General features: G+C 54.3%; 1 protein-coding gene and 2 long non-coding RNA genes across 7 annotated transcripts; 2 read left to right on the plus strand and 1 right to left on the minus strand.

Moving 5' to 3' along the window:
- The first annotated feature begins 16,166 nt into the window (after positions 1 to 16,166).
- Positions 16,167 to 18,676, plus strand: LOC142825357 (uncharacterized). The gene is made up of 3 exons (XR_012899757.1): positions 16,167 to 16,863; positions 17,300 to 17,542; positions 18,535 to 18,676. It is a non-coding gene; the product is annotated as an uncharacterized LOC142825357 (long non-coding RNA).
- A 14,225-nt stretch (positions 18,677 to 32,901) lies between these two features.
- On the minus strand, positions 32,902 to 90,377 carry LOC142825354 (zinc finger protein RFP-like). Of its 5 annotated transcripts, none has more exons than XM_075917337.1 (7): positions 89,919 to 90,377; positions 87,835 to 87,930; positions 77,254 to 77,484; positions 43,567 to 43,589; positions 39,324 to 39,439; positions 36,666 to 36,713; positions 32,902 to 35,188 (listed from the first exon to the last, which is right to left on the minus strand). In XM_075917337.1, exons 1-7 carry the CDS (start codon positions 90,333 to 90,335, stop codon positions 34,599 to 34,601), a joined length of 1,521 nt encoding a protein of 506 aa, XP_075773452.1. In that variant the 5' UTR covers positions 90,336 to 90,377; the 3' UTR covers positions 32,902 to 34,598. The 5 variants fall into 5 exon arrangements, with proteins under 5 accessions (XP_075773452.1, XP_075773451.1, XP_075773453.1 ...); XM_075917336.1 differs by lacking the exons at positions 36,666 to 36,713; positions 39,324 to 39,439; positions 43,567 to 43,589 and adding exons at positions 73,597 to 73,644; positions 75,725 to 75,840; positions 76,920 to 76,942; XM_075917339.1 differs by lacking the exons at positions 32,902 to 35,188; positions 36,666 to 36,713; positions 39,324 to 39,439; positions 43,567 to 43,589 and adding exons at positions 69,101 to 72,406; positions 73,597 to 73,644; positions 75,725 to 75,840; positions 76,920 to 76,942.
- LOC142825355 (uncharacterized) lies at positions 47,189 to 70,609 on the plus strand. The gene is made up of 3 exons (XR_012899756.1): positions 47,189 to 47,563; positions 55,606 to 56,201; positions 70,470 to 70,609. It is a non-coding gene; the product is annotated as an uncharacterized LOC142825355 (long non-coding RNA).
- Positions 90,378 to 141,003: the final 50,626 nt, after the last annotated feature.

Here is a 141,003-nt window from a genome sequence, read left to right on the forward strand (position 1 = left end):
CAGAAACCAGCACAGCAAAGCATGGGAACAGACACTTAGATATGTAGCCCAACACTTTCAACAGCCCCCCCCCCCCCCCCCCCCCCCCCATCGTGCCCTTCAAAACCAACACTTACCAAGCTCCTCTTGGACATTTGTCGGGAAGGTGCCAGATTGAAGAACGAGACCTGGCTCAAGTCGTGCCCCTCAAAGTTTTGCGGCCAATCCAACAGGCCCTGGTAGGGCCACCTGCAACAAAGCACGCCCGATTCACCCTCTCCAAACACTCCCAGCCACCAGCACCAGCGATGCACGTGCACACCCCCAAAAGCCACGCTTACCGAGCTCCTATTGGACCTTTCCAGGCAGATGCCTGTTGGCTTCTTATTCCGTTCCATCTGGCTGCCAGCTCCAAGAAGGCTCAGCTCAATGCTTGCCTCCGATCCAATGACCTCACCTGCAACAAAGCACTCCACATTTACCCTCTTCCAACTACCCGTGCAACCAATACCAGTGAACAAGGGGGACAACGGGCACTTGGTGTAAGCGTGTTGGACTACATATCCACCTCCTCTTGGTCCTTTTCTAGGCAACCTCACCTGTTGGCTACTTACCTCTGGCCAAGAGACACGAGAAGGATGCCCGGCTCCAAGACTCGCCGCTAATTTAATGACTCCTGTTGGACATCCTGCAAAAAAGCACTCCCAATACACCCTATTCAAAGACTACCAGCAACCAGCACCAGTGAAGGATGTGAACCGACACTCGAATACCTTCTTAGCTCAACCAGCTCACAATAGAGGCCGCCCGAAAGCCACACTTACCAAGCTCCTCTGTTGGCTATTCACGCCAAGGTCCTTTCGCTGCCCTTCGTGGAAGAACGTCTGGTTCAAATCCTTGCCTCCAAATCCAAAGTCCCCTGTTGGACGACCTGTGAAAAAAGCACTCGCTACACCCTAGTCAAACACTCAGCAACCAGAACCAGTGACAGATGGGGACACTCGGCTATTTAGCCCAACTCACAGCACAGCTCCCCTCCCTGCAAAAGCCACACTTACCTGACATCCTACTGGACCTTTTCTGTGCCAGCTCCAAAAAGGACACCCGGCTCAAAAGCCTGCCACCAATCCAATGACCCAGGCAAGATGACCTGGAACAAAGCACTTGCAACTCACCCTTCCAAAGACTCCCACAAACCAGCACCAGTGAAGCACGTGTACCGACACTCCAACACTCAGCCCAACCAGCTCACAACATCATCCCACAAAACCACACTTACCGAGCTAGCGGACATTTCCCAGGCAACCTTGCCTCCGTCTGCTTGCTGTTGCCCGTGGCTCCCAGCTCCTGAACTGAGGCTCATCTCCAAGGCTTGCCGCCAACGCAAGGAACCCCTGTAAGACCACCTGCAACAGAGCACTCACAATTTACCCTATTCAAACAGTCCCAGCAGAGCAAAGCATGTGAACAGACCCTTAGGTATGTAGCCCAGCCCTTTCCACTCCTCCCTACCCCCAACACTTACCAAGCTCCTCTTGGACATTTGTTAGGAAACCGCTCTCTGGCAGCCGTTGGTGTAAGGTGCCAGACTGAAGAACGAAACCCGGCTCGACTCGTACCGCTCAAAGTCTTGCGGCCAATCCAACGAGCCCTTGTAGGAGCACCTGCAACAAAGCACGTCCAATTCACCCTCTCCAAACGCTCCCAGCCACCAGCGCCAGTCATGGATGCGCACAAACATTTTATATGTACGCCCCCAAAAGCCACACTTACCGAGCTCCTATTGGACCTTGCCGACACCAAAGGCTGCTGTTGACTATTCAGGCAGTTGTCCTTAAGCTGCCTTTCGTCTAAGGGTGGCCGGGCTATAAGCCTTGCCACGAATCCAATGAACCCCTGTGGGACTGCCGGAATCCCTGCAGGATGACCTGCAACAAAGCACTCCCAGATCACCCTATTCAAGTGCAACCAGCACCAGTGAAGCATGTGCCAACACACCTGGATAGGTAGCCCAACCATCTCACAGCCCAACTAATACGTACCAAGCTCCTCTCGGGCCTTTCCCAGACCAGCTCCCCCTGTGGCCTGCAGCTGCTAGCTTCCAAAAGGATGCCCAGCTGAAACCAAAGTTCAGCCCAAGGACCCAGTGTGACAACCTAGAACAGAGCAGTAAGAAACATGTACAGACAAGGAGATGCAGTACTTAGCCCAACCAGCTCACAGTACAGGCCCCCCAAAGGCACGCTTACCCCAGATCCTCTCAGACATTTCCAGCAAACTCCCCTGTTGGTTCTTCACTCCAATGTCCTTTAGCTGCCTTTCGTGTAAGGGTGCCAGATGCAAGGAGTACGCCCGGCTCAAAGCCTGCCTCCTATCTATCCCCCTAGACAACAACCTGCAACGAAACACTCCCGACCACCAGCACCAGTGAAGCATATAGACCGAAACTTGGATACTTAGCTCAACCAGCCCACAGCACAGCTGCCCAAAAGCCACTTACTGAGCTCCTACTGAACCTTTCCCAGGCGGATGGATGCCTCTCTTGGCTTCTTACACCCTTCCCTCTGGCTGCCAGCTCCAATCCAACGAGCCCTGTAGGACCACCTGCAAGAAAACACTCCCAAGGCACCCTATCAAAGGTTCCCGGCAACCAGCACCAGTGGAGGATGTGACCAGACACTCCAACACCTTCTGAGCCCAACCAGCTCACAGTAGTGGCCCCCGAAAACCCACACTTACCAAGCTCATCTTGGACCTTTCGCAGGCAAGCTGGCTATTTGCTCTGTTGTCCTTTCGGGTAAGGGTGCCAGACGCAAGAATGACACCCGGCTCAAAGCCTCAACTCCAGTCCAATGACCTCTGCAGCTTCAACTGCAACAGAACACCCTCACTTTTCCTTCTTCCAACACTCCCTGCAATCAATAGCAGTGAACAAGGTGGACAGATAGTTAGATATTAGCCCAACCACCTGGGAGCATGGCCACTGAAAAAGGCACTTACCCAAGCTCTTCTCAGAACTTTGCTTCCAATCCAATGACTCCTGTTGGACCGCCTGCAAAGAAGCACTCCCAAGGCACCCTAGCAAAGGCTCCCAGCAACCAGCACCAGTGAGAGATGTGGACAGACATTTGGACACTTCGCCCAACTAGCTCACAGAAGAGACCCCCCCAAAAGCCACACTTACCGAGCTCCAATTGGCGCTGCCCCGAGCCAAGTTCCACGGTTGGCTGCATACTCGGTTGCCTCGGGCTGCCAGCTCCAAGGAGGCCCGGCTAAACCCTCGCCTCCAGTCCAGTGAGCCCTGGAGAACACCTGCAAGAAAGCACTCCCAGGTTACCCTCGGCAAACATTCCCAACCACCGGCAGCAGCGAAGCAAGTGGATCCTTAGGCCAGCCAGCCGGTAGCAGGGCCCCTTAAAAGCCCCACTCACCAGCCGGTGGAGATTTCCCAGGCAAGCTCTCCTCTGGGCGAGGCCCTCAAGCTCCTCTCTGGCAGCCTTTGATTGGAAGCTCCTGGCTTCGCAAGACGACCCAGCTCAAAGTCCTCCCCGGAGCCCAGCCCGCTCCGGCAGCGCTCCCGCCCCGAGCGCCTCGGTTCCCGGGGCCGGAGCTCCGGGCTCGCGGCCAGACCCGGCCGGCGGCAGAGACGCGCTGAGCCCGCCCGCGAGCAGGAGGCACGAAGCCGTTTCTGGAAAGGCCCCGCCGCTGCCAGAGCCCAGGCCGCACGGACAGGGCGAGACCGAGGGACAAACCTGCTCCCGGGCCAGCGAGACGCCTCGTCCCCCTCCCGCACCTCGCCAGGCCGCCCGCGCGGCCACGAGTGAAAGGACACGCCCCGGAGCGGGCCTTTTATACGCTCAGCGCTGGGCGATACCATCTTGCCGCGAAGTGCGGGGGGGAGGGAAACACGTGCTTCCAATTACCTCGCCCCGCCCTTTTCGGCGGGTGGCGCGTGTCTCGCGCCTGCGCGGTGAGGGAGCCGCGGCCGAAGCCGGGCGGGGGACTGGGGAGGGCCCGGGGGTCTCCTCGCGCGGCTCAGGGCGAGTTGCTGCCGAGCGCGTGTCCCGGGCGCTGCACGCGGGGGGGTGACAGTGGCCCGGGGAGCGAAGCGGCTGCAGGAGGCCGGTGCAGCCCCGGCTGGGGAGAGCGGGGGCCGGGACACGCCCCACGAGACGCCCCGAGCGCGCTCGGCAGCCCCGCTGCAGCCTCTGCCCGCGCCACGGGGCGTTGCTGCCGCCCCCTTCCCCGGGCCGGGCTACAGGTGCAAACGGGGGCGAAGGGGCGGACACGGGGCTTCACGGCAGGGCCCGGCTTTGGCTTCTCCGCTGCCGCTGAGTCGCTGATTCGCCCTCCCGCCCCCGGCCCGCGCTGGGCTCGGACCTTGCGCCCCCTCCCCGCTGCGCCCTCTGGTCCTCGCACGAGTCCGGGCCGCGCCCGCCCCTGCCCTGCTGCTGCTGTTTCGTGGCTACCGCGCCGAAGCGCCGAGGGCAGGAGCAGGGCGGCTGCTGGCGAGTCTCTCTGCCCCCCTGGCGCTGGCTCCCTTCCCCTGGCCGCTCCCAGCGCCGCGTTCTCGCGGGCGGAGCACCCAGTAATACCCAGCCGCGCGGGCTAGTGAGCCCCCTTCCCGCTGCTCCGCTCCCAGCGCCTGCTGCAGCCAGAGCCTGCGGGCGGCCGGGGGGAGACGCACCGAGCCCCCACCCCCCAGCTCCCCGGCTTCCTGCGCATCGCTCCATCCCTGCACAGAACGGAGCGGAGAGAAAGTCCAAGCCAAGAGCTGCGCTGAGAGCTGGGACCAGAGAGCCGGGCAGCGCTGCCTGGCGGGAAGCCCCCGCTCCAGCTGCTACCGGCCCCTCGCCTGCCCCGCCCACATCCCCCTCGCCCCGCAACGAGGGGACTCGGCCTTGCTGCTCCGCCGTGCGGGGGGGGCTCCGAGCCTTGTCGCCCCTCGGCCCCGCCTGGCCGGAGCCCCGGTGCGTCTTGCGCTGCGGGGCGGGGCGGGGCTGTGAGCTCAGTGGCCGGGTCCCGGGCTGCGGGTTGTGCAGCGTAAAGCTCGGACCGCAGAGCCCGCAGAGCGCCCGGGGTGCGGGCGGGTCCCGCGCTTAGGAGCCGGTTGCGCTTTTCAGGGGCTCGCAGCGCGCACCAGCCTCCCAGCTCCCGACCCTGCTCCAGGGGAGCCGGTGTATAGGCAAAAAGTGAAACCGCTCCGTTTTTGTGACGGTCACAGTTTCTGTCAAACAAACATGACATTCGGTATAACTGCTCAGGAATTGCTACCTTTGCTGGCTGGTTGCAAATTCAGAGGAACTGTGTTTTTTGGTAGAAAAATCTCTCAATTTGCTACCTCCTTGCTAACGGACTCAGGGGATGCTGGTGTTTTGCCTTGGGCGGGGGGGGGGGGGGGGGGGGGGGGGGGGCCTTTTGCTCCTGGTCCGTGGGTCACAAATTCAGAGGAACTGGGGTTTTTGGTCCTCAAAACATTTCCCTCAAAACATTTCCCTGAGAATTGTTCAAAACAGGAAATAGTTAGTGAATTTGAAAATAGGAAAATCAATCCATATAACAGTCAGTTCAATTAGAAAATATGAGATGAATATTGCATACGTATAAGCAAGGTCAAACAATATTAACATGGCCTGATTGTCAAGCCACTGACAATACAGACATACATTAAGTTAAGGACCATGCACAATTCTCCAGAATTGATGTGTGACCAAAAAAGGATGTATCCCATCAATGATGATCTAATGTTTTTTGAGAGTGCTATTACCTAGAACCTTGGTTATAGTCATTGCTTGAGAAATAAGAGAAAACATGACTTGACAGACAGAAAAGGGACTGGCCACCACAAGAAAAAAAATGTACTTAAAGCTAATAAATTCCGAGTAATAATAAGAACAGTATTTGCAAATACATTAGTAATAAAATATGCTCACTGTTATCAATGCATGCATTATAATCTTCAACTTTCTGCCCTATTTTTCCATGTCTCCTCCCATTTGCTCCAGAAGCTACCCTATAAAATGCTGCCTCCTAACCCCTAAAACTCATAGTTCATAAAGCAGATGAATGAACAATAAAACAGTTCTGTATGAATATTGGACAAGTAAACGTACCTTCCATAATGATGTGTGTAGTACAGGAAAGTTTTTGCGTGTTGAAAATATATGTGGAACAGATACTGTAGAAAAAGTATTATGGATGTGAATTAAAAGAAATAAGTAGAACACTTGGGGTGTGTCTAGACTACAGGGTTTTGTCGACAAAAGTGGACTTTTGTCAACAAAACTATACCTGCGTCCACACTGCCTTTGAGTTATGTCGACATATGTAAACCCCATTTTATGAGGAATAATGTCTTTTTTCGACAGAGTTCTGTCGATAGAAGGCATTATTACATCTACACTGTCCTTTGCGTCCACACTGTTATGTCGACAAAGCGGCTTGCTTTGTTGACAGAACTGGATGTAGTCTAGACGCTCTTTGTCGACAGAAGCTTTGTCGACAGTATCTGTCGAAAAAAATTCTGTTGACAAAACCCTGTAGTCTAGACATACCCATACATATGAGTATGACTTGATACTCAATACTGCATTTAAAGAATCAGTTAACAAAAATGTTAATTGTCAAAAATAATATATTGTAACTAGATTATAGAGAAAATTGTATATCACTGTAATGGATGTGAGGTTCTGCACAAAATTGGTCCCTGTTACAGATATAGTACTGGGGTGAGCTTAGCAATTCTATCAATTCTACACAACCATTAATTCGAACTAATTAATTCGAACTAGGCGTTAGTCCTTGTAGAATGAGGTTTATCTAGTTCGAATAAGCGGAATTAAAGGGGAATTATGCAAAAATGAGGAGGATAGTTAAACAGAAATTAAAAGGCACAGTGACTAGAGCCAAATCCCTGAAAGCTGCATGGAAACTTTTTAAAGACACCATAATAGAGGCTCAACTTAAATGTCTACCCCAAATTAAAAAACATAGTAAGAGACCTAAAAAAGAGTCACCGTGGCTTAACCACCATGTAAAAGAAGCAGTGAGGGACAAAAATGTATCTTTTAAGAAGTGGCAGTCCAATCCCAGTGAGATAAATAGAAAGGAACAGAAACACTGTCAAATCAAGTGTAAACATGTAATAAGAAAAGCAAAAAAAGATTTTGAGGAACAGCTAGCCAAAAACTCAAAAAGAAATAACAAAATGTTTTTTAAGTACATTAGAAGCAGGAAGCCTGCTAAAAATCCTGTGGGTCCCCTAAATGATCAAGCTATAAAAGGAGCAATCAAGGATGATAAAGCCATTGCGGAGAAACTAAATGATTTCTTTGCTTCAGTCTTCACGGCTGAGGACATTGGGGAGATTCCTGAATCTGCACCGTCCTTTGTGGGTGATGAATCTGAGGAACTGTCCCGGATTGAAGTGTTATTAGAGGAGGTTTTGGAACAAATAGAAAAACTTAATGTTAACAAATCTCCGGGACCGGATGGCATTCATCCAAGGGTTCTAAAAGAACTTAAATTGGAAATTGCTGAGCTATGATCTGTGGTTTGTAACCTATCCTTTAAATCGGCTTCCGTACCTAATGACTGGAAGGTAGCCAACGTGACACCAATATTTAAAAAGGGCTCTAGAGGCAATCCTGGCAATTACAGACCGGTAAGTCTAACTTCAGTACCAGGCTAACTAGTCGAAACAATAGTAAAGAATAAAATTGTGAAGCATGTAGAAGAACATAATTTGTTGGACAAAAGTCAACATGGTTTCTGTAAAGGGAAATCCTGTCTTACTAATCTATTAGAGTTCTTTGAAGGGGTTAACAAACACGCGGACAAGGGGATCCAGTAGATATAGTATACTTGGATTATAGTATACTTGTGTAAATTACATGGCCATGGGATAAGAGGGAAGGTCCTTTCTTGGATTGAGAACTGGTTAAAAGACAGGAAACAAAGACAGGTAGGAATAAATGGTAAATTTTCAGATTGGAGAGGGGTAACTAGTGGTGTATCCCAAGGGTCAGTCCTGGGACCAATCCTTTTCAATTTATTCATAAATGATCTGGAGAAAGGGGTAAGCAGTGAGGTAGTAAAGTTTGCAGATGATACCAAACTGTTTAGGATAGTCAAGTCAGAAGCAGACTGTGAGGGACTCCAAGAAGATCTCACCAAACTGAGTGATTGGGCAACAAAATGGCAAATGAAATTTAATGTGGATAAGTGTAAAGTAATGCACATCGGGAAAAATAATCCCAACTATACGTACAGTATGACGGGGGCTAATTTGGCTACGACAAATCAGGAAAGAGATCTTGGAGTTATCGTGGACAGTTCTCTTACAACTTCCACAGATAGTGCAGCGGCGGTCAAAAAGGCAAATAGGATGCTAGAAATTATTAGGAAAGGGATAGAAAATAAGACCCAGAATATCTTACTGCCCCTGTATAAAACTATGGTACGCCCACATCTTGAATACTGTGTACAGATGTGGTCTCCTCACCTAAAAAAAGATATTTTGGCCTTGGAAAGGGTTCAGAAAAGGGCAACTAAAATGATTAGGGGTTTGGAACGAGTCCCATATGAGGGGAGGCTAAAGAGACTGGGACTTTTCAGTTTAGAAAAAGAGGAGACTGAGGGGGGATATGATAGAGGTCTATAAAATCATGAGTGGTGTGGAGAGGGCTGATAAAGAAAAGTTATTTATTAGTTCCCATAATAGAACAACTAGAGGACACCAAATGAAATTAATGGGTAGCAGGTTTAAAACTAATAAAAGGAAGTTCTTCTTCACACAGCGTGTTGTCAACCTGTGGAACTCCTTGCCAGAGGAGGCTGTGAAGACTAGGACTATAATAGAGTTTAAAGAGAAGCTGGATAAATTCATGGAGGTTAGGTCCATAAAAGGCTATTAGCCAGGGGATAAAATGGTGTCCTTGGCCTCTGTTTGTCAGAGGCTGGAGAGGGATGGCAGGAGACAAATCGCTTGATCATTGTCTTCGGTCCACCCTCTCTGGGGCACCTGGTGCTGGCCAGTCGGTAGACAGGATACTGGGCTAGATGGACCTTTGGTCTGACCCAGTACGGCCGTTCTTATGTTCTTATGATATGACACATTGACCCTGGACAGACAGTCGCTATGAGGCAGTGGTCACCAACCAATAGATAGGGATATACTGGTAGATCTTGTATCCTCTGTCAGGTGATCCTGACTGGTGTGGGCAAGAGGATATCAAGTGCCAGCACTTAAATGCCCCTCCCCCCACTGCTGTGGATGTCCTGCACTTTGCCTTGCAGCTGATACCACGCCTGGGAGTCTGCTGCTTTGTGTGCACGGCAGGGGAGGAAAAAGAGGGGTGCTGATGTCAGGGTTCAACATATACCATTCTGTATCCTTTCAACACAGGACCAGGGATGGAGTTTTCTTGCAGCTATAGGTAGTGTTACAGGGCAAGGCCATGGGTGAGCCTGCCTTAGGCACACTCCACCACCATCTAGGAGTCACCAGCAGTGACAAAATGGAGCATACATCACTAACTCCTACCCCTGGCATGAACCCAGTCCTGTATCCAAGCCCTTATCATTGCTCTGAGCACCCATGCATCCAAATACCCTGCCAAAGCTTGCACCTAGAACACCACAGTAAATGCATGCTCCAAGAGCTGATCAGAGCCCTTCTCACACTCCAGATCCCTTAAGCAAAGACCAGAGCATGTGCACCCAACCGTCTGTCCCAGGCTGATGAAAGAGACTGAGGATGGGCAAGAGAGGGAGGATAGAGGGTGCAGGATCTGGGACTTGGAGAAGGGGTAAGAAGGAAGCGGGAAAAGGGTATTTATATATAAGGTACATATTGGATTGCACTTTCAAAACGTTGGAGCCCCCTGCTCTGAGTTCTCTGACCCATGTCCCCATTGACTACGGGAGGAATCACTAAAATTTCACTTGGCCATGTTGGCGAGGAGTCCTGTGGCACCTTATAGACGAACTGAAGATAGTGCCACAGGACTCAACGATTCTTCATATTCAGACTAACACGGCTACCCCTCCGATACTTGCCCATGTTTGGTGATGAGGATCTGGGACGGAGTTTGGGTGCATGAGGGGTGCTTGCTAGGGGAGGTTTGGGGGACAGGTGTGGGATCTGCCATGGGTCAGGGGATTGCAGTACAGGTGAGGGTGTGGATGGGAGGGACTTTAGCATATCAGCACAGTACACAAGAGAAAGGAGATGCAGTGACTTCTGATAGAGAAACAAAGAGAAAACTATTAAATACTAAAAAAGTGAGAGGCAGAGTTTGAGACAGGAACTGTATGTAGAATATTTCACACTTGTACATATACAGAGGAACGGTGGTGTCTAAGCATTGACCGTCTAGGAATTGGGAGGCCTGTGCCTTTGAGAACTCAAGCCCAGGAGCCCGCCCCCTGCTCGGGGGCTGACAGGCAGCGTCCAGGGAAAATAAAGAAAAAAAAGACTTTGCCCCTGGAAAACTGATATTTTCAAGGACATCAGGTGGCTTGTCCTGCTGGGTGACTGTTCCCACCTCTCCCCCTCCCTAAACGGGGGTTTTCTCCGTGCACAGGGTCTGGCAGTGTCCCCCAGCCCCGGCTTAACCAAGGCTACCACCCCCCACCCCCCTGATTTTTCAAATTTCGCCCCTCTTCTGCAGCTAAAAAAAGAAGATTGATGCCTCCAGCCGGTAAATTTCTGCTCCATGCTCAGAACCAGACACTACCCCCCCTGCAATTTGCCCCCCTTCATCATTTTAAACACCTCCGAAGAGGAGGAAGCAAATCTGAGGAGGCAGTGAGGGCAGAGAGAGGGCAGCGGCTACAGCGAGGGACACTGAGTTTGCTCAGTTCGGGTGCGCATGCTCAGTGCACCCAAAGTAGCAAATTCAGAGAAGTTAGTGTTTTGCTCACTACACCCCCACTGTCCCCTCCTGTTCCCCTGCCCCCAACCTCCCTGCTGTCCCTGTTCCCTGTCATCTTGCAATCTTCACTGTCCTTCTGTTCCCTCCCTCCGCCCTGCTGCCCCTCCCACGCACTGCCTGCCCTGCCCCCACTGCCCCCTCTTGTTTCCCTGCCTCCCCTCTTCCCACTCTCCTCCTATTCTCCTCCCCCAACCTCCCCCCGTCTCCTTCCCTTGGCATCCCTCAACCCCCACCATCCTCTTGTTCCCATTTCTCCTCCCTGCTCCCCTCCCCGTCTCACCTTCCCCCAACTACCCTCATGTTCCCCTGCCCCCCATTACCCTGACATACTTCCTCCCTCCCCCCCCCACTGCCCTCCTGTCCCCCTTCTCTCCTCCCCCTCCAGTGGCTAGATTGGGGAAAGGGGGGAGACCAGCCAACCCCCCCCCCCCACACACACACACTACTCAAGCCCCACAAGACCTCACTTCACTGTTGCCTTATGATGGTACATGGAAATGGGTCGGCTTCACCTTTGCAAAGTGGTGGGGTCTGGGGCAAAGAGGTGGGGCTGCGTGTGGTTGAAGGCATCAAAAAGGGGCCTGGTGGGTCTAGACTACATTCAGTTCTGTCGACAAAGCAAGCTGCTTTGTCGACATGGTAGTGTAGACGTAAAGGACAGTTTACATGCAATAACACCTTCTGTCGACAGAACTCTGTCGACAGAAGGTGTTATGCCTCGTAAAATGAGGTTTACCAGCGTCGACAAAACTGCTGAGTTCTGTCGACGTTATGTCGACAGAACTCAGCGGTAGTGTAGACGCAGGTTTAGTTTTGTCGTCAAAAGTGGACTTTTGTCGACAAAACCCTGTAGTCTAGACACACCCTTAGGCTGTGTCTAGACTACATGCCTTTGTCGTCAGAGGCATGTAGATTAGACACATAGGCAAAGGCAAATGAAGCCGCGATTTAAATGATCGCGGCTTCATTTACATTTACATGGCTGCCGCGCTGAGCCGACAAACAGCTGATCAGCTGTTTGTCGGCTCGCGCGCTAGTCTGGACATTCCCCTGCCGACATCAAAGCCCTTTGTTGGCAGCCCCATTATTCCTCGTGGAATGAGGTTTACCGGAGCTGCCAACAAAGGGCTTTGATGTCAGCAGGGGAACGTCCAGACTAGCGCGCTGAGCCGACAAACAGCTGATCAGCTGTTTGTCGGCTCAGCGCGGCAGCCATGTAAATGTAAATGAAGCCGCGATCATTTAAATCACGGCTTCATTTGCCTTTGCCAAAACAACAAATCTACATGCCTCCATCGATGGAGGCATGTAGTCTAGACACACCCTAAGAGTCCACAGTTTGGACAGAGCAGGCTACTGAGCACCTCACAGGTGCTATGGGAACCCACTCAGGCCCCGCTGTGGCTGGGGTGTTCCATGCTGGGCTCCAACCTGCCATGGCCACAGGAGGGGTCCAAACCCAGCCCCAGTCTCTTGTGGCCAGAAGGCCCCCACCCTCACCCCAATTTTGCTGCGGCTCAAACACAGCCATGACTGGGGTGCCCCTCCCCCAGCTACAACTCTGCTGCAGGTGGGGTACCCCAGCCCAAACCCAGCTGGAGTGCCTAGACCTGAGGAGGGGAGTGGCTGGAGGTGCCACAGGCCTCCACCCCTGGTCTCCGTCCTACTGTGGCTCAGACCAATTGCAGCCAGGGCACCTCTCCCTGACCTGAACCTAGCCCAGGACTAGACCTGCCTGGGCTGGGGCACCCCATCCACTTTGAACCCAGCCACGGACAATCTTGCCAGACCTGCCATGCTGCCCCCTCTCCTGTCACTGAGGTACCCCCCTCCCCAGCCCACAACCAGATCTGCTGAAGCACCCTTTGCCTGGCCTGTACCCGGCTCCTGCCCAGAGCTGCAGGGAGAGGGAGCAGGAGAAGCCTGTAGCCACAGTAAGCCAACCCTTGTGGCTTACAGCCACACGAGGATTTGCACGGAGACAACAGATGGGAACAAACCCCCTTGAGTTCCTTCAGTAACACAGGGGCTGCATCTAGACTGGCAAGATTTTGCACAAAAGCAGCCGCTTTTGCGAAAAAACTTGCCAGCTGTCTACACTGGCTGATTGAATTTGCGCAAGAACACTGACTTTGTAATGTACAAAATCAGTACTTCTTGCGCAAATACTTTCACGCTCCCGCTCAGGCATAAGCCCTCTTGTGCAAGAGTACTTGCGCAAGAGGGCCAGTGTAGACAGTGAAGAACTGTTTTGCGCAAAAAAGCCCTGATGGCTAAAACGGTGATCGGGGCTTTCTTGCACAAAATCGTGTCTAGACTGGCCATGGATGCTTTTGTGCAAAAGCATCCATGCCAATCTAGACGTGCTTTTACGGAAATACTTTTAATGGAAAAACTTTTCCGTTAAAAGTATTTCCGCAAAATCATGCCAGTCTAGATGTAGCCAGGGTGTGCAGAAGAGCCTCGGCTTGGCTGTGTCTTGATGCATTTCTAACCACCTGCCTGGGACCAGTTGGGCTCCACAGGCTCCCTGGGTTAAGGTCATAGGCAGCTGGTGATGAGGCCTGGAAATGGCAGCAGCCCCTCAATCAGCAAGAACCCATGAGTGGCAGGGTGTTTTCATGGGCAGGCCAGCTGTGGGACTTTGCAGTCCAAGGAACCAGCCCCCCCCTTTCAACACACCCAGCTCAGCACTGGAAGGAACATTTTTAGGTTTAAACTTTGTGAAACTTCAGAGACAGAAGGGAAAGTAACAACCTGACCCATCCGCCCCTCTCCCCCTCAGACCTCCAATTCCAGCAGCCCCAGGGTGCGTCTACATGGCAGGGTTTTTCTGGAAAAACAACACTTACATCCATATTGCAATTGCATTCTTGGGACAGGAAGGCGAAAGACCGGAGGGGTTTCTCTGACAGCAGTAAACCTCATTCTACAGGGGAAACGCCTTTTTCAGAAAAAGACGTGTGTGGACAAGGAAGAGGGAGTTTTTTCGAAAGAAGAGGCCTTCAGGAAAAAGCACAGGTGCCTTGGTGGCCACCCCATCCACAGTAATCCCAACTGAAATGCGAGAGAGTGTCCAATCAGTGTGGAAGCTCTCTCTCAAAAAAGCAGCTGGCTGTTTCAATGCGCTTTGGCCATGTGGACGTGCTTTTTTGTAAGAACACGTTTGCTGCCGTAGGTCTAGATCAGTGTTTCTTAAACTTTTTAAGACCGAGAAACACCAAACAATAATTTTTTTTTAATCAGCAACACCTAGGATTATGTTTTGAGCAAAAAAAAAAAAAAAAAAAAAAAAGTTGGGGGAAAGTGATTGAGAAAGAAAATTTCGCCTGCCATGGAACATAGTTTAAGAAACTATCCTAGTACAAAAACAGATCTGCAGAAACTAACTTTATCCGCTTAAACACCCGCTCCCTCTGTGCTGTTGGTTTGTATTGTGGGAACAGGTCAATCCCACTTCTCTCGCCAATGTATCAACTGTCGCTAATGTGGGGGAAGGAAAAAACTACCAGGAAGTCGGTCCCACCTGTGTGAAAGAGTTTCTAGCAGGAGCTGATTCCAGCTCAGGGCCTACATTACAGTCTAGGAAGAGAAGGGTCCTTTACAGTGTCCATGCCAGGGCTTAGACCAGTTCTGTTAACAATCCCTCCTCCCCCCCCCCCACACACACCTTTTTGCAGTGGTCTAATGTCTCAGGTGTTAGGGGAGGGGCAACTTTTATTGATCCATGAATAGTCTTGTCTGGCCTGACACTCTGCTGAGGACCGACAAGCTGGGTGGGGCCGAAGGAGCAGCCCCAGGGGCTTTACTGCCCAGCCCGCTCGGCCCCAGACCCAGCTGCCATTCAGTGGGGCCCAGGGGAACCCCTCAAACATGCAGAGGGGCCGGCCAGGGCCAGGACACCAGCCTTGCAGGGGAGGAGTGGCTGTGGCAGTGACATCACAAAGGCCTGTGGCAGAACCTCAGCCTATTGGGGGACAGGGATGACCTCACAGAGAGACTCTGACAACAGCCAATCAGGACAGAGGCGCAAGGCCGGGGCAAGCTCAGATTCCCGCGGTTTGGCAGCAGCGCGGCCCCTTCCCAGGGTCTCTGCGGGGACCAGATGGAGAATTGGGACCGAGGGGCGGGGGCAGGAGGAGCCTCATCGGCGTTTTCTACTTCCCTGCAGCCGGCAGTGTCGGACCCGGTGAGACAGTCGGAGCCTCAGAGAGGTTTGGAGCCTGCTCAGTTTGGTTCCCCTTTGCCCCCTCCCCTCCCTCTGCCTCGCCTTCTCTGCATCTTCCCCCCTTTTCCTGCTCCACACGCAATTAGGGTGGGTGGGTGTTGGGAGATTGGGGCAGTCGGAGGCCTCACTCAGAGCTGAGCTGGCAGAGCACTGGGAGCATATTTTTGGACATTTGTTGAGCCCTCTCCCCACCCCCCGCTGCCTCCGAGCTCCCAGTCTCGCTGCGGATTGGCCGAGTGGGTCGTTACTGACAAGGGAGACCTCTTGTTCTCTTTAAAACTGTTCTCAGTGAGTCGTTATTAATGGTTCCCAGCCATGCTGGAAGGGCCTAACACGTGGGGCTCTGCAGGAGTCTGTTCTGGGACGATTCTGTTCAATCTTCATCAGTGATTTAGATATTGGCATGGAGAGGGCGATTATTAAGTTTGCAGATGATATAAAACTGGGCGGGGTGGCAAGTGCTTTGGAGGAAGGGTCAGAATTCAAAGTGATCTGGACAAACTGGAAAAATGGTCTGAGGTAAATAGGATGAAGTTTAATAAAGACAAATGCAAAGTGCTCCACTTCGGAAGGGACAATCCACGTCACACACACAGAACGGGAAGTGACTCTCTAGGAAGGAGTCCTGCAGAAAGGGATCTAGGGGCCAGAGTGGACCACAAGCTAAATAGGAGAAAAAGTGTGACACTTGCAAAAAAAAAGCCACCATGATTCTGGGAGGCACTAACAGGAGTGTGGTGAGCAAGACAGGAGAAGTCGTTCTTCCGCTCTGCTCTGCACTGATTAGGCCTCACTTGGAGTCTTGTCTCCAATTCTGGGCACCATGTTTCAGGAATGAATTGGAGAAATTGGAGAAGGCCTGGAGAAGAGCAACAAAAATGTGGAACAGTTTAGAAAACATGAGAGTGAAAGAACTGGGCTTGTTTAGTCTGGAAAGGAGAAGACTGAGAGAGGACATGAGAGCGGTTTTCACGTACCCAAAAGGGTGTCACAAGGAGGAGGGAGACAAACTGTTCTCCTTGGCCTCTGAGGACGGGACAAGGAGCAATGGGCTGAAACTGCAGCAAGGGAGGTTTAGGTTGGACATTTGGAAAATGTTTCTGCCTGTTGGGAAAACTTCCTGTCAGTGTTGTGAAACACTGGAACAAATTGCCTGGGGAGGTTGCGGAATCTCCATCACTGGGGATATTTCAGAGCAGGTTGCACAGACACCTGTCAGGGATGATCTAGACGGAGCTGGGTCCTGCCGTGAGGGCAGGGAACTGGACTTGATGGCTTCTCAATGTCCCTTCCCATTCTACTGTTCTGTGATTCACAGACCAGATGGATCAGTCCCAGACCAGCAGGGCTTGCGGGGGAGGTGTGTGTGTGTCGGCAGGAGGGGGAGTGATCAAGCTGTTTCTCTACCGTACCTATCTCTGGGCAGTTCCCGAGTCTCTCTAAGGGCCAGGGCTGCTCACACACTTGCTGGCGGTGCCCATGAGCAGTGGTTGACCTGGGCCAACCCTTAGGACGTCCCCTGAGACCTCTCGGCAGCCCCCTCTCCCAGTCTCACTACTGATTGGCTGAGCAGGGGGCCATGGAGAGGGAGGAGGTTTCCCAGCGGTGACCCCGGCTCCTCTTCCTTTGCAGGCTCCGCACGGCGGGGTCTGGCCTCGGGCCGGCCCTGCGGGGGGACCTGCGGGCAGAGCCCCACACGGGCGCTCAGACAGCGGGGAGGTGAGCATGGGCGAGCAGGGGGAGGCTGTTTTCCTTTAGCACTGGGGGGTGGGGGTGGGAAAGGGGAGACAGGGACCCTTGGTCAGGGCTGTGTTGGGCCCTTCCCCCTCCAGGGTCAGGGCTGGGAGTGGAAGTTGATCTCAGGGCCTGGCTGGTTCTGGGAACCTCATATCCCATCCCCTCCCCCTCACAACTCCCCCCCCCCCCCCACTATGGGATCCATCCACATTGCCCTAGTCTGGAGAGACAAGGCCCTTCCCAAGAGCCAGGCCCCATGGATCCGACTCGCTCCCCTGAGCACCAGGGCCCAGCCCCGGGGATGGAGATGGGGGCTCGTTGGCACAGCCTGGGCATGGGTCGTGAGGAGGGAGGCGCCTGGCCCAGGGGGGTTGGGAGCAGGACTCTGATGGGCCCCGTCTCCTCCCTTCCATCCCAGCTCAGCACACCCCCAGTAGGGAGCTCGGGACCCAGCTGGGACGGTCCCTCCGGGGCCCAGCCAAGGACATCAGCCGGCCGGCCAGGGAGGGGGCTGACCCCTCTGCCCACTGCTGCTGGGCCAGAGGTGAGGGACCCCGCTGGGCAATGGGCTGCTAGAGCAGACACCGGCAGATGCCAGGCCGGGGGCCCTGTGGAAATGACCCGCCCAGGCTCCCACCTGCAATGGGAGTAGGGTTACCAGGTGAGTAAAAAAATATCGGACACACTTGATCTCAGATGAGGGTGGGGGGCCGGGCCGGGAGGGAGGCAGGGCTGGCCGGGGGAGGGAGGGGGGTTGGGGCGGCCAGTGGGAAGCAGGCCTGACGGGGGGGGGGGGGGAACAGGTCGGAGGCAGCGGGACTGGACGGGGGAGATGGGGGGGAACCAGTCGATGGGAATCAGGGCTGGGTGGGTTAGGTGCAGCGGGGCTGGCCAGGGGAGATGGGGGGGAACCAGTCGACGGGAATCAGGGCTGGGTGGGTTAGGTGCAGCGGGGCTGGCCGGAGAACATCGGGGGGAGGGGGGGAGAACTGGCCGCCGGAAGCAAGGCTGGCAGGTGCAGCGGGACTGGCCGGGAAAGATCAGGAGGAGAAGTGGGGAGAACAGCCTGCCGGGAGGGTTGGGGGAGCGAATCGGCCGGCGGGGAGCGGGACGTAGCCGGGCATGTGCAGATCCCAGGGCGCTGCCTGTTCCGCACACGGTCCTGGCGCAGCGCCAGTGAGTTCTGCTGCGGCTGCACAAGGCGCTTGCCCAGCGCTCAGGAGCACAGACGGGGCTTCCCCTCCCCCCAAGGCGTCACTCCAACCAGAGGCTCCCAGCGCCGATCGCGCCCCCCTCCCAGCCCCTCCCCCCCACCAGGCTTCCGTCGGGCGCCCAGCCGGAAAACCAGAAAGTCCCGACATTGCTCATGCCCGGTGAGTTCTGACTCTTCTCACCGGGCAGAGGGCACAAAAACTGGACTGTCTGGTCGAACACTGGACACCTGAGACCCTGAATGGGAGCCCTGGGGCAGCCGGATGCTGTGGGGGAACAGCTGGCATGGGGGGGGGGGGGGAGGCGGTAGCAGCTCCTGCAGTGATAGGCCAGAGGGGTCTGGCCCTGGGGACCCTAGAGAGGCACCGCCCAGGGCCAAGCCCCCACTGCCCCCTGGGTCCTGGGCCCCGCATATGACAGGCCCTTGCTGTCTTGGGACAGGAGGAGCCCGGCCACGGGGATGCACCAGCTCCCCCACCCCCAGCTTGGCTCCAGGGCCGGTGTTGCCTGCAGGGAAGGAGCTGCCAGAGGGAGTCGGAGCATCAGTCGGAGCTTTTCCTGCTCACGCCGGGACTGGAGCCACGGACCTGACCCGGCCCTGGACCGGGCACCAGGGGAGAAGGAGGAGCTGCCCCTCCCCCCTGCAGGGGATAGAACCTCCCCTCCCCCATCTCCTGTCCCTGGACAGGGACCTGCACAGCCCAGTGAGTCAGGACCAGCTTATGGACTGTAGCCATTGGGCTGCACAGCCCTGACTAAAGGGGCAAGGTACCGACACTGGCCATTGGGCCACACTGCCCTTAGGAAAGGGGCAATGTACTGACTCTGGCCATTGGGCCACACTGCCCTTAGAAAAGGGGCAATTACTGACTCTGGCCATTGGGCCATACTGCCCTTAGAAAAGGGGCAATTACTGACTCTGGCCATTGGGCCATACTGCCCTTAGAAAAGGGGCAATTACTGACTCTGGCCATTGGGCCACACTGCCCTTAGAAAAGGGGCAATTACTGACTCTGGCCATTGGGCCATACTGCCCTTAGAAAAGGGGCAATTACTGACACTAGCCATTGGGTCACATTGCCCTTAGAAAAGGGGCAATTACTGACACTGGCCATTGGGCCACACTGCCCTTAGAAAAGGGGCAATTACTGACACTGGCCATTGGGCCACACTGCCCTTAGAAAAGGGGCAATTACTGACACTGGCCATTGGGCCACACTGCCCTGAGAAAAGGGGCAATTACTGACACTGGCCATTGGGCCAAACTGCCCTTAGAAAAGGGGCAATTACTGACACTGGCCATTGGGCCACCCTGCCCTTAGAAAAGGGGCAATTACTGACTCTGGCCATTGGGCCACACTGCCCTTAGAAAAGGGGCAATTACTGACTCTGGCCATTGGGCCACACTGCCCTTAGAAAAGGGGCAATTACTGACTCTGGCCATTGGGCCACACTGACCTTAGAAAAGGGGCAATTACTGACTCTGGCCATTGGGCCACACTGCCTTTAGAAAAGGGGCAAAGTTCTGATTCTGGCCATTGGGCCAAACTGACCTGAGAAAAGGGGCCAGTACAGACTCTACCCACTAGGCCGCTCTGCCCTAAGCCAAGCTCTGCCAGAGGGAAGCTGGGAGCCTGCAGGCTTTGTGGAGGGAGAAGCTGCCGTCACCTCGGAATCAGGTGTGGGCTGCACCCAGCGACCCGATGGAGACGATTCCAGCCCAGGGACGGGGAGTGTCACGGCGCAGACTGAAGACTAAACAACCCACCAAGCAGCCAGGACCAGGCGAGGTCACAGACGGGACCAGGGCAGCGGAGGAGGAAACCGGCCGGCCAGGACAGAGAGGGACCTGCTGAACCTCGGGGACCTGCTGAAGCTGGAACAGACGAAGGGGCCTCCCCGTCGCGCCGCTTCCCCCAGACCCGAGCTCGGGCTGCCGGTGCCCTTCAGCCAGGACGCCGGGCACAGAAGCCACCGCGAACCCGGTGCCTCGCAGCCCTGCCCTGGGCGTCGGAGGCATGGCCAGGCCCTTCCCAGGGAGACTCCCATCCAGTGCAGATCCCTACGGCGGGGGTGGGGAACCTCAGGCGCGGGGGCCGGATGCAGCCCCGGCTGGCGGGGATCCGGCCCCTGAAGGTCGGGGCTCCCCCCTGCACTGGGGGCCCACGCTGGGGAGGGGAGGGGGGCTGTTTCTCACTTGTGTGCAGCCCCCCATAGATTTTTCTGTGGGTCAGTGGCCCCGACCCAACAAAGGTTCCCCACCCCTGCTCTGTGGGGGGTAAAGGTCCCTGGGAACCTGACTAGGGCCCCACCCATTTCACAGCCAGGAGACGTGCAACGGGCGGGGAGGAGGGGGGGTGGCGAGGGGAGTCTGAGCTCCCCACGTGGCGAGGGGCCTGGGGCGTCAGCTGCTCCCTGACCTGGCTGGGATGGGACAGGAGTTGTCCTGCCCCAACACGGGCACTCACGGAGGGGGCAGATCAGAGCCAGCCTGAGGGGCAGGGAGAAGTGAGGGTGGAACGGCTCTAGCTCTGCCCCACAGGCTACTGGGAAGTGAAATTGGCACTCTTGGGATGCCCCCACCCCCACTGCACACAATCCTAGTTTGGGCCAGGACCCAGCCGGTCAGAGAGCCGGGAAATTTCCCAGGGAAGCCCCCGGGAGTGTGCCAGGGAGCAGTGTGGACACGGTCTGGCTGTGAAATGGGCGAGGTTGCAGGGGGACGCGATGGGGCCCTAGTTCCGACGTATTCCCTGGAAGTTGTGGGAAAGGGTCTGCCAGAAACTCCTGGCCCTGTTGGTCTTCAGGGTCATTGGGGAATCCCCTAGTGCAGCCTTTCTCCAGCTGGGGCTCCCCACCCACAAGGGGGTCCCAGGGCCAGGGGAAGGGGCTCGCGAGCAGGGTCACTGGCCGCCTGGGTTTTCCCAGCCATGACCTCGTCTTTGGGCCTCAAATCTTCCTCTGGGCAGATGTCTGGAAATATTAAAAACTGTCGGATTTCTCCCGGCTTTCCCAGCTGAGTGGCTGGAGAGCAGCGGCTACTGTCTGGCCATCCGGTTTGGGGGCAGCCCCATTGACAGCAGCAGCACAGGAGGAAGGGAGGCCTGGTCCGGTGTTGCCACCCTTTCTTCTGCACTGCTGCTGGCGGGGGGGCTGCCTTTCCATCTGGGTGGCTGCAGAGCAGCGGCCCCTGGCAGGTCACCCAGCTCAAAAGTCAGCGCCACCACCAGCTGCAGCGCAGAGGGAAGGGGGCAGTGCTGCAGGGTGTGGGGCTGCCTTCTGAGCTGGGTGGCTGGAGAGCAGTGGCTGCTGGCCAGGGGCCCAGCTTAGACGACGGCGTCCCTGCCAGCAGCAGCACAGAAGCAGGGTGGCTCCATGTTGTGTCACTCCTACTTCTGCACCACTGCTGGCGGGGGCCCTGTCCTCCGAGCTGGGCGCCCCAGTAGCAGCCACGACTCTCTGGTCACCCGCTCAGCCGTCAGTGCTGCCCAAGAGCGGTGCAGCAGGAAGTGCAGGAGGGGCGGGATTGCAGCACTTCCTTCAGCACCGCGGCGGGTGTCAGCCCTGCCTCCCAAACCAGGTGACCAGAGAGTGGGTGCCACTGGCCAGGGGCTACCTCAGAGGGCAGCGCCGATACCAGCAGCAGCACAAACTAAGGGTGTCAACGTGTGTAGCTGGCTACACGATTAACCGATACGTCTGGGCTTATTGGTTAATCCTGTCGCCTCCACACACCCCTCCCCCAGCTGCCTCAGGAACAGAAGCAGCAAGAGGGGGGGAAGGTGGGAGCTGGTGTATGTGGGGATCCAGCTATTAAGCTGCCTCCCCGTGAGCACCAGATCCCATGGAGCTGCCTGGCCCCCACCACGTGCTGCAGCCTCTCACAGAGATGAAGCAACATAGAGGTGAGGGGGGCAGGCGGGAGCTGATGCACACGGGAAGCAGCTTTTAAGACAGCTCCCCATGTGTATCAGCTCCTATGGAACCACATCTCACCCATCCCCCTCCACTGCTGCCTCCCTATCAGCGTGGGGGCAGGGCAGACATGAGATGAGATGTTCGGGGAACTATCTTCTAAGCCGGCTCTCCACACAGGCCAGCTCCATGGAGCCCCCTTTCCTCCTTCGCTGTCTCACATAGAGGCGAGGGGGATGGGGAGTTGCTCGAGGGGAGCTGACTTAAAATCTAGTTCTCCGTGAGCACCAGTTCTGAGGAGCTGCCTGCTCCTGCCTCTCATACTCCAGAGGAGGCTGCTGCAGAGCAACCTCTGTCCGGGGCTGGCACAAGCTCTCGTCGCACAGAGGCTGCTGTGTGGGATGCCGGTGCAGCCTCTGTCTGCTGTGTGGGATGCCGGTGCAGCCCCTCATTGCTGACTCAGGCCCCAGGGACTATCAAATAATCGTGGAATTGCTACAGTTTGATGTAGTGACATGATTGTTCAGTGACTCCCTGTCTGACATCCCTAGCAAAAAGGGAGGGTGGCCCTGGACAGTGCTCCCCTCGTCCTCTGCCATCGCCGGCGCCACCTCTCACTCAGGGCAGCTGGACAATCCGCGCTGTCTCTGGTAACAGTGCAGAAGGCAGGTGGGCTGCTGCAGCTTTGCCTCCCTGCCTTCTGCGCCGCTGCTGCTGGGTAAGGATGTTAAATAACGATTCATGGACAAGTTGAGGAGTCGATGGAATTTCCATTGGCTACTCGACTAGTCGATGGGCACTTTCTGCACTTTGAACTGGACAAGGGCCCCAGCAGGGCCTCCTGTGCACTTCAAAACGGGAACTCCGTGTGCAGCCCGGTGCCAGCAGGAAGTTCCACTGACTCGGCTTTACGAGGGTCCTTCCGCTTTGAAAGGCTCAGGATCCTGGAGGCTCTTGTGCATTTCTGAGTGGAAGCACCTGCATGGAGCCTGGAGTCAGTGGGGAACTGAGACCACTGGGAACCCGAAAGTCCATGCGGCGCTGCTCCTTTGGAGAACCCCCTTTTCAACCTTTTTCCCATGAGTAGGCAGCGCCAGCACCACCAGCAGTGCAGAAGGGAGGGCGGCCTGGTGTGCTGGTGCCTCCCTTCCCTCTGCACTGCTGCGGGTAGAGGCTCTGCCTACTAATGGGGAGGCTGAGGAAGTTATAAGGGGTCAGGTGCCCAACCTGGATGGCAACCCCACTGCCAGCAGCAGTGCAGGAGGGAGGGAAGCTGGTCTGATATCGCCACCCTCCCTGCTGTGCCGCTGCTGGCCGTGCCTCTCACTTCTCAGCTGGGCAGCTAGAGAGCGCAGGCACCATGTGCACAAGGCCGCCTGCCCCCAGCCAACGCACATAAGGTCTGTGGCTGCTGCCCTCCCTTCCGTGCCACTGCTGGGGGCAGCCCTGCCTGCCACACTGAGGGTACGTCTAGACTACAGGCTTCTGTCCTCATCCCACAAGGAAAAACAGGGCTGCCGACAAAGGGCTTTGATGTCGGCAGGGGAGCGTCCAGACTAGCGCGCTGAGCCGACAAACAGCTGATCAGTTGTTTGTCAGCTCAGCGCGGCAGCCATGTAAATTTAAATGAAGCCGCGATTATTTAAATCGCGGCTTCATTTCCCTTTGCTGATCTGTCTAATCTACATGCCTCCATCGACGGAGCCATGTAGTCTAGACACAGCCATACTGTCGAGAAAGCTTCTGTCGACAAAGAGTGTCTAGACTAAATCTAGTTCTGTCGACAAAGCAAGCCGCTTTGTTAACATGACAGTGTGGACGCAAAGGGCAGTGGAGATGCAATAGCGCCTTCTGGTGACAGAACTCTCTCGACAAAAGGCGTTATTCCTCGTAGAATGAGGTTTACAGCCCTCGACAAAACTGCTGAGTTCTGTCAACGTTGTTTCGACAGAATTCAGCGGCAGTGTAGATGAAGTCCACTTTTGTTGACAAAACCCTGTAGTCTAGACACACCGGCTACGTCTACATTGGCACCCTTTTCCGGAAATGCTTAAAACGGAACAGTTTTCCATTATAAGTATTTCCGGAAAAAGAGCGTCTACATTGGCAGGATGCTTTTCCGGAAAAGCCCTTTTTCCGGAAAAGTGTCCGTGGCCAATGTAGATGCGCTTTTCCGGAAAAAAGCCCTGATCGTCATTTTTTCGATCAGGGCTTTTTTGCGGAAAAGACTACTGTGCTGTCTACTCTGGCCCTTTTCCGGAACAGTTTTTCCAGAAAAAGGACTTTTGCCCGAGTGGGAGCAGCATAGTTTTTCCGGAAACACAATGACGATTTTACATTAGATCGTCATTGCTTTTCCGGAATAAGTGGCCCAGTGTAGACACAGCCACCCTGAGTGACCTGCGAGTGGGCCACGCTGGCAGGACACCCAGCTGCAAAGTCAGCGCCAGCAGCAGCACAGGAGGAAGGGAGGCCTGGTCTGGTATCTCAGCCCTTCCTTCTGTGCCGCTGCAGGCGGTGGCGCTGCCTTTGGACCTGGGCGGCAGCAGAGCAGCGGCTGCTGTTGTGGGCCCAGTTCGGAGGGGGCCCCACTGAGCAGCGAGTGAGGGGTGGTCACTGACGGGTCCCCCAGCTCAGAAGTCAACGCCGCCCCAGCAGCAGCGCAGAGGCAGGGTGGCCTGGCATGTTGTTGCCACCGTTCCTTCCGCACTGCTGGTGGCAGGGCTGCCTTCTCCGCTGGGGACCACAGAGCAGGGGCCACAGGGGAGGTGCCCAGCTCGGAGGGCAGCTCCGCTCCCAGCAGCAGCGCAGAAGGAAGGGGGTGTGGCTGCCATTGCATCCTTCCCTCTGCCCCCTGCTGGGGGCATCGCTCCCTTCCAAGCTGGGTGGCCAGAGCGAGCGGGATCCCAGCTGTGGGGTCAGTGCCAGCAGCAGCAGCAGCGCAGGAGAAGTGGAGGCAGCGATGCCGTTGCCACCCTTCCGTCTGCGCCGCTGCTGGCCAGGTTGGGGGCAGAGAGCAGCTGCCCCTCCAGCCGTCCAGCTGGGGAGGCCAGGAGAGATCAGGGACATTTCTTCTTATTTCCAAACTCCGCCGGGATGGGGACCTGGGGACTGAACACGAGGCCACGGCTGGGAAAGCCCAAACGTCCGGTACCCCCGTGAGCGACCCTCCTGCCCTTGCCTTGCCGCCCCCTTCTGGGCAGGGACCCCCAGGGGGAGAAACGCTGCACTAGGGGATTCCTCTACGACCCCGAGGGCCACCACGGCCAGGAGTTCCCGGCAGCCCCTTTCCCACCACTTCCACGGAGGAGGCGGCAGGTTCTCAGGGGAGGTTTCCCCAACTCGGAGATCTGCCTGGATGGAGAGTGGAGGAGCAAAGGGAGGGCCTGGCCAGGAACGGCCAGGGCAGGGCTCACACGGCAGCACCCACGGCAGGGAGTGGCCAGAGACTCCTGGGAACTGACGGGTGTGAAAAGAAACCTGCTGCTCAGCCAGGCCCAAAACTCTGTGTCTGCCGGCCACTGGGGCCAGCCCAGATGTATCCAGCCTCCCACTGACTCTGGAGTCCCTGCTACCTTCTCCTGCATTGCCGGGAAGAGGAGAAGTGATTCGTGGTGTCCGAGAGATGCTCCCTCGATGCCAAAATCTCCACCCACCTCAGGAGGCTAGTAAAAGAATGTGAGACTGGTTTAAAATAAAGAGATTGAAGAGAAATAAACCGATCATTGATTGTACGAGCTTTGCTTTCTTGCCCTTAAGCACATGCTCGGGTTGGTCTCAGCCATTCTCTGCAAACCAGAGGACTTGAAAAACTTTTCTTGTGACAGCTGAGGGGGAGGCTACACCCCAGGGCCTGTGGGGACAGAGCGGTGCATGCAGCCCACAGGCACAGAAGGGGAGTTTCTGTTGCCATGACAACAGTCTCTCCCCAGGAAAAGCCCTTCCAGACTCCTGGCTGGAGCAGTCATGACTAGCAGTCAGAGCAGGGGCTGTGGGTCACAGCTGGGGTCAGGAGTCCCAGAGCAGCCCAGAGGCCGGTCTGATGGGCTCAGATTTGAAGGGCCAAAGGAATCATAATGCTCATCTGATCTGAGCTCCTGCACCTTGCAGACCCTAGAACCTTCCCCACCCCTCCGGTCCCAGCCCCACTTGCCCTGGCTGTTACTGAGGCCCTCACGTCTCGGCTCAGCAATGGCAAGGGATGGAGAATCCCCCATCGCACGACTTGGACTCTGCAGAGGGGGGCAGCCGCATCCACCCAACCCCCACAGGCTCTTCCCGTCTGACCCCTTGACAAGCCCTTCCCCCCCCCAACACGGGGTCAGTCGGAGCAGGCGTGTTCTGGCCGGAGCCCCCAGCCACACGGCGGGGAAAGAATTGTCTGGAGCAGCTCAGCACCGGGGAGCCCACGTTTCCCTCTGCGGAGCGCGGGGCAGCCGGTCCAATTCCTCCCACCCATGTCAGTCCAAGGGCCGCCGATGGGAGCTGGCAGCACAAACGCTCCCATTCCCGCCCCGTCGCCTGAGCCCCCGTGTCCCTGGGCCCAAGCCCTGGGCCCTGCTGGCCGAGGAGCAGGGACTCCGACAGCCACACGCTGAGCCCCCAGGAACAATCCCCGCCCTGGGCCCCTTCCTAGCAGCCCTGGCGTCTCTCCCCTCACGCGGCCTGTGGGCATGGCCCGTCCGAGGGCCTCCCTGGCCGTGGCTGCTGCTGGAGGCTCCTGCCCCCTCGGCTCCCCTGGGCCCGGAGCTCCCTGCGCATCCTCCTCCTCCTGCAGTCGGCCTGGCCTGAGCGGCTCCAGAGGCTTTTCTACTCCGCTCCCTCGGGGGGCAGTCCCAGCAGGACTGGGGGGCTGATTCGCAGGGCAGGGTTGATGCCCCCCAGCCCCCGGTCATCTGAAGCAGGGAGCTGAGCCCGCCAAAGCTCATGATCCCAGCGACATGTTTTATTGGTCTGTAAAGTGCTCCCAGGGGATTTGTTGTGTGACCAGAGCGAGGGCTGAGGAGGAAGGTCCGGCCTGGGGCTCACAGCCGGTTGTGCTGGGGGTGTGTGAGGCAGAGGATGCAGGCCAGGCAGAGGCCTAAGAGGGTCTGTCCATGGCCAGAGAGGGGATCCCAAGGAGCGACTGTCTCGAGTTGCAGCTGGGGAGCTCTGGGGTGGGAATTAGGGGAAACGATTTCACTGAGGCTGGTGAAACGCTGGAGCGGGAGGCCTGGAGGCTAGAAGAGGGATGTGAGGGGTGCACTGGGCACTGGAACTAGGACGTGGTTTCTCCTGGGCGTGTGTGTTGCTTTTGCTCACACTCAGCTGAACGGCAACATTTCCTCCATCATCATCGTCATCATCAGACTAGTGAACACAACAGCCCCGACCTGCTCCCGGGGGGATGCTCAAAGGAAGCACCAGAAACCACGTCGGCTGGTCCAGCTTCCCCCGAAACACAGGCCGTTAACTCTGCATCCTGTGTCATCAGTGCAGACACAGCCCAGCACTGCCTGTGCCCCCCGTCCAAACCCCACCCCCCATCTCCCGCAGCCTAGTAACTTCCCCACCCAGACACCCTCACGAGACCAGCTAGTCTCATATTATCAGTCACCAACCCCCCATGTACCTGAAAAACTGCCAGTCTGTGCCCCACACTCACAGCCCCCTCTGCCAGCCACTGCCCCACATCCCTGACTACCTGCCAGTCTGTGCCTTAGAGAGCCCATCGTTCCAGCACCTATCCCATGTTGCTGACTGCCATTCTGTGCCCCACACACAGAGCCCCCCTCCCTCCCACCAGACCCGGTGATGCAGGGTGTACGAGGCTCAGGGTCAATTTGCCCTCCCGCCTGGCTTCTCTCCATGGCTGCTGAGGGGCTCCCCTTGCACCCTCCCACATTGGGCCCAGCTCTCAGGGCCAGGCTGCAATGGGCGACAGGGTCACTGCTCCCTTCTGTGTCCTGTCCAGCCACAGGCCGAGGGGGAGCCGCACCCGGCTGGAATCCTCCCGCCCTGAGCCAGAGCTGATCCGGGGGGTCAGACACTCCCTGCAGCACCCAGCGCCCAGGAGAATGTGGATGGTAAGTGGGGTCAGGGGCCATGGTCATGCGGAGCTAGAGAATTCTCGGTTCCTTGGCCCCCAGCGAAATCTCCCCCGACATTCCCAAGAGGAGCGGGCAGGGAGAAATTTATAAATCTCAACTACCCACCCGGAGAAATAAAAAAGCAAATTGAAAGAGCCAGACAAATACCTAGAAACCATCAACTTCAGACAGACCCAAAAAAACCAGCAATAGAACACCACTTGTCATCACCTACAGCCCCCAACTTAAACCTGTCCAACACATTATCTATAAACTACAGCCTATCCTGGAACAGGATACTAAACTCCGAGAGGCTCTGGGAGACAGACCCATAGTCTCCTATAGACAACCACCTAACCTCAAGATGATTCTTACCAACAACCACAGGAAATACCACACTAATACCAACCCTGGTACCTTCCCTTGCAATAAACCCCGTTGCCAGCTTTGTCCACATAGTCACTCTGCTGATACCATTATTGGACCTAACCAAGCGAGTTATAAGATCAAGAACACATATTCCTGCGCATCCAGAAATATAATCTATGCTATCATGTGCCGAAAGTGTCTGTCTGCTATGGACATTGGACAAACGTCTCAGACACTTTGCCAAAGGATCAATGCCCACAAAACAGATATTAGACAGGATCACAAAGAAAAAACAGTTTCTTGCCATTTCAACCAGAAAGGACACTGTCTCAACGACTTGATCACCTGCATCCTGCTTCAAAGGCCTTTTAAGACTGCACTTGAAAGAGAATCCTCTGAACTGTCATTCATGCTCAAATTCAACACTTTACACTTAAGTTTAAATAAAGACTCTAATTACCGTACCCATTACAAAGATAGCTTCCCCAATTATCACCTCTAATATCATTAGCTCACAGACATTTACCTCCCCCCATCCCCTTTCTGTTCTGAAATTTGATTAGTGTAACCCCCAAGGAGATTACTTGGATTCCTGGGGCCTTGTCTGCTGGCAGCTCAGGGAGAGGCTCTGAGTTTGCCTTGGCTCCCCCTCCCTACCAGGGCCAGAGTCTGCCCGGCAACCCATAGGGAGTGAGATGCCCCTTCCAGGGGGAAGGAGAGACCATTGTTGAGGGGAGTCTGGAGCCAGCCAGGGAAAGGGGAGGACTGGCTGTGTGGGAGCTAGTGAACCCCAGATCTGCATGCAGGGTTCCCCCTGAGAACTAGCCTCTAGGGACCTGAAGGCAGGATCCCTCAGCTGGGTTTATGTCTCCACTGGTGATTCCCAGTTGTGGAGTTTGCTGGGAGGCTTCCCCGGCCAGGCTGAGTTGGCTCCAGCTCCCTGGGTGAGAGAGTCACTGCATGGTCAGCTCAGCTCTAGCAGCAAGTTCAGGGCTGCTGCCTGCTGTGTGGGTCTGGAGGCTGGGCTGGGAGGCTGTAGTTTGAATTTTGGTGCAGTTGTGTGGTCTGCATCTTGAGCCCTGCACCCCTTCACGGTGAGGGGAAATTCTGGGACCGAAGCAGCCTGGTTCCTGCTTGAAGAGGACCCCTGTGAGAAGAGAGCAGCCCTTTGCAGAGACTGAGTCATCTCTCAACCTGAGGCTCATCCATGGAGTGTGTGAGTGCACCAATTGTTAGTTAGTAAGTCAGGGAATTTGTTTGGGGATTTTATTACCTGCAGCATATTAAACTGTGGAGGGATTTACTGCCTTCTCCCATGTGTGAGTCCTTTGGGCTGTACTGGACCTAGACAGCCCCACTGCTAAACCACTGCAGAGAAGGATTGTGTGGTCAACAGTCATCAAGGGCCCCAACAAAGTACATGTACCAACAGGACACTGACCTTACAGTTGCTGGGCACCGGTGACCCTAAAAATAGTGTTTTACCCTGTTCTGTTATAATTGTCTCCTGTTTAATATAATTGTGTTTATTATAGTGTATGTGTTTGTGTTATTTTCTGGGAGTCTCCAACTATCTGGCAAATATGTGGGGATTATCCTGGGCTAGAATTTTCCTCCCAAGCTGCCCTGGTGACCCTGCTAGGAAGGAGTGAGGGGGGTGGAGGCACCGCCAACTACATCAATCAGAAAGGATAAAATTGAGTGGGTGGCGGGATCCAGAAGAACCCAGACCTATCCATCCGAACCTGAAAGGAGATTGGCTTTAAAAGAAGGTAACCAGGTGGAGAGGGGGCGCTACATGTCCTTTTCATATGTGTTCATTTTTTTAATTGTATCCTTTGGTATATATGGTTGTGACAATTTTCTTCCACTATTTGATCTGAGGAAGTGGGTCTGGCCCAACGAAAGCTCCTCACCTAATAAACCATCTTGTTAGTCTTTAAAGTGCTACATAGTCCTGTATTTTGTTTCAAATAAACCTTCAGTTCGACTTCCAATTGAGAGTCACGTCTGGCTGTGGATGGGGGTGCAGGCCGGTGACCCCCCCCCACAGCCCGTGACAGAAACAAAGAGCCAGGATGTGCGAGATGGGGCCTCCTGTCTCCTCCCCCCACCCTGAGTTAACAGGGCTTCCCCCTCCCCTTTGAGCTTGTGCGGAGGCAAGTGACAGGGCCTGGCTGCAGGGTTTGTGCTCGTGCTTGAGGATTAAACCTGAGCTGCCTGCTCAGTGGCGGCCCCCACAGACCCTTCCATAGCCCGGCCGGCAGAGCGAGGGCTGTAGCGGGCGCTCAGCTAGTGACCCTCGGGGGCTGGCTGGACTCTGGCTCCAAGGGGAGCGTCTCTTCCCTCCCCTGGCTGGGCAGAGCGAGAGAAGGGAGGAAGGGCTTGGGGGCTCCCAGCCCGAACCCAGCTGCAGCCAATACACCGGGACCTGTGGGTGCCTGGACATGTCCCTTCCCTCACCCTTGGTCCCAATCCTGCTGTAGCTGGGATCTTCCATGGGCCGGTCACCCCTTCCTAGCCCGAATCCCCAGACCCAGACCTGCCCGGGCAGACTCCCCTACCTGGTGTGAACCCAGCCATGGTCGGTCTTCTCACACCTGTTGTGTCTCCCCTGCTCTGGCCCAACCCAGTCCAGGACCGGCCCTGCTGTGGCTGGGGAGGGAGGCCTGTCCTGGGGCCCATGAGCAGGGGAGCCCCAGACACTGACCCAGCCCTTGTGGCTGCCGACTCTGCCTGGGAGCGGGGCCCAAAGGGGACACCGGCCGTCGTGCCCGGGGCCGTGCACCCGTCAGACAGTGGCCGGCTGGGGCAGGGCTCTGGAGGCTGCTGGTCCCCAAACACGGGAAAGGCTCCCCTGCCAGTGCTGGGCCTGGGTGGCCCATTGCCCCTGTTCCGGTCCCCTCCCCCACAGGAGCCCAAATCCCCCCTCTCCTCCATTGCCCCCTCAGAGGCAGGTTTGTAGCCAGGTTGCTCCTGAGGGAGGTGCAGGAGCGAGGACCAAGCCGAGGGGCTGCCGGGGCCTTTTCCATTCTGTGGCAGAGGCTGGTACTTCCTGTGTCCCAAACAAGCTTCACCGCACAGGCCCTGCCTGGTTTGCTGGCCCAGCGCTGCCGTCCCTGGTCTGTCCCTGGGGCTGGGGCACAGCTCATGTCCCTGGCTGGAGCCCCGAGCGGGGAGGCCGGGCTGATGCCGCTCTGTGTGGGGTGTGACCCTGCTGCACAGCGCCAGGGCGACGTTCAGAGACACCCGCAGCCCCACAGCTCCCAGTGCAAAGGGGGCACAAACCTACAGACACGGCACTTGCAAACCAGCCCGTGTGCAGACACCTCGCACGGCCGCTCGGGTCTGGAAGGGGAGGGGGTGGGAGCCAAAGTGACCAGACCCAGCCTGTCCGACCCTCCCCCGGTTCCAGTGCCACTGGCCTCCCCGTGTCCCCTCTGCGAGCAGCCTGGGATTTACCCAGCCCGGCGGCTCCACCCTGCAGCACGAGGCCCCTTCCCCCGGGGCAGGCAAAGCCCCCTCACTCCAGTCCATGCTGCGGGGGGGGGGGGGGTGGTTTGGGGCCATCTCACCTCCAGCGCCCGTGTGACACTGCTCTGTCCCCGTGAGCAGGGCTGCCGAGAGGGGCTTTACCGGGGGGGGGGGGCTGGGCTGCGTTTCCCACCCACTCTCCAGGGTCTCCCTCCTCTCTGGCTCCGCAGAAACAGCTGCGGCCCCTCCCTCCGCAGGCCCCGCCCAGAGGCAGAAACCAGACCTGCAGCCTTTTGCCAGGGGAGCAGCTGCAGAGAGGAATGTAAAATCCTGGGGCAGAAGGGGGGACATTTACCTGGGCGAGCCATGGGAGTGGCTGAGCTGGACCTGAGAGACTGAACTCAGCTCTTGGGTGGAGGACACTCCCCCCGAATCCTTTGGCTAACCGGGGTCCCCATTCACATGGCCCTGTGCTGGAGCAGTCAGAAGGACGAGGCAAGGGGTTGCTTTACTCCGCCCCTACCTATCCTCTGCCTCTCCCTCCCGCCCACAGCCCCTAGCAGAGTGACTCACTCGCCCCTTCCCACCGGCCAACGGAAAAGCCGTGCCGGCTCCGCACTGCCCAGGCTGTTCCTGAATTGGCACGTCGGGCGCAGAAGGCAGAGGCCTGCCGAGGACATGAGAACATCCTTCCCACCCCCCCGGACAAGCGTGTCCAGTTTTTAAGCGGGGTCTACCTGGCAACCCTAGCACTCAGGCCCCGGAGTCCGAACCCAGAGGCAGCCACGCAACATTCCTCCGAGGAGTTTTAAACTCCCGGGATGTGACGTCACATCACGACGGGGCCCCGCCCACCTGCAACGCTGCGCATGGCAGCAGCAGGCGGCGAGGGGGAGCCGCGCACGTTAGGGACGGTCTGGGGCTGAGGGGGATGCTCTGGGGGCAGGGTGGGAGAATGCGCAGGGGGGCCGGCAGGGGGGGCCGGCAGGGGGGGCCGGGCCCACTCCAGGCAGAGCCAGGGGAGAGACCCAGCTCCACATATTGGTGGAGCAGGGCCCCCGGCTCTGAATAGTTACTTGCCGGCACTTCCGGGTTCAGGGGCGCAGGGCCCCCTTAGGTGCACGGGCCGAAATCGACCGAATCGGCCTAAGGCCGGCCCTGGTGCCAGGACAATGGGTATGTGGAATGTGACTGTTTCTCATCAGATGCAAAGGGATGGGTGTGATGGCAGGGACAGATCTACCCCAGAATGAATACAGGGGGGTGAGCAAATGTCCCAGCTCCGAAAAGGGCAACAAAAATGATTTGGGATTTGAAACAGGTCCCATAAGAAGAGAGATGAAAAAGACTGGGAGTTTTCAGAATAGAAAAGAGGAGACAAAGGAGGGGTAGGATAGAGGTCTGTAAAATCATGCCTAGTGCAGAAAAAGTGAATAAGGAAAAGTTATTTATTTATTCCCATAACCAAAGAACAAGGAGTCACCAAATTAAATTAATAGGTAGCAGGTTAAGACAAACAAAGGAAGTTTTTCTTGACACAGCGCACAGTCACCCTGTGTCTACACGGCCACTTTATTCCCAAATAACTTAGTCCACGTCTACACTGCAGGTATTTTGAAAGTGTCAAAATACCGTTATGCTGGAGGACTTCTTACTCTGACTGCTGTAACCCTCATTGTACGAGGAATAAGGGAAGGTGGAGGAAGAGAGCTCTGTTTCAAAATAGGTGCTGTGGAGACACTCCCAATTTTGAAATAAGATATGAAACTGATGTAGCTCACTTTGTGTAGTTTATTTTGAGATAAGTCCTGCTGTGGAGACGCATCCTAACAGGGTTCAACAAAGAGCTGGATAAATTCATGGGGGTTAGATCCTTCAGTACTTATTAGCCAGGATGGTGAACCTAGACTCTGTTTGCCAGGGGCTGGGAATGGGTGACAGGGGAGGGGTCACTGGATGTTCCCTGTTCTGTTCCCTCCCTCTGGGGCACCTGGCACTGGCCACTGGGGGCCGATAGGACACGGAGCTGGATGGGCCTCTGGTCTGACCCAGTCTGGCTGCTCTGATGTTCCCTGGTGAGCGCCCCCCATAGACTAGCTCAGGCAGCTCCCTGCTGGGCCTGCTGGCTTGTCCCAGACACTCCCATCCCCCGTCACTCGGGCTGGGGGCTCGCAGCGTCGTGCCAGGGATTTTCTGGGCAGCTACAATTCCAGGCAGCGCCGTTCAGCGTTGCAATAGCCCAGCCCCTGCCTGGAGCTCGCTCCTTGTCTCCAGCTCTGCAGGGGAGAGCAACGTTCCGAGCAGGCAGCAGCTTCAGGAGCTGGGGCCGGCTGCTTTCCTGGGCTCAGATGGCCCCCAGAGCCCCAAGGTGGGGGAGGCGGGAGGGGACTAGTGAGGGGCAGAGCCATTGGGTTGGTCGATTTGTGTGACCTGATCTGAAGTCTGCCTGTCCCCAGCCCGGCTGTTAGCTCTGTCCCTGTCCAGCCCCATCTCTGCCCTTCAGGGCCTGTCTGCTCCCTAGGGCTGCAGTAGGTTTCTTCTACCTCCCTTAAGTGGAGCTGCAGGGAGGGGAGGGGAAGGAGCTTCCAGGGGTCATAGAGGTGAGGAGCCAGGGGCTGGGTACAGGGGAGTCCTCCAGGGTCACACAGACTGGGGTGTGTGAGGCCAGAGGGGCTGCTGTCAGGGAGACAGGCGGAGCTCGGTGTTTGTGCCCCACCCCACCCAGATCCAGGGTCGGACGCTCTGCCCAGGGAGGGAGCCCGGCGGGAAAGTGAAGATCGGGGCTTTGGCAGCAGCATCGATAAATGTCACCAGCCCCCAGTCACAGTCCAGACAAACCCGGATCCTGCTGGGGGGGCTCAGGGGCAGGGGGGTTGCAGGGTCAGTGAGAGCCCGGAACTGACCCCCCCACCACCCCACAGCCCAGATCCCCTCTTTGGGGCTCAGGCTGATCCCTCCCTTTCTGCTCACAGACTGTCTGGCCACCCCCAGAGACCAGATCCCTTCCTTGGGGGGTGGAATGATCTCTCCCTTCCTCTTCACAGACTCTCTGGCCACCCCCACAGCCCAGTATTGCCCATCCCCCACCTCCACCTCCCAGTAATGTCTCCCCGAGGTGAAGCCCTCACGGCCGAGTACACAGGACACACTGTCAAATCTCTCCCGGATGTCGGGCAGGGGCTGCTGTGTGTTTCCCAGTCTCACACGTTTCCCATCCTCCGACAGGACGAGCTGGGGATGCGCCGTGTCTGGATCCAGAGTCACGTTGGCTGGGGGAGAATCAGAGCATGAGGGGCAGAGCTCGGCCCTGGGGGGTTGATGGTGTCAGGGACAGAATCTGCCCCAGCTGGGCAGTGACTCAGGGACTCTCCTGCCTCCAGGGGCGCCCGGCTCTGAGTGGGGAGCAGCCCTGAGGACTCGGCCCAGCCCAAGGGGCAGCTCACTCCCCGGCAGGGAGGGGCCGTGGCAGAGAGAAGGGGTCAGAGGGGCCCTGACACTGGGAATCTGCCCCCTCTCCCTGGGCCGGGGACAAGCGTCTCTGGGCCGGGGACCCCAGATGGAAACTGCCTGGTCAGGGCTGGCTGAATCCAGGCCCTGCCCTCGGCTGGGCCCCTCCCCATTGAAATGTCCCTGGGTCCCAGCTGCCTCTGGGCAGGGTTTGTGATTCCCCCTGTGACACGTCTCCCCCGCACGGCACGTCTGGGCTCGGCTCCTTTCCCGCCGCACTGGGGCTCTGGGCCGAGCTCCGACCTGCCCCACACCAGGCTGCTCAGTCTCCGGCCCAGTGCCCAGACCCCACAGAGCCAGCAGGGAGGGGCAGGGACCGGCCCCAGCTGGGCTGGGCGGGAAGAGGCTGAACAAGGCGAGTCCTGCACTGGGGGTGCCCACGCGCCGTGCGGAGGGAACGGGGGTGTCTCTGTCCCAGCCATGGCAGGAGGCTGACTCAGGGGTGACAGAAGGAAGAGAGGCCCCAGGGAGCTGAGGGGGGTCCCAGCGGGGGCTGGGCGGAGGGAGAGAGAAGCTGAGCTCACACGGGGGGAGAGGAAAAGGGGAACAGGACCAGAGCTCTGCTCTCAGCAGCTCCCCAGGTGCCTGCCATGGGCCCAGGGCTGCCCCTGTCTGTGCCCCGTGCCCTGGTGCTCTGGGGTCTGATCCATCCCTTCCCCCGGCAGAGCAGGGACCCTCCCATGGACTCTTGGGTCCTCTGCCGGGGGCAGGAGAAAGAGCAACGTCCCCGAGTGCCCCAGAGTCCATGCTGGGCACAGCCCCTCAGTCACTGGGGGGGAGAAAAACTCCCCTCTTGGACCCCCCCACCTCTCCCGCGCCAGAGAACAAGGGGAGCCCAAGGCCGAGAGGAGTTTTGGATGTAGGAGGTCTCCAAGCTGGGGGGTCCAGGCTGGGGGGGGCTGAGGGTTTTGGATACCGGGGGGGGTACAAGCTGAGGCAGGGAGTTCAGGTGCTGGAGGGGCTGAGGGCTCTGGGGGAGCCCTGGAGATAAAGGGCTCTGGGCTGGGGGGTTGGACTCTGGGCTGGGGCTCTGGGCTGGCTCAGGAGGAGGCGTTTGGGGGCAGGAGGAGGCCCCTGTGCCGGTGAAAGCTGGGGGAGGGGCAGTTTGTGGCTCTGTTCCCATGGCTGGGGCCTGGCCAGAGGTGCTAAACAGCCTGCCCGGTGCCTGTCCTTTGGCACCGCACTGCGCCTGACAGCAGGCCTGGCTCTGAGGGGGGCACGAGGCCTGAGGCAGCTCACCTGGTCTATACAGGCTGAGGGGTCCCTCCAGTGCATCCGGCAGAGTGTCTGGGGGGGGGAGGGGGAGATTCAGGTTTGCACGGGGAGCCCAGATCCGGGTTGTCACGTCACAGACACACTCAGGCCTTGTTCACTTCCCGCCTTTTGTCGGTGCCTAGGCCCAGGCCCTGCAGAGACTTTGGCATCAAAGCTGCTTTCGGCACTTTGGCCCCTTGATTAGGGTTACCAGGTAGTCTAAAAATAATACTGGACACACTTGATGGGGGTGGAGGGAAGGGACCATCCAGGAGGGGAGCAGGGCTGGCTGGGAGGAGGGGGGGGAAGCAGAGTTGGTGGGAGGGGGGCTTCGGGTGCAGCGGGGCTGGCTGGGAAAGATCGGGGGGGGGGGCAGCTGGCGGGAAGCAGAGCTGGCGGAGGGGGCTCAGGGGCAGCGGGGTTGGCCGGGGGAGATTGGGGGATGGGCACCTGGAAGAAAGCAGAGCTGGAGGGGACAGGAAGGGTCGGGGACAGCGGGGCTGGCTGGGGGAGATCAGGGTGGGGGGGGGGGCAGCCTTGATTGAAAACTACTGCTCCTCCCACCCAGCTGGCTGCTTCAGCTGCAGTTTGAAGAGAACCGGCTCAGGCGCAGCAGCATGTAGCCAGAGGGCAGCTCCTGGACTCACCCCAGCCCGGGGCCCACCCCTTAGCACGGCACTAGGGGGCAGAGGTAACTGTCCCGCCGCCCCTCCTTCGCCATACCTCTGGAGTGGGGAGGGGATGGGGGAGAAAGGGCCGGGCAGAGTCACAACTCCGGCAGCTGCTTCCAGGAGCCGCTTGCCGGGTTTCCCCCTCCTCCTTCAGCAGCCGCCATTCGGCCCTTCGGCCAACGGGGAAATTCCCGGTATCTCGCCGGGCCACTCTGTCCCGGCCCTGGGACACCCGCCCTGCAGCCCTCTGGCTGGGAGAGACGCAGGGGCCAAAACGAAGGGATTTTGCTGAATTTGGGCCAGAAGGTTGTGACCATCCATGAGTCTCCTTCTCTCCCTCGGCTTGGCTAGTAGGGGAAGTGCTGAGAACTGGGGCCAGAGTCGTTGCTCTCTACACGATTGGAGACTGAACCTGGGTATTTATGCTGGACAATATACGGCCCAGGGGCCAGATCTGGCCCACCAAGCCCCCAAATCCGGCCTGGGGACCCCAATCCCGGGACTCTCAGGCACACGCAGCTGCTGTGGTTTAAAGCTCAGTTCATACGGCTCTGGGCTCTGCAGCGAGGGGGGGGGCTTCATGTGATCTCCCCACCCCCAGCCCAACCCTCAGCTCCGATTGGCTGGAAACAACCGGCCAATAGGAACTGAGAGATTGGCCTGGGGGTGGGGGTAGCACAAGCCTTAGAGCCACATGGAGGGAGCAGTCTGCAGTTTAAAGTGATCTGGGGCTGCAGCAGGCAGGGAGCTCAGCCTGCCTTGGGGGTGCTGCAGAGCTGCCTTTGGCACCCCAGCCTCTCCTGCACCCCCACTCTGTACCCTCTGTCCCAGGTGATAACTCCCTCCCAGACCCTGTAGCCCCTCCTGCACCCCTCCCCCAGGCCAGAATCCTCTCCTACATCCACACCTCCTCCCATTCCCCTGCCCCAGATCACCACCCACACCCTCTGCAGTCTGCACCCCCCTTTTCCCCTTCTCCCAGGTCACAGCTCCCTCCCCGAACCTGTACCCCCCTCCTACACTTCTCCCCCAGGCCAGAATCCTCACCTGCATCCAGACCCCCTCCCTGACCCTACACCCCAATCTGCAACCCAGGTCACCACCCCAAACTCCCTCTCAGACCCCACACCATCTCCTGCACCCCAGTCCCTTACCCTGTATGGCCTTCTGTATGCAACACCCACCCTAAACCCTGTACCCCCACCATAGCAAAGTGTGGGCCTTGGCCACTTTCCAAAATCTTGTAGTGGCCCCCACCAAGAATTATTTCCCCCCAGCATTGATGCTGATTGGCTCTGCTTGGGCCTGGTGAGCCGTGTGCTTGCCATAAGGGAAAAGTTTTCTACAGTGACCTTGCTCTTAAAGTGCCGTGTTCCTGAGTTGCTCCGCAGGACCCAGATGTGTTGCTCACATAAGGTGTTTGCCCAGACACCCAGCGTGACCTGCCCAGGCCAGGGAGCAACGTCCAGAACCCCCCTGTGGAGAAGTGATTCGTGCACATCAGAAAAGAGAGTAACTTGAAAATTGCTTGGGCAGCAAAAACCCTCCAGCAATTGAAAGTTCCTGTGTGAGCCGTGTACAAGTCACACAAGGTACTGACTGTCCCCAACACAAAGGAGATTGGAACAGAACTCATCCGGGTATAATCTGGATGGTTCTAACAGGTCAGATACTGTCAGGGGTCATCCTGCTATCACAGGAGAAATGCACCATGACTCGCCTATGCCCCAGGAGAAGGGAACTGGGCGTGTTTCTCTCTCTCTGGCGTTTCTCACTCTCACACTCACTGAAATTGCAAAGGCTGCTTCTGAACAAACAAGGGTTTGAATTAATCAGCCTGAGTGTCTTGGAACCCAAGTCTGTGCCATTCACCCTGCAATTATATGGGAGCATCATCTAATTATGAACCAATTGACCTGCGCCATTCTCCTTCCAGGGTCCCACTTTCCCCTCCTCCATCCCCCCAAGGTACCTTTGAACTCCCTCAGCGTCTCCGACAGCGCAATAACTTTCCGGGAGAAACCATGGACTCGCTTCTCCAGTTCAGGAGCCATCTCCTCTGGCTGCTGGGCCTGTCCTTTCTCACACCTGGGGAGAAGCAACATCCCATGGTGACAATGCAGTGGTTCCCAGCCTTTTCAAGCATATGGACCTCTTTTCAATCCATGAACATTTCACGGACCCCCTCCCCTCCCTGGGGGAGAAACAAAGAAAAGGAAAAGAAAAAGAACATAAGAACGGCCGTACTGTATCAGACCAAAGGTCCATCTAGCCCAGTGGCTTGTCTGCCGACAGTGGCCAGCACCAGGCGCCCCAGAGAGAAGGTGGACCGAAGACAATGATCAAGTGATTAGTCTCCTGCCATCCTTCTCCAGCCTCTGACAAACAGAGGCGAGGGACACCATTTCTATCCCCTGGCTAATAGCCTTTTATGGGCCTAACCTCCATGAAATTATCTAGCTTCTCTTTAAACTCTGTTATAGTCCTAGCCTTCACAGCCTCCTCTGGCAAGGAGTTCCACAGTTTGGCTACATGCTGTGTGAAGAAAAACTTTCTTTTATTAGTTTTAATAAAAGAATTTGTCTAGAGCCCTTTTTAAATATTGGTGTCATGTTAGCTACCTTCCAGTCATTAGGTACAGAAGCTGATTTAAGAGATAGGTTACAAACCACAGATAATAGTTCAGCAATTTCCCATTTGAGTTCTTTTAGAACCCTTGGATGAATGCCATCCGGTCCCGGAGATTTGTTGACATTAAGTTTTTCTATTTGTTCCAAAACCTCCTCTAATGACACTTCAACATGGAACCGTTCCTCAGATTCATCACCCATAAAGGACGGTGCAGATTTGGGAATCTCCTTAGCGTCCTCAACTGTGAAGATTGATGCAAAGAAATCATTTAGCTTCTCCGCAATGGCTTTATCGTCCTTGATTGCTTCTTTTATATCTCGATCGTCTAGGGGACCCACAGGTTTTTTAGCAAGCTTCCTGCTTCTAATGTACTTTAAAAACATTTTGTTATTTCTTTTTGAATTTTTGGCTAGCTGTTCCTCAAAATCTTTTTTTCCTTTTCTTATTACATTTTTACACTTGATTTGACAGTGTTTATGTTCCTTTCTATTTACCGCACTAGGATTGGACTTCCACTTCTTAAAAGATGCCTTTTTGTCCCTCACTGCTTCTTTTACATGGTGGTTAAGCCACGGTGACTCTTTTTTAGGTCTCTTGCTATGTTTTCTAATTTGGGGTATACATTTAAGTTGGGCCTCTATTATGGTGTCTTTAAAAAGTTTCCATGCAGCTTGCAGGGATTTGCCTCTAGTCACTGTGCCTTTTAATTTCTGTTTAACTAACCTCCTCAATGTTGTGTAATTCCCCTTTTTGCAATTAAATGCCAGAGTTCTGGACTGCTGAGGTGTTCTTCCCACCACAGGAATGTTAAATGTTATTATATTATGGTCACTATTCCCAAGCGGTCCTGTAATGGTTATCTCCTGGGCCTGATCCTGCGCTCTACTAAGGACTAAATCGAGAATTGCCTCTCCCCTTGTGGGTTCCTGTACCAGGTGCTCCAAGAAGCAGTCATTTAAGCCATTGAGAAATTTTCTCTGCTTCTCTTCCTGAGGTGACATGTATCCAGTCAATATGGGGATAATTAAAATCCCCCATTATTACAGAGTTCTCTATTTTGGTAGCCTCTCTAATCTCCCTCAGCATTTCAATGTCCACCGCCATGGGCTCAATCCTTACTTTTGGACTTTCCACAGATCCCCTGCAGTACCTTCACGGACCATCAAGAGTCTAGGGTTGCCAGACACTTTCACAAAAAACACCTCCCCTTCACATGGCAGGAAAAAATTTGGTTAAGAAAAAAAAGCGCACAAAAAAGTCACTGCACCTTTAAATCCCCAGGCTCCCTGCTCTCCACATCCCCACCTGACATGGTGGGAAATGTCCCAAGCAGCCTTCCAACCGAGAGAAATAGAAAATACCAGACATTTTACCGGACAGAGGCTGCAACTGGACTGTCTGGGCCAATACCCGACACCTGACAACCCTACAGGGGTCTGTGGCCCACAGGTTGGGACCCGCTGTGATCCTGCCTTGAGTGACTCAGTTCTTAAGTTCTGGTTAGTGGGTATTTGAGTCTCCACAGCCAACTCCCTCCTGGGCCTCCAGGCACTGAGGGAAGGGAGGTTCCCAGGGGAAGGGCTGTAGAAATCTGCCCACAAAGAACTAGACCAGTGGTCACCAAGCAGTAGATCTTGGAGCCTCTGACAGGTGATCCTGACTGGTTTGGCCAAGAGGCTGTCAAGCGCTGGCATTTTAGCTGCCCCTCCCCCCCTGCCTTGCGTCTCCTTATCTTTGCCTTGGAGCTGCCTTCCCCACCCCTAGAAGCCTCCTGCTTTCTGGGCAGGGCAGGGAGAAGAGGGGGTGCTGATGTCAAGATACCTGCTCTCTCATCCTGTATCCTATCTCCACAGAGCAGAGAGGGGGCACAACAGTACTTGGGATGGAATTTGCTGGCTGCTGTGGGGAGTGGTGCAGGGCCAGGACATGGAGCCTGCCCTAGCCTCACTGCACCACCCCCCAGCAGCCTCCTGAGGTGAGTAGTGCCCAGTTGGAGCCCACATCCTGAAACCCTACACCAGTCATGAACCCCCTCTTGCATCCCAGACTCCCGCCCCAAGCACCCCTGCATCCAAACACCTTCCCAGAGCTTGCACCTAGACCCCCCGCCTACATCCCAACCGTCTGCCCCAAGCTCAGCTCAGAGCCCCTCTCACACTCCAAATCCCTTAATCCACGACCAGAGCCTGCCCCCCAACCCTCTGCCCCAGCCTGGTGAAAGGGAGGGAGGATGGGGGAGGGAGGGAGAATGGAGTGAGCAAGGGTGGGGTCTTGGAGAAGGGGTATAAAGGAGATGGGGCAAATTTATTTGGGTTTGAGGTAGATCTAGGATTGCACTTTAATTAAAAAAGTAATCTCCTGCTTCAAAAGATTGATGACCACTGAACTAGATTGACAGACCAGCTCCCCTCTCCCCAGCTCATCCCACCCATGTGGCTAAATCCCTGTAATATTATCATTCTCATATAACTTTGTATTAAGATCTTATCCTTTTAGACATATCTTTAAGTGTTCTTATAGAATCTCTGTAACATTTCTCATATAACTTTGTATTAAGAGAAACTTTCCTTTTTATATATATAGATCTTGTAGGCCTTCTTATAGAATCCCTGGTATTAAGAAACTTTGTATAAGGTAAAGAAAAAATGTCTTTTGAACTCTCCCCTTTCCTTGATTGCCCTGTTGAAATGAATGAGGTGTGAATGGAGAATGAAAGGGGAGCACCTCCAGCAGCAGTTGCAAAGGTGGAGAGGGGCTGGGAGCCAGACCCAAGACAATACCAGTGAAGTGAGCTCATTAAGAAGACTGGACATACAGACTCCTTGGGAGTCCAGAAGCAAGTGCCTGCCCTTGGAAGAACTTTCTTAGAAGCATTATAAAGGTAAGGTGATGACTAACTGGATCCATGAGCGGGATAAATAGGAGGCATCTTGCAGGGGGACCCCGGATTTTCGTCTTGTCAACATAGGAGCATTGATCCGGATAGGCAGAAGCCTGGCTCCACCCCTCCCCCATCTAACTCACCTGGCTAGTGCAGTTAGGGGGAGCAACTATTGGTAACAACAAGATGGAGTGTGGTTGTGTCTGTGTGTGTGAGTGTGTGAGTGTAACATATCATATGCATATGATAAAGTGTTGATTGAACTATGTAAGTTCAGTAAATGTGGTGTGGTGCCTTATCTCCCTGAAAAAGATCCCGAGTACTTCTTTTAAGCACAACACACAAAGGTCTCCAAACAGCCCTTGGGCGGGAAAGACCCTGGATCCCTGCTGCCCTGGGCTGAATGGTGCCCAGCGCCCAGCAGGGACAGGCCCATGTCCCACCCCTCAGTCCTGGGGCAGCCAGTCCCCAGGAAGGTGACATGGGTAGAATATACCACAGGCTAGTCTGCACCTTTCCCTGGGTAACTGCAGAGTTGTCTCTAAAAGGGCGAGGGCCTCAGGGTTAAATGGGTCAGAGATTTGAATCCCAAATGTGACCTTCCCACACGTTCTGCTGTGGAGTCCTGGGGAGAGGCAGCGACAACTTCACTGCCCAGTGTTTCCCCAGCGCTGTGAGGTGTGAGGGGGTGAGAGCGACCTACCTGCTCAGGGTGCTTCTGACGTCCTGGAGAGAGAGAGAGAGAGAGAGAGAGAGAGAGAGCATGTTCCTGTCCAGTTGCCATTTTAGAAATTGACTATCCCAAAGTATGCCCGCGTCTACATGTGGCAGTAAAACGGGATTCCGAATTAAAACCCTAAATCAAATTAGCTATTAAACCTCATTCCAGGAGGAATAACAGCTAATTAGATTTAGGGCTTTTATTTGGAATCCCGTTTTGCTGCGGTGTGTAGACACGGGCATGCTTCGGGCTAGTCAATTTCTAAAATGGCGACCGGCCCGGAACATGCTAATGAAGCGTGGGATATTTAAATCCCGTGCTTCATTTACAATTTCAGTCACCCTCATTAGCGTCCCTAGATCGAACTAGGGGGCTAGTGTAGACATACCCTAAGTATTTGAGCCTCTTGATCCTGAACAAAGTTCAGCCACTGCACCGATCTTGGGGGTCCCAAGACATGTTGTCAGGGCACAGACCTAATCTGACACCCACTTCAGTGTCTACACTACAGGATTTTTTTAGAAAAAAAGTGGCCTTTTTTGAAAAAACTTCACCTGCGTCTAGACTGCAGCCAAGTTCTTTTGAAATTAATTCAAAAGAATGCAGCAGTTTTTCTGACCAGGGAAAACCTCATTTTATGAGGAAGAACACTTTTTTTCAAAAGTGATCTTTTGAAAAAAGGCTTTCTTGATTGCAAACAGAGCTTTTTCGAAAGAAAGCATTTACATTGCCTGAGTGCGGTCTTTCAAAAAAGCGGCTCTCTTTTTCGAAAGAAGTGGTTGCAATCTAGACACTCTCTTTCGAAAGAGGCTTGTAGTCTAGACGTAGCCCTACAGTTTAACTCTCTCTGGAAGCTCATAGTAGCTGTGACATATTAAATACACAAATGCTTTGCTCTGAGTCTAACAAACAGAATTGCTCTTTTACTAACTCGTATGACCCCTGGGGAAATTCTGAGCTACTGCACATGAACGTAATTAATGAGCTGTGCATAGTTTAAAGGTTTTTTGGGCAGAACAAATGCTTTTGCTGAAATGTTGCTGCTGTTCCACTTTTGGAGCACCGGAGTGAGGTGACACAAGAACAGCAGCACTTCCCAGCAGAAAATAACTTCTGCAGTTCCACCTTTTGTCCACCACCAGAAGCCGTGTGGCAATAGACCAGCAGCCCCTGACCAGCAAGGGAAGAGAAAAAGCCTGTCGAGTCTTGTTCACAGCGCCTGTCAGGCCAGGCTAGGAGACAGGGGTGATGGGGAGACAGACAGAGTGAGGCTGCTGGAGTTACATGGATGCATAAGGGCTAGTGGAGGAGGGAAGACTAGAGCAGGGGTTGAATGGGTGGGCGGCGCAGGGCCGGGGGCGGGGTGCAGTATTACATAGGGACGGAGGAGTGACTGGGTGAGGGCACAGATAAGCGTAGTCAGAAGGGGAGGGTGTACAGAACCACATGGAGTGGGGGAAATGGGTATCTGAGTAGGGGAACATGTGGACAGAAGGAGCAAGGACACATGGGGCACGTCTACACAGCAGGGCTAAAGCCGAAATAAGCTACACAACTTGAGCTACGACAATTGTGTAGCTTAAATCGAAATAGATTATTTCGGCTTTTGGAACTGTCTGAGCATCAGGAAGTCAAAAATAGAGCACTCTTCCTCTGACTTATCAACGGATGGTTACAGGAGTTGGAGTAAGCAGTCCTCCAGCTCGACATTATTTCAATGTTGCAATAACTGCTTATAGTGTAGACATGGGCTATGTTACTTTGGATGCTGCTGTGTCAACATTGCCACGGGGAGTGCAGGGACACATGGGGCCGGGGCAGATGTACCTGATGAATGGGAGAGGCTGAGGCTTAGCTAGGGTCTGGATGGGGGATGCTCCCTAACAGTCCCTCTCTACCCGCAAAAAACCTGTTTCATGCTTTTCCCATCCATACCCAACAACACTCCACATTCACACCCAGGCACCTTTCCAGCAGTTACTTCCCTGTTCCTCAGCTTTGCACTGCTTCTGGGGGTGACGGTGCATTGGGTACCCCCCGACCCTGCACCCTGTCTGCAGTAGGATGAGACTCCACCAGCCAGCAGAGTAGAGGGTTTATTGCTTCTCCAGGATACAGCACAGCACAGGTGCAATGTGGATATAGGAGTCAGGGCCAGGAAGCTTCAGACCCCTTGGGGCAACGGGACGTGGGCCCCGGAACCCCCAGCACTTGACTCGGTCCCTTCTCTTCATGTTTTCCCAGATAAGATTGCCCCTTCTCCAAGCCACACCCTTCATTTGTTCAAACCCCTTCCCTGGTCAGGCAAGAACCAGATGGGCCATGGTCTGGGTGACATGAGAGACCTCTGGGTACCCCTGCTGAGCAGTGCTCACAGACACAGGCCAGTAGGGGTCACCTATAGCCCAAGCATAGCAAATGGTGAATGCCCAAGCAGAGTGCCCAGCACAACCACTCTCTCACAGTCTTACCCCTCCCACGACGCAATCCTCTGCTAACCGGACCGCTCCGAGTCTCTCCAGCTCCATCCCTCCCTTGCAACCTTCTTGGACTCTTGTCAAATGTCTCACCCCCTCTCACGCTGCAACCCTCTGTGAGCCAGACCGCTCCACGTCTCCCTGGCTCGGCCCCGCCCAGGTGTGTCCATCCCAGGCATGGCTTTCTTGGACCAGAGGCATAGCGAGGTTGTTATGCACTGGGGGGCAAAAGCAAAATTTGTGCCCCGCTCCCTGGTGACAGTGCCCCCCACCTGGCCCACTGCTGAGCCTGACCCTGGAGGAGCTTCTACTATGTCTTCCGCACACACGCGACTTTGGAGGGGGGCGCACGCACTATCCCGCTGTCAAAGATGGAGGATGGTCAGCCTGGGGGCGGAGGCGCCTATCTTCTTTCCAAGAAACGTTCATTGAGTTCAAGGTTAGGCCGGTGTAACGACAGAAACACAAACTTCTCCAAATTTGTGACTTTGGGTGCACTGATCATGCGCACCTGAACTGAGCCTCATGATTTGCAACCCATGAACCAGGAGCAAAAGGCCCCGTCCCAAGGCAAAACACCAGCATCCCCTGAGTCCGTTATCCCCTGAGTCATTGTCAAGGAGGGAGCAAATTGTGAGTGTTTTGGACCACAATACCCAGGTTTATTAGATGATGAGCTTTCGTGGGCCAGACCCACTTCCTATTTGATCTGAGGAAGTGGATCTGGCCCACGAAAGCTCATCATCTAATAAACCATCTTGTTAGTCTTTAAAGTGCTACATAGTCCTGTATTTTGTTTCACTGAATTCCATGTATGCATGACAGAAACCGCAACGGTCGCAAAAAACAGAGAGTTTCACTTTCCGTCACTGCACAGGCTCTCCCAGGGCACTCTGGCTTTACAAAGCGCCCGATGTTCGTGGTGCGCTGCTAGTCGCTATTGTGAAAGGAAGGTATTGAAGCCTACCCAGAATATGTCAAATGAGCACCAGTTTAATTGTAAGTGTAAAGGAAAAGCAGCATTGTGAGATACAGGAGATAAAAATAAAAACAAAATTTGATTGGATGACCAACAATAACCCCGCTTTTAAGGAAGTAAGTAACTCAGACAGCAACAAAGTGCAGTATGCAACAAAGTGCCGATTACCCCAAATGGAGCAGACGAAAGTTTTTGTAAAAGCAGAATGAGACAACAAAAATCTAACGTCAGCAATTGTCAGGCGAGTGGAGAAGTACCAAAATACTGAAACAGGGTATATAAGGTTGGCTGAAACAGACCAAGAGTGGATCGGTTGCGAATCCAAAAAGCTAGGTCTGATCAACCAGGGCTCCCTCCCCGGCGCTAAATCTCGCTGACGCACATAAGCTCTGAAAGGGGAACAAATAAGCTCCGAAAGGGGAACGAACACCAGTCGTAAGTTGCAACGAAAAATCAAAAGAAAAGAAAAACATAAAGAAAAGAATCTCCCTTGAATCTAAGCAATGCTTCTATCTTTCTTAACGTGAGTATTATATATTTGTTAACTCCATAAATTGTTTAAAAGTAAATCAGGAGGGTATATCTGTAGAAGTTATTATTTCTTGGGTTTTTTATCTGTACTGTTTTTCTACTTTTTCTTTGTATATTATATTGTCTTAAAAGAATCAAAAATAGTGAATTGATTTAAATAGAAAATTAATTATGAATAGAAGAATAAATAGAAATAGAAAAAATAAAAAAATATTTGTTTGACCCTAAAAAGAAGTATTCCTCTGTCTATAGTTTCAAATCCTTTAAAAAAACAGTCACGGTTACCGAAAGCTATGATCTGGACTGTGACCGAAACTACGTGAGGGGCTAGTCACTGTGTTACGGGGAGGGAGAGGAATATTGTCTGGTTTTGTTTTCTTTTGTTTTTAGTTTCCACTGTGCTGTCCAGCGCCGCCTCATTCCCTGACCTGCAAATGGAGCAGGAAAACCCGGTCCTAAACGCAAAAGTAGAAAAGGAAAAAAAGGAAAAGAGGAAAATAGTAAAGAATGAAGCAAAAAATTAAAAAAAGGAAAAAGTAAACAGTTATAAATGAATCTATGAAGGGAAAAAATAAAATAGAAAAAATGAAAATGAAAAGTAAAAAAGAAGTATGAAATTAAAATCTAAACGCTAAAAATCTAAAAGATAAAAAACTAAAAAGAAAAGTAAAAAAGTGAGAAAGTTAAAGAATAAAAAGTAAAATGTAGCAAAATGTCATAAATGAAATTAAACATTTTAAACAAGAAAATTAGAAAAAAGTATCTAGAGAAACATTAACATGCAAAAGTAAAGGTAATAAGAAAAAAGTGATATTCTAAAAATACACAGTAGAAGAGTAGACGTTGAAATGTAAATAAAGGGGGGAAATAAAACTGAACAACTGAAAAAGCAGAAAGTAACAAAGAAAAATTAGAAAAGTAAAAAATTAACAATTAAAAATGCGAAGAATACAACGTACAAGAAAAAAACTTTTAAAAAGATTAAAAAATTCTACACCAAAAAAAAAGGGGGGGGGGAGCCGTTTCCACGATCCGCGCAGTTACGGTCCCGCAGAAGGCGCGTCCGCTCGGGGCGCACCAATGCGGGTCCGGACTCAGCTGCGCCCCGGCCTCTCCGTGTCTCCAGCCGCGGCTCCGCCTCCGTGGACTCGGCCCCTGCCTCGCTCGCTCCCACGCTGCGAACCAGAGCGCGCCACGTCCCCCGGCTGCGCTGCGCCCCCCCCCTCGTGTGTCCGTCCTCGGCACCGGCTCCGGGAGCAGAAGAGTAGCGAGATTCTCCTGCGCCGGGGGCCAAAAGCAAAATGCGCGCCCCGCCCCCCCGCGACAGGGCTGGAGCCTGGCCCAGGGCTGAGGCGCTCACACAACTCCATTTGGAGGGGCGGGGCAGGCGCACAGAACCGGCTATGCTGGGAGATGACTCACCGGCCCCCCGCAGCCTTGCCCGGGAACCTCGGACCATCCCACGTGAGCGCTGTATTACCGAAGGGACGAGAGTGCGGGGCTAGTCACGGTGTAACGAACGGGTGAGAGCGCGGGGCTAGTCACGGTGTAACGAAGTGACGAGAGTGCGAGGCTAGTCACGGTGTAACGAACGGGCGAGAGTGCGGGGCTAGTCACGGTGTAACGAACGGGTGAGAGCGCGGGGCTAGTCACAGTGTAACGAAGTGACGAGAGTGCGAGGCTAGTCACGGTGTAACGAACGGGTGAGAGCGCGGGGCTAGTCACAGTGTAACGAAGTGACGAGAGTGCGAGGCTAGTCACGGTGTAACGAACGGGCGAGAGTGCGGGGCTAGTCACGGTGTAACGAAGCGACGAGACTGTGGGGCTAGTCACGGTGTAACGAAGGGGCTAGAGCGCGGGGCTAGTCACGGTGTAACGAAGCGATGAGAGCGCGAGGCTAGTCACGGTGCAACGAGGGGACGAGAGCGCGGGGCTAGTCACGGTGTAACGAGGGGACGAGAGCGCGGGGCTAGTCACGGTGTAACGAGGGGACGGGAGCGCGGGGCTAGTAACGGTGTAACGAGAGGACGAGAGCGCGGGGCTAGTCACGGTGTAAAGAGGGGACGAGAGCACGGGGCTAGTCGCCATATTACCGAAAGGACGAGAGCGTGGGGCTAGTCGCCGTGTTAACAAAGGGACGAGAGCGCAGGGCTAGTCACGGTGTAACGAGGGGACGAGAGCGCGGGGATAGTCACGGTGTAATGAGGTGATGAGAGCGCGGGGCTAGTCACGGTGTAACAAGGGGACGAGAGCGCGGGGCTAGTCACGGTGTAACAAGGGGACGAGAGCACGGGGCTAGTTACGGTGTAACGAAGGAACGACAGTGCGGGGCTTGTCGCCGTATTACCGAAGGGACGAGAGAGCGGGGCTAGTCGCCATGTTAACGAAGGGACGAGAGCACGGGGCTAGTCACGGTGTAACGAGGGGAAGAGAGCGCGGGGCTAGTCACGGTGTAACGAGGGGACGAGAGCGCGGGGCTAGTCACGGTGTAACAAGGGGACGAGAGAACGGGGCTAGTTACGGTGTAACGAAGGAACGACAGTGCGGGGCTTGTCGCCGTATTACCGAAGGGATGAGAGCGCGGGGCTAGTCACCGTGTTAATGAAGGGACGAGAGTCCGGGGCTAGTTGCCATGTTAACGAAGGGACGAGAGCACGGGGCTAGTCACGGTGTAAAGAAGGAATGACAGTGCGGGGCTAGTCGCCGTATTACAGAAGGGACGAGAGCGCGGGGCTAGTCGACGTGTTAACGAAGGGACGAGAACGCGGGGCTAGTCACGGTGTAACGAGGGGACGAGAGCACAAGGCTAGTCACGGTGTAACGAGGGGACGAGAGCACGGGGCTAGTCACGGTGTAACGAAGGAACGACAGTGCGGGGCTTGTCGCCCTATTACCGAAAGGACGAGAGCGCGGGGCTAGTCGCCGTGTTGACAAAGGGACGAGAGCGCAGGACTAGTCACGGTGTAACGAGGGGACGGGAGCGTGGGGCTAGTCACGGTGTAACAAGGGGACAGGAGCGCGGGGCTAGTCACGGTGTAACGAGGGACGGGAGCGCGGGGCTAGTCACGGTGTAACGAAGGAACGACAGTGCGGGGCTTGTCGCCCTATTACCGAAAGGACAAGAGCGCGGGGCTAGTCACGGTGTAACAAGGGGACGAGAGCGCGGGGCTAGTCATGGTGTAACGAGGTGACGAGAGCGCGGGGCTAGTCACGGTGTAACGAAGGAACGACAGTGCGGGGCTTGTCGCCGTATTACCGAAGGGACGAGAGCGCGGGGCTAGTCGCCGTGTTAACGAAGGGACGAGAGTCCGGGGCTAGTCGCCATGTTAACGAAGGGACGAGAGCGCGGGGCTAGTCACAGTGTAACGAGGGGATGAGAGCGCGGGGCTAATCACGGTGTAACGAGGGGACGAGAGCACAAGGCTAGTCACGGTGTAACGAGGGGACGAGAGCGCGGGGCTAGTCACGGTGTAACGAGGGGACGAGAGTGCGGGGCTAGTCACGGTGTAACGAAGGGACGAGAGTGCGGAGCTAGTCGCTGTATTACCGAAGGGACGAGAGCGCGGGGCTAGTCGCAGTGATAACGAACGGACGAGAGCGTGGGGCTAGTTACGGTGTAACGAGGGGACGAGAGCGCGGGGCTAGTCACGGTGTAACGATGGGACGGGAGCGCGGAGTTAGTCACGGTGTAACAAGGGGACGAGAGCGCAGGGCTAGTCACGGTGTAACAAAGGAACGACAGTGCGGGGCCAGTCGCCGTGTAACGAAGGGACGAGAGCGCGGGGCTAGTCGCCATATTACCGAAGGGACGAGAGTGCGGGACTAGTCATGGTGTAATGAAGGAACAAGAGTGCGGGGCTAGTCACGGTGTAACGAAGGGACAAGAGTCCGGGGCTAGTCGCCTTGTTACCAAAGGGACGAGAGCGCGGGGCTAGTCACGGTGTAACGAGGGGACGAGAGTGCGGGGCTAGTCACGGTGTAACGAAGGGACAAGAGTGCGGAGCTAGTCGCTGTATTACCGAAGGGACGAGAGCGCGGGGCTAGTCGCAGTGATAACGAAGGGACGAGAGCGTGGGGCTAGTTACGGTGTAACGAGGGGACGAGAGCGCGGGGGCTAGTCGCCGTGTAACAAAGGGGCGAGAGCGCGGGGCTAGTCACGGTGTAACGAAGCGGCAAGAGTGCGGGGCTAGTCGCCGTGTTACCGAAAGGACGAGAGTGCAGGGCTAGTCACGGTGTAACGAAGCGACGAGAGCGCGGGGCTAGTCGCCATGTTACCGAAGGGACGAGAGCGCGCGGCTAGTCGCCGTGTAACGAAGGGACAAGAGTGCAGGGTTAGTCTCCGTGTAATGAAGGGATGAGAGTGCGAGGCTAGTCGCTGCGTAACGGAGGGATGAGAGTGCGAGGCTGGTCGCCGCGTAACGAAGGGACGAGAGTGCGGGGCTAGTTTCCGTGTTACCGAAGGGTCAAGAGTGCGGGGCTAGTCACGGTGTAACGAGGGGACGAGAGTGTGTAGCTAGTCACGGTGTAACGGAGGCACGAGAATGCGGGGCTAGTCGCTGTGTTACCGAGGGGACGAGTGTGCAGGGCTACTCACCGTGGTGCTAGTTGCCGTGTTACCAAAGGGACGAGAGCGCGGGGCTATTCCCTGTGCTACGAAAGGGGCGAGTATGGGGCTATTTGCTGTGTTTCCAAAGGGGCGAGTGCGGGGCTATTCCCTGTGCTACAGGCTGCGAGTGCGGGGCTAGTCGCTGTGTTACGCTGAGCTCTCTCGTGTGATTGTGGCCTTTGGAGGGCTAAGATCGAGTGTCTGTTCTGACCCGTGTACCTGCTGGTGGGTTCTCCCTGTGCGAACGGGTGTGAAAAGGTTTTTTTGTGCGATGGGCTGGGACAGGGCGCTTGCCCCACCCACTGGGCGCATGGGCCCGGTGTTGTAGGACCTCTGGGAGCGGGGCCCTGCCGTGTTGGGAGGTGGCAAGCAGAGGGGCGGGTCCCTGGCGGGCAAAAGGAGCCAGGGAGGTTGTGATGAAACAGGGCTGGGGCTGTCCACTAGTCGGACATACACTGGTCGCTGTGCTTGGGCTGTGGGTGACCCCTACTGGCCTGTGTCTGTGAGCACTGCCCAGCGGGGGTCGCCCTGTGGGCCCTCATGTCAGGTAGACCATGGTTCTCACCCAACCAGTTCTCACCTGACCAGGGAAGGGGTTTGAGCAAAGGAAGGGTGTGGCTTGGAGAGGGGGCAGTCAGAGGATGGGGAGGCAGGGGCGACACAAATTATCCAGTGTCGGGGGGTTCAGGTAACCCATTCCCCCCCAGGGAACTAGGGCTGTCGACCTATACTCTTATGCCTGCATCCGTCCTATGATGCGCAGTATCTTGGAGCAGTAATAAACCATCTCTATTCTACTGGCTGGCAGAGGCACACCTGGCTGCAGGGCCCGGTGGCGCCCCAGCGGGTCATTCCAGCGCACAGCAGCCTGGGGCAAGCAGGGGAGGAGGAGAGGTCTCATCCTGTCCCAGCAGCTGGAAGGTGCGTAAGCTGCCCTCCCTCCGCGAGCCCAGAGCGTGATGCAAACGCTGCATGGACAGTCCCAGTTTATTTCCAACAAATGTTCATCAGCAAACACAGAACTGGAGGAAACAGGCCTGCTGCTGTCAATACAGGAAGCAAAAGGCCGTGTCCCTGGCCAAAGCTTCCATAGGAAAAATTGTCTCTGTCGCCTGGCGCAGACTCTTCAGGCGGACACTCTGCACCTATTGGCTGCCAGCGCTTGTTGGTGACTCTGGCGTTCACCGGGGGACGGGCCTCGTGCTCTCGGCGGCCTCTTCCATGCCCTGGGGAGGCCTCGCTGCTGAAGAGCGACAAGTCAGAGCCTCTGGCTCAGTGAGAGGAATTCCCGCCTTGGGCATTTTGCAGCTGTGGGCCCGGGCTGCTTGCCCACCTGGCCCCGGACGTTGCTTGCTAAGTGTTGCCCCTCATGCTGCCCTTCGCCCATCTTGTCCACCTCCATCGGCTCCTCTTCCCATTCGCCCATCTCCACGTCCATCTTTTCCACAGCGCTGCTGTCAGGGCGAGGCAGTTGCGAGCACACTGGGCATGTGGGGCTGAGCTGCCCGCTCAGGTGGGGCCCGGAAAGAACCAGGCGCCATTCAAGGGAACAGCTGGTGGCTTTCCTGCCACTAGGATGCCCCTCTGGTGGCGCTGTGCAGACAGGGGGAGATTCTTCCCACTCCGTGCGCTGTGGGAGACTCAGCACCCCCTGCAGAAGTGGAGCAGCCAGAGCGCAGAAACACAGAGCGTTGGATGGGGGCCTCTCCGGGCGGGCTGAGAGCATGAGCGGGATGTCGTCTATTCCTTGGTTCCAGAGCGGAGCCGCTTCCACGGTGACTACCCGTAAAGTCATGACAGGGCTATGCAGCAACTCCAGCAGCAGCTCCTCCTGCGCCTGCCTTTATACCTCCTGGGGCACGGCTCCGCCCTGGCTTGGGCCACGAACAGAAGTGGCTCTGCTAGGAGGCAGCCTGATTAAACGGCCTCCGCAGCCTCACTCACGAGCCTCGGATTTTCAAATCTGTGTGAAGGCGCTCTCGGCTGCGAGAAGGACGTGTGCGGGCTAGTCGCCATGTAATGAAGGAACGACAGTGCGGGGCTTGTCGCCGTATTTCCGAAGGGACGAGAGCGCGGGGCTAGTCGCCGTGTTAACGAAGGGACGAGAGTCCGGGGCTAGTTGCCATGTTAACGAAGGGACGAGAGTGCGGGGCTAGTCACGGTGTAACGAGGGGACGAGAGTGCGAGGCTAGTCGCTGTGTAACGAAGGGACGAGCGCGCGGGGCTACTTGCCGTGTTACCGAAGGGACGAGAGTGTGGGGCTAGTCGCTGTTTAACGAAGGGACGAGAGTGCGGGGCTGGTCGCCGTGTAACGAAGAGTCGAGAGCGCGGGGCTAGTCGCTGTGTTAACGAAGGGACGAGAGTGCAGGGCTAGTCTCTGTGTTAACGAAGGGACGAGCGTGCGGGGCTAGTCGCCGTGTAATGAAGGGACGAGAGCGCGGGGCTACTCAGAAGGCGTTATTGCATCTACACTGTCCTTTGCGTCTACACTCTCATGTCATCACTCTTTGTCGACAGAACTGGATGTCGTCTAGATGCTCTTTGTCGACAAACTTTGTTGACAGTATCTGTCGACAAAGTTTCTGTTGACAAAAGCCTATTGTCTAGATGTACCCCCCAGTGAGCTGATGCCAGCAGAGGTCTGTTGGTCCGGATACACAGCTCCGTAATTTAGGAAAAGGCTGCATCAGATCCATGTTCTCTCCTGAACAGGCCAAACACCCATCAAGTTTCTTTACAGTTTCATTTGTCTAAGATGACACAGTCTCTTCCCTTTTCTCATCCCAGTTTCATGCTTGTTCCACTTGGTCCTAACATTTGTCATCAAGGTCAGCTGCTATCAGCTCCATGTTCTCAAATATTTCACCTAAACACTTCTGACTGGCACACTGGAGTCCATCTAGCAGTATCCTCAAGAGGGCATCTTTTTCTCTTTGCAGTTCTGAAATATTGTGATCTAATTTAGGCAGCATCCATTGCATTAGGCTTAGTCCTCAAAAACGTCTTCCTGAAAAACAGATCCACACCTCAAAGCACATCGCTATAGCGCAAGAGAGCATCCACACTATTGCACGCCGTCCTGCATATAAAGCCCTCCAGGGACATGCTTAAAGGGCCCCCCCCCATCCCCTCCAGACAGCTGCTTCTCTGTTTCTGCTGCCTGCTTGCTAGCCTCTTTGGCAAATCAAAGAGTCAGCAGTGCCTGCGGTGTTTGCCCTTTGCTTTTTTGGTGCGTGGAAAGGCCTGGCCCAGGTTGCTGTTGCCCTTTCGCCCTCACTTGTGCCTGGTCGGTGGAGGCAGTCATGGACTAACAGTGGCTGTTCTTGCAGAGTGGAGGGGCCCGTAGTGGGTGGTGGCCACGTCCCGGTGGTAGAACATAAGCCCGCTCTCATTCTCTGTTTTTTGTGTTTCTTTCTCTCCTTCTACAGGTTGTCCAGGCCATCAGCTCCCTGCTGCTGCACAGAGTCATCCAGCTCAAGATCCTAGATGCCACCATGGGAGGCTTTTCTGAGCTGGGGTTCCTCAACTGCACATGAGCCATTGATGGTACTCCATGCCCATCCATGCACCGGAACATTGTGCGGCCGTTTGTCAACGGAAAGGGCTACTTCTCGATAATCCTGCAGTCCCTGGTGGACCACTGGGGCCATTTCATCGACATTTATGTGGCATGGTCTTGCAGGCATCATGACGCCCGAGTGTTTCCGAACTCCAGCCTGTGTACCCAGTTGGAACCCGGCTCCTTTTTCCTCTGATGGGAATTTCCGGTGGTCAACCAGAGTATGCCAGTGTGCATAGCTGGGAACGCTGCACACCCACTAATGCCCTGGCTATTGTGCCTTACACTGCCCAGCTGGATCACACCAAGAACATTTTCAATGGTCGCCTGAACAGAGCTCGCCTGCAAGTGGAGAGCGCCTTTGGGTGTCCGAAAGGGCGGTTCTGCCCTCTCCTCACACACATGGACATTGAGGAGCAGAATATCCCGGATGTGGTGGGAGCCAGCTGTGTACTCCCCAACCTGGTAAAGTACAAGGGGGAGACATTCCTCCTGGGGTGGGTGGCAGAGGCAGCCTGCGATGGCCTTGGCTCGGAGCATCCCTTGACAGCTGTGACACAACAGTCCCCACAGGCCGGGGGTGCACACGCAGAAAGCCCTGAGGGAGATGTTCTCGAAGGAACCATTGTAAATCTCCCCAGGGCCTCCACTCTTCCTTCTCTCTCTATTCCCCCTCTCGCTCCCTCCCTTTTCCCCTCCCCGACCTCCCAGTAAATACACCTGCTTGATTTTCAAATCAAATGCCTTTTTTTTTAACGGACATGAAGGTTGGCCGGTGACGGGGGGATCATAACGGTGAGGAGTGCTGGCCTGGCTTGCTGAGCCCCGTCAGGGGCAGGGTCATAGTCAGGGTTGGTCTGCTCTGGGGACCCCATTGGGGTGGGCATGATGTGCAGCTGGAACAGTGCCGGGGGTGGCAGGAGGAGGGGCCATAGGATGTCCCATAGTCATGACTAGGGGATCAGCCATGGCCATGTGGAAGGGAAGAAGCCGAGGCCTGGCCGGGTGAGGGAGGAAAGGCATGGCTGGGTGGTCAGATGGATGTGCCATCAGTATAGGAGGGTAGTCATGGGGGTGTAAGGTGGTAGCAGTGGCAGCTGGCACCTGTTCCCTGTGCAAGACAGGATGCTACAGAGGGTGTCGCAGCCCAACATGAGGTCACCCCAGGCCTGCTGCCGCCACTCCAGTTTGGCATCCAGGTGGTGCAACAGGGTGGTGTGGATGTCCTGCATCACCCCGAGTGCTGGTGCATCAGCTGCTCTCCAGGCCTGGCTAGGGTTACCAGTAGCTTCAGAGAAAATACCAGACACACTTGATCAGGGGTGGGGGGGTATGAAAGGACCAGCCAGGAGGGGAGCGGGACTGGCCGGGAAGAGGGGGGGCAGGAAACAGGGCTGGTGGCGGGAGAGGGGGAGGAGGCAGCGGGGATGGTTGGAGGAGATGGGGAGGTGTTGGGGGCTGCAGGGCTGGCCAGGGGAGATAGGGGGTGGGTGTCTGGAGCAGCAGGGCTGGCTGGTAGGGGGTTAGGAGGAGCGGGACTGGCCAAGTGGGGGGGAATGGCCAGTGGGGAGCGGGACTGACCCAGGCACATGCAGATCCTAGGGCACTGCCCTTCCAGTGCATGGGCTGGCGGAGCACAAGCGAGTCTGGCTACAGCTCCACAACGCGCTTGAACTGCACTCAGGAGCATGGACAGGGCTTCTCCTCCTCCCCGAGGCATCACTCCTACATCAGATGCAACCAGAGGCTCCCAGCGCCGATCGCCAGAAAATACTGACATTGCACATGTCCGGTAGTTTCTGAATTTTTTTTACCCAACAGAAGGCCCAAAAACAAGACTGTCCGGTTGAATACCGGACACCTGGCAACTGTGGAAGAAAACAGGCCTTCACTCTGCGTTTGTGAGCAGCAAGTAGTCAGAGAGAGTTTATTCGAGCAATATTGCAAGGGAAGAAGCTGCTGCTAGGCAGATCGTCGAATACAATATATACTGTCCATTAAATATAATAACATTAAACAATTAGCGGCGAGGAGTCCTGTGGCACCTTATAGACTAACTGAAGTGTAGGAGCATAAGCTTGCATGCATGCATCTGACAAAGTGGGACTTTGCCCACGAAAGCTTATGCTCCTACACTTCAGTTAGTCTATAAGGTGCCACAGGACTCCTCACCGCTTTTGCAGATTTAGACTTAACACGGCTACCCCTCTGATATTAAACAATTAGTCTCCTTCCCATTACAAACACCAATGGCTAACAGTTATTTAGTTCCACCCAGATGCTCCTTATCTCAAGGTCCCTGCCAGAGTCAGCATTCTATCCTTATCTCCGTATGGAGGCGAGAGGCAAAGGCAGCGTCTAATTACAGATCTTGCGTTGTCAGGCCATAGACTTAGCCTGACTCTTGCTCTCTTGTTAACAAGACGAAGATGGCTGCACACAAATTCCCTTTTCCCTGCCTCCACACAGCCCTAGGCCTGGCTCATGTGCGGCTTCCCCCGGACTTGGGCTGGTGGCTGTAGCGGTTTGGCTTGACCTTCCATCCCAGCTGGTTTGGCTGTGGACAATACACCAGACAGAGGGGCGTTTAGTACTCCCCACACTGCACACACATTCCCTGTGGCTGTGCCCTCCTCTCTGAATAGTGACCACAGCAGTACACAGCCCGCAGGAGGGGGATGTCCCAAGTGCAAGGCCATGTGTGGCCGGCCCAGCATGCCCTGTGTCTCAGGGCCCACGAGGAGGCCAGAGGACACCACAGCCACACACCACAGCCAGAAGTGAACGGCCACAGTGGATCCCCTCTTCGGTGGCAAAGGAGCCGTGAGCAGCCTTCCCCTCCCTGGGGTCTGCACACACAGCTGTGGTTCGCTGGGCTACCAAGTGAGAGCAGCTGCATGGCTCTGTGCTGTGTGCCCCACCAAGGATGTTGTGGAGCTCTTTGTCGTACGGGCAGGCATGTGGTCCTGCCCCGAGCACCCCCTCCGCTCCATCGCTCCTGCACTGTGTGCTCCGTGTCATACAGTTCACACTGCATAGCCTGCAGCCATCGCAGTCACCACATGGATGAGCCAGTCTGCACTTCTAGAGCACTGCTAGCATTCAGCATCTTCCATTTCATGAACCCTGCTACAGGCCAATTCGATGTGCAGCGGGCTCTTCAGTATGAAGTTGCACAGGTTTTGAAGAGTCTACGTGTATAATCAGTTTTGCATTGTTACAGTTTAAACTCTGCTCACATCTCTAATCTGTGTCCATTGGCATACTTGTGGAAGAGGTCCCATTTAATCAAACCCCTGTCCCATCCATGTCAACAACCGGCTACTCAAAAACAACTATTTGACGAAGGCGGTCATTGACAAATCCTTCTAACAGGCATTTTGAGAGAGAGATATCAGTCACCTGCGAGGTGCTGAAGCATCATTCTATGCCAAACTATGGTTTTTGTATGATTGTCCAAAGGTTTAATATACATTTCCCCTCTCTCCGAGAAGTCCTCTTACCATGTCGTTCCTGGAAATTCTATCAGAGGTGTGGCCATCTTGTTCTCAATCTGCATGAAATACAAGTCCTGTGACACTTGCAGAATCACAGATTTATTGGAGCCTGATCTTTCGTTTCAAAACACCAACTTATGATCATCTGTCAAACTGGATCTTTGCTCAGTAAAACTTATGCTCTGCTAAATATGGGAATCGCCAAGATGCCTACTGCTCCAGGTCTCTGCCTTGGAGATGCACCAATGGGAGCCTGCTGGTTGCTGTGCCAGGTCTGGGAGGTAAAAGGGGTTGGAGCTGCTTGTCAGGGTGTCCCTCCTCAACACACTACTTTTCCCTAGCACCACACAGCGAGAAGTGGATGGGGGGAGATTAGGAATGACAGTCGCTGGCACTCCTTGGTAATTGGTGCTCCAGGAAGTAGCTGGCATTGTGGCCTGATATAAAATTGTGTACATTCTAATTAACCACCTTTAGAGTTGATCAGGATCGGCACAGTATTCAGAGAGACTCATATTGGGAAACTGATGTGCACATGGTTGCAACATGCACAATATAGAAACTCTTGGGTTAGCACAGTCACCACCACTTAAATTTCAGAAGACAGGGAATCCACATCCATATTTCCTTACCATATACGTATATTATGTCTATAGTAGGTGTTAGCCAAACGTCTCACTCATTATCTTAACCTTCCCCATCACAAGGGGCCATCGTTATGGTCCTTACAAGGACTACCTATTCTCCTCACTATTGCACCTGGGCTGGGGTCCGACTTTCATACTAAGTGCCAATGTCGAGAACATGTTTTATGCATATTCAGTAGGAGATGATTCTAATGATGAACTGTTATTTTCCTACTGTCATTGTATAATTGCTCTTAACTTATTATCATATATGTCAATTGCTTAACAAGGGTCTTTGTGTGTCTCTATTGCAACATGTGTCCGGATTATTCAACTCATCTTGAACCAATTAGTTTTGACTTATATTTACAAATACATCTGCTGCATCTGGGGGCATTTTCCCTACTATCCTATTAGGGTGAAAAGTCCAGATCTAAGTTCCCCTGATTCAGTCATGGGAAACCATGTAGGTAAGACCATGTCTCAACCACAGATGTCTGCTAACCTCTGGTTCTGCAGATGTTGCATACGTCCTGTGGGACAGAGGCTGTACCATCTTGTTATACTGTATATCAGGATCCACTGCACTGCAGGGGAACTTGACCGCACCACCCAGCCTAGGGCTGGGCTGAACTGCACCCATGCTGCTCCTACACCTGATGGCATCTGGAATGCCAGGCAGCACAGTCAGTGCATGGCAACAACAGGGTTGTGTTTGGCTAGGGGGGTTAGGGGAGGCAAGCAACAAATGCACACAGACTCCTATATATCAAGATGTCCATATCTCAGAGAGGGCATGGATTTGTATCAAGGTGGGTTAACGCCTTACCCCGCCCCCAAAGAATGATTGCTATCGTGTTAGTATTAGCAGCCTTCACAAACTTGGGCAGACATAAGGCCTTGTGTATTACACCTGAATCCAGACATCAGTCAAGCTAACACAAAGCACCGATGGGAATGCTGAGAACAGTTTTTACAAGATTTCTTGAATTACAGCTTTTGAATATTACCAAATTAATCGCCATTAACACATATTATTAACATCATAGGAAAGTAACTTGATAGGCTACAGAATGTCCTTTCAGCCACTGTGAAAACTACTGAGGGGGGTCTCCAAAAACTGTGATTGCCTGAAAACACCACTCCTGCAACTGTCATTGATCACTAATGGGGAAATGTGGCCAGTGCAGGTCGTGGCTCACTGCTTGTCGAGTAGGGGCAGCACCTGGTGCCATGGCTCTACAGGACATCTGATTTGAAGAGTGGTGCCGGGCCCGGGAAGAAGTAAGACTTCCTTAACACCACTGGTGAAGCACCAGAAACATGACAGAGGGCTGCAGTGAGCATGGTGAGGCCTCAGAGAAAGGGCAGAGGAGGGACAAGGCCTCCAAGAAGAGCTGGAATGAAGAGGGTCATGGGTATTTCAGTTTCAGAAACAGCTGACATTGCACATACATTGGGAAAGTGATCTTGTGGTTGCAAAGGTTGGAGAGCAATCTTATAAGTAGTGTGCTGAGAGAGAACACCCACATTTAAAAATATATTTACAGAAGGGAGAAGAAAATACCTCTTTGAAGCCTCAGTCTGAACCGGACCTAACAAATTTCCATTCACTGCTGCTGGTGGGAGAAAGTCCTAGTGGAGGCAGGACATTCCTATGGGGAACAGTTATTTAGTCTGCAGTGCAAGAAACTGCTACCTCTTCAAAGCCTCAGACCGATTCAGTTGTAGCAAATTCTTGGAGTTGATACCAACAATGACATTTGCTCTTTGGGAGGACTTTTACACAGCCTTTACCTGTCTCTGAAAGCATTCGTAAGTGCACTTGTCTTATTTGTTTAGAGCAGTGTGTCTCAAACAGTGGTAAGAGTTCCCTTGGGGTACTTGAAACACATCGGGGGAGGAGAGGTGGAGGATTTCAGCACAACTGAAATTTTGAGAACTTGAATTTGTGTTTTCAATTTTACAGCATTTTATCATTTTTGTCATTTTTACATGAAATAATGTCATCTCCTGACCAGCTATGATTAAGATGTTTACCAAGGCTGTGTCTAGACTGCATCCCTTTTCCGTAAAAGGGATGCAAATTAGACACATTGCAATTGCAAATGAAGCGGGGATTTAAATCCCCCCTGCTTCATTTGCATAAACATGGCTGCCGCTTCTTTCCGGCTCAGAACTTTGCCAGAAAAAAGCGCCAGTCTAGACGCGGATCTTTCGGAAAATAAAGCCTTTTCCGAAAGATCCCTTAAATAAGGGATCTTTCGTAAAAGGCTTTATTTTCCGAAAGATCCGCGTCTAGACTGGCGCTTTTTTATTTAAGGGATCTTTCGGAAAAGGTTTTATTTTCCGAAAGATCCACGTCTAGACTGGCACTTTTTTCCGGCAAAGCTCCGAGCTGGAAAAAAGCAGCAGCCATTTTTATGCAAATGAAGCGGGGGGGGGATTTAATCCCCGCTTCATTTGCAATTGCGATGTGTCTAATTTGCATCCCTTTTATGGAAAAGGGATGCAGTCTAGACACAGCCCAAATGTTTTGGAATTGTAGAAAAAAATGTGCGTCTGAAAACTGTAGAAACAAGGTTTAGAGTAACCATTTGTAAACTACTGTGGTTGTTTGGTGTTTGCTGAACACTTTCAGCAAAGATGAAATTGATACACCAGGAGGAGTTTCTTATAGTAGCAATTTCTAATTTCTGAAAATCAGAAACTGCCCTGAGGAGCACAATCCTACATGCAGCAGTTCCCAACTTTTGTGTGTCAAAAATTGCTCCCTATAGAATTGTGCTGCTGCTAGCAGCTGTTTCCTGCAGTAGCACTTCCTTACAATTGTGCCAATAAGAAAGTGCTACCTTAGCACATTCCTATAAGGTAGGAACTTTTGATATTACACGGCCCTGACATTTACTTTCCATTCAATTCTTAATGATCTATCCACACCGTCAGGTTCTGTTTATGTTCTCTCTACGGGTGTGTCTAGACTACAAGTTTTTTTGGAAAAAAGTACCCTTCGAAAAAACTTCCCCTGAGTCTAGACTGCTGCCACATTCTTTTAAAAGTAAATCAAAATAATTTTGTTGACAGTTTTTTTGACCATGGAAAACCTCGTTTTACAAGGAAGAACGCCTTTTTTCAAAAGTGCTCTTTTGAAAAAAGGTGCTATGTAATGCAAGCTGTGCTTTTTTGAAAGAGAGCATCCAGACTGCCTGGGTGCTCTCTTTCGAAAAAGCGGCTTGCTTTTTCTAAAGTACTGGTTGTAGCCCAGATGCTCTTTTTCAAAAGAGGCTTTTTCAAAAGTATTTTTCGAAAAAGCCTCTTTTGAAAGACGCAGTCTAGACCTAGCCTACAAGTTGTGTTTATCAGCACAGCTGAAATTTCTCAGGTCAGGGGTCCTTGTTAAAGTTGTTTTTGAGCAGTGTTCTTCTGGCATCAAGATTAAGAATAAGGACATTTGCTTTGCTCCCATCTTAACCTGCAAACCTTCCTGCTCTAGAAGTCTCTGCAGTTCCTAGTGTGAGAATCTGAAGATAAGGTGCGATTGTCGTGACTTGCAGTTGGGAATACAGGCTCTGCCCCATCCCCTCTGCAATGCTTCATCTCTGCTGCTCTGGCTTATAAAAAGGCTTGGTGGAAGGCACTTTGTATGTTTTATAACTTTGTGTAATATATGTTCTAAGCTTTTAGTCTTTTCATAATTTTCACTGTTATTGGGAAATTATGGGGGGAAGCCTGATCATTTTTTAATGTCAGACGAAGTGGAGATGCAAAGAGTTCAAGATTTAAAGCTGTTAAAACACAAATAAAGAGATAAAGTGAGTGAGGTAATAGCTTTTTTGGAACAGCTTTGGTTGGTGAGACATTAGCTCTTTTGAGCTTCACAGACCTAGAGAAGAGCTCAAAGGAATTCTAAAGTTTGTCTCTGTCACCAAACATTTTTTATCCAATTAAAGATAATACTTCACTCCCCTTGTGGCTCTCATCTAGGCACCGATATGACTACAACAAAACAGCAAAACCCACTATATCTCATGTCAAGATATGCAAAATAAATATCCTAATACCAGACATGATTTGTTGACTTAACTATTCACTCACTCCTCCATTTGTAACAAGCCCAGTTCAGAAATTGATATAATTGAATTTTAACTCTAACAAGTTCTCGAGCAGCATTTTTCTTGCTTTCCCTAGCTGTAAATAATGTAATTATTACCAATGGAAATAGTTCAGGATTTTTGTGTCCTGGGAAATCAGCTAATGTCTAAGGGTACGGTGTGACGGACCGGGCCGTGTCTGGGCACAGCTGCGGGCATCCACTCAGGGCGAATTGCTCAAATCCGGGGTTCCTTACAGCCCCCGACTGGCGACCTCTCCACACAGGCCACAAACCAGTCTCACAGAGCGCTTCAGCAGCTTGCCTGAAGCCTCCCGAGCAAAACCCCTCCGACACCCCAGCAATATCCGTGCCCCAGATGGCCCCGGGCCTGTACACAGGTGGGGGGTCCTAGCACCCAATCCCACCTACCCCGAACAAGTCCTGTCCGGTTCCAAGAAACCAGCCACAGATCCCTGGTCAATTTACCCTCTGGATCTTACCCACAAATCACGCTGGGCCAATCCTTTAGAATCTAAACCTAAAGGTTTATTAACACAAGAAAGAAAAGCTTGAGAGTAAGGTTATTAAAGTACAGTACGTTACATGCACCGAATCTCCCAGTTCTCGATGCAGGCTCTAGCAGAGATGTTGCAGCTGCTGGTTAAAAGTCCTTATTGCACATCCTACGATCAGGATGGGTTCCCAGGTCTTCCGGGCTCTTCAATCCCTGCAGTGCTGCCTCTGGGATGAAGTGCTGAGCTGAGAACAAAATGGCATCGACCACATGGCCTCTTTATACTCCTTCCTGGCCTCTTCTAGTATGTAGCAGGTCACCTGGTCCTCAGCCTCTCTGTGTTCCCTGCTGGCTGCTCTCAGGACAGCCCCCATTCTTTGGGTGTGTCTTTGGCCCATTGAGAACCATTGTCCCACAGGTAATTAGCATGTCCACAGGCTCCACAGGCTCGGCCCTGCCCAATGCTTAACCACATGCAGGGAAATCTTCAGTTTCCACACAGATTACAGATCTACACACAGAGACATTATATACTCACATAAACAGTGTACACAGGATCAGAAAACAACAAGCTCCCATTCAATACCCCACATGGCTCCCTTTCATACAGATTTCTGGGGCCAACACCCCCACCTAGGGGTACAGCAGCGATCTGGCTGCTTCCCTCCAATTCGGTAATGTGACACCCCCAACGCAAAATTGATGCAGGAAGTGATTCCAGTAACATCACTGAGGGCATCACAGGCCTCCCCCAACCAAAATGGTGGCGTGCCTCAGTTTCCCTTCTCACACAGGACCTTCTGGCTGGAACCCCTTTTGTCCTGTAAAAAGTTCCAAGACCAGTTACAAGTGTTAACCATGAGATAGCAACATCACAATGTCCCCTTACATACCGTCTGTCGTTTGGTACATCTCCAGACAGATTACATGGTATTTTCATAAGCTCATGCACATTGTATACCGTTACAATTCTCTGCAACAATAATACATTGGTTACAGGAATTAACATCAGTAACAAGAACAATCCTATACCAGGTGTATACTGAAATTCTCCATCAGGCCCCTTCTCTGGCCCCACACCATTGCAGTTTTGGCCCTTCAGGATTAAACTGCAAATCTTCTTGGCCAAAGCAAGTTCTACCCTTCCTCCCTGTCCTGTGGGCTCCAGGCCTGAAACCTCTGGCCAGACCAAGACAATGGGCTGGCTGGGTGTGACTCCCTGGCTCACAACGGCCCTGGAATTCTCCCCCTTCCCCCACTCAGTGGGGTAACAGCAGTAAGCTGTAGACTCCCAAGTCTCTCCTCTGTCCACCTCCAACCTCTGTTTCCACATGGAACCAGATATCAACCTCCCTGATTGAGTATGAGTGTCCACTGTGTCCAGAGATGGGAGCGTAACTACCATCTCCTGCATCCTAGGGTGAGTGACCACACAGCTGTTCTGCTCTGCATACTTAGCTACCCAGCCCTTCTCCTGAATCTGAGACACTAAGTTCCCACTCTCCTCATTCACCTGGGAACAATCCTGTCCCACACACACTGACTTCCCAGCAAGCTGGTCACCCACAGTTACTGGGTTAGCAGCCTGCTCCAGTTCTCTGGCTGTTCCTGCCTCCTCTGGAACAACCCTCAGTCCCTCCGAGACCTCTCCACCACCATCCACACTGGGTTTCCCTAAACCCAAGTCAGTGGAGTCACTGCTAACAGACAAGTCCTGTCTGTCAGGCACCAAAACAAGTGCCTCACACAAGAAGCTGCTGCCTTTTACAGGCAGAGCTTTCTCCTGAATGCCTTCTCCCAGCAAGGCCCTGTCACCTCCCTCAGTTACAGCAAACTGCTTGCTACAAGCACTGCCAGGACTCTCCTCCCTATGAGCTTCCTTAAGCGGCAGTTCACCCTTCCCTGGCTCTGCAGTAGCATTGCCCTGCTGAGCCCCAACCAATTCCTCCTGCAATTCCCTTACTCCCTGAGTCATCTCTGGCCCCTCAGGTGGATTCACAGATAATCCCCTTTCAGGCACATAGATAGACTCACAAGAGACAGGGTCAGAGGCATCTTCACTCCCTGTGCAGCTCTCTAGATGGCTGTAAACGGCCAAACCATCATTAGGCACCAGAGTTAACACACCCTCATTCTCTCCTTGTGCCTGGGCTAAGGGGTCTCCCTGCTCCCACCGAGCAGCTCCCCCCTCTTCCAGCAACACAGCAGCATCAGGCACAATATCAGGGTCACCACTGTCCGGTCTCTGGGGTTCTGGTAAAACACTGACTGACTCTACCTGAGTCACCTCATCCCTCTCCCCAGCAGACACAAACTTTGGGCCACCCCCTTCCTGGGCCTTAGCCATATCCAGACCCAACTCTGGGACAACCACACTGCTCTCAGCCTTCACAGGCTGTGGGGCCCCTTCCTCAGACACAGGAAGAAACTCTTCCCCACACCCAGCCAGACAACCAGAGACAGCTTCTCCCTTGTCCCAACACCCCTGGCTAATCTCAGGCATACAGCTAGCCACTGGGACAGCTTCCTTTACTGCCCCACTGCTACTTCCACCAGCCAAGTCGCCAGCTTGCACACACTGTGCTTCTTCACACAAATCACTTTCAGCTTGTGCAGGTTCAATTCCACAAACCTCACCAGCCACTCCAGGCTGCCCCAGAGAAACATTTCCCTGACTTCTGGGCTCTTCCTGCCCTGGTTCTGATTCCAGCCTCACCTCTGAGGCATCAGACGGGCCCTCACCCACAGGCTCACTGCCCCCCTGCACAGACACACAGCCATCTGCCACAGGCACACATGTAGAGACACTTTCCCCTTGGTTACAGGGAGACTGACCAGCTCCAGGAAACTTTTCATACCCACATGCACCCCCTTCCCAAACCTCCCTGTTAGCTACAGGTAACACAAAAGGTTTGCATTCACACATGCTTTGGGGTTGGGTCATCACATCAACTGGGCAAAATACGTCTGCCATATCATAAGCACACCGCATACCCACAGAGTTATACATTGAACCTTCAGGAGAATACAGTCTCTCTTGTTCTTTTAGTCTCTTAAGCTGGAGGTCAAGTCTAGCATGTCCCTCCTTGGCTAGGGCCATCTTCTTCACATGCTCTACCTCTTCCCTCCGCTGTCTCTCAGCATATTCTGCCTTTTTCTCCTCAAGTTCTGCTTTTCTCATCTCAAGTTCCTGATCCAGCTCCTTCTGTCTCTTAGCAATTTCTTCATCTGCCTTCTGCCTTCTTTCAGCAGCTTCCTTGGCTTGCTTCTGATCCCTTTCATCCACATCTCTGGTTAATAACAACACTACCAGATCTAGTTTAGAGGCCCTTTTCCTAAAGGCAATGCCTCTCCCCAAGCACAAATCCTTCAGAGCACTTTTGCTCAGACTCTCATATAATTCCGGGTTCATTGCAGCGGCTCTTTAATCAACCAAACTCTCAACACCAAAAATCAAATTTAGACAGCGTGGGGTCCTGATCCCAAAGCTCAATTGACCAAGATCTGTGGATCCTGCCGACTACGCCACTGTGACGGACCGGGCCGTGTCTGGGCACAGCTGCGGGCATCCACTCAGGGCGAATTGCTCAAATCCGGGGTTCCTTACAGCCCCCGACTGGCGACCTCTCCACACAGGCCACAAACCAGTCTCACAGAGCGCTTCAGCAGCTTGCCTGAAGCCTCCCGAGCAAAACCCCTCCGACACCCCAGCAATATCCGTGCCCCAGATGGCCCCGGGCCTGTACACAGGTGGGGGGTCCTAGCACCCAATCCCACCTACCCCGAACAAGTCCTGTCCGGTTCCAAGAAACCAGCCACAGATCCCTGGTCAATTTACCCTCTGGATCTTACCCACAAATCACGCTGGGCCAATCCTTTAGAATCTAAACCTAAAGGTTTATTAACACAAGAAAGAAAAGCTTGAGAGTAAGGTTATTAAAGTACAGTACGTTACATGCACCGAATCTCCCAGTTCTCGATGCAGGCTCTAGCAGAGATGTTGCAGCTGCTGGTTAAAAGTCCTTATTGCACATCCTACGATCAGGATGGGTTCCCAGGTCTTCCGGGCTCTTCAATCCCTGCAGTGCTGCCTCTGGGATGAAGTGCTGAGCTGAGAACAAAATGGCATCGACCACATGGCCTCTTTATACTCCTTCCTGGCCTCTTCTAGTATGTAGCAGGTCACCTGGTCCTCAGCCTCTCTGTGTTCCCTGCTGGCTGCTCTCAGGACAGCCCCCATTCTTTGGGTGTGTCTTTGGCCCATTGAGAACCATTGTCCCACAGGTAATTAGCATGTCCACAGGCTCCACAGGCTCGGCCCTGCCCAATGCTTAACCACATGCAGGGAAATCTTCAGTTTCCACACAGATTACAGATCTACACACAGAGACATTATATACTCACATAAACAGTGTACACAGGATCAGAAAACAACAAGCTCCCATTCAATACCCCACATGGCTCCCTTTCATACAGATTTCTGGGGCCAACACCCCCACCTAGGGGTACAGCAGCGATCTGGCTGCTTCCCTCCAATTCGGTAATGTGACATACGGCTACACTGCTTTTTTGTTTTGGGAGGAGTATGCAAATAGTGCTCCGCATTTGCATAATTCTTCTGTTGTTTTTTTCTAAAGACCCCTTATTTCGAAAGACCCCTTATTCCTCATAAAATAAGGTTTATAGGGTCTTTTGAAATAGGTTCTTTTCCAAAATTTGGTCCCATGTAGGCGAGGCCAAATGCCAGAAAAAAGGGGGGAGGGAAAGAAGCACGGTGCTGGGGATATGTGGTGCTGGAGACTGCTCGTGGGCGAGTTTCCCCGCCGCTCCACTGGCCAGATTTCAGGGCCAAATCAGTCATGGGGTTTTAGATGGTTTGATTTTTTTGGGGGGGTTGCCTCTCATATGGCCTGCAACTGATTTTTCTGTAGGTCAGTGGCTCTCGACCCAAAAAAGTTTCCCTGCCCCGATATAAGCAATTTGCAAAACATAAAACCAAACCACCCTAGGCTACGTCTAGACTGGCATGATTTTCCAGAAATGCTTTTAACGGAAAGTTTTCCGTTAAAAGCATTTTCGGAACAGAGCGTCTAGATTGGCACAGATGCTTTTCTGCAAAAGCACTTTTTGTGGAAAAGTGTCCGTGCCAATCTAGACGCGCTTTTCCGCAAAAAAGCCCTGATCGCCATTTTCGCGATCAGGGCTTTTTTGCAGAAAACAAATCTGAGCTGTCTACACTGGCCCTTTTGCACAAAAGTTTTGCGCAAAAGGACTTTTGCCCGAACGGGAGCAGCATAGTATTTCCGCAAGAACACTGACAATCTTACATGAGATCGTCAGTGCTTTTGCGGAAATTCAAGCGGCCAGTGTAGACAGCTGGCAAGTTTTTCTGGAAAAGTGGCTGATTTTCCGGAAAAACTGGCCAGTCTAGACACATCTCTAGAGTTTTCCAGAAGAAGCATCTTCTTCATCAACAGCTGTTGTTTCACACACACGCAGAGGTATACATGCATATGTATAAATGTGTATGTGTGAAAAATACTGGTGCCCTATGATAACTCAGGTGGTTAACCATAGATTTCCATAGGACGGCTACTTTTTACTTCTGGATACTTGAGTACAATTAAGATGCGATACTTTTGTACTTTTACTCAGGTAGTTTTCCACAAGGATACTTTGACTTTTATTTTTTTTTCAAATTAGCAGTATTTTTACTCAAGTAACCTTTTGGGGTACTTTTTCTACCACCATATCCAGGCAGAGTGTCTGTCATGGGCTCGTGACAGGTGTCCGGGGAGCCTGGCATTGTGATGAGTCTTCTCTTTGTCTTCTTAACTTTTCTGTCTTTCTTAACTACAGTGCACAAACAGCTGAAAACAGGCAGCTTTTTTTTTTTCAAACAGCACAAGTCCCACACTCTACTACTACTATAACTATTTATCTGACACAGCTAGAAAAACTATTTATGTAGAAACTAACAGCTAAATTCCTATCTCTCACTAGAAAAAGCCCCTGAGGAGAAGAACTCGCTGTGTCTGAGACCGAGGGCGGTGAAGAAGGACCTGGCAGGAGGCAGACCGTGAGCGTGAGGAAAAGGGCACAAACGACACGAGGCGCCCACTGTACAGTCCGGCCGATTACTGCTAATGAAAACTCCCATCTGAGATGCTGGGATGACCCGACTTCTCAGTGGTGCACCCACAGTGACATCACTATTAGAACATTTATTAAAAGGAATATTTCAAAGAAGGTTCTGGGTGCACAGCTGACAAAGGAAGGCTCCGTACATCTGTGGTCATGCCTCAGTTATGGGAAGTTGCTAGTATCAATTTAAACAGTTTGCAAGATACACAGTATCAGTAACCAGCATTACCCAAGACTGAGATATGAGAGGGGCCTGGATTCCTCATACAATTCCCCTCTGATGAGCGCCTCCCACTGGCTAGTTTAGGCAGCTCTCTGCCTGGCCTGGTGGCTTGTCCCATTCCCAGACACTCACATCCCCTCGTAATTCAGGCTTGGGGGCTCACAGCGTCATGCCAGGGATTTTCTGAGCAGTTACAATTCCAGGCAGCGCTGTTCAGCATTGCAATACCCCAGCCCCTGCCTGGAGCTCGCTCCTTGTCTCCAGCTCTGCAGGAGAGAGCAAAGTTCCCAGCAGGCAGAAGCTTCAGGAGCCAAGACTGGCTGCTTTCCTGAGCCCAGCTGGCCCCCAGAACCCTCAAGGCAGGGGGTGGGGGTGGAAGAGTGAGGGGCAGAGCTGTCGGGTTGGTCGTTTTGTGCAACTTGCTCTTAACTGTCTTGTGCTTTGTCTGGCGAAGAGACTGAGCACTGTGGGATGGGACTTGTGTGCAGAGTCTCTGGGCCTGTGTGTGTCTCCAGACAGAGATCACCTTGGCCTGGAGCTCTGGGAGACTGGGGGGTCTCAGCATGTGGGACTCTGAAGGGTCAGCTCGGCTCCAAGGGGCTAGGCAGGGGGTGACATCTCAGGCAGGGCCTAGAGAGCCTCCCCCCAAGAATGTGCCCGGGGACCCTGGGGCAGGGGATGGGCCTCTGATTTGGTCCCATTGTTTGTCCTGATTTTATCCCTTCCCCTCTGGCTCTGCCAATGGACCCAGATCTCTGCAAATCACCTCCTGCTGCTGCAGAGCTTCCAGCTTCTCCCCAAGCCTGATGGATTAACTCTGTGTCCTGCCACCCCCAGCTCCGCCCACCCCCAGCTCCGCCTGTCCCTTGCCCAGCCCCCACCTCCACCTGTCCCCAGCCCAGTTGTTAATTCTGCCCCTGCCCAATCCCCAACTCTGCTCCTCCTGCTGCTCCAGGGAGGTGGAGAAGGAACCGTAGAGAGGAGGAGCCAGGGGCTGGGTACCGGGGAGTCCTCCAGGGTCACAGAGTCTGGGGCATGTGAGGCCAGAGGGGCTGTTGTCATGGACACAGGCGGAGCTCGGTGTCTGTGCCCCTCATCCGGATCCAGGGTCGGATTCTCTCCCCGGGGAGGGAGCCCGGCGGGAAAGTGAAGATCGAGGCCTTGGCAGCAGCATCGATAAATGTCACCAGCCCCCAGTCACAGTCCAGATAAACCCGGATCCTGCTGGGGGGGCTCAGGGGCAGGGGGGTGCGAGGGTCAGTGAGAGCCCGGAACTGACCCCCCCACCACCCCACAGCCCAGATCCCCTCTTTGGGGCTCAGGCTGATCCCTCCCTTCCTCTTCACAGACTCTCTGGCCACCCCCACAGCCCAGTATTGCCCATCCCCCACCTCCACCTCCCAGTAATGTCTCCCCGAGGTGAAGCCCTCACGGCCGAGTACACAGGACACACTGTCAAATCTCTCCCGGATGTCGGGCAGGGGCTGCCGTGTGTTTCCCAGTCTCACACGTTTCCCATCCTCCGACAGGACGAGCTGGGGATGCGCCGTGTCTGGATCCAGAATCACGTTGGCTGGGGGAGAATCAGAGCGTGAGGGGCAGAGCTCGGCCCTGGGGGGGTCGATGGCGTCAGGGACAGAATCTGCCCCAGCTGGGCAGTGACTCAGGGACTCTCCTGCTTCCAGGGGCGTCCGGCTCTGAGTGGGGAGCAGCTCTGAGGTCTCGGCCCAGCCCAAGGGGCAGCTCACTCCCCGGCAGGGAGGGGCCGTGGCAGAGAGAAGGGGTCAGAGGGGCCCTGACACTGGGAATCTGCCCCCTCTCCCTGGGCTGGGTACAAGCGTCTCTGGGCCGGGGACCCCAGATGGAAACTGCCTGGTCAGGGCTGGCTGAATCCAGGCCCTGCCCTCGGCTAGGCCCCTCCCCATTGAAATGTCCCCGGGTCCCAGCTGCCTCTGGGCAGGGTTTGTGATTCCCCCGCACGGCACGTCTGGGCTCGGCTCCTTTCCCGCCGCACTGGGGCTCTGGGCCGAGCTCCGACCTGCTCCACACCAGGCTGCTCAGTCTCCGGCCCAGTGCCCAGACCCCACAGAGCCAGCAGGGAGGGGCAGGGACCGGCCCCAGCTGGGCTGGGCGGGAAGAGGCTGAACAAGGCGAGTCCTGCACTGGGGGTGCCCAGGCGCCGTGCGGAGGGAACGGGGGTGTCTCTGTCCCAGCCATGGCAGGAGGCTGACTCAGGGGTGACAGATGGAAGAGGGGCTGAGAGAAGCTGAGCTCACGTGGAGGGAGAGAGGAAAAGGGGAACAGGACCAGAGCTTTGATCTCAGTAGCCCCCCCAGCTTCCTGCAATGGGCCCAGGGCTGCCCCTATCTATGCCGCATGCCCTGGTGCTCTGGGGTCTGATCCATCTTCTCCTCCCTTCGGGGGCAGGAGAAAGAGCAACGTCCCCGAGTGCCCCAGAGTCCATGCTGGGCTCAGCCCCTCAGTCAATGGGGGGGAGGGAAACGCCCCTCTTGGATCTCCCCGGCAGAGAACAAGGGGAGCCCAAGGCCAAGAGGAGGCAGGGAGGGGTGAGGCTGAGGGCTTTGGATACTGGGGGAGGGGTACAAGCTGAGGCAGGGAGTTGGGCTCTGGGCTGGGGCTGTTGGCTTCGGGGGGTCTCAGGAGGAGAAGTTTGGGGGCAGGAGGTGGTCCCTTGTCTGGAGGAGGCTGGGGAGGGGCCGTTTGTGGGGTTCTGAGGGGGGCATGAGGCCCAAGGCAGCTCACCTGGTCTGTGCGCTGTTAGGGCTTTCTCCAGAGCAACCGGCAGAGTGTCTGGGGGAGGAGAGGGGGAGATTCAGGATTGCAGGGGGAGCCCAGAGCCGGGTTATCGTGTGACAGACACACTCAGGCCTCGTTCACATCCAGCCTTTTGTCGGTGCCTAGGCCCAGGCCCTGCAGAGCCTTTGGCATCAAAGCAGCTTTCGACACTTTGGGCCCTTGGCGCTAATGGGAGGTTCAGAGAGTGTGAGATCCTGGCTCTCGCTGGGAGCTGTTTATCCCTGGGGAAACTGAGGCAGGAGGCAGTGGGCTCCATGAGAAAGATTCACCCTGTGCTGGCAGAGCAGAGCAGGGAGGCCACTTGTGACCCGCTGCTCAGTGGCTGCAGGGGCCGGGGCCGGGCTTGGCTCAGGCTTGGGGGAGTCACATCCCGGTTGCAATGGCCCCGTGTGCCTGGGGCAGGGCGCAGAGAGCCAGGGGCCCAGTGTCACACTGAACATACCCCTTTGTCCCCCCCCCCCCGAATCCGGCCACCCAATCCGGCCTGTGGACCCCCCTGCCGGACCCTCAGGCACATGCAGCTGCCGTGGTTTAAAGCTCAGTCCCATCGGCTCTGGGCTCTGCAGTGAGGGGGGGGGCTTCATGTGCTCTCCCCACCCCCAGCACAATCCTCAGCTCCAATTGGCTGGAAACAACCAGTCAATAGGAACTGAGAGATTGGCCTGGGGGCGGGGAGCAGCACAAGCCTCTTCCCCCTCCCGGAGCTGAGAGCCACATGGAGAGAGCAGCCTGCAATTTTAGTGATCTGGGGCTGCAGCAGGCAGGGAACCCAGCCTGCCTTGGGGGTGCTGCAGGGCTGCTGGCTGGGAGATACTTAGGTAAGTGCCTCCCAGCCACAGCCTGCCTCTGGCACCCCAGCCCCTCCTGCATCCCAACTCAATTCCCTAGGTCACCCTCCAAGCCCTCTGTACCCCCTGCCCCAGGTCACAGCTCCCTCCCAGACCCTGGACCCCCTCTTACGTCCCTCCCCCAGGCCAGAATTCTCCCCTGCACCCCGCCCCCTGACTATGAACCGCAATTCCCTGACCAAGGTCACTGCCCAAACCCTCTGCAGTCTGGACCCCCCTTTTCCCCTTCTCCCAGGTCACAGCTCCCTCCCAGAGCCTATGCCGCCTTCCTACACTTCTCCCCCAGGCCAGAATCCATTCCAGCACCCAGACCTCCTCCCTGACCCTAACCCGCATTCCCTGACCCAGGTCACTACCCCAAACTCCTGTCTGACCCAACACCATCTCCTGCACTTCAGTCCCTTACCCCATGAGCCCTTCTGTACCCAACCTCCAACCTAGACCCTGCGCTCCCACTACAGCAAAGTGTGGCTCTTGGCCACTTTCTAAAATCTTGGACTGGCCCCTACCAAGAATTATTGCCCCCCCAGCCCGATTGATGCTGATTGGCTTGGATTGGGCCTGACGAGCCATGTGCTTGTCACAAGGGAAATGTTTCCTACAGGGACCTTTCTCTTAAAGTGCCGTGTTCCTGAGTTGCTCTGCAGGACACAGATGTGTTGTCCACACAAGGTGCTTGCATACAGACACCCAGAGTGACCTGCCCAGGCCAGGGAGCCATGTCCAAAACCCCCTGTGGAGAAGTGACCCATGCACATCACAAAAGAGAGGAACTTGAAAATCGCTTGAGCAGGAAAAACCCTCCAGCAATTCAAAGTTCCTGTGTGAGCCGTGTACAAATCACACAAGGTACTTACTGTCCCTAACACAAAGGGGATTGGAACAGAACTCATCCGGGTATAATGTGGATGGTTCTAACAGGTCAGATACTGTAAGGGGTGGTCCTACTGTCGCAGGAGAAATGCACCATGACCGGCGTGTGCCCTAGGAGAAGGGAACTGGGCGTGTTTCTCTCCCTGGCGTTTCTCACTCTCACACTCACTGTCATTGCAAAGGCTGCTTCTGAACAAATAAGGGTTTGAATTAATCAACCTGAGTGTCTTGGAACCCAAGTCTGGGCCATTTACCCCGAATTACATGGAAGCATCATCTAATTATGAACCAATTGACCAGCATCATTCTCCTTCCATGGTCTCACTTTGCCCTCCTCCATCCCCCCTAGGTACCTTTGAACTCCCTCAGCGTCTCCGACAGCACAATCACTTTCTGGGAGAAACCACGGACTTGTTCTTCCAGTTGAGGAGCCATCTCCTCTGGCTGCTGGGCCTGCCCCTCCTCACACCTGGGGAGAAACAACGTCCCATGGTGACCCTGCAGTGGTTCCCAGCCTTTGGGCACTTTTCAATTTATGAAAATTTCATGGACCTCCTCCCCTTCCTGGGGACAAAAAAAGAAAAGGAAAAGAAAAAGAAAAAGAAAAAGAAAAAAAGAAAAAGAAAAAGAAGGATTGGATCAACCGCCACGGGCCCAGTCCTTGCTTTTGAACTCTCCACAGATCCCCTGCAGTCCTGTCACAGATCACCAAGGGTCGAGGGTTGCCAGATACTTTCACAAAAAATACCTCCCCTCACATGGTGGGTGCAAAACAACCCCACAACCACAACCAAAAAAAAGTGTCACTGCGCCTTTAAATCCCCAGGGTCCCTGCTCTCCGCGCCCCCACCAGACGGGGCAGAAAAAAATGGCCCAAGCGCCCTTCCGACTGTGAGAAACAGAAAATACCGGTCATTTACCGGACAGAGGCCGCAAATACCGGACTGTCCGGGCCAATACCGGACACCTGACAACCCTACAGGGGTCTGTGGCCCACAGGTTGGGAGCCGCTGTGATCCTGCCTTGAGTGACTCAGTTCTTAACTTCTGGTTAGCGGGTATTTGAGTCTCCATGACCAACTCCTCCCTGGACCTCAAGGTGCTGAGGGACAGGAGGTTCCCAGGGGAAGGGCTGTAGGAATCTGCCCACTAGGGACTAGATTGAGACACCAGCTCCCCCTCCCCAGCTCATCCCACACAGGTCTCCAAACAGCCCTCGGGCAGGAAAGACCCTGGGTCCCTGCTGCCCTGTGCTGAATGGTGCCCAGCGCCCAGCAGGGACAGGCCCACGTCCCACCCCTCAGGCTTGGGGCAGCCAGTCCCCAGGGAGGTGACATGGGTAGAATGTACCACAGGCCAGTCTGCGCCTTTCCCTGGGGAGTTGCAGAGTCATCTCTAAAAGGGCGAGGGCCTCAGGGTTACATGGGTCAGAGATTTGAATCCCAAATGTGACCTTCCCGCACGTTCTGCTGTGGAGCCCTGGGGAGAGGCAGCGACAACTTCACTGCCCAGTGTTTCCCCAGCACTGTGAGGTGTGAGAGCCACTGACCTGCTCAAGGTGCTTCTGACGTCCTGGGGAGAGAGAGAGAGAGAGAGAGAGAGAGAGAGAGAGAGAGAGTTTCAGTCCCACCTGACACACACTGTGAATTCCAAGGGAGGGATTTGGCTAGCGAAGGGGAACTAGGCTTTGCCTGGCCCCAGGGCCATGGATCCCCTGAGCGAATGGGGCTTTGCCATCTCTAGTCTCTCTGTGCCTGTGGGTCTGCACAAAACAACAGTTCACATGCCAGGAAGGTGCCCTGTGACCTCTGACTCCTGTGCCCACCTGCTAGGGGCTGTTCTGTCTCTGTGGCGGGATCCGGGGAATTTCCCCTCAGTCTCACCTGCAGGAATTCACTCGCTGGCTTCTGACACTTCCCCTCCAGCTCCCGGATCCGCTTGCTGAGACGTGAAATCTGCTCCGAGAGTTTGGTGACAGTGTCAGTCTGGAGCCTCACAAGCTCCTTGTCCAGCTTCTGCAGCTGGGCCAGCAGGAATCGCTCTTGTTTCTCCAGGAACTGCCGCAGCTGCTGAAACTCGGCCACAATCTTCTGCCGCTCAACTTGTGTCCGTTTCTGGAAGAAGAAGAACCAAAGGAAGAACATCAGCACCAACGCTAGGGGCACGTGGGTGGAGCCTGGGGCCCTTCAGAGAGCGCTGAGTGTGCAAGGGGAGAATCTCTTTGCAAATTCTAAGTCACTGGACAGTGAACAGTCTCCTGTGGTTACTAGAGAGAGAATTTTTTCATGTCTTCCTGTTTGGCCCCAGAATCTCATGAAGGATGTTTCCACGTCTGACGTGCTTTGGATCGTGAGTGGCTCATGGCCCCAGCGATGCTGATCCAAAGCAGCAGGGAACAGGACTTCGCACTAGCCCTTGGTGACATTTTCCACATTATGGTTTTTTTCCTGGGAAAATGCAGATTTGTCACCAAAGAAACAGTTCATGAATCACTGGCAACGTCACCGGTTATTGTGCTGCAGAAAGAAATACATGAAAAATCAAAACTTATTTTTGAAACTGTCTCATAGACTCATAGACTTTAAGGTCAGAAGGGACCATTGTGATCATCTAGTCTGACCCCCTGCACAATGCAGGCCACAGAATCTCACCCACCCCTCTTAGAATAATCCTCTCCCCTATATCTCAGCTATCAAAGCCTACAAATACTTTGAAGGCCCCAAGATGCAGAGAATCCTCCAGCTGTGATCTGTACCCCATGCTACAGAGGTAGGCAAAAAACCTCCAGGGCCTCTGCCAATCTACCCTGGAGGAAAATTCCTTCCCGACCCCAAATATGGCGATCAGCTAAACCCTGAGCATGTGGGCAAGACTCACCAGCCAGACACCCAGAAAGTTCTCTATAGTAACTCCTATCATCCCTCCATTGACCTATTTCCCACTGAAAATGAATGGTCAATTAGTTACCAAGATCATGTTATTTCATCAAACCATCCCCTTATCATAGAATCATAGAACTGGAAGAGACCCCAGAAGGTCGTCAAGTCCAGCCCCCCGTTCTAGGCAGGACCAATCCCATCTAAATCAACCTGGCCAGGGCTTTGTCAAGCCGAGACTTAAATACCTCTAGGGATGGAGTCTCCACTACTTCCCTAGGGAACTCATTCCAGTGCTTCACCACGCTCCTAGTAAAATAGTTTTTCCTAATATCCAACCTGGACCTCTCCCACCACAACTTGAGACCATTGCTCTTTGTTCTGCCATCTGTCACCACTGAGAACAGCCTCTCTCCATCCTCTTTGGAACCTCCCTTCAGGAAGTTGAAGGCTGCTATCAAATCCCCCCTCACTCTTCGCTTCTGCAGACTAAACTGACCCATGTCCCTCAGCCTCTCCTCGTAGGTCATATGCTCCAACCCCCTAATCATTTTGGTTGCCCTCCGCTGGACCCTCTCCAATGTGTCCACATCCTTTTTGTAGTGGGGGGCCCAGAACTGGACACAATACTCCAGATGTGGCCTCACCAAAGCCGAATAAAAGGGAATAATGACATCTCTGGATCTGCTGGCAATGCTCCTTTTAATGCAACCTAATATGCCATTAGCCTTCTTGGCTACAAGGGCACACTGTTGACTCTCATCCAGCTTCTCATCCACTGTAACCCCCAGGTCCTTTTCTGCAGAACTACTACTTAACTGGTTGGTCCCCAGCTTGTAACTATGCTTGGGATTCTTCCGTCCCAAGTGCAGGACTCTGCACTTGTCCTTGTTGAACCTCATCAGATTTTTAGTGGCCCAATCCTCCAATTTGTCTAAGTCACTCTGGACCCTATCTCTACCCTTAAGCGTATCTACCTCTCCCCCCAGCTTAGTGTCATCCGCAAACTTGCTGAGGGTGCAATCCAACCCCTCATTCAGGTCATTAGTACAGATATTGAACAAAACTGGCCCTAGAACTGAACCTTGGGGCACTCCGCTAGAAACCGACCGCCATCCTGACATCGAACCGTTGATCACTACTCGCTGGGCCCGGCCTTCTAGCCAGCTTTCTATCCATCTTACCGTCCATTTATCCAATCCACATTCCCTAAACTTGCTGGCAAGAATATTGTGGGAGACAGTATCAAAAGCCTTGCTAAAGTCAAGGTATATCACATCCACTGACTTTCCAATGTCCACCAAGCCAGTTACCTCATCATAGAAGCTAATCAGATTGGTCAGGCACGACTTGCCCTGGGTGAATCCATGTTGACTATTCCTGATCACTTTCCTCTTATCCAAGTGCCTCAAAATGGATTCCTTAAGGATCCCTTCCATGATTTTTCCAGGAACCGAGGTAAAACTGACCGGCCTATAGTTCCCTGGATCGTCCGTCTTCCCTTTTTTGAAGATGGGCACTACATTTGCCTTTTTCCAACCATCTGGGATTTCTCCCAATCTCCACGACTTTTCAAAGATAATAGCCAAAGGCTCCTCAATGACATCTGCCAACTCCCTCAGTACCTTCGGGTGCATTAAGTCCAGACCCATGGATTTGTGTACATTTAGCTTTTCTAAATAGTTCCTAACCTTTTCTTTACCCACCAAGGGCTGTCCATCTTCTTCCCATCTTGCGTCACGTAGCGTAGAAGTCCAGGAGCTGAACTTGTCCGTGAATACAGAGGCAAAGAAAGTATTGAGTACTTCAGCTTTCCCCACATCATCTGTCAGTAGGTTACCTCCTTCATCCATTAAGGGCTGCACACCCTCTCTGATCACCTTCTTCTTGTTAACATGCCTGTAGAACCCTTTCTTGTTATCCTTCACATCCTTAGCCAGTCGCAATTCCATCTGCGCTTTCGCCTTCCTGATAACCCCCCGGCATTCTTGAGCTATACCTTTAAACTCCTCCTTGGTCATTTGTCCGAGTTTCCACTTTCTGTAAGCTTCCTTTTTGTGCTTAAGTTCACCAAGAATTTCCCCTGTAAGCCAGTCCAGTCTCCTACCATGTTTGCCTCCCTGTCTTACTATTCTTTTAGAGTTCTATTAGAGTTCTTTGAAGGGGTTAACAAGCATGTGGATAAGGGGGATCCAGTAGATATAGTATACTTGGATTTTCAGAAAGCCTTTGACAAGGTCCCTCACCAAAGGCTCTTGTGTAAATTACATGGCCATGGGATAAGAGGGAAGGTCCTTTCTTGGATTGAGAACTGGTTAAAAGACAGGAAACAAAGGGTAGGAATAAATGGTAAATTTTCAGATTGGAGAGGGGTAACTAGTGGTGTTCCCCAAGGGTGAGTCCTGGGACCAATCCTTTTCAACTTATTCATAAATGATCTGGAGAAAGGGGTAAGCAGTGAAGTAGTAAAGTTTGCGGATGATACCAAACTGTTTAGGATAGTCAAGACAGAAGCAGACTGTGAGGGACTCCAAGAATATCTCACCAAACTGAGTGATTGGGCAGCAAAATGGCAAATGAAATTTAATGTGGATAAGTGTAAAGTAATGCACATTGGGAAAAATAACCCCAACTATACATATAGTATGATGGGGGCTAATTTGGCTACGACAAATCAGGAAAGGGATCTTGGACTTATCGTGGACAGTTCTCTGAAAACTTCCACGCAGTGTGCAGCGGCGGTCAAAAAGGCAAATAGGATGCTAGGAATTATTAGGAAAGGGATAGAAAATAAGACTCAGAATATCTTAGTGTATGTTTACACTACAATGTTAGTTCGAACTAACGGACGTTAGTTCGAACTAACATTCATAGCCGCTACACTAGCGCTCCGCTAGTTCGAATTTGAATCGAACTAGCGGAGCGCTTAGTTCAAACTAGGAAAACCTCATTTTACGAGGATTAAGCCTAGTTCGAACTTACTAGTTCGAATTAAGGGGTGTGTAGCCCCTTAATTCAAACTAGTGGGAGGCTAGCCCTCCCCAGGTTTCCCTGGTGGCCACTCTGGCCAACACCAGGGAAACTCTATTGCCCTCCTCCCGGCCCCGGACCCCTTAAAGGGGCACGGGCTGGCTACGGTGCCCGTGCCAGGTGCAAGCCTGCCAGCACCCAGCCAGCAGACCCTGCACCTGGCACAGCACAGAGCCACCCACCCGATGTCCCCCAGCCCACCCCCTCTTCCCGGGACCAGGCTGGCGGCTCCAGGGAGCTTGCCCTGGACCGCAAGAGGCGGGCACCTTCCTGGGCTAGTGCGGACATCGTGGACCTCGTCCACGATCTCCGCACTAGGCACAGGAAAGTGGCCGTCTAGGGCAGGATAGCTGCCAGCCTGGCCACCCAGGAACAGGTGTGCATGAAAATCAAGGGGGTCCACTGAGACCCCCGACCCTGAGCCCTGAGCTTACAATGGCCGTCCTGGGTCAGACCAAAGGTCCATCTAGCCCAGTAGCCTGTCTGCCAACAGCGGCCAACCCTAGGAATCCTGGAGGGGATGGACCGAAGACAGTGACCAAGCCATTTGTCTCGTGCCATACCTCTCCAGCCTTCCACAAACTTTGGGCAGGGACACCACTCCTACCCCCTGGCTAAGACTACTCCATGGACCCAACCTCCATGACTTGATCTCACTTCCCTTTAAACTCTGTTCTAGTTGTAGCCTTCACAGCCTCCTGCAGCAAGGAGTTCCGCAGGTTAACTATTTGCTTTGTCAAGAAGAACAACTTTCTCTTACTAGTTTCAAGCCTGCTACCCATTCCTTTCCTTTGGTGTCCTCTAATCCTTCTTTATGGGAACTCATGAAGAACTTTCCTGAATGCACCCTCTCCACCCAACCCCTGCTTTTAGAGACCTCTATCCTGTCCCCCCTCCGTCTCCTCTTTTCTAAGCTGAACAGTCCCAGTCTCTGTAGCCTCTCTTCATCTGGGACCTGTTCCCAACCCCTGATCATGTTAGTTGCCCTCCCCTCTCCCAGCCTTTCTCTTCCCCTCTCCCACCTCCTTTTCCCAGTCTCCCCCAGTTTTGTTCAATAAAGACAGAGTCAATGTTGGAAGAAACGTTATCTTTATTTTGTACATCAATAAGAAGGGGGGCTAGGGAAGGGTAAGTGGAAGGAGGTGAGGGAGGAATGGGGTACAAGCCCCCGATGGGGAGGACTGGGCTGGCTCTGCGGGCTTCTGGGGGTGGAAGCTCTCCTGCAGTCCCCCGATTACCCCCTCTCCTCAGATGGCAGCCTGCAGCAATTGCAGCCGGGCTGATGGCCGAGTGCTGTGATGTGCCCAGTGTGGGTACTCCGGGCACTCCAAGCCAGGACTGCTTTGCAAGCGGGGCACCCCTTAGAACTGTCTGTCCGGGGTGGGGGTCGGGACCCTTTAAGCGCAGCCCTCGGCTAGCCTGAGACAGCATCTCCATGCTCTAAGTCCTCCTCTGATGCCCTGCCGGCACTGCTTCCGGCCATCCTTAAGCCCTGTTGAGAGTCCACTCAATGTGGACTTGCTAGTTCGAATTAGCAAAACGCTAATTCGAACTAGTTTTTAGTTCTAGACACGTTAGTTCGAATTAGCTTAGTTCGAATTAACTAATTCGAACTAAGTTAGTTCGAATTAACGTTGTAGTGTAGACGTACCCTTACTGCCCCTGTATAAAACTATGGTACGCCCACATCTTGAATACTGTGTACAGATGTGGTCTCCTCACCTCAAAAAAGATATTTTGGCCTGGGAAAGTGTTCAGAAAAGGGCAACTAAAATGATTAGGGGTTTGGAACGGGTCCCATATGAGGAGAGGTTAAAGCGACTTGGACTTTTCTGTTTAGAAAAGAGGAGACTGAGGGGGGATATGATAGAGGTTTATAAAATCATGAGTGGTGTGGACAGGGCAAATAAAGAAAAGTTATTTATTAGTTCCCTAAATAGAAGAACTAGAGGACACCAAATGAAATTAATGGGTAGTAGGTTTAAAACTTATAAAAGAAAGTTCTTCTTCACACAGCGTGTAGTCAACCTGTGGAACTCCTTGCCAGAGGAGGCTGTGAAGGTTAGGACTATAATAGAGTTTAAAAAGAAGCTAGATAATTTCATGGAGGTTAGGTCCATAAAAGGCTATTAGCCAGGGGATAAAATGGTGTCCTTGGCCTCTGTTTGTCAGGGGCTGGAGAGAGATGGCAGGAGACGGGTTGCTTGATCATTGTCTTCGGTCCACCCTCTCTGGGGCACCTGGTGCTGGCCACTGTTGGTAGACAGGATACTGGGCTAGAAGGACCTTGGGTCTGACCCAGTACGGCCGTTCTTATGTTCTTATGTTGCTACACGTCGGGATGGTTTCTTTCTGTGCCTTCAGTAAGGCTTCTTTAAAATACTGCCAGCTGTCCTGGACTCCTTTCCCCTTCATGTTAACATCCCAGGGGATTCTGCCCATCAGATCTCTGAGGGAGTCAAAGTCTGCTTTTTTGAAGTCCAAGGTGTGTATTTTACTACTCTCTTTCCTTCCTTTGGTCAGGATCCTGAAATCTACGATGTCATGATCACTGCTTCCCAGGTTGTCACCCACCTCCACTTCCCCTATTAGTTCCTCCCTGTTTGTGAGCAGAAGGTCAAGCTGCGCACGGCCCCTGGTCGGATCCTTCAGCACTTGTGTCAAGAAGTTATCCCCAACATTCTCCAAAAACTTCCTGGATTGCCTGTGTACTGCCGTATTGGATTCCCAACAGATGTCAGGGTGATTAAAGTCCCCCACGAGAACCAGGGCCTGCGATCTGGAAGCTTCTCTCAGTTGTCTGAAGAAAGCCTCATCTACCTTATCCACCTGATTCGGTGGCCTGTAGCAGACACCAACCACAACATCATTGCTGTTTGCTCCTTTAAACCTAACCCATAGACTTTCAACAGGTTTTTCTCCCTCTTTATACTGGAGTTCAGAGCAATCGTAGTGCTCTCTTACATATAGTAGAACTCCTCTTCCTTTTCTCCCCTGCCTGTTCTTCCTGAACAGTCTATACACTTCCATGACAGCGCTCCAGTCATGCGAGTCATCCCACCAAGTCTCTGTTATCCCAAGTAAATTATATTTCTTGGTCTGGACCAGGGCCTCCAATTCTTCCTGTTCGTTGCCCAGGCGTCTCGCATTAGTGTACAAACACCTCAGGTAACCAGTTGATCGTCCTATCTTCTCCATTCAAATCAGGGGTCCTCCTTTCTTGCTCCTTCCTCTCTGCATTTCTTCCCAGTATCCGACTTTCCCACTCCCCTCAGGGTTTTGGTCACCGTCCCCCGACGAACCTAGTTTAAAGCCCTCCTCACCAGGTTTGCAAGCCTGCCCGCGAAGATGCTCCTTCCCCTCTTTGTTAGGTGGAGCCCATCTCTTCCTAACAATCCTTGCGCCCGGAACAGAGTCCCATGGTCGAAGAAACCAAAGCCCTCTCTGCGACACCATCTGCGCAACCACGCATTTACGTCCTCAATTCGACGATCCCTGCCCAGTCCTTTCCCTTCAACAGGGAGGATGGACGAGAACACCACTTGCGCTCTGAATTCTTGTGTAGCCCTTCTGCCAGGCCGAGAAAATAGCAGCAAGGGTCGGGTTCAGTATCTAGGGGTCTCCTCCCAACAAGGTAATACAACACTGGCTTGAGCCCCCACCCAGTGACCTGGGAAATCTTACATACACCTCTGGGTGCCTCAAAAGAAGCGATTCTTCCCCTCTCGCAAGCACAGAGCCTCAGTATAGTAGCAAACCTTTAATAACATGAGGTAACCGACATCAGCATTAAATTGGGGAAACACCAGAACTCGGATTTACAGACCAAACATGAGCAAAGGGCCTCCCCCCAGCCACAAATCCCCCCAAAGTCCCAAAAGTCCAACACCCCAAAAGTCTCTGCCCCGGGTTTGTGCCGCCCCAGGGTTCAAAAGTTCACCCGGCAGGGTTTCACCATCCCAACCTGGAGGGGCAGGGATCGATGCACCTTACGTGGTCCGCTGGTGGGTCCACCGATGGCTCCGTCTCTCCGTGGGGTTCTGCCTCCGCCGTTGACGCGAGTCACTCCGCCACACTCCGCCAGCCATCTCGGTCCACGCCCTTGGCTGCCAGCTGGTTGCTCCTGCTGCTGCGCCGCTGGCTGTCTGCTGCCGCTCCTACCAGCTGCAGGTCGTCCCCGTCAGCCGCTCTGCTGTCTGCCCGCACTCACCGGTCATCCCGGCAAACATCTCTGCTGTCCGCCTGTGCTTGCTGGTTGTCCCTTGCAAGCTGCTCTGCTAGTAGCCCAGCAGCTTAGCACCAGGCTCCCCTCAGCAACAGTGATTTCAGCTCTCGTCCGCAGCACAGCGCCAGGCTCCCCACAACACCAGTGATTTCAGCTCATAACAGAGGAGTCTGAGCGCTAGCACTCCACTGGCCCACAGTGAAGTTAACTCCACAGCTCACAACTAGACTCCTAATGGAATCCAAATTAACTCTGATATTCCACAGTGGAGAGAGGAGGGGGTGCAATCGGTGTTGTTTAGGCCCTTAGACAGGACCCCACCACCAGGTACAAAGACCTGTCCCCAGCCTCTCTCAATTTGACTGGGTTTGGAACCCATGCCCCTTGTCTAGCGAGTGCTACTTAGTTTATGGCGAATCCCTCTGTCATAAACAGTTCCACCATTCCATTGTCCTGGATTCACATAATCAGGGTAACAACACTTTTATCCCCCCTGCCTCAATAACAGAGAGACTGGGGATCCCACAGTGGCCACCAGATGTCAGGATAGAGTTTACCCTGACCCCGCTTACACTTGGATCCTTTTTCCCAGCACTACGTAATCCGCAGTAACCCGCTCAAGGTCATTCTTGGCCGTATCATTAGTTCCCACGTGGAGAAGCAGGAAGGGGTAGCGATCCGAAGGTTTGATCATCTTGGTAAGCCTCTCAGTGACATCCTGAATGCGAGCTCCCAGTAAGCAGCACACCTCTCGAGATTCCATGTCCGGACGGCAGAGGGATGGCTCAGTCCCTCTTAGGAGAGAGTCCCCGACCACCACCACCCGTCGTTTTCTTTTGGGGGTGGTAGCCGTGGAACCCCCATCCCTAGGATTACGCATCCTATGCCTTCCAGTAGATGGTGTTCCTTGTGTTTTCTAAAATTATTTTTAAGGAAATGGTCAAGTTGAAACAAAACATTTTGATTTCTGCAAAAAAAATTAATTTGACAAAGCAAAAAATCAAATTTGTGATTTGATAATAATTTCAAAAATGGATTTTTTTTGTTCAACCCACTTTGTTAATACCCTGCCTGCAGAGATCTGGTGTTTGCCCAGTTCTACTCAGAGCCACGCTCACTGAGACAGGTGGGAAGAAAAAAACAAATGAACCTGTGAGAGAAAAAGCAGGAACCCAAGGTGAATGACAAGAATGGAGAAACTGTCAGGGCGTTTACACAGCAGCACTATTACAGAATAGTGGCCGTTATTCCAAAATAACAATGTGAGCGTCCACACAGCAATTCTGTTATTTCTGAATAAATTCAAAATAACGGGCAGCTTATTCCAACTCTGTAAGCCTCATTTGACAAGGAATAAGGCTTCTTCTGAAATTGCTATTTCGAAATAGAGGTTGTGTGGGACGCCCCACTACTGCTACTTTGAAATAGCCCCTCCCCAGGGCCGTTCAGAGTAATTTCTCCCCAAGGTTTCCTGGGGCTCTACATCGAGGTAGCGCATCCACATTAGGGGAGCCTGCCTCAGACTGATTTTGAGGCTCCCCTGCAGTGTGGACGCGCTATTTTGAAATAAGCTATGTCAGGATATATTTTCTGGAACAGCTTATTCTGATATAAGCGTGCAATGTCGAGGTACCCAAAGGGACTAAGCCAGGAAGGAGCGGAGGGAGGGAACTCACCGCATGACAGCTGGAGACACGGGGCTTTATTTAGTGATTGAAGCTGGAACTCTGAACAGCAAACAGAGATTGCACAAGGGGACTCCTCCGGACATAACTAAACGTCCTGCAAACTCTGGGCTGAGAGAGGCTGGGAACTGACAAACGAACGTGTTTCACTGGGCTTTGGTCTCAGGCTCGGCATTTCCTAATTCCCAATTTGGTGTTTGTTAATATAAATTGTTGTTTGTGAAGCGAGTGTAATTAAGATAATTGTAACTAAAAGACTGTAGATGAGAATAGCAGTTCACAGAGCACGTGGCAGTGGTTTCCACCCTGTGGTCTTTGTGCCCCCAGGGCCATGGACCATGTGAGCAAAAGACTTAGACTGGACAGAATTCAGCTGCTCACACAGAGATTTGATTTTCAAAGGGGTCAGAACTTCCCTCTGCCATTTCTAAAGGGGTCCACAAATGTACAGAGGGTAGAAGCGGCTGGTTTAGGGCACAACCCTAAGGAGGGATTTTGCTAAAACAATGAATTGTGGTTTCTGGGTGCTCATTCTCTGGCTGATGAAGAGAAACAGTAATCCAGTCTAGGGCCGCTCTTTAATGTCAGATTCGGGATCAACTCCCTGCGGCTCTCTACAATGGCAGGGTAATAACACCGGGCACCTACCAGATACTTCTGGCTGGTCTCCTCCCTGCTCACTTTCAGTCCCAGCAGCTTTTCTCTCTCAGCTCTCAGAGTCTTCAGCTGGGCCTGGAGCTTTTCCTGGAGACGCAGAAACATTTCATGTGACTAAGCAAAAAATCAAATGTGAGATTTGCTAATAATTTTAAAATAGATCATTTTTGGTTCAACCCATTTCTGTAATGTCCTGCCAGGGAAGATGTTTAGTTTTTTAGTTTTGTTTCTCTTATTGTTAGTTTTAGAATTAGTGGGAGGGGAGCTGGCTCTGCGCAACCACACACTGTACTCGCCACTGCAGGGCCTGGCAGGTTTATGGGATTAGAGACACAGAATCACAGTAATAGACACTGGGGCTATGTCTACACTCGCGGCTTCTTGCGCGAGTAATATGCAAATGAGGCTAAGCGTGGAATATCACTGAGCTTCATTTGCATACCTAATGAGCCACAATTTTTTTAAGAAGAGGCACTTGCGCAAGAAGGAGCGTCTACACTGCCCCTTCTTGTGCAAGAAAAACCCTCTTGCGCAATGCCGTTACACCTATTACTTTTCAGGAAGAACGGCGTTGCGCAAGAGGGTTTTTCTCATGCAAGAAGGGGCAGTGTAGACAGCTCCTTCTTGCGCAAGAGTCTCTTCTAAAAATATGGTGGCTCATTAGGTATGCAAATGAGGCTTGGCTTCATTTGCATATTACTCACTCAAGAAGCCATGAGTGTAGACATACCCTGGGAGTGTTTTCAGAGTGTTTGAAATTCTTGGCCCTTGTTACAGTAGGGAGCTGGGGTCACATATTTAGAGGCTGCATGCGCAGGGGCAAGGGGAGATGGCAGGAGAGGGAGCTGGAGGAGAAGAGGGACACTGCGAGCGTCGGGGACCTCCAGAGAGGCCGGGGCGCGTGGAGGGGTGGGGGAGGAGCAGAGAGGAGGGACACAGCCAGGCAGGTGCAGGGTGGAAATCTGGCCTGGCAACCACCCGCACTGACCTAGCTCTGGCGATTGCAGGTGTTTGCAAACACCCCTCAGTGCCCCTCCCCCATTCCCACCCTGGTTCTTTCTTTACCCACCTACTGTGGGCCGTGTGCATGAGGCTGTGGCTGGGGCTAGGAGCTCTCTCTGGCTGGCTTGTCTGTAGGGTGCCTGGCCCCAAGGGGCCCCAATCACTCCCTGGGGCCCGGAGAGGCAAGTGCTATAGACACCAATGCATTCTACTCACTACCAATTATTGCCATTGCCATGAACGTCAGCATGGACACGTGGGGGGCACAAGTTTCCCCCCCCCCGAATCTGCAGAGAGAAATCCCAAAGAGGAATCTGCAGGACTGGAACTCTCTCTGCGTCTCAGAGAGGGTGGGGACAAGGCTGGGCACAGTCTGGCTGGCCCTTTCAAGGGAGTAGCTCTCAGCAGGGTTCCTGTCAGCCGGGCGTTTGGGCCGTCAGCTAGGAGAGATTCCAGTGCTACCCAGCTGATTAGCAGCACGCCCAGTCACCCACAGCTGGCAGCAGGTGTTTCTATGGGTGGTGCACAGTGACACATGCCTTGGCGCACTGAATAAAATTTATTCCACACCCAGACGGACTATTTTAGAAGGCACATTGGTTGTCAGCCCCGCCTGAGACATAGTCAATTCTCCTCCCCAGGCAGAGACAATGAAGGGCTGGATGAGGGGCCCTGGGATCCAATCTGGCCTGGGGTAGGTCAAACAGTGTCCCAGGGAAAGCCAGAGGGAGGAGGCCCCTAGAGCAGGCAGAGGAAACCCTGGATCTTGCTCAGGATGATAAGGTCAAACTCCAGACTCAAAATCCTGAAAGTCCCTGCTGGGAGAGCAGGGCTCTTACTGGCTTCAAAAAATGCCACTGTGGGTGTTTTTTGGAAAACTGAGGCAGGGCTAGCCCATGCCACAAGGGGCACTCAGAAGGCAAGGACCCTGCTGTGGTGCCCTATCACCAGGCCGTCCCTGCTTCCTGCAGTCCCACCCCCGATCCTATTGGCTATATTCCCAGGGCGGGAGCTGCTCCCCAGTGCTCCCCTCCGTCCCATGAGGGCAGGGATCACAGTCGGCATTTCCCTACCTGGAATTCTTCGACAGCTTCCTCGGCAGGAATCACGGTGTGACCTCGGTGCCCCTTGGATCTGTCGCACACCACACAGATGGGGATTTCATCCTCTCTGCAGAAGAGCTTGAGAGGCTCCTGATGTTTCTCACACAGTCTTCCTGAGGCTGGTTCCCTCCCTGCCTGTGACTGGAGTTCTCTGGCCATGTCCACGAAACTCCTCAGCTGCCTGTTCGGCCTGAGGTTCCCCTGGGCAAAGGTCCGTCTGCACTGGGGGCAGGAGACGTCTGTGGTGAGTCCCCCCCAGCTCTGGGTGATGCAGGCTCGGCAGAAGCTGTGATCACAGTCGAGAGCCACTGGATCGTTGAAATACTCCAGGCAAATGGAACAGGTCACTTCATCCTGGAGCTTCTTTACTGTATTCGCAGCAGCCATGGCTTCTCCTGCAGAGACCAGAGAGTTTAGTGTCACTTTCGTTTGCTGGGAAATGGGCGGGTTGCACTATGAATCAGTCAGTGCTTCCTTTCTGGGCGTGTTCTCCTGCTCTTTCCCTTTACAGATTCTACCAGCCTTTACATGAAGTGTGATGAGTCCAGACTGACAGTGACTCCTCCAAAACATCTGCCAGGCCCCAAACTTGGGCCTAGGCGCTCAGGGTGCATCTACACTGCACCGTTATTTCGGACTAAGCTGTTCTGGAAGATACATTCTGAAATAAGAGCATCCACACTAGAGAGAAGCCTCAAAATGAGTCTGAGGCAGGCTCCCCTAATGGGGATGTGCTACCTCGATGTAGAGCCCCAGGAAGCACTGGGCAGTAATAGCTTTGAATGACCCGGGGGGGGGGGGGGAGCTATTTCTTAATAGCAGCAGTGGAGCGTCCACATGACCAGCATTTGGAAATGGATCTTTCGGAAGAGGCGTTAGTTATTGTGGAATGAGGGTTACAGAAGCTGGAATGATGCTTTCGACTTTATTTCCCAATAGCGGAATTGCTGTGTGGACACTCGCATTGTTCTTTCGGAATAACGGGGCAGGGCAGATGCACCCTGAGTGAGAAAGGGGTAACAAGCAACTGAGAGGTTCACTGCCCGACATGGGGGTGTGATAGAACAGCCAGGGAAGGAGGGCAATGGTCACAGCTACTGACTAATTGCCTCTCCCCACCTGGCGTTTAGGCTCCTTAAGCCCCAGGTCTCTCTGGCTGTGTCTAGACTACATGCCTCTGTCATCATGGGACGAGGTTTACCTGGGCTGCCGACAAAGGGCTTTGATGTCGGCAGGGGAGCGTCCAGACTAGCGTGCTGAGCCGACAAACAGCTGATCAGCTGTTTGTCGGCTCAGTGCGGCAGCAATGTAAATTTAAATGAAGCTGCGATTATTTAAATCATTTAAATCGCGGCTTCATTTGCCTTTGCCAAAACAACAAATCTACATGGCTTAATCTACGGAGCCATGTAGTCTAGACGTACCCTCTGGTGCCCGTGTAACCCACTGCAGGGGGGTGTAGCTGATGCTGTTCTCAAGGGGTGAAGACTGAGCACCGAGGGTGGGAAGCTCGCCTGTGCTGTGAGGGGGGGGGGGGGTCCTGGTTCCATCCTGGGGCTGCTGGCCCAGAGACCAGCTCTCACCCTTGTGCTTTGCCGCAGTGACAACTGCGTCTTTTCAGTGTAGTCTCCCCAGCTCTCGTGGCAGTGGGCGGGGGGGGGGGGGGGGGAGAGGGGAGGGAGCTGGCGCTGGTCTCCAGTGGTGTGGGGGGGGGGGTCAGGGGCTAACCAGAGGTCCCACAGTCTCAGGCCACTCGCCCAGCCTGGCTGCAGGGGGCTCTGGGGCCAGTCAGAGGGGGCCTGGGAGAGTCTGGGGAGCAGCCCCCTTGGACCAGCCCTGGAATCCAGCTGTGGGGAGAAAAATCAGCAAAGAGGCAGCTGGACCCTCTTCCCACCAGGTTCTCACTGCCCCTCCTCTTTCCCGCCCCCCGCAGCCGCAGCCCCTGTCAGCCACCGGCACAGCCCGGGCAGGGAGGCAGGAAAGGGGCCAAGTAGCGAGTCAGGCTGAGGGGGGCTGGGCAAAGTTCCTCCTGCCTTGCAGGGGCCCTGCCAACAGCTTCTCTCTCGTGCGCTGCTGCTGAGGAAACCGCCCTGGGAGAGACGCGCAGGCCCTGGGGCCAGGGGGCAGCCGCTGAGGTAGCGGAGTTGGGAGAGCGCGAGGCTGGAGGTCGAAAGGTCCCTGGTCCAGTCCTGGGCTTGGGCAGACGCCTCTGTCCCTGGGGCTGAGCCCTTGGTTGGCTCCTCCATGGAGAGCGCAGCTGGGCCTCCTGGAAGGGCCTTGTCTGCCCTGCTGCCCACCTAGGTCCCAGCCCTGCCTCCCTGCCCCTGTCTGCCTAGGTCCCAGCCCTGCCTCTCTGCCCCTGTCTGCCTAGGTCCCAGACCTGCCTCTCTGCCCCTGTCTGCCTAGGTCCCAGCCCTGCCTCCCTGCCCCTGTCTGCCTAGGTCCCAGCCCTGCCTCTCTGCCCCTGTCTGCCTAGGTCCCAGCCCTGCCTCTCTGCCCCCGTCTGCCTAGGTCCCAGCCCTGCCTCTCTGCCCCCGTCTGCCTAGGTCCCAGACCTGCCTCTCTGCCCCTGTCTGCCTAGGTCCCAGCCCTTCCTCTCTGCCCCTGTCTGCCTAGGTCCCAGCCCTGCCTCTCTGCCCCCATCTGCCTAGGTCCCAGACCTGCCTCTGCCCCCATCTGCCTAGGTCCCAGCCCTGCCTCTCTGCCCCTGTCTGCCTAGGTCCCAGCCCTGACTCTCTGCCCCCGTCTGCCTAGGTCCCAGCCCTGCCTCTCTGCCCCCATCTGCCTAGGTCCCAGCCCTGCCTCTCTGCCCCTGTCTGCCTAGGTCCCAGCCCTGCCTCTCTGCCCCTGTCTGCCTAGGTCCCAGCCCTTCCTCTCTGCCCCCATCTGCCTAGGTCCCAGCCCTGCCTCTCTGCCCCCATCTGCCTAGGTCCCAGCCCTGCCTCTCTGCCCCCATCTGCCTAGGTCCCAGACCTGCCTCTCTGCCCCCATCTGCCTAGGTCCCAGACCTGCCTCTCTGCCCCTGTCTGCCTAGGTCCCAGCCCTGCCTCTCTGCCCCCATCTGCCTAGGTCCCAGACCTGCCTCCCTGCCCCTGTCTGCCTAGGTCCCAGACCTGCCTCTCTGCCCCTGTCTGCCAATTCTTTCAGCCTTCCTTCATAGCTCATGATCTCTAGCCCTTTCATCATTCTTGTTTCTCTTCTCTGGACCCTCTCCAATTTCTCCACATCTTTCATGAAATGCGGTGCCCAGAACTGGACACAAGACTCCAACTGAGGCCTAACTAGTGCAGAGTAGAGCGGAAGAATGACTTCTCGTGTCTTGCTCATAGGATTGCCAGGTGTCCGGTATTCACCCAGACAGTCCAGTATTTTCGCCTCCTGTCCGGTAAAAAAAATCAGAGAATACCGGACACCTGAGCTGTCAGGTAGTCTGATTTTTTTGCCCCCTGGCCAGGAGGCAAAGATGCCAGGCACCTGGCAACCCTAAACACGCTCGGTGCCCGGCCTCCCTCTCCTCCACTCCAAACCCTCCTCTGGCCCCCAACACCCGGACCCCACCCCTCATGCTTACCTGGTTCCGCATGGCTTCCGGCACAAAATGGCCGCTGGGGAAAAAAAAGATCAATGGCAAGCCAGAGCTTTGGAAATCAGGAGTGAGCATTGCCTCCCCAGGTCTTAGTGCTCAACCGCTCCCCTCTTCCCTATCTCTGCCTCTTAAAGGGGATATGCTGTTTTAATGCTGTTCTATTTAAAAAACATTTTTTTTTGCTTGTCTTGGAGTCCAGTCCCTTTTTTTTTTTTTAACTCAACAACCTTTGTCTCCCCCCCCTTTTTTTTCTCTTCGACAGAATTTTTTCCCTGTTTTTTTTTGGGGGGGGGGGCAGGAGGAGGTGTTCCGTATTTTTGTTTCAACCATCTGGCAACCCTACTTGCTCACAACATACCTGTTAATGCAGCCCAGAATCATATTTGCTTTTTTTGCAACAGCATCACACTGCTGACTCATATTCAGCTTATGGTCCACTATGACCCCTAGATCCCTTTCTACCGTACTCCTTCCTAGATAGTTGCTTCCCATTCTGCATGTGTGAAACTGATTGTTCCTTCCTAAGTGGAGCACTTTGCATTTGTCTTTATTAAACTCAATCCTGTTTACCTCAGACCATTTCTCCAGATCATTTTGAATGATGACCCTATCCTCCAGAGCAGTCGCAACTCCTCCCAGCTTGGTATCATCTGCGAACTTAATAAGTGTACTTTTTATGCCAATATCTAAATCGTTGATGAAGATATTAAACAGAGCCGGTCCCAAAACAGACCCCTGTGGAACTCCACCTGTTATACATTTCCAGCAGGATTGTGAACCATTAATAACAACTCTCCGAGTACGGTTATCCAACCAGTTATGCACCCACCTTATAGTAGCCCCATCTAAGTTGTATTTACCTAGTTTATTGATAAGAATATCATGTGAGACCATATCAAATGCCTTACTAAAGTCTAGGTATACCATGTTCACCGCTTCTCCCTTATCCACAAGACTCATTATCCTATCAAAGAAAGCTATCAGATTGGTTTGTCATGATTTGTTCTGTACAAATCCATGCTGGCTGTTCGCTATCACCTCGCCACCTTCCAAGTGTTTACAGATGATTTCCTTAATTACTTGCTCCATTATCTTCCCTGGCACAGAAGTTAAACTAACTGGTCTGTAGTTTCCTGGGTTGTTATTTCCCGTTTTATAAATGGGCACTAGATTTGCCTTTTTCCAGTCTTCTGGAATCTCTCCTCTCTTCCATGATTTTCCAAAGATGATAGCTAAAGGCTCAGATACCTCCTCTATCAGCTCCTTGAGTATTCTAGGATGCATTTCATCAGGACCTGGTGACTTGCAGGCATCTAACTTTTCTAAGTGATTTTTAACTTGTTCTTTTTTTATTTGATCTTCTAAACCTACCCCCCTCCCACTAGCAGTCGCTATGTTTGGCATCCCTTCAGACTGCTTGGTGAAGACTGAAACAGAGAAGTCATTTAGCATCTCTGCCATTTCCAAGTTTGCTGTTACTGTTTCTCCCTCCTCACTGACCAGTGGGCCTACCCTCTCCTTGGTCTTCCTCTTGCTTCTAATATATTTATAAAAAGTCTTCTTGTTTCCCTTTATTTCCGTACCTAGTTTGAGCTCATTTTGTGCCTTTGCCTTTCTAATCTTTCCCTTGCATTCCTGTGTTGTTTGCCTATATTCATCTTTTGTAATTTGTCCTACTTTCCATTTTTTATATGATTCCTTTTTTATTTTTAGATCATGCAAGATCTCGTGATTAAGCTAAGGCGGTCTTTTGCCATATTTCCTTTCCTTCCAATGCAGGGGGAGGCACCAGGAGGGTGCAGGGGTAAGGGAAGATGCAGGTGCCAGGGGATTCTGGGGGTGAAGCAGAAGGGCAGACACCTGAAGGGGAGGGACTAGCACCAGAGGAGAGAGGCAGGGCAGGTGTGTAGAGGGAGGTGTTAGGAGAAGGGATGAGGAGGGGTAGCTCTCATGATCAGAGTGGGGCTACTGGAGGAGTGGGCTCAAGGGGGACACCTTTTTTCTATTTTTTCTCCAAAGGGAGCACTGCGTAATTTGCTGCACTGGGCCACAAAACTCTCATCTGCCCATTGCAGACACTCTGTTTGCTTCATGTTGCATATGATTTCCACTGTCCTGTAGTAACCCTGTGTGTGCCTCTTTCCCTGGGCACTGCACCACTATCAAAATGAAGAGGGGAAGTCTGGGTGTGACTCACTGAGGGAGAATGAGTAACCTGAGCCTGGGCAGGGGAGGTGCAACCAGCTGACACCTTTTTGCCCAGGAAGCTGGACAAAGGAGGGGGGAGGGTTAAGATGTTAAGAAGTGGATAATTGTCTAATCTATTAGTTGATAAGAGGCCCTTCTGCAGTTCTCCAATTGCAATGTAATAGGAGCTGAGTGCCATCTCTTTTGCTCCAGAGCGGATATGTGGAAAGGTGCAATGGGCAATGCCTTCCTAATCAGTTGATCATCCCACCTCCTCTGTGTTTTCCCTCCCATGCCTTGTAATCGGTTCCATCACGGTCCATCTTGCCGCTATAGCAACCTTTCATCTCAAGATCGATGACTCCTTGATATTTTCACATCCCCTCACTGAGAGATTCTTGAAAGGTTTACAAGCGCTCTACCCAGAGGTTGTTCCACCTGTGCAGCCTTGGGACCTGCACCTGGTCTTACACACTTTCACAGCCTCCTTTCAAACCAATAGCTACCAGTTCATTATTGCATTTGTCTATGAAAACAGCCTCTCTCATAGCCATCACCTCAGCCAGATAAATATGTTCAATTGCTGCATTCATGGCAGACCCTCCTTACGCAACCTTTTTCAAGGACAAAGTGATGTTACACATGCGCCTCAGATTCCTCCCTAAGATACGATCATACTTCCATAAATGGATCCTTCCTCACCAAACGAGTCACCTAGCCACGTTTTTCCCTGAACCTCATGCTAACTCCTTTGAGTAAAAAATGCACCCCCATAACCTATGTGGGGCACTTTCCTTCTACCTCCATCGTCAGGGCTTGACAAACTGCAGTGAAATCCACTCACCAGCTCTGCACCACGCATGTGCCAGACCGGCACTGCGCATGAGTGCACCACCAGTGAACGGGGCGACCAGCTGAAATCTGCTTGCCACGGGCGAGTAGATACACTGATTTGTTGAGTCCTGTCCATTGTATTAAGCACTTTAGATCCTCTCTGAGATTATTCAGTTCCGTAGCAAGCCATAACAAGGGACAGTCCATCTCATCTCAAAGGCTTTCGCACAGGATATCAGACTGTATCAGACTCTGTTATGCTCTATCTGACGTTGAACCTCCAACGACCATACGAGCACACTCTGCTAGAGCAGGGGTGGCCAACCCGAGCCTTACGAGCCGCATGCAACTCATGAAGAAAAAAATTGCAGCTCCTGACGGAACCGGGATGGAACTCAGAACCGCTCGGGTCAGCCACTCTCACGGCCTGTGCCATTCCACTCACGGCCTCCAGCATGCTATGTCATATCCTGAACATGCAGGCCGGGTCACACACACTGTCCCAGCCTGCTTGGGCTAGCAGCTGGCCACTGAGCGCAGGTAGTGGCTTTGGCAGCAGCTTTGGGACCCAGGCATAAGGTTGGGGGGGAGAGATGCCTGGCTCTGGAGAAGGGGAGGAGGATCGGGATGGGGGGGGTGTGCATGGCATCCCCAATGCGGCGCAGTGGCTCTTGTTCTGGGACCTGAGTATAAGGTTGAGGAGGAGGTAGATTGGGTTACAGCAGGGAGGGGAAGTGTCTAGCTCTGGGGAAAGGAAGGGGGATTGGGTTGCGCATGGCATCCCGGCCAGCTCATGCTCAAAGCCAGCTGCTCAGCGCATGTGCCCCTGTGCCTGGAGGGAGATGCACGGCTGTAGCAGCAGTGGTGGCTCTGGGACCTGAGAATTAGGTTGGGGGAGGGGATTGGGTTGGGGGGGAGTGTGCCTGGCTCTGGGGAAGGGGAAGAGAGGGGGATTGGGTTGGGGAGAGAGTGTGTGTCTGGCTTTGGGGAAGGGGAGGGGGACTGGGTTAGAGCAGGCTGCTCTTCCCCTCCCCTAAACAGCTGGTGCACTTCCTGAAATGCTGGGTCTGTCGCACCACTGGAGACTTTCCCCCCCGGAGGGGAGGGGAGGGAGTAGGAATCCTGGGACTGTATGCAGGCTCCAACTTCTCAGGAAGCTCGCAGCTGTTGTGGGGAGCAGAGGAAAAGCACATGCTTCCTGAGAAGTTGGAGCTGGCATGCAGCCCTGTGACTCCTACACACTCACGCCCTGCGCAGGCAGGCAGCAGAGGGGAAGGAAGTCCCTGGTGGAGCGACAGACCGGGCACTTCAGGAAGTGCACACCAGCTGTTTAGAGAGGGAAAGAGCAGCCCATGCACTTCCTGAGACCCGGGATCCCCAGGTACTGGCCCCAACTGTCTCTGCCCCCTCCCTCTGGCCAGATCCTGCCCCGCCCCACCCCTCATGAGTACCCTGCCCCAGTACCATGTCCCCTGCCCCCACCAGCACCAACAAGAGCTGGTTTTTTGCATCTCACTTGTGTGGCCCCAGCTGACTTTTCTGTGGGTCAGTGACCCCTGACACAAAACAGGTTCTCTTCCCCTCCCATAAACAAAGACAATGCAGAAACTTTTTGTGTTTGACACAGTATTTTATTTAAAAATGAATCCTGGCCAACAAGTCCCCAACTGGGGCTAAGCCGCCATCTGGCCGCAGCATCATAACACTCCTGCACCCCCCCATCCTCAAACCTGAGCCTATCATACAGTGGAGCCCCCGTCCTGAGCTTCTCACTTCCCCAAACTCCTGCTTCCCTACATTCTCAGTCTTCTGCCACAACACTCCTGCACTATCCACACACTGCAAATGTGTGTCCTGCCATCATACTCCCTACCTCTCTGTCTTGAGCCCCTCATGCACCCCAGCCCAAACTCCTGAACCCTCATAGCCACAAGCCTGCGGCTTGCTCAGCACCCCAACCCTCCACCTGACCCCAATACTCTCCAGCCTTGAGCCCCCTCCCTTAACCAGCATCCTCTTCTGTACTTCCTCCTGCACCCAAATTCCCTCCCAGAGTTTGCATCTTTTTTTCCCCTAATGCGGGTGTTTTTGTTTTTAGTGTTTTTTGTTTTTTTTTCACTCAACAACTTTGCCCCCGGTCTTCATGCTGTCTTCATCTGAAACAAGTTGACTACCTCTGTACTAGAGCCATGTCTACCTCAATAACCTTTCTGCACAAGGTTCCCATAACAAACATCTGTAGGCTGCTACATGGACGTTGGACCACAGGTTGGCAAAGCACTACCTGCTTACTCAGGGAACCTTATGAGAACTCAGATTGCCTAAGCCAGTCCTTTCCATTGCTTTCATGCCAGATCGCGAGTCCCTGCCTCCTTAAAACCCAGATAGGTTTGTAGTCCCCTCATGTGACGTGCCCATGGGGACATCTCCCTTGAAGAGGAAGATGTTACTCACTTGTGCAGTAACTGGCATTCTTTGAGATGAGCATCCCCATGGGTGCTCCACCACCCTCCCTTCCCCTCCTCTACTTCGGAGCTCTGGCCTCTCCAGCCAGTCTCTCTGGGTATGTCTACACTAGCGCTCCGCTAGTTCGAACTTAATTTGAACTAGCGGAGCGCTTAATTCGAACTAGGAAAACCTCATTTTACGAGGATTAAGCCTACTTCGAACTTACTAGTTCGAATTAAGGGCTGTGTAGACCCTTAATTCGAACTAGTGGGAGGCTAGCCCTCCCCAGCTTTCCCTGGTGGCCTCTCTGGGCACAACCAGGAAAACTCTTCTCCTCTCCCCCAGCCCCAGGCCCTTAAAGGGGTAGACTCTGGCCAGATGGCACTAGAATCAGACAGCCCTGCCAGCAGTGTCTACCCCTGAGCCAGTGGCCCCATCATGAGCCAGGTAGCCTGTGGCAGTGAGCCGTCCCCTGCCCAGTCCCCGAGCACCCAGGGGCCAGCCAGGGGCCGTAGATGGCGCGCAGCCTCCTGGTCTAGTGCGGAGGTCATGGACCTCATTGAGATTTGGGGGCAGGCCCCCAACGTCCATGATCTCCGCACTAGGAGGAGGAATGCGGCCGTCTATGGCCGCATAGCAGCCGCCATGGCCAGCAGGGGACACAGGCGCACCCAGGAGCAGGTGTGCATTAAGGTGAAACAGCTGCGGCAGGGGTACGCCAGGGCCACAAGGGGCGGCGCCGGTGCAGGGGCTGCCGCCTGCCCCTACTTCGCTGCCCTCCACCAACTATTGGGGGACAGGGCGGTCCGTGCCAGCCCAGCGGACATTGAGCCGGGACCAGAGGGCCCTGACCTGGGCGCACCAGAAGGGCCACCGCCAGCAGTTCCAGCAGGTTCGTCCAGGGAGACCGTACCGGGTAAGTAGTTTGAATTAAGTAGTTCGGGGGGGGGGGGAGGTGGGAGGGAGACCAGAGACTGCACGCGTGGGCCATGCCTTCCACAGATCACGCAGACACCTGTGCACGTGCGAGCACGTGCCATGCCACCCTTGGGCAGGTGGCTCCAGCTGCGTGACACCCAGGGGCCATTGCCCAAGAGGCACATGCTTGTGCAAAGAGACGTGACATGCTCCCGACCCCGGGGCAGGACCCAGCAGGATGATTTCCCTTCACATGTCCCCTCTACACGGAGGCAGGGGACATCTCCCCTTCCCCCCCACCGCCCCGGCCACACTATACATGGCACAGGGACATGGGTGCGGTCTTGGGGCAGCTCCCAGTCCTGGGAAGAGCCAGACATCCTGACCATGGCCTCTGTACAAGCACAGCGGCTGTGACGGTGCAGGACATGGTCACCCTCACGTTGCAGAGTTGGGGAGGGGGCTGGGCGTCATCCTCTGCGTCCCCAGGGAGAACTGACCCCTTCTCTTCTTTCTCTACAGCTGCACCAGCTGCTCGTGCAGGGCGCACCACCCCGCCCGGGACATGCTCCCGCACCTGCGGCCTGCTCCGGACCGCCAGCACGGAGCAGGAGTACTGGGACCAGCACCTGGGGGCCCTGCGAGCCGTGCACTGCACACTACAGGCCTGGATGAGGGAAGACCTGCAGGTCCGCCACGAGCTGCTGGCTGAGCTCCGAGGGCTGAGCACCAACCTGCAGCTCCTGCTGCAGAGCATGGTGCCCCGTGCTGGTCCTGCACCTGCTGCCCCCCCAACTGCTGTCCCTCCTCCCACTCCTGCTCCCCCTCCCACCTCTCCCTCCTCAACCCCCACAACCTCTTCCTCAATGTCCACACCCCCCACCTCAACCTCCGCACCCTCCACCCCATCCCCCCGGGGACGCCGAGGCCCCCTCCCTCGCTGTGCTGGGAGGCGGTTGGCCCGGCGAGACCCCCACCCCTGATCCTTCAGTTTCCCCACCCCCTCCTTTCCCTTGCTTCCCCCTTTCAGCTCCCTCCTCCCAGTTTTCCCCCTCCCCTCTCCCACCCTCTCTCTTCCCCTCTCCCACCTCCTTTTCCCAGTTTCCCCGAGTTTTGTTAAATAAACAGAGTTTCTATTTTTGAACACACGTGTCCTTTATTTTGTACATCAAGAAGAGGGGCTAGGGAAGGGTAAGTGGAAGGAGGAGAGGGAAGACTGGGGCACGAGCCCCCGATGGGGAGGACTGGGCTGGCTCTGCGGGCTTCTGGGGGTGGAAGCTCTCCTGCAGACCCCCAATTGCCCCCTCTCCCCAGATGGCAGCCTGCGGCACGTGCAGCCGGGCTGATGGCCGAGTGGTGTGATGTGCCCAGTGTGGGTAGTCCGTGCACTCCAAGCCAGGACTGCTTTGCAAGCGGGGCACCCCTGAGAACTATCTGTCCAGGGTGGGGGTCGGGTCCCTTTAAGCGCAGCCCTCGGCTAGCCTGAGGCAGCATCTCCACGCTCTAAGTCCTCCTCTGATGCCCTGCCGGCACTGCTTCCGGCCATCCTTAAGCCCAGTTCAGGGTCCACTATGTGTGGACATGCTAGTTCGAATTAGCAAAATGCTAATTCGAACTAGTTTTTTAGTCTAGATCCATTAGTTCAAATTAGCTTAGTTCGAATTAACTAATTCGAACTAAGTTAGTTCGAATTAACGTTGTAGTGTAGACGTACCCTCATTGTGTGACGTCGGATGAGTCCCTCAGGGCCAACCAGTCCCGCCAACATGGGCAGGGACCAAAACCGAGTAGGGTCAAATCAGGCGGAGTCCTGGGCAGTGCTATGGAGCCATCTGGATCCCTTGGGAAGCTGGACCCTGGCCAGCAAACCAGGTTTTCCCAGAGCCAAAGGCAAGGCCCTGTCCCATCCCAGAGCAGGCAGGCCCCACCCCTAGAGTGAGGTGCTGTCCCTGACAGGCAGGAACCGTGAGAACGATTTCGGGGACACGTAGGACAAGATGCTCAACGGGCAGCCACAGGACGCTGCTGTGGGGAATGCAGCTTTAGCCGTCATTAGGCACATAGGCAAAGGGGTAAGCAGGGTTGGGAAGGGACACAGCATCTGGGAGATGGAGATTGGAGGCTGTGGCTGCCTCCAGGAAACAGATGTTGGAAAATAGAAGCTGGGGCAGCAAAGAGCCCCATGTTCTGAGGGCTGAAGAAAAACACCTGTTTAGTGTCTGCCAAAGGACGCTGAGAGGGGACTTCACGGACGTGGCCAAATGTTTCCGGGAGCAAAACTATCATGGATGAAAGGCCTGGTTGATGTTGCAGAAAAGGCAGAACAAGGCTGGTGGCTGGAAGGGGCAAACAGGCAAGCCCATGGGAGAAAGGAGGCCCAAATATTTCCCGGGGAGGCTGATGCACCATTGGCACAAACAGCCAAATCCAGCGAGGGATGCCCCCTTGTTTGGTGTCTCCAATGCAGAGGAGCTGCCTTTCTCGTGTGTGCGGGGGTCAGAACATAGCAACTGTGAGGAGATACAGGGGGCTAGGATGTGCAGGGGGCAGATCTGATGCTCTAATGGGCCCCCCCGTCTTTACACTTTGCTAACGACTGAGAAGCTGGATGGGGAGCAGCCTCTGGGGCGTCACTGCCCAGCCCACTCGGCTCCAGACCCAGCTGCCATTCAGTGGGGCTCCAGGGGAACCCCTGAAACATCCAGAGGTGCTGGCCAGGGCCAGGACACCAGCTTAGCAGAGGATGGGTGGAGGGGGGGGGGTGGCAGTGACATCACAAAGGGCCTATTGTATGACCACAGCCTATTGGGGGACAGTGATGACCTCACAAAGAGTCTCTGGCAACAAGCACTCAGGACAGAGGTGCACGGCCGGGGCAAACGCCGAGTTTCCTGCAGCTTGGCAGCAGCATGGCCCCTTCTCAGGGTCTCTGCAGGGGCCGGATGGAGAAGTGGGACTGAGGGGCGGGGGCAGGAGCCTCGTCGACATTTTCTCCTTCCCTGCGGCTGGTCCTGTCGGCCCCGGTGACAAGGTAGGAGCCTCGGAAAGGTTTGGAGTCTGGTTCCCCTTTGCCCCCTTCCCTCTCTCTGTCTCGCCTTCTCCTGCGTCTTTTCCCCTTTCCCTGCCCCACCAAGCAGGAGGAGGTGTTGGGGAGTTGGGACAGTGGGAAGCCTCACACAGAACTCAAGCTGGCAGAGTTCTCGGAGCAGGTGACCTGGGCCCTCCATTTGGACGTGTGCTGAGACCCACCCCCCACCTCCTAGCTCCCAGAGTCTCGCTCCCGAATGGCCAAGCGGGTGGTTACTGACGGAGGACACTTGCGGCCTTTTGTTCTCTTTCAAACCGATCTCGGGGAGTCATTATTAACAGTTCCCAGCCATGCGGGAAGTTCCTAACACCTGGGGTTCCACAGGGGTCTGTTTTGGGACTCTTCCCAATCTTCATCAGCCATTTAGCTAAGGGCATACAGAGGGCGCTTATTAAGTTTGTAGATGACCCCAAGCTGGGAGGGGTGACAAGTGCTTTGGAGGACATGGGCTGAGGTAAACAGGATGAAGTTTAATGAGGAGAAATGCAAAGCGCTCCACTTAGAAAGGAACCACCCATTTCACACATGCTGAATGGGAAGCGACTGGCTAGGAAGGAGTCCTGCAGGAAGGGTTCTAGGGGTTATAGTGGACCACAAGCGAAACAGGAGTCAACAGTGTGACACTGTTGCAAGAAAAGCAAACATGATTCTGGGATGCATTAACAGGCATGTCGTGAGCAAGATTCGAGAAGTCATTCTTCTGCTCTACTGTGCGCTGATTAGTCCTCAGTTGGAGTCTCGCTGCTGATTAGGCCTCTGTTGGAGTTTTGTGTGCAGTTCTGGGCACTGCATTTCAAGAGAGTGTGTTCTACTTCCGGGGAAAAAAAAGGAAATTGTGAACTGTAATTTGATACCTTTCTTCCGGGGCAGGGTTTTGTTTTTGTTTTGTTTTTTGAAGAGGCATTTCTGGGGCCAAATGTCCCAAAAAGCCCTCTTTCGGAAGCTCCCTTCTTCCTGATGGGAGGAGGAAGACTGGGCTTCCAAAAGAGTAGGTTTCCACTTCCAGCTGAGCAAACGTGTTCCCTGGATGTAGCGGGGGTGGGGATGGGCAGGTGTGTGTGTGGGGGGGGGCGTGTTTCTGTGATACAGCAGTATATACCAGGCCTGAGAGGGGACACGAGAGCAGTTTTCAAGTGCCTAAAATGGGGTTATAGGGAGGAGGAGATAAATTGCTCTCCTTGGCCTCCGAGGAGAGGACAAGAAGCAATGGGCTTAACTGCAGCAAGGGAGGTTTAGGCTGGACATGAGGAAAAACTTCCTGTGAGGGGGGTTACACTCAGGAGATATTTCAGAGCAGACACCTGTCAGGGATGCTCTAACGGTGCTTGGTCCTGCCGGAAGGGTAGGGGGCTGGACCCAATGATCCCTGATGGCTGGTGCCCATTAGTGGTGGCTGGGCTGTGGCCGGTTGGAAGGCCTCTGTGTGTCCTAAGGGGGTGCTTGGGGGCAGGACATCAGCCTGACTGGGGTTGGGGGAGCAATGACACCACAAAGGCCTATGGAGGGGAGGGGCTAGGGAAGGGCTGAGCTCATGGAGATCCCCTGACAGCTGCACGGCAGGACAGCCTCAGAGACACCCCCCAGCCCTTTCTGGCTGTGTGAGGAGCCCCCCAAAGAGGCGGGGCTGGAATCGCTCTGAGACCGACCCTGCAAGGGGTGACTTGGGACGTCCCCGGAGACCTCTTGCCCGCCCCCCTCTCCCAATCTCGCTTCTGATTGGCTGAGCCGGGGGCCACGGACAGGGAGGAGGTTTCCCGGGTGTGACCCCCCCACCCTTCCTTTGCAGGCTCTGCACGGCCGGGGTCCAGGCCTCCAGCTGGCCCCGGAGGGGGACCTGCGGGCACAGCCCCACACAGGTGCCAGGAGAGCCGGTAGGTGAGCATGAGTGGGGCCGGGGGGGAGGGGAGAGCAATTTTCCCATAGCGCTGGGGGGGGGGGGGCCATGGGGACCCTGGGGCAGGGCCGGCAGGACAGGGCTGTGTTGGGCCTTTTCTCCATCCGGGACAGGGGAAGGTGATGGAAATTGAAGTCAGGGCCTGGCTGGCTTTGGGATAGGAACCCTCAAATCCCATACACCTGGCGGGGGGGGGGCGGGTTGTTGGCACAGCCTGGGCACTGGTCTATTGACCCGGCTCTACCTCTCTCCCCCGCAGCACGTCATCTCCTGCATCACGCCCACAGTGTCCTAGGGGAGAGCCAAGGCCCAGGGAACAACAGAGCTGGTTGTAAACCCCCCCCCCCCATTTCCGCATGGGAGGTGAGTGACCTCTGAGCTGACCCCGGACCCTGGGGTGGGTAGGCGGCTCCCACAGGCCGCAGGGCCGGCAGCGGTAGGGCTGCGGGATGGCAGCAACCCCTGGGGAGGGCCAAATCTGAGCCGGGCCTGAGCAAGGTGGCCAGTGTCCGGTTTGGAACCGGACAGGCCAGAATCTGAGGTTTCTGTGTGGGAAAGAAATGGAGACAATAGAAATGAGACAATGGGAATGGCCGGGATTTCCCAAGGGAGATGGAATGTCGATTGTGATGTCATGTCAAGTGTGTCCAGTAGTTGTGTTGAAACCATCTGGCAACCCCAGGCCTGAGCCAGACTTAGGCCCAGTTCAGGGGACACCCTAGGACGTTAAGGGCCCATGTTCCAGCCAGACTCCTGCCCCGACCTGGGTCCCTCCTTGTCCCCCTGGAGCATCTGGGGTGCAAGTCCCCCTGGAGGGCCTTGCCCACCGCTCTTTGCCCCAGGAGCTGGGGGTCTCGTTAGCTCCTCTCCCCAGTGGCTTCAGCGGAGGGATGTGGGGAGGGAGGCGCCTGGCCCAGGGGGGTTGGGAGCTGGCAGCAGGACTGCCAAAAACCAGACTCTCCAGTAGAAAACTGGACCCCTGCCATCCCTAGCCGGCTGCAGGACACTGATGGGGCCCGTCTCCTCCCTTCCATCCCAGCTCAGCACAGCCCCCACTAGGGAGCTTGGGGCCCAGCTGGGACTGTCCCTCAGGGGCCCAGCCGAGGACACCGGCCGGCCGGCCAGGGAGGGGCCTGACCCCTGTGCCCACTGCTGCTGCACCAGAGGTGAGGGACCCCGCTGGGCAACGGGCCCCCAAGCGCTGACACCAACAGACGCCAGGCCGGGGGCCCTGCTGAAATGTCGCCCCCCGATCCCGCCCCCCCCCCCCGGGAATGGGAGCCTGGTTGCTACGCACCAGACCCTCTGGGACCAGCCCCACGGGAGGGTGAGTCTGTCTCTCTCCCCTCCCCCACACTCCATGTAGGACCAGCCCCTCCCCAGGCCCCAAGGCACCTGCTCTTTGTGAGGCCAGGGATGCAGCCCGCTGGGAACCCAGCCCCAGCCAGGGCCCTAGGGCAGCTGGACGCTGCAGGGGAACAGCTCGGGGGAGAGGGGCATCACCAGCTCCTGCACTGATAGCCCCGGAGGGGTCTGGCCCTGGGGGGCACTAGAGAGGTGCTACGCCCATCCCAGGGCCCAGCTCCCCCTGCCCCCTGGTTCCCAGGCACCGCGTCTGACAGGCCCTTGCTCTCTTGGGCCAGGAGGAGCCCGGCCACGGGGACACGCCAGCTCCCCTGGTCTGACCCTGGCCCCAGGTGCCTGCAGCTCGGCAGGGGCTGCCCCAGGGCAGGTGACGACAGCTGGGGAGGGAGCCGCCTGCGATATCAGCACCTCGCTTTTCCTGCTCACGCTGGGAGTGGAGCCGCAGCCGCGGCCGGGCACCGGGGAGAGGGAGGGGCTTCCCCCCCCCGCCGCTGGGGATAGAACCATCCACCCATCTCCTGTCTCTGGACAGGGACCTGCACAGCCTCGTGAGTCAAGGCCAGCTTACGGACTACAGCCGCTAGGCTGAACTGCCTGACTAAAGGGGCAAAACACTGGCCATTGGGCCACACTGCCCAGAGGAAAGGGGCAAGGTACTGACTGGCCATTGGGCCACACTGCCCAGAGGAAAGGGGCAAGGTACTGACTGGCCATCGGGCCACACTGCGGTTACAGACTCCACCCACTAGGCTGCCCTGCCCTATGCCGGGCTCTGCCAGAGGGAAGCTGGGAGCCTGCAGGCTTTGTGGCCAGAGAAGCTGCCGTCCCCTTGGCACCAGGCGCAAGTTGGACCCAGGGGCCGGATGGTGACGATTCCAGCCCAGGGACGGGGCGTGTCGTGGCACAGACTGAAGGCTGAAGAACCAGCCCAGAGGCCAGGATCAGGCGAGGTCACACACGGGACCAGGGCAGCGGAGGAGGAAACCGATCGGCCAGGGGAGAGAGGCCAGACAGGGGCTGCACCTTGGGACCTGCTGAAGCCTGGATCAGATGAAGGGGCCTCCCCGTTGCGCCGCTTCTCCCAGAAGACGAGCTCGGTGCCCTTCAGCCAGGACGCCGGGCAGAGAAGCCACCGCGAACCCTGCGCCTCGCAGCCCTGCCCTGGGCGTCGGAGGCCTGGCCAGGCCCTTCCCAGGGAGACTCCCATCCAGTGCAGTTCCCTACGGCGGGGGTGGGGAACCTCAGGCGCGGGGGCTGGATGCAGCCCCGGCTGGCGGGGATCCGGCCCCTGAAGGTCGGGGCTCCACCCTGCGTTGGGGGCCCACGCTGGGGAGGGGAGGGGGGCTATTTCTCACTTGTGTGCAGCCCCCCATGGATTTCTCTGTGGGTCAGTGGCCCCGACCCAGCAAAGGTTCCCCACCCCTGCTCTGCGGGGGGTAAAGGTCCCTGGGAACCTGACTAGGGCCCCACCCATTTCACAGCCAGGAGACGTGCAACGGGGGGAGAGGAGGGGATGGAGGAATGGCGAGGGGAGTCTGAGCTCCCCACGTGGCGAGAGGTCTGGGGCGTCAGCTGCTCGCCTGACTCGGCCGGGATGGGACAGGAGTTGTCCTGCCCCAACACGGGCACTCTCGGAGGGGGCAGATGAGAGCCACCCTGAGGGGCAGGGAGAAGTGAGGGTGGAACGGCTCTAGCCCTGCCCCGCAGGCTGCTGGGAAGTGAAATTGGCTCTCTTGGGACGCCCCCACCCCCATTGCACACAATCCTAGTTTGGGCCAGGACCCGGCCGGTCAGAGAGCCGGGAAATTTCCCAGGGAAGCCCCCGGGAGTGTGCCAGGGAGCAGTGTGGACACGGTCTGGCTGTGAAATGGGCGAGGTTGCAGGGGGACGCGATGGGGCCCTAGTTCCGGCGTATTCCCTGGAAGTTGTGGGAAAGGGTCTGCCAGAAACTCCTGGCCCTGTTGGTCTCCAGGGTCATTGGGGAATCCCCTAGTGCAGCCTTTCTCCAGCTGGGGCTCCCCACCCACAAGGGGGTCCCAGGGCCAGGGGAGGGGGCTCGCGAGCAGGGTCACTGGCCGCCTGGGTTTTCCCAGCCATGACCTCGTCTTCGGGCCGCAAATCTTCCTCTGGGCAGATGTTTGGAAATATTAAAAACTGTCGGATTTCTCCCGGCTTTCCCAGCTGAGTGGCTGGAGAGCAGCAGCCGCTGTCTGGGTACCCGGTTCGGATGGCAGGGCCACTGCCAGCAGCAGCACAGGGGGAAGGGAGGCCTGGTCTGTTGTTGCCACCTTCCTTCTGCACCGCTGCTGGCGGTGGGGCTGCCTTTCGATCTGGGTGGCAGCAGAGCGGTGGCCCCTGGCAGGTCACCCAGCTCAGAAATCAGCGCCACGCCCAGCCGCAGCCCAGATACAGTCTTGGCTCATCCCCTTCTGCAGGATGTGGGGCTGGCTTTTGAGCTGGGTGGCCAGGGAGTGGTGACTGCTGGCCAGGGGCCCAGATCAGAGGACGGCGTCCCTGCCAGCAGCAGCACAGAAGCAGGGTGGCTCCGTGTGGTGTGTCACTCCTACTTCTGCACCACTGCTGGCGGTGGCCCTGTCTTCCGAGCTGGGCGCCCCAGGAGCAGCCACGACTCTCTGGTCACCCGCTCGGCCGTCAGTGCTGCCCCAAGAGCGGTGCAGCAGGAAGTGCAGGAGGGGCGGGATTGCAGCACTTCCTTCAGCACCGCGGCGGGTGTCAGCCCTGCCTCCCAAACGGGGTGACCAGAGAGCAGGTGCCACTGGCCAGGGGCTACCTCAGAGGGCAGCACCGGCGCCAGCAGCTGCACTAACTAGGGATGTCAACGTGTGTCGTCGGCTACACGATTAACCGATACGCCTGGGCTTAGTTGTTAATCCTGTCGACTCCACGCACCCCTCCCCCGGCTGCCTCATTATCGGATTTTAAGCTGCCTCCCCATAAGCACCAGATGCCACAGAGCTGCCTGGCCTCCTACCCCTGTGCGGCTGCTGATCGAGGTGCAGCAACACGGAGGGTGAGGGGGGCTGGTGGGAGCTGGTGCACGCGGGAAGCGGCTTTTAAGACAGCTCCCCATGTGTATCAATTCCCATGGAGCCACTTCTCGGCGCCCCCCATCCCACTGCTGCCTCGCTATCAGAGGTAGCAGTATGTGGCGGGGGCAGACAGGAGCTGGTATGTGCGGGGAGCCACCTTTTAAGCAGGTTCTCCACCCATGCCACCTCTGCAGAAGCCCCCTTTTCCCCCTTGCTGCCTCCCACAGAGGCAAGGGGGGGATGGGCACAGGCAGGAGCTGGGGCTCCGGGGTAGCTGGCTTAAGAGTTGGTTCCCCATGAGCACCAGCTCTTTAAAGCCGCCTGCTCCTGCCCCTCACGCTGCAGAGCAGCCTCTGTCCGGGACTGTCCCAAGCTCTCGGCACACAGAGGCTGCTGCGTGGGATGCAGGTGCAGCCTCCGTCTGCAGGGAGCTCGGATGCCCTGTGGACAGGGGCTGCTTCCACCCCGCACTGCTGCCTCGTTATCAGAGGCAGCGGCATGGGGTGGCCAGGGCCTCCCCGGGATTGGGGCAGAAGCGCACTGGCCAGGCAACTGTCGAATAACCATGGAATTGCTACGGCTTGATGCAGTGCCCCGATTATTCAATGACTCCCTGTCTGACATCCCTAGTGGAGAAGGGAGGGCGGCCCTGGACGGTGCTACTCCTCGTACTTCTCTGCCACGGCTGGCGACGGCGCCACCTCTCCCGCCGGGCAGCCGGACAGTCAGCGCCGTGGCTGGTAGCCGCGCAGAGGGGAGGGTGAGCCTGGTGCGACAACGCGACTAATTGATGGGCACTTTGAAATGTACAAGGGCCCCAGGGGGGTTGGAACATGCACAGCCAGGGACATCCGGAGGCTCTTCTGCGTTTCAAACAGAAGAGCCTTCATGGAGCCTGGGGTCCGCGGGGGATCAGAGTCCCCCATAGACCCCGCGCTCCATGCGGCACTGAAGTTTTCCAAATGCCAGGCAGAGCCCGGGGTCAGCGGCTCCGCACAGCACTTCCCCAGAACCCAGGATAAGCTGGGGACCCTCCAGCTGCCCCCAGGCGCTGGAGCCCGGGATCAGTGGGGGAGCCCCCAGCTGATGACGGGTTCCGGGGTAATGCTGCATGGAAACAAGGTCAGCTGGGGACTGCTAATCCCACTCACCGCTTGGCATTTCCAAGCAGCAGCCCCACTCGGAGTCTGGGGTCTGCTTGGGATCCCCCAGCTGACTCCGGGTTCCATGTGGCGCTGCCGCTTTGAAGTCCCGTCTGTTCCCTCCCCTTTGCCACCTCTACCTGATAGAGGCAGTAAGGGGGGAACTGCCGAGTCGACGTGACTATCCAATAAGCATTTGCTTGTCAGCTAGTCAGCTAGTCCTTAACACTCTCACTGCAGGGCGGCAGCCCCTGGCCAGGCACCTGGCTCGGAAGGCAGCAGGGTCACCAGCAGCAGCGCAGAACACAGGGCGGCATTCGATGGCGTCGCTGCCCTGACTTCTGCGCCCGCTGGTGGCAGCTCCCTCTGCCCATGTGGGCGGGTGGAAAGGCAGCACCACCCCCAGCAGCAGTGCACAGGGAGGGAGGCCTGGCGTGGTTTTGCCTCCCTTCCTTGTGCACCCCTGCTGGTGGGGGCGCTGCATTTTAAGGGGAGGGCGGCTGGGAAACAATGCAATGGGTCGGGCACGTGGCCAGGGCAGCAACTCCGGCTCCAGCAGCAGCACAGAAGGAACGTGGCATGCTCTGTGACTGCCGCCCTCCTTCATTGCCACGGCTGGGGGCAGCCCGACGTTCCGCGCCAGGGGCTGGAGAGCGGTGGCTGCTGGCAGGACACCCAGCTCGGAAGGCCACACGGCTGCCAGCAGCAGCGCAGAAGGCAGGAGGTGAGATCTGTTGTTGTCACTTTCCCTCCTGTGCTGCAGCTGGGTGTGTGGCCAGAGACGGGCCACTGGCCAGGTGCCTACCTGAGAAGGCAGCGCCAGCACCAGCAGCAGCAGCAGCAGCACAGAAGGGAGGGCAGCCTGGTGTGTTGGTGCCTCCCTTCCCTCTGCACTGCTGCGGGTAGTGGCTCTGCCTACTAATGAGGAGGCTGGGGGCAGTTACAAGGGGCCAGGTGCCCAACCTGGATGGCAACCCCACCGCCAGCAGCAACGCAGGAGGAAGGGGAGCTGGTCTGGTATCGCCACCCTCCCTGCTGTGCCGCTGCTGGCCGTGCCCCTCACTTCTCAGCTGGGCAGCTAGAGAGCGCAGGCACCATGTGCACAAGGCCGCCTGACCCAGCAGAGCACAGAAGGTCTGCGACCGCCGCCCTCCCTCCTGTGCCGCTGCTGGGGGCAGCCTGGCCTGCCACACGGAGTAGACTGAGAGTGGCCCATGCTGGCAGGACACCCAGCTGCAAAGTCAGCGCCAGCAGCAGCACAGGAGGAGGGGAGGCCTGGTCTGGTATCTCAGCCCTTCCTTCTGTGCCGCTGCAGGCGGTGGCGCTGCCTTTGGACCTGGGCGGCAGCAGAGCAGCGGCTGCTGTTGTGGGGCCCAGATCGGAGGGGGCCCCACTGAGCAGCGAGTGAGGGGTGGTCACTGACGGGTCCCCCAGCTCAGAAGTCAACGCCGCCCCAGCAGCAGCGCAGAGGCAGGGTGGCCTGGCATGTTGTTGCCACCGTTCCTTCCGCACTGCTGCTGGCAGGGCTGCCTTCTCCGCTGGGGACCACAGAGCAGGGGCCACAGGGGAGGTGCCCAGCTCGGAGGGCAGCTCCGCTCCCAGCAGCAGCGCAGAAGGAAGGGGGTGTGGCTGCCATTGCATCCTTCCCTCTGCCCCCTGCTGGGGGCATCGCTCCCTTCCAAGCTGGGTGGCCAGAGCGAGCGGGATCCCAGCTGTGGGGTCAGTGCCAGCAGCAGCAGCACCGCAGGAGGAAGTGGAGGCAGCGATGCTGTTGCCACCCTTCCGTCTGTGCCGCTGCTGGCCAGGTTGGGGGCAGAGAGCAGCTGCCCCTCCAGCCGTCCAGCTGGGGAGGCCAGGAGAGATCAGGGACATTTCTTCTTATTTCCAAACTCCGCCGGGATGGGGACCTGGGGACTGAACACGAGGCCACGGCTGGGAAAGCCCAAACGTCCGGTGCCCCCGTGAGCGACCCTCCTGCCCTCGCCTTGCCGCCCCCTTCTGGGCAGGGACCCCCAGGGGGAGAAACGCTGCACTAGGGGATTCCTCTACGACCCCGAGGGCCACCACGGCCAGGAGTTCCCGGCAGCCCCTTTCCCACCACTTCCACGGAGGAGGCGGCAGGTTCTCAGGGGAGGTTTCCCCAACTCAGAGATCTGCCTGGATGGAGAGTGGAGGAGCAAAGGGAGGGCCTGGCCAGGATCGCCCAGGGCCAGGGCAGGGCTCACACAGCAGCACCCACGGCAGGGAGTGGCCAGAGACTCCTGGGAACAGATGGGTGCGTAAAGAAACCTGCTGCTCAGCCAGGCCCAAAACTCTGTGTCTGCCGGCCACTGGGGCCAGCCCAGATGTATCCAGCCTCCCGCTGACTCTGGAGTCCCTGCTGCCTTCTCCTGCATTGCCGGGAAGAGGAGAAGTGATTCGTGGTGTCCGAGAGATGCTCCTTCAACGCCAAAATCTCCACCCACCTCAGGGGTAGCAACAGCAGGAGCCAAGTAAACAATTGTGAGATTGATTTAAAATAAAGAGATTGAAGAGAAATCAACCAATAATGGATTGTATGAGCTTTGATTTCTGGGCCTTAAGCACACGCGCGGGTGGGTCTCAGCCATTCCCTGCAAACCGAAGGACTTGAAACATTTTTCCCATGACAGCCGAGGGGGCGGCTACCCCCCAGGGCCTGTGGGGACAGAGCGGTGCCAGCAGAGCCCCTCACTGGGATGCAGCCCACAGGCACAGCCCCCTCCCCAGGCAAAGCCCTCCCAGACTCCTGGCTGGAGCAGTCATGCCTAGGAGTCAGAGCAGGGGCTGTGGGTCATAGCTGGTGTCAGGAGTCCCAGAGCAGCCCAGAGGCCGGTCTCATAGGCTCAGACTTGAACGGCCAAAGGAACCATCATGAGCATCTGGTCTGACCCCCTGCACCTTGCAGGCCTCAAAACCTCCCCCACCCCTCCGGCCCCAGCTCCACTTGCCCCCCAGCCCCACTTGCCCTGGCTGTTACTGATGCCCTCACGTCACGGCTCAGTGATGGCAAGGGATGGAGAATCCCCCATTGCACGACTTGGTCTCTGCAGAGGGGGGCAGCCGCATCCACCCAACCCCCACAGGCTCTGCCCGTCTGACCCCTTGACAAGCCCTTCCCCCCCCAACACGGGGTCAGTCGGAGCAGGCGTGTTCTGGCCGGAGCCCCCAGCCACACGGCGGGGAAAGAATTGTCTGGAGCAGCTCAGCACTGGGGAGCCCACATTTCCCTCTGCGGAGCGCGGGGCAGCCGGTCCAATTCCTCCCACCCATGTCAGTCCAAGGGCCGCCGATGGGAGCTGGCAGCACAAACGCTCCCATTCCCGCCCAGTCACCTGAGCCCCCGTGTCCCTGGGCCCAAGCCCTGGGCCCTGCTGGCCGAGGAGCAGGGACTCCGACCGCCACACGCTGAGCCCCCAGGAACAATCCCCGCCCCGGGCCCCTTCCTAGCAGCCCTGGCGTCTCTCCCCTCACACGGCCTGTGGGCATGGCCCGTCCGAGGGCCTCCCTGGCCGTGGCTGCTGCTGGAGGCTCCTGCCCCCTCGGCTCCCCTGGGCCCGGAGCTCCCTGCGCATCCTCCTCCTCCTGCAGTCGGCCCGGCCTGAGCGGCTCCAGAGGCTTTTCTACTCCGCTCCCTCGGGGGGCAGGCCCAGCAGGACTGGGGGGGCTGATTCGCAGGGCAGGGTTGATGCCCCCCAGCCCCCGGTCATCTGAAGCAGGGGGCTGAGCCTGCCAAAGCTCATGATCCCAGCGACATGTTTTATTGGTCTGTAAAGTGCTACCAGGCCATTTGTTGTGTGACCAGAGCGAGGGCTGAGGAGGAAGGTCCAGCCTGGGGCTCACAGCCGGTTGTGCTGGGGGTGGGTGAGGCAGAGGATGCAGGCCAGGCAGAGGCCTAAGAGGGTCTCTCCATGGCCAGAGAGGGGATCCCAAGGAGCGACTGTCTCGAGTTGCAGCTGGGGAGCTCTGGGGTGGGTATTAGGGGAAACGATTTCACTGAGGCTGGGGAAACGCTGGAGCGGGAGGCCTGGGGAAGGGGGGGAATCTCTGTCCTGAGAGGATTTTAAGGCCAGACCTGACAAAGCCCTGGCTGGGGTGAGTGAGTTGGGCTGGGCCCTGCTCTGAGCAGGAACAGGACGAGCTGACTCCTCAGGGCCCCTCCAGCCCAGTGATTCTAGGACTCTGCACAGGGGCAGAGAGGGGGGTCCCAGGAGAGGTTCCCAGGAGCACCAGGCCTAGAGGCTAGAAGAGGGATGTGAGGGGTGCACTGGGCACTGGAACTAGGACGTGGTTTCTCCTGGGCGTGTGTGTTGCTTTTGCTCACACTCAGCTGAACGGCAACATTTCCTCCATCATCATCATCAGACTAGTGAACACAACAGCCCCGACCTGCTCCTGGGGGGGTGCTCAAAGGAAGCACCAGAAACCACGTCGGCTGGTCCAGCTGCCCCCGAAACACAGGCCAGGGGTGAAGATTTTCTACCCGTTAACTCTGCATCCTGTATCACCAGTGCACACACAGCCCAGCACTGCCTGTGCCCCCCGTCCAAACCCCACCCCCCCGTCTCCCGCAGCCTAGAAACTTCCCCACCCAGACACCCCCATGAGACCAGCTAGTCTCCTATTATCAGTCACCAACCCCCAATGTACCTGAAAAACTGCCAGTCTGTGCCCCACACACACAGCCCCCTCTGCCAGCCACTGCCCCACATCCCTGACTACCTGCCAGTCTGAGCCCCACAGACAGAGCCCCCCTCTGCCAGCCCTTCCCCCATGTCCTTAACTAACTGCCAGTCTGTCCCCACAAACAGCACCTCTCTGCCAGCCTCTGCCCTATGTCCCTGACTATCTGTAAGTTTGTGCCCCACAGACAGAGCCCCCCCTGCCAGACCCGGTGGTACAGGGTGTACAAGGCTCATGGCTAATTTGCCCTCCCCCCTGGCTTCTCTCCAGGGTTGGTGAGAGGCTCCCCCTGCACCCTCCCACATCAGATCCGGCTCCCAGGGCCAGGCTGTGACGGGCGACGGGGTCACCGCTCCCTGCTGTGTCCTGTCCAGCCGCAGGCAGAGGGGGAGCCACACCCGGCTGGAGTCCTCCCACCCTGAGCCGGAGCTGAGCCGGGGGGTCAGACGCTCTCTGAAGCACCCAGGAGAACATGGACGGTAAGTGGAGTCGGGGGCCGTGGTCGTGGGGAGCTGCCGCACTTAGGGGGGCTGGGGAATTCCCGGAACCTCGACCCCCAGTGAAATCTCCCCCGACATTCCCAAGAGGAGCGGGCAGGGAGAAATCTCTGCTGTCCTGATCACGGGCATGGAAACCTCAGCCCTGCCCCCGCAGACACACACACAGCGGGAACCCAGAAATCATCTCTCCCTCCCCTCTCAGTGTTCAGTCCCTTCTCCCCCCCAGCCTGAGTTCCTGCCTCCCCTCCTCTGCCAGGCTGTTCGCTGCCTCTTCTTGTCTTTGCAAAATATACGGTGAGGCAGAGACTTTTGTGGGTTTTCCTGCCTCCATCCACAGTCTGGGGGCCTCTGGATACCCCTGTCCCTGCTCCTCCCGATGCAGGATGATTTAGCCCATCCTGACATGTCACAGTGTCGGCCTGTTTACCCCCCTGCACTCCTGAGAACTTTCTAGATCCCCCTCCCTCCAGGGAATGTGGTTCCCAGCCTTGGGCTCTAAGTGCGGATTCTTACCATGTCTACCGGTGATGCCTGCAGGGAAGTTGTGACGTCGCGGGGTCTGTGTTCACTCTGTTTGCCTGGTGGTGCTGTATGTGAGTCTACTGTCCTGTGCTGTTCTGTAATATCTCTGTGTGTGTGCATGCCTCAGTTTCCCAGGGCACTGCAACACGGCTTGGCCGAGGAAGGGGAAGGCTGGACATGACTCACTGTGGAGGTGAATGTGTCTCTCCTGTCCTGAGTCTCGTGTCCTGAGGACCAGGGGGCCGCAGACAAGACCTTCAACCAGGAAGGGGAACAAAGGGGCGGGCGGGGCTGACTCCAGGATGGTGACAAGGGCCTGGGGGGAAGGGTCAGTCTTAGTTGGGTTAGGATGAGGGAGGGGGATTGAGCAGGAAGGGGGGAGCCGGGCCCAGAGCCCTTTTCCCAGAGAGGAATGGTCCTGCCTGCTCCTGGTCCCTGTGTTAACAAAGATCCCGCACTGCGTTGTGTCCTGTGAACCGATAAACCTTCAGTTCGACTTGCCGGTGAGAGTCGTGTCTGGCTGCGGATGGGGGTGCAGGCCGGTGACTCCCCCACAGCCCGTGACAGAAGCAAAGAGCCAGGATGGGAGAGACGGGGCCTCCTGTCTCCTTTCCCCAGCCAGAGTTAACAGGGCTCCCTCCCTCCCCTTTGAGCTTCTGCGGAGGTAAGTGAAGGTGCCCGGCTGCAGGGTTTGTGCTGGGGCTTGAGGCTTAAACCTGAGCTGTCTGCTCAATGGCAGCCCCCGCAGGCCCTTCCATAGCCCGGCCGGCAGAGCGAGGGCTGTAGCGGGTGCTCAGCTAGTGACTGTCGGTGGCTGGCTGGACTCTGGCTCCAAGGGGAGCGTCTCTTCCCTCCCCTGGCTGGGCAGAGCGAGAGGAGAGAGGAAGGGCTCGGGGGCTCCCAGCCCGAACCCAGCTGCAGCCAATACACCTGGACCTGTGGGTGCCTGGACATGCCACTTCCCTCACCCCCTGGACCCAATCCTGCTGTATCTGGGATCATCCATGGCCCGGTCACCACTTCCCAGCCCGAGCCCCCAGGCCCAGACCTACCCGGGCAGACCCCTCTACCTGGCTTGAACCCAGCCATGGTCGGTCTTCTCACACCTGTGGTGTGTCCCTTCCCCTGGCCCAACCTAGCCTGGGACCGGCCCTGCTGTGGCTGGGAAGGGAGGCCTGTCCTGGGGCCCAGCAGCAGGGGAACCCCCAGACACTGACCCAGCCCTTGTGGCTGCCGACTCTACCTGGGAGCGGGGCCCAAAGGGGACACCTGTTGCATAAATTGCTAGTTTCGTCCCCTGGGGGCTAGTTCAATTTGCTTCAAGAAGAGAGTCTCACTTTCAGGCTGGGTCCAACTCTATTTTATTGTTTGCAAACAAGTTTGGCCGAGGAGCTCAGTGCTCAAAGCAAGGTCGACCTTGAGCATCGCCTGAGCTGAAACTTGTATAGATTTCACATTCCTTCTGGTCAGCGTGTCGCAACGTGATTGGTCACTGCAAGTTTACTCAGTTCCCTGGCAGAAAGTTTAGCAGCATCTAAGACATGTGCAATCAGCTAAATGATACGTGCTGTTTCGAGCTTAAGCAATGGAGGGGAAGAAGCACACTTAGTTTTTACTACACCCTGCCCGTGTGCCCCCTCCAGCCGGCCACAACCCCTCCCGTGTGATCCCCCGCAACTCTCCCTTTCCCCGTCCGTGGCCCCCCCTCCCGCGGCCAGCCACCCCCGCCTGTGTTCTCTCCCCTGCAACGACCCTGCCTGTGAACCCCCCCCCCCTTGCCTGGCTGTCCCCCCCACCTGTGTGCCCCCGCCCCCAACCTCCACCCTCTCTTCTCCTCCCCTGGGCCTATTTCCTGGGCCTATTTTGATTGCCAGTCTGCCCCTGGCCACTAATCCCCACCCAGGGACAGATGGTGCCTGACGGGAAGAGTCTCAGATCGGGGGCAGTAAATCTCTTCGCTCTGTCACTGGCCGGTGGGATGAACCTCAGGAGCGAAGGCCGAGACCTCAGGGCTGCTCCCCACTCAGAGCCGGGCGCCCCTGGAGGCAGGAGAGAGTCCTGAGTCACTGCCCAGCTGGGGCAGATTCTGTCCCTGATGCCATCGACTCCCCCCCCCCAGGGCCGAGCTCTGCCCCTCATGCTCTGATTCTCCCCCCCCCCCCAGCCAACGTGACTCTGGATCCAGACATGGCGCATCGCCAGCTCGTCCTGTCTGAGGATGGGAAACGTGTGAGATGGGCAGACACATGGCAGCCAGTGGCTGACACCCCGGAGAGATTTGACACTTGTCTGGGCTGTGCGGTGGTGGCAGGATCAATTCCAGGCTCTCACTGACCCTCGCACCCCCCTGCCCCTGAAACCCCCCAGCAGGATCCGGGTTTGTCTGGACTGTGACCGGGGGCAGGTGACATTTATCGATGCTGCTACCGAGGTCCTGATCTTCACTTTCCCGCCGGGCTCCCTCCCTGGGGAGAGAATCTGACCATTGATCTGGGTGTTGGGGGGAACCGAGCTCCAACTGTCCCCCTGACACCAGCCTCTGGCCTCACACCCCCAGTCTCTGTGACCCTGGAGGACTCCCCTGTACCCAGCCCTTGGCTCCTCCTCTCTATTACCCTGAAACCTCCTCCCTCCCCTCACAGATCCGGACAAGGGAGGTGGAAGGAACCTACTTCAGCCCCAGGGAGCAGACAGGCCCTCAAAGGCAGAGGTGAGGGCTGGGCAGGGACAGAACGAACAGCGGGACTGGGGACAGGCAGAGGTGAGGGCTGGGTAGGTGTATCCCCAATGGGCACCAGGGGGAGAGACTGGGACGCCAGCCACCACGTCCCCCTGGCACAGCAGGGGTTGTGTCCATGTTTGGTGCAGCGGTGTCATGGCGCAGCCTCCAGCTGCCAGTGCAGAGCAGCCAACAGGTGTCACTCGAGGGCGCTGTGCTCCGGTTGATCAAGCCATGTCACACAAGGCATTTGGTTCATTATTCCCAGAGCAAAAGAGTCTTCCTCAGTATCTCAGACATCCCTGTAACGAGTTTTACTGCACTCAGTTCAAGAGCAGTTTGAAAAGCTCTCTATGTATGTGTCTGTAAGCCCAAGGAGATGACCTGGATTCCTGGGGCTCTGTCTGCTGGCAGCTCAGGGACAGGCGCATGGAGTTTGCCTTGGCTCCCCATCCCTACCAGGGACAGAGTCTGCCCGGCAACCCATAGGGAGTGAGATGCCCCTCCCAGGGAGTTCAGGAGGGGAAGGAGGAGCCATTGGTTGGAGAGTCTGGAGCCAGCCAAGGAAGGGGAAGCTGGCTGTGTGAGAGCTAGTGAACCCCAGGCCTGCATGCAGGGTTCCCCCTGAGAACTAGCCTCTAGGGACGGGAAGGCAGGATCCCTCAGCTGGGTTTTATGTCTCCACTGTTGATTCCCAGTTTGTGGAGTTAGCTGGGAGGCTTCCCCAGCGAGGCAGAGCTGGCTCTTCCGCTCCCTGGGTGAGACCAGCCACCATGGTCAGCTCTGCCCTGTCTGCTGGTTCGGGGCTGCTGCCTGCTGTGTGTGTGTCTGAATGCTGGGCTAGGAGATTATAGTTTGAATTTTGGTGCAGTTGTGTGGCCTGCACCTTGAGCCCAGCACCCCTTTGTGGTGAGGGGAAATTCCGGGATTGAAGCAGCCTGATTCCTGCCTGAAGAGGATCCCTGCCAGAAGAGAGCAGCCCCTCTGCAGTGACGGAGTCATCTCTGAACCAGAGCCTCTTCCATGGAGTGTGTGAGTGCACCATCTTTTAGGGTACGTCTACACTACAACGTTAATTCGAACTAACTTAGTTCGAATTAGTTAATTTGAACTAAGCTAATTCGAACTAACAGATCTAGACTAAAAAACTAGTTCGAATTAGCATTTTGCTAATTCGAACTAGCATGTCCACACAGAGTGGACCCTGAACCAGGCTTAAGGATGGCCGGAAGCAGAGCCGGCAGGGCATCAGATCAGGACTTAGAGCGTGGAGATGCTGTCTCAGGCTAGCCGAGGGCTGCGCTTAAAGGGTCCCGACCCCCACCCCGGACAGACAGTTCTCAGGGGTGCCCCGCTTGCAAAGCAGTCCTGGCTTGGAGTGCCCTGAGTGCCCACACTGGGCACATCACAGCACTCGGCCATCAGCCCGGCTGCACTTGCCGCAGGCTGCCATCTGGGGAGAGGAGGCAATTGGAGGGCTGCAGGAGAGCTTCCACCCCCAGAAGCCCGCAGAGCCAGCCCAGTCCTCCCCATCGGGGGCTTGTACCCCATTCCTCCCTCACTTCCTTCCACTTACCCTTCCCTAGCCCCCCTTCCTGATGTACAAAATAAAGGACAATTGTGTTCAAAAATAGAATCTGTCTTTATTGAACAAAATTGGGGGAGACTGGGAAAAGGAGGTGGGAGAGGGGAAGAGAGAGGCTGGGAGAGGGGAGGGCAACTACAGTGATCAGGGGTTGGGAACAGGTCCCATATGAAGAAAGGCTAAAGAGACTGGGACTTCTCAGCTTAAAAAAGAGGAGACGGAGGGGGGACAGGATAGAGGTCTCTAAAAGCAGGAGTTGGGTGGAGAGGGTGCATCCAGAAAAGTTCTTCATTAGTTCCCATAAAGAAGGACTAGAGGACACCAAAGGAAAGGAATGGGTAGCAGGCTTCAAACTAGTAAGAGAAAGTTGTTCTTCACAAAGCAAAGAGTCAACCTGTGGAACTCCTTGCTGCAGGAGGCTGTGAAGGCTAGAACTAGAACAGAGTTTAAAGGGAAGTGAGATCAAGTCATGGAGGTTGGGTCTATGGAGTGGTATTAGCCAGGGGGTAGGAGTGGTGTCCCTGCCCAAGATTTGTGGAAGGCTGGAGAGGAATGGCACGAGACAAATGGCTTGGTCACTGTCTTCGGTCCATCCCCTCCAGGGTCCCTAGGGTTGGCCACTGTCGGCAGTAAGCTCAGGGTCGGGGGTCTCACTGGTCCCCCTTGATTTTCATGCACACCTGCTCCTAGGTGGCCAGGCTGGCAGCTCTCCTGCCCTAGACGGCCACCTTCCTGTGCCTAGTGCGGAGGTCGTGGACAAGGTCCACGATATCCGCACTAGCCCAGGAGGGTGCCCGCCTCTTGCGGTCCCGGGCAAGCTCCCAGGAGCCGCCAGCCTGGTCCCGGGAAGAGGGGGAGGGCTGAGGGTCATTGGGTGGGTGGCTCGATCCGTGCCAGGTGCAGGGTCTGCAGGCTGGGTGCTGGCAGGCTTGCACCTGGCACGGGCACCGTTGCCAGCCCGTGCCCCTTTAAGGGATCCGGGGCCGGGAGGGGGGCAGACGAGTTTCCCTGGTGTTGGCCAGCGTGGCCACCAGGGAAAGCTAGGGAGGGCTAGCCTCCCACTAGTTCGAATTAAGGGTCTACACAGCCCTTAATTCGAACTAGTAAGTTAGAAGTAGGCTTAATCCTCATGGAATGAATATTACCTAGTTCGAACTAAGTGCTCCGTTAGTTCGAATTAAATTTGAACTAACGGAGCGCTAGTGTAGCGCCTATGAAAGTTAGTTCGAACTAACGTCCGTTAGTTCGAACAAACTTTGTCGTGTAGACATACCCTTAGGGTATGTCTACACTACAAAGTTAGTTCGAACTAACGGACGTTAGTTCGAACTAACTTTCATAGGTGCTACACTAGCGCTCCGCTAGTTCGAATTTGAATCGAACTAGCGGAGCGCTTAGTTCGAACTAGGTAAACCTCATTTTACGAGGACTAACGCCTAGTTCGAACTAGCTAGTTCGAACTAAGGGCTGTGTAGCCCTTTAGTTCGAACTAGTGGGAGGCTAGCCCTCCCCAGGTTTCCCTGGTGGCCACTCTGGCCAACACCAGGGAAACTCTATGCCCCCCTCCCAGCCCCGGACCCCTTAAAGGGGCACGGGCTGGGTACGGTGCCCGTGCCAGGTGCAAGCCTGCCAGCACCCAGCTAGCAGACCCTGCACCTGGCACGGCACAGAGCCACCCACCCGATGCCCCCCAGCCCACCCCCTCTTGCCGGGACCAGGCTGGCGGCTCCCGGGAGCTTGCCCTGGACCGCAAGAGGCGGGCACCTTCCTGGGCTAGTGCGGACATCGTGGACCTCGTCCACGATCTCCGCACTAGGCACAGGAAAGTGGCCGGCTAGGGCAGGAGAGCTGCCAGCCTGGCCACCCAGGACCAGGTGTGCATGAAAATCAAGGGGGTCCACTGAGACCCCCGACACTGAGCCCTGAGCTTACAATGGCCGTCCTGGGTCAGACCAAAGGTCCATCTAGCCCAGTAGCCTGTCTGCCGACAGCGGCCAACCCTAGGGACCCTGGAGGGGATGGACCGAAGACAGTGACCAAGCCATTTGTCTCGTGCCATCCCTCTCCAGCCTTCCACAAACTTTGGGCAGGGACACCACTCCTACCCTCTGGCTAATAGGACTCCATGGACCCAACCTCCATGACTTGATCTCACTTCCCTTTAAACTCTGTTCTAGTTGTAGCCTTCACAGCCTCCTGCAGCAAGGAGTTCCACAGGTTAACTATTTGCTTTGTCAAGAAGAACAACTTTCTCTTACTAGTTTCAAGCCTGCTACCCATTCCTTTCCTTTGGTGTCCTCTAGTCCTTCTTTATGGGAACTCAGGAAGAACTTTTCTGAATGCACCCTCTCCACCCAACCCCTGCTTTTAGAGACCTCTATCCTGTCCCCTCTCCGTCTCCTCTTTTCTAAGTTGAACAGTCCCAGTCTCTGTAGCCTTTCTTCATCTGGGACCTGTTCCCAACCCCTGATCATGTTAGTTGCCCTCCCCTCCCCCAGCCTCTCTCTTCCCCTCTCCCACCTCCTTTTCCCAGTCTCCCCCAGTTTTTTTCAATAAAGACAGAGTCAATGTTGGAAGAAACGTTATCTTTATTTTGTACATCAATAAGAAGGGGGGCTAGGGAAGGGTAAGTGGAAGGAGGAGAGGGAGGAATGGGGTACGAGCCCCCGATGGGGAGGACTGGGCTGGCTCTGCGGGCTTCTGGGGGTGGAAGCTCTCCTGCAGCCCCCCAATTACTCCCTCTCCCCAGATGGCAGCCTGCGGCAAGTGCAGCCGGGCTGATGGCCGAGTGGTGTGATGTGCCCAGTGTGGGCACTCAGGGCACTCCAAGCCAGAACTTCTTTGCAAGCGGGGCACCCCTTAGAACTGTGTGTCCGGGGTGGGGGTCGGGACCCTTTAAGCGCAGCCCTCGGCTAGCCTGAGACAGCATCTCCATGCTCTAAGTCCTCCTTTTATGCCCTGCCGGCACTGCTTCCGGCCATCCTTAAGCCCTGTTCAGAGTCCACTCAATGTGGACTTACTAGTTCGAACTAGCAAAACTCTAGTTCGAACTAGTTTTTAGTTCTAGATGCGCTAGTTCGAAGCGGACAGGGGACTGCAGACAGGGGAGTTGAAGAGGGAGTTGGGCAGAGGGAGTGACTGATGGTGATGAAGACCCGTAGCGCTTGTGCCAGTACTTCTCCTGTCTCCTCCACCTGTGCCTGTATCCAGACAGAGAACCTGAGCATGGATGCCTCTACCCAGGTCCTGGTGTGGTCTTGCTGTATTTGTGGCTTGCAATTCCCACGGAGTGATCTCCAGGCTGGGGGAGACAACCGTTGTGAAAGGTGCCTGCTGGTGGAATCTCTCAGGCAGCAGGTGGGAGAGCTACAGGAGGAGGTGGCCAGGCTGAGGAGCATTCGAAGCCATGAGGAATTCCTGGACAGTATTCCTGTGGAGTCCACGGAGGTCACTGTCCTAGGATGTGGGACTGTTGACCAGCCACTTATGGAGGAGGCAGTGGTGCAGGGTGAGCACTGGCAGCTGGTTACTTCCGGCAGCAGGCAGTGTTCCACCCCTGCTCCTAACCCTCCCACTGTGTTGTTACATAACCGTTACACTTTACTTTCAGCAGGAGACAAGGAGTCACTCCCCACGGTGGAGGAGACCAGGCCTTGCACCACCAAGGTTGAGCAGTCTCCTGCCACCACTGCGAGGAGGAAACGTAGAGTAGTGGTGGTTGGAGACTCTCTTCTGAGGGGAACGGAGGCACCCATCTGTCGCCCTGACAGCTCATCTCGAGAGGTATGCTGTCTGCCAGGGGCCTGTATCCGAGATGTTACGGAGGCATTGTCGAGGATTATCCGGCCCTCTGACTACTACCCCATGCTACTCATCCACGTGGGCACAAATGATACTGCCAGGTGTGACACTGAGCGGATCAAGTGTGACTACAGGGCTTTGGGAGTACGGGTGAAGGAGTTTGGAGCGCAGGTGGTATTCTCTTCTATCCTTCCTGTCAAAGGTAGGGGCCCGGGCAGAGAGAGGTGCATCCTGGAGGTGAATGCCTGGCTGCGACGATGGTGTCGCCAGGAGGGATTCGGCTTCCTTGATCACGGGGTGCTCTTCCAGGAAGGACTGCTTGGAGGAGATGGAGTTCACCTTTCCAGGAGCGGGAAGGCCTTGTTTGGACACAGACTGGCTAACCTTGTGAGGAGGGCTTTAAACTAGGTTTGTCGGGGGCAGGTGAGCAAAGCCCACAGGTAAGTGCTGAATGTGCGGGACTGGGAGATGGGTTGGAAATGGGGGGGACTACGGCCTATAATGGCAAGGAGAAAGGAGGGTCAGGGCACAACAGGGAGGCAAGATCAAATCAGTATCTTAGATGCCTATATACAAATGCGAGAAGTATGGGTAATAAGCAGGAAGAACTGGAATTGCTAACCAATAAATACAACTATGATATCATTGGTATTACAGAAACCTGGTGGGATGGGACGCACGATTGGAATGTTGGTATGGAAGGGTACGGCTTGCTCAGGAAGGACAGACAGGGAAAAAAGGGAGGAGGGGTTGCCTTGTATATTAAAAATGTACACACTTGGACTGAAGTGGAGATGAACGTAGGAGATAGCTGTGTAGAGAGTCTCTGGGTTAAGCTAAAAGGGGTAAAAAACGAGGGTGATATCATGCTAGGAGTCTACTACAGGCCACCTAGCCAGGTGGAAGAGATGGATGAGGCCTTTTTTAAACAATTAACAAAACTATCCAAAGCCCAAGATTTGGTGGTGATGGGGGACTTCAACTATCCAGACATATGTTGGGAAACTAACACAGCGAGGCACAGGCTATCCAATAAGTTTCTGGACTGCATTGGAGACAACTTTCTGTTTCAGAAGGTTGAAAAAGCTACCAGAGGAGAAGCTGTTCTGGATTTGGTTTTAACAAATAGGGAGGAACTAGTTGAGAACTTGAAAGTGGAAGACAGTATAGGGGACAGTGATCACGAAATAATAGAGTTCATGATCTTAAGGAAAGGTAGAAGGGAGACCAGCACAATTGAGGTTATGGATTTCAGGAAGGCAGATTTTGATAAGCTCAGAGAACTTGTAGGTAAGGTCCCATGGGAAGCAAGACTGAAGGGAAAAACAACTGAGGAGAGTTGGAAGTATTTCAAAGGGACGTTGTTAAGGGCCCAAAAGCAAACAATTCCGCTGTGTAGGAAAGATAGAAAATATGGCAAAAGACCAGCTTGGCTTAACAAGGAGATCTTGCATGATCTCAAAATAAAAAAGGAGTCATATAAAAAATGGAAACTAGGACAACTAACAAAGGATGAATATAGGCAAGCAACACGGGAATGCAGGGGCAAGATTAGAAAGGCAAAGGCACAAAATGAGATCAAACTAGCTACAGGCATAAAGGGAAACAAGAAGACCTTTTATAAATACATTAAAAGCAAGAGGAAGACCAAGGACAGGGTAGGCCCACTGCTTAGCGAGGAGGGAGAAGCAGTAACAGGGAACTTGGAAATGGCGGAGATGCTCAATGACTTCTTTGTTTCGGTCTTCACCGAGAAGTCTGGAGGTGTGCCTAACGTAGTGAATACAAGCAGAGAGAGGGTAAGTTTAGAAGATAGGATACACAAAGAACAAGTTAAAAATCACTTAGGAAAGTTAGATGTCAGCAAGTCACCAGGTCCTGATGAAATGCATCCCAGGATACTCAAGGAGCTGATAGAGGAGGTATCTGAGCCTTTAGCTATGATCTTTGAAAAATCATGGCAGACAGGGGAGATTCCAGAAGACTGGAAAAGGGCAAATATTGTGCCCATCTATAAAAAGGGGAATAAGAACAACCCAGGAAATTATAGACCGGTCAGTTTAACGTCTGTCCCAGGGAAGATAATGGAGCAGGTAATTAAGGAAATCGTATGCAAACACTTGGAAAGTAATAAAGTGATAGGGAATAGCCAGCATGGGTTTGTGAAGAACAAGTCATGCCAAACTAATCTGATAGCTTTCTTTGATAAGATAACGAGCCTTGTGGATAAGGGAGAAGCGGTGGATGTCATATACCTAGACTTTAGTAAGGCATTTGATATGGTCTCGCATGATATTCTTATTGATAAACTAGGCAAATATAACTTAGATAGGGCCACGATAAGGTGGGTGCATAATTGGCTGGATAACCGTAGTCAGAGAGTTGTTGTTAACGGTTCTAAATCCTGCTGGAAAGGGATAACAAGTGGATTTCCTCAAGGGTCTGTTTTGGGACCCGTACTGTTCAATATCTTCATCAATGATGTAGATATTGGGATAGAGAGTACTCTTATTAAGTTTGCAGATGATACCAAACTGGGTGGGGTTGCGACTTCTTTGGAGGATAGGGACATAATTCAAAATGACCTTAGCAAGTTAGAGAAATGGTCAGAGGTAAACAGGATGAGGTTTAATAAAGAGAAATGCAAAGTGCTCCACTTAGGAAGGAACAATCAGTTCCATACATACAAGATGGGAAGCGACTGTCTAGGAAGGAGCATGGCGGAAAGGGATCTAGGGGTCATAGTGGACCACAAGTTGAATATGAGTCAACAGTGTGATGCTGTTGCAAAAAAAGCAAATATGATTCTAGGTTGTATCAACAGGTGTGTTGTAAGCAAAACTCGTGAAGTCATTCTGCCGCTCTATTCTGCACTAGTTAGGCCTCAGCTGGAGTACTGTGTCCAGTTCTGGGCGCCACATTTCAAGAAAGATGTGGAGAAATTGGAAAGGGTACAGAGAAGAGCGACAAGAATGATTAAAGGTCTAGAGAACATGACCTATGAAGCCAGGCTTCATGAACTGGGCTTGTTTAGTTTGGAAAAAAGAAGATTAAGGGGGGACATGATAGCGGTTTTCAAATATCTAAAAGGGTGTCACAAGGAGGAAGGCGAAAATTTGTTCCTCTTGGTTTCTGAGGACAGGACAAGGAGTAATGGGCTTAAAGTGCAGCAGGGGAGGTTTAGATTGGACATTAGGAAAAAATTCCTAACTGTCAGGGTGGTCAAATATTGGAATAAATTGCCAAGGGAGGTGGTGGAATCTCCCTCTCTGGAGATATTTAAGAACAGGTTAGATAGACATCTGTCAGGGATGGTGTAGACGGAGCTTGATCCTGCCTTGAGGGCGGGGGGCTGGACTCGATGACCTCTCGAGGTCCCTTCCAGTCCTATTATTCTATGATTCTATGAACTAGCGCTGTAGTGTAGACGTACCCTTAGTTAGTAAGTCAGGGAATTTGCTTGGGGATTTTATTACCTGCTGCATATTAAACCTGTGGGGGATTTACCACCTTCTCCCGCTTGTGAGTCCTTTAGGCTGTACTGGACCCAGTCAGCCCTACTGCTAAACCACTGCAGAGAAGAATTTTGTGGTCAAAAGTCATCAAGGGCCCCAACAAAGTGCACGTACCAACGGGACACTAACCTTACAGTTGTTGGGCACCGGTGAACTTAAAAATAGTGTTTTACCCTGTTCTGTTATATTTGTCTCCTGTTTAATATAACTGTGTTTATTATAGTGTATGGCTACGTCTACACTTGCATGATTTTCCGGAAATGCTTAAAACGGAACAGTTTTCCATTATAAGTATTTCCGGAAAAAGAGCATCTACATTGGCAGGATGCTTTTCTGGAAAAGCCCTTTTTCCGGAAAAGCGTCCGTGGCCAATGTAGACGCGCTTTTCCGGAAAAAAGCCCTGATCGACAATTTCCCGATCGGGGCTTTTTTGCAGAAAAGACTACTGTGCTCTCTACACTGGCCCTTTTCCAGAACAGTTTTCCGGAAAAAGGACTTTTGCCCGAGCGGGAGCAGCATAGTTTTTCCGGAAAATCAGCTTATTTCTTACAGTAGATCGTCATTGCTTTTCCGGAAATTCAAGGGGCCGGTGTAGGCAGCTCGCAGCTTATTCCGGAAAAGCAGCTGATTTTCCGGAATAAGTGGCCCAGTGTAGACACAGCCTATGTGTTTGTGTTATTTTCTGGGAGTCTCCAACTATCTGGCAAATACATGGGGATTCCCCTGGGTTAGAATTTTTCTCCCAAGCTGCCCTGGTGACCCTGCCAGGAAGGAGTGAGGGGGGTGGAGGCACCGCCAAATAAATCCATCGGAAAAAATAAAGTTGAGTGGGTGGCGGGATCCAGAAGAACCCAGACCTCTCCATCAAAACCTGTAAGCAGATTGGCCTTAAAGAAGGTAACCAGGTGGAGAGGGGCGCTACATGTATATTTAGTACTAAGCAATTAAAACAACATTACAAGGCATCACAAGCATTAAAAGGCATTAAAAGCAATATTTAAATGGAATAACAATCTACATCTACTCCTTAACCCAATTTAGCAGCTTAATTCTTAATTCAATTTAACACACTCACACACACTCACCCTCTGGGGCTGGCCAGACCCCAGGGAATGTTGGTTAATTTGGTTGAGGTGGAAGTCCAATGTGCACATCACCCCAATATGCCGAATCGATGGACTCCAACTTGTGGGGGGAAATGGTTTGGTATATATCCCCTCGGCAGGGGCCAGGCCAGTGGGATGCCATCGACTGGCTGCACACAGTCCAGGTGGGGTGATGTCCGTTAGTGACACCCCCTTCTTCTTACTGGTGTGTCCACGACCGATCCAGAAATATCCGGTTTTTGCACCACTTGCCTCACCACTAGTGAGAAACCACGATCTGTCCTTGGTTAGACTCTTCTCTTGTTCCTTTTTCTTATCTGGCAATGCTGGAAACGTTGCCTCAGCCACATACACAGAGTTCTTTTATTTCCCATGGTCCTTCTTCTTAAAGTTGTAAACACGTCCATAATCCTCCAGGGGCTTTGTCCAGAACAAACAAGTCCATAATTCTCTGGGGTGCTTGCCTGGACCTCAGCATGGCCTCTCTTCAGCTCACTTACTGTTGATTCACTCATGCACTCGTGCTAACCATTCACACTACCCATGATTCATGACACAGGTGACAGAGGAAGGCTGGTTCAGTGGTTAGAGAACTGAGCTGGGTTCAGCTCCCTGCTCTGGCCTGGTTCCTGGGACACTCGGGGTAAGTCACTGGGCTGGGATTCCCAACCCAACTCCCCTTAAGGTCAGTCAGTGTCAGGCACCTACACAGCTCTGTGAATCCCATAGTCGTGTCGTGCTTCGGTTCCCCCCACCTGTAGCACGGGGCTAATAGCCCTGCCCTGCCTCACAGGCAGGTGAGAGGATCAGTACAGCGATGCCCAGGAGGTGATCACTATGGTGGTGGGGGCCAAGGCAGCACCCTGAGCCTGGTCCGCACCAGGAAGTGTTGCTGGGGCAGTGGAAACCCCTCAGTGTGGACACAGCTCTAGCCCTGTGTAAGTGATTCTCCTCCCCTGGCACCACTGATGATGTCCGAGTGAAATAATCCCATTGGCACTGGACAAAGCAGCCGCAGCATTTACCTGGCACCCACCACCTGACACGGACAGAGATGAAAACTGGCTGAGGAGTTGGGGGGGTCAGTAGATCACTGCTCCTGCACCTGAAGCATCACAGCCCGTTAAACAGCTTCTCAGCTACTAAACACATCGCCCCAGTGTCTGAACTTGGCTTTCCTGGGGCGGGCAGGAGGAGACCCAGCTGGGAAAAAAACGGCCTTTTTTCAACATGAAATTCTTCCCGGAACCAGCTTTGAATTTCAGCTATTCTAGGTGTTGTTGAAATCACCTTCTGCCTCCTGAGCCCTGTGACTGGAACCGGAGCATTTACTTCTCGCATTGGCCCCCTGCACACTGTGTGGCCATTTGTCATCTTTTTCTCATGCATCCTGTGAACTTTGTCGTTTGCTTTTCAGCCCCAGCTCCCAGAGTCAAGGGATTCAATGAGCCTCTCAGTTTCGTTATCAGTTCTCTCCAACCTTTTTACACCAAAGATCCCTTCTTCAATGTCAGGGCAAGCCAAGATCTACTCCAAGCACCCACCACCATCCCCAAACACCCATCCCTTCCCTGAGGCCCAATCCTGTCCATTCCCCTCCTCTCCATCACTTGCTGTCCCCGGCACTTACGCACTCTCCCTGGGTTGAGACAGGAGGTGCGGGCTCTGAGGTGGGAATGGGGGATTTGGGTGTGGGAAGGGATGAGAGATGTAAACTCTGGGAGGGAATTCAGGTGCAGCGGGAGCTTGAAAACGGACAGATGTCTCGGGAAGCGGGGTGTGACATACTGGACCGGCCTGGGCACAGTTGAAGGTGTCCACTCAGGGCAAATTCCTCAACTTTGGGGCTCCTTACAGACCCCAGACTGGAGACCTTCCCAAACAGGCTGCAAATCAGTACCACAGAGCGCTTCAGCTGCTTGCCTGAAGCCTCACGAGCAAAACCCCTCCAACATCCCAGCAATATCCGTGCCCCAGATGGCACTGGGCATTATATTCAGGTGAGGGGTCTTAGAACCCAATTTAACCTACCCCAAACAAGTTCTGTCCGGTTCCAAGAAACCAGCCACAGATCCCTGGTCAATTTACCGTCTGGACCTTACCACAAATCACACTGAGCCAATCCTTTAGCATCTGACATCTAAAGATTCATTGCTAACAGAAAGAAAAGCATGAGAGTAAGGGTGCTAAAGTATCATACGCTACATGCATTGCATCTCCCAGCTCTCGATGCAGGCACTAGCAGAGAAGTTATAGCTGCTGGCTTGGAAGTCCTTGTACATCCTAGGTTAAAACGGGTTCTCAGTTCTTTCCAGCTCTTCGATCCCTGCACTGCTGCCTCTGGGATGAAGTGCTGAGCTGATTACCAAGATGGAGTCAGCTACATGGCATCTTTATCCCTCCTTCCTGGTCTCTTCTTGGCTGCAGCAGGTCACCTGGCCAGTGGCCTATCACTGTGTTCCCTGCTGGTAGCCCTTAGGTGTCGGTCACCATTCCCGAGCCGTGTCCTTGGCCCTTTGAGTGCTATTGTCCCACAGGGCCTCACTAATCAGCATGTCCATAGGCCGAGCTCTGCCCACTGCTCAACCACATTCAGAGAGACTTCCAGTCTCCATACAGATTACAGATTCCTAACTACACACACAGACATTTTATACACATATGTGAAGAGCAGATACAGAATCAGAAGAAAGCAAGCTTTTGTTTGCCCCCTCATATGGCCCCCTTTGTACCACTTTTGGGGCGAACACCCCCCCATGGGTGCAGCAGTGACCCAGCTGCTCCCCTCACAATCCAATAACGTGACACTTCTGAGGTGCGACTGTGCAGCCGGCTGACTTCCTAGGAGGAACAGGCATTGAGTGGGGGAGCACAGGGAATGGCTCAAACATCCCAAGGGGTGGCCAGAGTCAGGACACTCGCCTTGCAGCATGGGGGGAGGGGGCGGCCGTGACATCACACAGGCCTTTGGCAGGCCCTCCCCATATTAGGCAAAGATGGTGGGGAGGTGGTGACCTCACTGAGAGATGCTGACATCAGCCAGGCACAAGAGGGGGCAAGGCCGGGATGACCTCGCAGACCCCTGTGGCATTTGCTAAGGCAAGTCTCTGTCTCGCGATGTCTCTCTGAGGGTTCCTGCACGTGAGCGCCTGGAGGAACCTCTGTCGAGCTTCCTCCTCCTCCTCCTGATTTCCCTACAACCCAGACATCCCTGCGGAGAAGGTAAGAGCCTCCGAGGGGGTGGGAACTGCTCAGTCTGATCCACCTGGTCCCGGCTGGATTCTAGGCACGGAACACTGGGTGAAAGGGTCGGAATTTTATTCCCCACCTGGGGCTTTGTCCCTTAGAACCACTGGGGCCGTGGGGGTTTCTCCTGTTTGGTTTCTCTTTCCCTCCATCCCGCCAGCATTTCTCTTCTTTTCTTGCCTCTTTTGTCCTCTTCTGCTCCCCACCCCACATGAAGAGCTGGTCTCCCGGGAGTCAAACCAAAATGGTGGGGCATAAATAGTGCTCTGACTGGGATCGCCCCCATGATGTGGGCGATGCTTTGGGCTCTTTGGTGAGAATGTTCCACCGCCCTCCCTCAGTCTCTCCGATTGGCAGGACAGGGGCATTGATGGGGAGGAGTCTCAGGTCCTTGTCCTTGTGCAAGTCTAAGCCAGTACGTCAGACCCAAGGAGATGTTTCGCTAAGGTTGGTGGTTCTCTGTGTTCACTGTCTTGGGGCCAGACCCACTTCCTCAGATCATATTCTGGAAGAGAATTGGCATTACCATCTACACCAAAGGAACAGAATGAAAAAAGTGAACACATTATTAACCTGACAAATTAGATTAAGTACAGAAGGTGGGGTGAGGGAGAGGTAGGGAGGGAATAGCTGTTTATGAGTTAATGAATGGCTAATCAGGGGGTGATAAGTGGGGAAGCTATCATTGTAATGGGCAAGGGAATTAGCATCTTTGTATCTTTGGAACATCGCTTATTTTGAGTGCAGGGAGCTGTGTAAATACTCTCTAAGGTGCTGCGGGACAAAGTTACTGACTAACAAGGCTGCCCCTCTGAAACTAGTTCTGTGACATCCTTTGGAAGTGCTTCCCAGTCTGCTGTTGCTGTCAATGATGTGCTAAATGGGAGGGAGGGAGATGCTCTCTTATAACCTCAGCCTCTGATTGCCCCTCCCCTTTTCCTGCCAGGGCAGAGCGCGGCAAGGGCCCGGCCCCTCCCACTTCTCTGCACAGGTGCAGACATGACAGTTCTCTGGAGACTTCCAGCAGGCTCCTGATTTCTGTGCGTCACCCCCCACCCTTCCTGCCAGCTGCACTACAGGGGTAGGACCAGGCAATGGGGAGCATCTCTGAGTCATGAACTCTAGCTGCTCCTTATCGAGTTAGGCTGTGTCTAGGCTGCAAGTTTTTGCAACAGAGAGTATGCTTTGTGATGTCATTAGCATATTTTGTACTGATGCTTTTTGCATAAGGGGTTTTTGTGCAAAAAAGAACAGCGTAGCCACTTCTGTTTTTTGCCAAAAAGCCCTTTTGTACAAGATCCGAAGAGGCATAAAGATCTTGTGCAAAAAGGAGGTTTTGAGCAAAACAGAAACAACTACACTGCTTCTTTTTGTGCAAACACCCCCTTGCGCAAAAAACCATCAGTCCCTCATTAGCATACTCTCTGCTGCAAAAACCTCTCAGTGTAGAGAAGCCCGAGAGAAGTAAAAGCAGCAGCAGCAGAAGAACAGAAGCAGCAGCAGAAGACTCAAAAGAGGAAGAAACAGAGAAGTAACAACAACAGAAGGTACAGCAGAAAAAGGAACAGAAAAAGAAGCTGCAGTAGCACAAACAAAAGAAGAAGAAGCATGAAAAAAGTAGGGGCAGAAGAAGTAGTAGAAAAAGAATAGTAGAAGAAACAGGAGGTAATAGCAGCTGAAGAAGAAAAATTAAAAGAAGCAGCAGTGGCACAAGAAGAAAAGTAGCAGCAGCAGGAGAAAAAACAGAAGAAGGAGGAACAGAAAAAGCATCAGTAGCAGAAGAATCAGTAGCAGATTAAAAGGAAGCAGAAACAGGAAAGAAACAGCCACAGAATCAGCAGCAGCAGAAGAAGAGACAGCAGCAGATTAAAGCAGAAGTGGCAGCAGCAGCAGCAGCAATAGTAGAAGAAGCAACAGAAAAGGATGGAGCAGCAGAAGCAGATGAAGCAGCAGGAGAAATATCAGAAGAAGAAGTGGCAGAAAAAAAGTAGCAGCAGCAGAAAAGCAGCAGCAGTAGTAGATGCACCGGAATAAGAAACAGCAGAACAAACAGAAGAAGCAGCCTGAAAAGAAGTGGGGCAGGGAAAGGTGCAGGAACAGAAGCTGATGAAGCAGCAGCAGCAGCAGAAACAGTAGGAGAAGTAGCAGAAGAAAAGAGGCAGGAGGAGAAGAAAAAAATAGTAGCAGAAACAGAAGCACAGGAGAAGAGCAGAAGAAAGAGGCGGTAGCAGCTACGGCAGTAGAAGAAACTCAGCAGAAGCAGCCGTGGCAGAAGAAGAAAACTAGCAGCAGAATAAGTAGGACCAACAAAGGAAGCAGGCGCAAAAGTAGCAGCAGAAGAATCAACAAAAGAAACAGCAGGGCTGTGTCTACATTGGCATCCTTTTCCGGAAAAGGGATGCTAATGAGACAAGTCAGAATTGCAAATGCCGTGGGGGATTTAAATATCCCCCGGGGCATTTGCATGAACATGGCTGCCGCTTTTTTCTGGCTTGGGGTTTTTCCAAAGAAAAGTGCCAGTCTAGACTTAAGCAGCAGAAAGAACAGAAGAAGGAGAAACAGAAAAACAAGTAGAAGCAGGAGAAGCAGAAACAGCAGCAGCGGTGGAAGAAGAAGTAGCATCAGAAGCAGATGAAGTAGCAGCAGCAGCAGCAGCAGCAGATGAAAAGAGAAATCAAAAGCAGCAGAAGCCATCAACAGAAGAAGAAAGCAAAGAAGAAAAAGCAAGTAGTAGCAACAGCAGAAGAAAGAGCAGCAGCAGGAGAAGTAGCAGCGGAAGAAGAAACAGCAGCACAAACAGAAGAAGAAGCCCAAAAACAAGTATGGGCAGGGAAAGGTGCAGCAACAGAAGCTGGCGAAACAGCAGCCAGTACTACTGGGAGAAGGAGCAGAAGCTAAAAGGCAGGAAGAGAAGAAGAAATAGCAGCAGAAGCAGGGACAGCACTGCCCTGCATTAAACAGCACTGCATATTTTACATTCGAAAGAGGCTATGTTGAAATTTGGTGCATCTGCACAGCACCAAATTTTGTAATAACGTGCTCTTTCGAGCCGTCCCTTATTCCTCGTACAACGAGGTTTACAGGGCTGGTGAAAGAGCGCGTCCGCTATTTTCAAAATTTTTCCGAAATAGCAGATGCGTTCCTTGGATGTGGCGTTGCTATTTCAGGATCCTTCCAGGATCCCGATACAGCAATGCAGTGGAGACATAGCCCTCAAGGAGCAGAAGAAGTAGCTGCAAGAGAAGAAAGAGCAGCAGCTAAAGAAGCATCAGCAGAAAAAGAAGAAATAACCACAGCCACAGAGGAAGCAACAGGAGAAGAAGGAGCAGCGGCAGAAACGAAAGAGGAAGAAGAAGCATGAAAAGAAAGGGACAGAAGAAGAAGCAGCCACAGAAACAGATGAAGCAGATTGAAGCATCAGAAGAAGACACAGGCAAAGCAGCAGCGGAAGAGGCAGCAGCAGAATAAGTAGCCCCAACAGTGGTAGCAGGAGCAAAAGAAGAAGAAGAAAAGCAGCAGCAGCACCAGCAGCAGCAGGAAAAACAGCAGCAGAAGTAGAAGCAACAGCCGAGTAAGTAGGATCAACAGAGAAAGCAGGAGCAAAAGCAGCAGTAGAAGAATCAGCAAAAGAAATAACAGAAGAAACAGCGAAAGCAGCAGCAGTAGCCAAAACGAAGAAAAAGCAGCGGCCACAGAAAAAGCAGAACCAGCAGAAGCAGTGGCAGAAATAGAAAAGTAGCAGCAGCAGAAAAAGGAACAGTATCAGCAGTAGAAAAAGCAGCGGAAGAAGCAGCAGCAGCACAAAGAAAAGAAGAAAAAGCAGAAAACAAGTAGGAGCAGAAAAAGCAGCTGCAACAGAAGCAGATGAAGCAGCAGCTAAAGTAGCATGAGCATCAGAAGAAGAGCAGCAGCAGAAGAACCAGAAAAAGAAGTAGCAGCAGCAGAATATAAGGAGCAAGAGCAGAAAAAGAAGGAGTAGCAGCAACCTCACAAGAAGCGGATGCAGAAGAAGTAGCAGCTACAGAAGCAGCAGCAGCCATAGATGCTGCAGCTGAAGAAGCAGCCAAATAAAAATAGGAAGTGAAACGCTGCAGATTGAGAAGAATTGAAGAAAGAGGCCATAGCAGCAACAGCAGCAGCAGCAGTAGCAGAAGAAGAAGAAACACCAACAGAACCAGGAGCAGCAGCAGAAGAAAAGTCGGAGCAGAATAAGTAGCAGTAACAAAAGAAGCAGGAGCAAAAGCAGCAGAAGAAGAAAGAACAGAAGAAACAGCAGTAGCAGCAGCAGATTGAAGCTGTAGAAGAAGCAGAAAAACAAGCAGGCGGAGGAGAAGGAACAGCAACAGAAGAAAAGAAACAGCAGAAGAACAAGCATAAGAATGAGAATCAGAAGAAGCAGCAGAAGAAGTAGCAGCAGCAGATGAAAAAAGCAGTGGTAGCACCAGAAGAAGCATCATCAAAAGAAGAAACCAAGAAGGAAGACGCAGAAGAAGTAGAAGCATCAGCAGAAAACTGTAATCGCAAAGGAAGGAGCAACAGAAGAAGAAAGGAAGCATCAAGAGCAGCAGAAACAACAGAGGAGAAGAAGAAGTGGAAGAAAAGAGGCAGGAGCAGAAGAACTAGAAGAAACCTCAGCTGAAGCAGAAACAGCAGACGCAGAAGAAGCCACAGCATCAGATCACAAGAACAAGCAACAACAGAAGAAACATCAGAAGAAGAAGCAGAATCAAAGAGACAGGAACAGCAGTAGAAGAAACAGCAGAGGTCCAGGTTGGATATTAGGAAACACTATTTCACTAGGAGGGTGGTGAAGTACTGGAATGGGTTACCTAGGGAATGGGTTACCTAGGGAAGTAGTGGAGTCTCCATCCCTAGAGGTGTTTTAAGTCTCAGCATGACAAAGCCCTGGCCGGGTTGATTTAGTTGGAATTGGTCCTGCCTAGAGCAGGGGGCTGGACTTGATGACCTTCTGAGGTTTCTTCCAGTTCTATGGCTCTATGATTCTGTGATTCTAGGAGGAGAAGCAGCGGAAACCAAAGAAACAGCAGCAGTATAACAATAATAAGCCACAGCAGAAAAGAGCAGAGGAAACAGGAAGTAGCAGCAGCAGAAAAAGAGAAACAGCAGAAGGAGCAGCAGAAGAAGTGGCAGTAGCAGAAGGAGCAGCAGACTTTAGCAGCAGAAATAACAGACTAAGGAGAAACAGAAAAAAAAGGGGGAGCAACAAACTTTAACAGCAGGAAAAAAAGACTAAGGAGAAACAGAAAAACAAGTAGAAGCAGGAGAAGGAGCAGCAGTAGCAGAAGAAGCAGATACAGCAGGTGCGGCGGAAGAAGAAGTAGCATTAGAAGCAGATGGAGTAGCAGCAGCAGATGAAAAGAGAAATCAACAGCAGTAGAAGCCATCAACAGAAGAAGAAAGCAAAGAAGAAAAAGCAAGTAGTAGCAACAGCAGAAGAAACAGCAGCAGCAGGAGACGAAACTGCAGCAGAAGCCGCTGTAGCAGAAATAAAAGGAGGAGCAACAGGAGAAGAAGCTGAAACAGCAGAAAGCAGCAAAAGTAGAAGCAGCAGCACACACTAAAAATTAGAAACGGAAAAATAAGTACGGAGAGTAGAAGCAGCTGCAAGAGAAGCAGATGAAGCAGCAGCAGCAGAAGGTGAAGAAAATAAAATAGCAGCAGCAAAAGCAGAAGTAGCAGAAGAAAAAACAGCAGCTGAAGAAGCATCAGCAGAAGGAAAGTAGCCAAAGAAGGAGTGGAAGAAGAAGCATAACAACAAGTATAGGCAACAGAAGGAGCAGCAACAGTAGCAGATGAAAAAGCAGCAGACAAAGGAGAGGCAGAAAAATAAATAGGAGCAGGAGAATGAGCGGCAGTAGCAGCAGAAGAAGGAACAGCAACAGAAGGAGCATCAGGAGCAGCAGCAGATTTAAGCTAGAGAAGTAACAGCAGCAGAAAAAAAGGAGTCATCAGGAACAGTGGCTGCCGAAGAAGAAGAAGAATGAAAATAAGTAGGGACAGGAGAGGGAGGAGCCACAGAGGCAGATGAAGCAGCCGCAGAAAGAGCAGCACTGCAGAAGCAGCAGTGGAAGAATAATAAGAATAATGAGCCCCAGCAGCAGAAGAAACAGGAAGTAGCAGCAGCAGCAGCAGAAGAATCACCCGAAGAAAAAGCTGCAACAGAAGAAGAAAAGTAGCAGCAAAAGAAGCAGCAACAGAAGATGTGTTATAAACAGAGGGGCTGTGTCTACACTGGGCCCCTTTTGCAGAAAAGGGATACAGATGAGACAAGTCGGAAATGCAAATGCAGCAGGGATTTAAATTTTCCCCGCTCCATTTGCATGAACATGGCTGCCGCTTTTTTCCGGCTCGGGGCTTTGCCGGAAAAAAGTGCCAGTCTAGACGGGGATCTTTCGGAAAATAAAGCCTTTTCCGAAAGGTCCCTTATTCCTGATTTTAGAAGGAATAGAAGGACAGAGCTAGGTCAAGGGAAAGTTCTGCCTCCTGCCTTCCTTCCCAGTAGCTTTCCAGTATGAACCAGCTGTGGGTGTTAGCACTGCCCCCTGCCTGGCCGTGCGATGGGATAAGAGTTACCTGGGGGCGGGTGTCTAGCTCTCTGTATGGAGGCCTGAGTGTATTGTGATGTCATGTGTGACAACAACAAAGAATGTGGCTGCAGCATTCTTATCCTGCCTCCAGTCCAACTGGTTGGCAACGGCTGGTGCCCAAGGATCTGAGAGACGAGAACTGAGCCTCTGTCAAGAACCTCAGGAAGCCGCTGTCCCCGCGGGCGTGAGAGAGGATGAGTCTGTACAGAAGGTAATTCCCGGAGTCTTTCCCTGCCCCCGAGAGCCCACCTTGGAGATTGGAGCCTCCTCGGCCTAGGACGGGTGGGAGCAGGGTCTGCAACAGTCACTTCCCAACACTCCGTTTTGATTTGACTCGGGGCATCTTCCCTTCTCCTTCTGCTTCAGCCTTTCCCGTGCTCCAGAGGCAGAGGGGGATGATTTTCCCTCCCTGCCGACTAGTGGGGGTGAATTTACATGTTTCTTACTTAAAGGGAATGTAGCAAAACTTGAGTAGAATTTGGGTTTATGTCTCCATGGAGCTTATTCCTCTTGGAGGTGCCCCAGGCATCCCCTGCCTTCAGGGTGGGTAGAGAAATGTTTGGTGTCAAGTAATGATTGTCCAATATCGATGTGTTCAGATAACATCCAGCTCAGAATGTACAGAATTAGAATAACAAAGTGCTATTTTAATTACATTGAAAGTGGTACAGCTCCATAGCCAGTCCCAAGCTCTCATGTGGGTAGTTCTCTCAGAAACTCAAAGCCCCATAGGAATTCTCCTCTACCCCCTCCAGCCTATAAAATATCTGTGTAAATTCCCTCTGACATTCCATTCCAGGTAATGGGTTGAAATAAACTGCTACCTCATTTTGTCATGAGTCTCCGTCTGTTTTCTTTGTAATTTTTTGGTGACCTCAGTTCTGAATCGATGTTCTAAATAGTGTGTAAAACTCTTCATTGAATGCTCACTGGTTCTTTTCCCCCTGCTAACAAAATCCAGATTTTGAAATACTTGACAGGAATTAAACATATTTGCAGCTGATACTCTGTCCTTGCAGTGCTTCAACCCCGCTACTTAACAATCTTTTATTCTTTTATACCAACATTCTGAGTACAAAGCTGTGGGGTTTGAGAGAAGGCCCAGCTGAGAATCATAGAAAATAGATGGGACCAGTGATCCCTCTAAGATTCTCCAGCCACGAGTTTTGTCTTGTGCACCAATAATAAGGTCGTGTGCGCTTGTTGGGATTTGTGCCACTAAGGCACCTGCAGTTACTAACAAATACCTTAGATACATTTAAAATGTTATGGAAGAAAGAATACTACAACAAGGGATCGTTGGCAAGGTGCCTGACTTTAAATGTTTGTTTACTATGAAATCAAATACATTGTTTTCAGTAGCCATTTGGTATCTTACAGGTGTCCTGTTCCTCTGAGGCATAACACAAAACTGCTATTTCTTGGCATAGCAAACAAAATCTGTTATCATTCATATTGACATATTAAATAAAAAAATTGTTACAGTTTATGCTTGACATTAAAGATTACATCTCTTGGCTTGATGCACATGAAAAAAACTTTCTACAGGCAAAAGTGTTAGAGAGTCTCTGTTGTGACTTGTGAAACAAAAACTAAATCATTTTTTTTTAACACAAAAAATCACTTCATTTATTTGCTGTATGTAGAAGAGCACTAATCACAGTTCTTGTCTGTGTGTCACGTGATTTTCAATTGGACACTTCTGAGCACGTGCTGACCGCCCCCACTAGCTCCTGCAGCAGCTCCTGCAGGCATGTGGACGTGTGCTCTGCCCCCTGGCTCTCCTGACGAGGAGCATCATGTGCACGTTCCACAGCAAACTACAGCCTGAGAGTGTGAGTGTGAGTGTGAGAGATCGATATCACCGTGAGCAAGTGATACCCCTGTGGCCTGCAGAGTGTGTGTGTGTGTGTGGGGGGGGGGGGCTGCCCTAGACTAACTGCAACCAACTGGCGCCCTAGGTGATCAATGCAGTAGGCACCCCAGCCCCAAAGGCAGATATTGACTGAGGAGTTTGGTTCTGTGCTCGGGAGAGGGGGGCTAGGGATGGAGTTCTGTGGCTGAGGGTCAGGAGGTTAGGGGTTGGGGGTTTGGGGATGGAGTTCTGGGTCTGGGGTCTGGGGATGGAGATCTCTGGCTTGGGGCCAGGGGGTTGGGGGCTTTGGATCAGCGGGCTGGGGCTGGTGGCTGCGGGCCTGGGGATGGAGTTCTGGGGCCGGGGAGAGGGTGCCAGCCAGAGG

This window comes from Pelodiscus sinensis, unplaced genomic scaffold (assembly GCF_049634645.1).
Source record: "Pelodiscus sinensis isolate JC-2024 unplaced genomic scaffold, ASM4963464v1 ctg52, whole genome shotgun sequence".
Taxonomy (NCBI): domain Eukaryota; kingdom Metazoa; phylum Chordata; order Testudines; family Trionychidae; genus Pelodiscus; species Pelodiscus sinensis.

Excerpts from the sequence above, each read along its gene's own strand:
- LOC142825354 (XM_075917337.1), bottom strand. The coding sequence starts at position 90,335 with ATGGCTGCTGCGAATACAGTAAAGAAGCTCCAGGATGAAGTGACCTGT. Across the intron at positions 87,931-89,918 it reads AAGCTGTCGAAGAATTCCAG|GAAAAGCTCCAGGCCCAGCT; the intron begins GTAGGGAAATGC and ends CTGCGTCTCCAG. Across the intron at positions 36,714-39,323 it reads GACGCTGAGGGAGTTCAAAG|ACACTCTGCCGGATGCACTG; the intron begins GTACCTTGGGGG and ends TCCCCCCCCCAG.